This window comes from Sceloporus occidentalis, unplaced genomic scaffold, assembly GCF_023333645.1.
Source record: "Sceloporus occidentalis isolate IW3139 unplaced genomic scaffold, rSceOcc1.0.p SCAF_2, whole genome shotgun sequence".
NCBI classification, from domain to species: Eukaryota; Metazoa; Chordata; class Lepidosauria; order Squamata; family Phrynosomatidae; genus Sceloporus; species Sceloporus occidentalis.
Window position 1 is genome coordinate 239,731,177 of NW_028316982.1, and position 137,329 is coordinate 239,868,505.

Genomic DNA, 137,329 nt, shown 5'->3' on the forward strand with positions numbered 1-137,329 from the left:
CAAGCTGAATGTGAAATAGAATACAAGTGGTCAGCTTGCAAGATGGATTGCACAGGCACCAGAGGTTTGTTATAATTTCTTTCTAAAACGTAGTATCTTTATACCCACCACACAGCCTCAGGGCAGCTGTGCTGAAAGAGGTGAAGAACAAAAGATGGGAATAAAAGAAAAACATTCCCAGTATTGTAAAATTACTGAACAGACAGGGCCTGCCTAAAATTACTAAGACATAATGTACAGAAACATAACAAAAAAAGAAATAACTTTCACAGTGGAAAATAGATAGACAATCTTCTTGTAAGGCTGCTTGTGAAAATATGTGTCTTCATAAAAAGCAAGTTTAAAAATGGAATCCAATTCCAGTCATGCATACATTCAAGCATTCATCGGCTGTTCATGAATAACCAATTCAGTTCTTATTCTGTGTTATACCCAAAATATCCAAACTGAAATAGCGATGCAGTGACAATGGCTTTGTAACCAGAAGTTCATAGACCTTTCTGAAGCCCAAAAATGTACAAGGAAAGCTATTCCAGCAAACTCATTTTCACATAATCACAGGTGCGAAGGATGTTTGAAAGCAACTATTTCAAAGGCAGCTTAATTGTTCATGTAGTCACAGCTGGTAAAACAAAGGGAAGTGGTGGAAGGCATAATTCTTTAGTGAAAGTGAAAATTCCACCTATCTATCAGCTACCTTATCACCAAAGGACAATTCTTTCATAAGCAAAGTAGACCCTAAATAGATAAGGGTCAATGAAATGTCAAAAATGATGGATTTGTATATTTATTAAAAAGGGCACCGTTGTGCAGCTTGTTAATGTTAGACCCTGGATTTGAAGGCTTTACAGCAGCGGTTCTCAACCTGTGGGTTGCAACCCCTTTGGGGGTCAAATGCTCCTTTCACAGAGGTCACCTAAGACCATTGGAAAACACACCGATACCCCACAATTTTATGGTTGAGGGTCACCACAACATGAGGAACTGTATTAAAAGGTCGCAGCACTAAGAAGGTAGAAAACCACTGTTTTACAGGCTTCTGTAGATATCAGCAGTATTATTTCAACTGTAGCTGCCTCTGCACTGCCGAAATAATGCAGCTTGACACCGCTTTCACTGCCATGGCTCAATGCTATCGAATCCTGGGATTTATAGTTTGTTGTGGCATCAAAGCAGAAAAGGTTACATAGCTCACAAAACTAAAAATCCCAGAATCCCATAGCATTGAGCAATGGCAGTTAAAGTAGTTTCAAACTGCATTATTTCTGCGGTGCAGATGAGGCTTGGAAAACCCAAATTTCTATTCTCTTTCCTCACTTTCCCAAGACCTTTCCATCATTTACAACTACTGCAACATTCCTGACATGTAAAACCAAACAACCCTGGTTTCAAATAAGATAAGAAAACATATTTTATGAGTATGTGCAATTACACATTTCAAACACACTTAAATCCTAGCATCATCATGGCTATGAAAATAAAATTTTCCTCTGATTTAAGCACCATTACTTGGGAACAATTTTTTTTTGTAAGGAAGGGCAGGGTATTTTTAAAAGAACAATATAACCTGTAAACATATATATCTAGCTACCTCTAAGGATGCTACAGCGATGAGCATGAGGTCTGGTGGGATCCAACATAACCATACTGCTCCAGATACAGTACTTGCACTGAAGTTTTTTGATCCCATTCCTTACCACTCAGTGGGTTTGTGTGATAGGACCCTGCGATGTAGGTCTTCAAACTTCAGCCCTCATGCCTAGCCCTAGATTTACAGATGCTGAGAGACCACTATCCACTCCATGAAAGAAGATAAGGAAGTACACATAGAAAGGGTATTTCACACTAGCAGGAATATTATATATCTTACAGTAAATCAATGTTTAAATCATTTAAAAGCAAATCAACTGTAAAGAAGAAAGTCCTCTCTTTCTTGGTTCTTTGATACTATTGAAATTTACTGGGCTTCAGAAGTATGAGTTTTTCATAAAACTGATAAATGGGGATTTACAACAGACTATTGCAGTCTTTTCCCAACTTCTGTCAGGCTTATGGGAAAAGAGAAAAGTTAAGAAGTAAAGGAACAAGAAAGTTCATCTCCATTTAATGTGTTGAGTTATAAAGCTGTCTCTTTAGGTTCAGCTGCCATCAACATGCTGTAAGTCTTAGAAGTACTAAAAACCCTGTAACAAATGTTATTTTCATTTTTTTACTTTCAATTTACAAAGCTGTACACCATGGAACTATACACAATATTATCAGTGACATGATCCAACTGATTGTACCTAATTTGGGTGTGATGATTCAGTAAATCCTAAGTGCGTTTATAACTATAGTTATTAGTCATGGACATACAATACATATACATAAGAGCCAGTGTGGTGCAGTTGTTAAGCACTAGACTACAATTCTGGAGACTAGGGTTCAAATCCCTGCTCAGCCATGGAAACCCACTGAGCGAGCTTGGACAAGTCACAGTCTCTCAGTCTTAGAGCGAAGCAAAGACAAAACCCCTCTGAACAAATATTGCTAAAAAAACTGTGGTTCACTTTCAAGTTACCATAAGTCGGAAATTACTTAAAGGCACACAACAACAATATATGTAGGCACACTCATTGGTATATGACCTAAATTCAGTGGCCAGTCTCATTTAAAGTAACCCAGCTGTTAGTCTCAAGACCAACTCTAGTTGACTTGGTAATTGGATTTAGGCCTATCTCTGCTCACCTCCTTCCAATCTTCCTCAATATTTCTTATCTGGAAATCCCTTAGTATGCCATTGCTATACAGTCGCCCCTCCTAACTTGCAGATCTGAGATCTGTGACCTCGAATATCCACGGAGGGGCAACCTGTGCTATTTCCAATGGTGCATGCACCCCATTCAAGCCTATGAGGCTTGAATATGTGTGAGCCTCCATTTTCATGTGGGATGTGGTCCAGAACAGATTCCCCGCAAAAACAGAGGGCCAACTGCAGTTCTCTTTACCAGTCACAATTATTATACCATTAGAAACAAATGATTAGTATGACAAGGGAAATAAGCTACAACATTCAACCCACAAATCAACATTGTTCTGTTGCACTGATAATATAGTCAGCCCGCCCCTTATGCAGGGGATCTGTTCAGGACACCCCACCCCCACGTAAGGGGAATTGAGTGCATGCTCAAATCCCATTAAGTATAATGGCAGTGTTCCCTCAGCGCGCAACCCATTGTTTCTACTATGGTTTGCCTTCCGCGTGAGCTCAAGTCTGTGGAAGACAAGCCCATGGGAGGGGTGGGCCAACTGTACATTGTTCTCCCAGGTAATAAATTAACCACTTCATAGTGTGAGAAAGAAAGACAGTTAGGCAGACAGACAGAATAAACACTAAGGCTATGTCATTTATATCAATTCCATATCACTTTAACTGTCATGGTATCTTGGGATTTGTACTTTGTTTAACTACTTAGATTTGTCTGTGTAAAGGCACTAGAATCCTGTGGTAGAGAATTCTAAGTACCTTTGCTGTTGTTATTAACTGCCCTCGAGTTGACTTTGACCCATGGTGAACCCATGAATGAGACACCTCCAAGCCCTCCTATCCTCAACCACTCTGCTCAGGTCTTGTAGGATCAGGACCATGGACTCCTTGATTGAGTTTGGCTTGCGGTCTTTCCTTTCTTTTCACTGCCCTCCGCCTTCCCCAGTATCATTGTCTTTTCTAATCAGTTGGGCCTTATCATGATGTGGCCAAAGAACAACAGTCTCAATGTTGTTAGGGGCTTAGGGGCTGTGCGGACCGCCTCTAAGGGGCAGCCTGCAGCCTCCTTCAGCTGTGCTGGATCGAGGCTGTGACAACTGCATGCTGCAGCCCCAATCTGGCCTTTCCAAGGTGCAAAAAGAAGCCGCAAAAAGCGGCTCCTTTTTGCACCCTGGAAAGGGCACAATAGCCGTGGCGCCATGTTAAGGCACTTCTTTGGCACCACATTGTGGGAATGCAGCGCCAGAGGAGCGCCATGACACCGTGCGCTGTGTGGAACGACACGCAGCATCACGTCGCTCTGGGAGTGGAGTTGGGCCATGCATCATTTGGACACCACGCCCTGATCCCACACCCAGGTTGGCCTTAATGGCTGGTCTGCACAGGGCCTTAGCTTCCAGAGAAGGTTCAGGCTTGATCTGCTCTAGGTCTGATTTGTTTGTCTCTTTGGCCATCCACAGTATCCTAAGCACTGTTTTCTAGCACCACATCTCAAATGAGTTGATTTTCTTACTATCAGCTATCTTCACTGTCCATCTCACTGTCCACCATGCATACATGATGGTGGGGACTGCAATGGCTTGGATGATTCTATTTAAGTGTTTTAAAATGATGTTTTTAATATCAGTGTTCTTAATGTTGATGCCAATGTTTCTTAAAATTAATAAGTACCTTACTAATCCAGAAATTTCAGGATTCTGTAGGCTGCAAGCCTGACAGTTGAAGTGGTATGAAACATACAACTGTATAATACAGTAACACCTTAAGTGTGAAAGCCCAGTCCTTATAAACTGATTGTGTCTAACCAGGGAGTCTTCTTTATTGGGAAGTATTCATCCCTGTGATCCTCTTCTAGTGGTCTGAAGTGGCACCTCTCAGGCACCTTTAACAACATATATGGGCAATGCAGGCTTTATTTAATTATTTTCCAGGTTGCAAAGGGTCAATCCTGTTTGCATATTTGCATATTCAGGATTAAATGTGGTGGTCATACAGTAAAATAAAATAAAATCCAAAATCCACAAAGGAGTGATACCTTTATTGACCAGCCAAAAAGCACAAAACACATGATTCAAGCTTTCAAAGCTCCACTGGCTTCTTCATCTGTCAAAATATGTTTAAAAGTCATATACAAAAGAAAGAAAGAGTAACTATGTTGGAGTCAAGGCCTACATTTTATATAGATGTTATCTCTGCTGTAGTTCAGTTGGTTTGGAAGGATCTCAGTGCAGGCCAAGAACATACCTCTTCTGGCCATGTGGTGACTGAGACAAAGGGCAATAAAATTTAAACTCGATTAGCAGTGGTGAAGTAATTTCTCCTGGGCTCCAGGACGTGTCCATCCCTTGTGAAGCCACAGGCCCCTTTCTTGGGCTGAGAATATTGAATTTCTCAAGAAGTCTCTACTGCTGCATCTAGAAAAGCTTTTAGAGTTGTACAGGTAAAAATCAGCATGATAGTCCAAACAAAACAAGTTTTACCCTTGTTGGAGGTAGAAACTTAAAGAGTAAAGCCCCAGTCCTTAGTTCTCTCTTGTTTTGGAGTCCTCTGTTCCAGCTAAATCCAGTATCCCCAAATTCAAGGTTCATATTCAGGGGCAGCCATGCTGGCCATACAGCAAAATAAAATCCAAAATCTACAAAAGAGTGATACCTTTATTGGCCAGCCAAAATGTACATATGATGCAAATGTAGACTCATGACTCCAACATTGTCACTCTTTCTTCCTCCTTTTTACCAGTGTCTATCTGGCAATGGTAATGTATGGGGGTCCTCTTTAGGGATGTGTTGAACAGAAATGGTGTTGCCCAGGTGGAGGTATATGCATTTTCTGCACTCCCTCATGGCAAAGGGATCAGCCAGGGCAACTGCCCAGTTGGGTCCTTCTCTAGTCATCCCAGAGGTCCAACTGCAGGCCAGATTGATAGGGTTGGTCTGGGTTGGTCAATGCCTGGATCCAGTCCCATGCATATGCCAACTCTAGGTACAGAGGTAATCAATAAAGGGTTATTGCAAGTGCAGCAGAAGTCACCCTTGGCCACGCAAGCTTGCATTGTGTGTTTTGTGCATTTTGACTGGCCAATAAAGGTATCATTCTTTTGTAGATTTTGTATTTTGTTTTATTTTGTGTTTATCACAATACGTCTACCAGGAGTATAGGTATGTAACTGAGAATCTTGTCTACAAAGAGCTTATTCCACCAGAATATACAGTCACATATGGAAGACTGAGGGTCTTTCCAGATGTTTTAGTCTGCACAGATGTTATTTAGATTTCAAAACATTGCTCCTTATGGAATTCATTCTGTTGCAGAGATATTGTTATGCCCCAAGCTGAAACATTACATAAGGGCAGGATATTAGTTACATCACTGGTGCTGGATCAGAGGCTAATGCTAATAAACAGCTAAAAATAAAGTCTTTTTAAAATCATTGTCTGGAAAAGTTCATGCTCCCTGTTTTTTTATTTTGTTTTGCTTCCCTCCCAAGCTGTGCACTGCATAGCTATATGGTCTTGAGCAGTCACTTTTTAGTGCTTGTTTGTATGCCCAAATAACTGGTAATATCAGGTTCCTTACTGGTGAACTATTAGAAATGTTGCCAGGCCAGGGGGTGGGGGGGAGTTAACCAGATTATTTACTGTATTATAAACTCCTGTTCATCTCTAAAATCACTATCATTGTTAACAGTATTACTCCAGAATGTGGGATATGACATCAAGGATCCTTTTACAGCACCAATACTCTCCCAAGTAGAACAAAAGTGCATGAATTTATGGGCCTAGTTTCCTTTTCTCTACTTGGAGGTACCAGAATCCCCTGTGGATTTATATCAGTGTTCCCGTGACAGGTTGGTGATTAATAGATCCAGAAGAAGGAAATTCCTTTAAAAGGTTTGATCCAGTTTTCCAAGACTAAATCCAACAGTGAAATCAAATGCATATTCCAGAACGTTACTGGAATCATGTCATGAGACTATAAATTAGGAACACACACTGAATAATCCAGTCTTTATATCATGAACAGCCAGTATCTCATATTAGTCAGAGTACTAGACTGTGGAGATTTTTTATTCCAGGTGAAATACATAGGGTGAATTTGGGATTATCACTTGCTCTTATCTTCATCTACTTCTCATGACTTGTGAAAATAAAGTGGGGATGAGAAGATCCATTAATGAGTTCCGTGCAGGGAAGGTGGGCTGTAAGTAATAATAGTGAATCATCACAGTGAACTTGAGTGACTGATTGTCATTAGGAGCCAAAAGGAGCCAGGGTAACTTTTATAAAGATGTAAGGTACCATGGAGTCCAAGTGAAAAAAAAATAAAGGTAGGCAAATGAACAAACATTTTTGTTAAAAAAAAAAAATCCAAATGGGACTAACCTCTTTCCCACAAATGGCAGTGGACTGAGCATGCTTAATAGCCATGGCAAGTGTTAATTTGAAAAATGGAAAACCAGTAGGTGGGAAAAGAGTAGGTCGTTTTGGCTACTGCTAACCCTAACAAGGAGTATTCCCGTTGGAATGAGGATCCACTTGGTTGCAGGTCCCATTTACACTGGCATTAATTAAGAAGCTTGTGTCTATCCTTGTGACTTGACCAAGGCACTTACAAATCTTCTAACACTGTGGATGTTTTCAGTGAAAAGACCAAACTTGATAAAGAGAAAATGCTATGCACCTGGGCATAGCAATCCTAAGTGGAGCCTGGCTGGGCAGAAAGAAAGGGGCAAGGATTCACTGGACATGGGAGTGTTCTGTTGTTGTGCACCCCCAAGTCATTTCTGACTTACAGTGACCCTAAAGTGAACCTATCATGGGGTTTTCTGGGCCTGAGAGGGTATGACTTGCCCAAGGTTACCCAGTGGATTTCCATGGCCAAGCAGAGAATCAAACCCCAATCTTCAGAGTCCTAATTCTATGTTCAGACCACTACAGCATGCTGGCGCCCATGGAGACTATAGTCCCCCAAAATAACATTTCCAACATCTGATCAGGACTACTATAGCTAACAGTTCAGATCAGGTCCCATCAGATGGAAGGACAATGGATTCAGCACACTGAAAGCCAGCTTCTCTGTTCAGCGCATTTAGTGTAATTCCCACTCATCTTCTAATCTCTATCGCTCCCTCTTTTCTCCCCTCGCTTCTCCATATCTTCAATCTCTCTCTCTCTACAGGCTCCTTGCCTTCGGACTTCAAACATGCTCTCATTTCCCCAATTCTGAAAAAACCTTCCCTTGACCCCTCCTCTTTGTCTAGCTATCATCCGATTTCTCTTCTTCCCTTTCTTTCTAAAGTTTTGGAACGGGTTGTTTATTCTCGCTGTCTTGAGTTTCTTGAAGCCAACTCCATCCTCGATCCCTTTCAGTCTGGTTTCCGCCCAAGGCATTCTACACAGACAGCTCTCACTAAGATCTCAAATGACCTTTTACAGGCCAAGGCTAACGGCCTTTACTCTGTTCTTATCCTTCTCGATTTGTCTGCAGCCTTTGACACCATTGATCACTGTCTCCTAATTGACATACTCTCTGACCTTGGATTCTCAGACTCTGTTCTTGACTGGTTTAGATCTTATTTGTCAGACAGATTTTTTGCAGTGCTGGCAGATGGTCAAACTTCATCTCCTGTTCCCTTATCTGTTGGAGTTCCCCAGGGTTCTGTTCTGGGTCCCCTTCTGTTTTCTCTCTACACACTGTCCTTAGGTAAACTCATCCGCTCTTTTGGTTTTTCCTACCATCTGTATGCCGATGACACCCAGTTGTATCTTTCCACCCCTGACCTTTCTCCAAGGCTTGAACAGCAAGTTTCGTCTTGCCTCACAGCTGTCTCACAGTAGATGCGCCATCGGCGTTTGAAGCTCAACAGGTCCAAGACGGAGCTTCTTGTCTTTCCTCCTAAGCTCACCCTTCAACACTCCTTTTCTGTCTCTGTGGACAACATTTCTATTCAACCAGTCCAGCAAGCCCGCAGCCTTGGTTTTATCTTTTACTCTTCTCTGTCGTGTATCCCTCAGATCCAGACCACAGCCAAGGCTTGTAGATTCTTTCTGTACAATATTGCCAAAATCCGACCATATCTCTCCGCCTCTACTGCCAAGATCCTGGTCCATGCCCTAGTGATCTCACGACTTGATTACTGTAACATCCTTCTGGCAGGGCTTCCTCTTTTTCACCTCCGTCCTTTAATTTCTGTCCAGCATTCAGCTGCACGCATTATCACATCCGCCCACCGCTGTGACCATATCTCTCTTGTGTTGGAATCCTTTCACTGGCTCCCCCTCCCTTTCCGCATTCAGTATAAGCTCCTGCTGTCGACATTTAAAGCCCTCCATGGACTGGCCCCTCCTTACTTATCAGACCTTCTTTCTCCTCACCTTCCCACCAGGACCCTCCGTTCTGGTAGTCAAGGTCTGCTGTCCCAGCCCAGGATTTCCTCTGTCCCATATCGGATTCGCCCCTTTTCACTCGCTGCCCCTCACTCCTGGAACCTTCTTCCCCCGCGAACAAGAGTCATCACTTCTTTAACCAGCTTCAAAACGGAGTTGAAGACCATCCTGTTCAGGGCAGCGTTCCCAGGCATTGCATAATTGTCACTTGCTATTTGATGTTCTATTGTTGCCTGTTTTATTGAATCATTTCCTATGTTGCTATGTATTTTATATGTATTATCCTACTAGAGAGGCCCCTTCCCCACCACCACTCCCTTTGTGTCGTGTCTTTTTAGATTGTAAGCCTGAGATTGTATGTACAGCGCTGTGTAAATTTACAGCGCTTTATAAATAAAGCTTAATAATAATAATAATAATAATAATAATAATAATAATAATATATGGTTTTCTTCCAGTTACTGCTGGCAACAGAATGAGAGCCACAGTTTCCTGCCCACCTGAGTGCAGCAGGAGTCTCTGCCATGACTGGAAGGGTCTCTCTAAGAAGCATCATAGAAACATAGAGTCGGAAGGGAAGAGACCACAAGGACCATCCTGTCTAACCCTCTGCCATGCAGGAAGACACAATCAAAGCACTCCTAGCAGATGGCCATCCAGCCTCTGCTTGAAAACTTCCAAAGAAGGAGATTCCACCACTTTCCAAGTGCCTTCCTAAAATCCTCCAGCTGTCAACAGGCTACAGGGTGCTAGAAATTACTCAATTGTGTGAGGCATTCTTTGTTCAAGTTCAAGGACAATTCAAAGACAAATTGCATTTAAAGGGTGTGTGTGCAGGAGGGAAGCTGACACCTCCCTCAGATATCCGCAATCCTTTCCACAAACCTAATCTCAAGCTCTGTTGAAGATCATATTTAGCTGCACTTTTTAAAAATGCATCAGTTTAATTTCTGAAGCTGATGCATAAAAATGAGAAAGACGGACCTTTGGCTGAGAAAGAAGCTTCATGCTTGGTGCATTAAAATTCATCCCAGCATTGTCCTCAACCCAACACACACACACCCCTGCACTCCCTCACCTGTGCAGCTAAGCTCCAGTGATGCACCAAACAGCTCCTATACCATGTTTCATTGGAGATATGTTAATTCCCTCCCCCAACTATCCAGTTTACTTTTTATACAAGAAGACCAAGGTTCATCAAACAACAACATTATTATGTTGAAATTGGTTGCTAGATCCCAGTTCTTTAATGTGCAGCACTTCAGTTCTGAATTCATTTAGCAAGGTGTATAAGAACCGAAATGTTATATGGGCCAAGCTAAGTATGAGAATACCACCTCCTTCTGCTTCTTTCTACCTTTCCCCCAAAACCAGGCCAAAATGACAATGTTTAATGGGACATTCCAATTGTTTATCATGAAGGGATATGTTCTCAAACTTAGGGTGCAAAAAAGAACACAAAACAGCATATAAAAGACTAGTACAGAAATGGACTACATCCATGAGTTTTAATAGCACTTTGCAGACTGCAATTTAAAATCTAAAATAAAAAAGAAGAACAACAAAACTGTCCAGCCATTTCTTAGCAACTTTGACTAAAATATACATAATCTTTTCTGACAGCTGAAGGAAAGTACTTGTGATGTCTCCAACTATATGTATGAAGCAGCTCCTTCGATGCTAGACATGGCACTTTTTTGTTAGAAAAGTTCAACAAACTTTTTTTTTTGCCCTAGAAACCTTGGGAGAAAGGCTGCTGTTACTCCCATTTTGCAGGCTGGGGAGTTCAGAGCAGATTTTCCCAACCCAGTGCTCTTCAGATGTTTACAGGTCACAATGTACTTGGTCATAGCCAATAGTCAGGGATGATGGGAGCTGCGGTAAGTACTTCTAAAAGACCCCGACACTTTGGAGAAGGCTGAATTAGAATTACCATATTGCTCCTCTGCATTATAAACAATTGTGTGATTGTATCACTTTCTCATAGAACCATAGAGTTGGAAGAGACCACAAGGGCCATCCAGTCCAACCCCCTGTCCTTCAGGAACTCACAATCAAAGCACCCCCAAGAGATGGGCATCCAGTCTCTGTCTAAAGAACTCCAAAGGGAGGGGGGACTACAAAGGTAAATTGGAAAGAGAAACAGCAGAATTGGAGTTCATCCATAAACTACAGTCCCCCAGCCATAGATAGAAAAAGGATAGTGGCTTCCTGGCTCACTACACACATTTCAACACTATCTGACCCCATCCTCATGGGGGCGTCCTACACTTATCTATTTTCCCCACCTACAGGTAAGTTTCCAAAGCCAAACTGGTCTTGCCACTTCATTTCCATACACAAAGGTTAGTTGCCACTGTCTTTGTTCACTAACAACTATAGTTAAAACTGGACTTGTTACTTCATTTGCATACTGCAAAGGATTTTAAATCTGAATTGACATTCTCACATACCAATGGCATATATATGTCTATCCCTGGTTTCTATTCCACTAAATGCATCTGAGGAAGTAGACTATAGTCTATGAAAAGTCATGCTGTCAACTTATTTCTTTCAGTCTCAAAGATATTACAAGATCTCTCTACATACTCAAACAGGTAAACGTGACACTATCTGGGCCTGATAATATACTGGAGTTCCCAGATTTAAATTCCCAATTCACATGTGAATACATCTGAAAGTACATGTTTGCCAATTCACAAGAGAAAACATTTGAAGCCACTGGTTACAGTTCCTGCAATCACCAGCGGTTTTTCCTCTGCGTGATTAAAGGAACAATTTAAATTGGCTCCAACTGAAGTAATTTCTTTGGGGACTTGTGTTTTGTTGCCCTGTGATCTCTCTCTCCTTTTGTTCTCCTCTAATGCGGGTATTTTGATTCATTAGCAAAGTCCTGCCTTCCCTCATTCCTCCAAGCCACATTGTCTTTTTGTATAATGCATTGTAAAAGCGTGGTGCTTTTCCAATTACAGATTTTTAAATTTTTTTTTAACTTAATTTAGTTTTTTTAGACTATCAGACTCAGGAGATTATCACACCGCCTTTTCCTGTCCTTTCCTCTCGCGCTAGGCACGGGATGTAAACTTTAATGTGCAGATTTTATCGCACACCTATGTGCCCAGGTAGGAGGCACCCTGCACCCAGTCCAGGTATCCTACCTGATCTGGACTTCTCCCTTACTTTTTAAAAGAATGGAATTGTTGCATTCTTTTCAAGGTGCAGAATCAGGTATGGGATGCCTCCTGCCTGGGCACAACAGTGTGCAATAAAATCTGTGTATTCAGTCCCACTAACATCACAGATAACATCTGGTGCGGATTCAGAAGACAGCCTTCTTGGTAGCTGCTCCCAAGCTATGAGGGAGACTTGACTGGGATCCCCTTTGTTCTTGTTTCACCAGCAGGTAAAGGTCTTCTTTTTTAAACAGGCCTTCACCTTTTAACTGATTGGGGTAGTGCCATGGGTGTGCTGGTTCTTATATATAAATCTATCTATCTGTCTGTCTATCTATATACGTGTATAAGTCTAGAAATTTTAGTCCAAAAATTGACCAAAAACAACTGAGTCAACTTATCCATGGGTCAATTTAAGTACTTTGGATTGTATATTTTTAAATCTTTGTAAGCCGCCCCGGTTGATTTATGTAGAGGGGCGGGATATAAATAATAATAATAATAATAATAATAATTACTGTACTTTAACTCTTATTAAGAAAGGAACCATCCCCTGGAGATAGGCAAGAGCGTAATCTCTCCTGGAAGCACTGAACCCCTTCTATTTTCTCATCCGTCCAGTCTTTAGGGCACTCAAGAACACCCTGCGTTGATACCCATGATCTCATACTGAACTGAAGTTATAAAACCTTTGCTGTTATCAATAAAGGGGTCCCTCTTGCTAACAACAAGGTCTGGTATGTGGTGCTTCTCTTGACGAAGCCCCCCCCCCCCTGTTTGATCAAAGATAAACTTTGTTTGTAACTTGACCCCTTCCTGGGCTGGTTCAGAGTCCACTCACAATACAGTGTTCCTAAGGGGAACCCATTGGGACTCTAGAACCTGCCAAACAATGTCCATGATCTACTCTCATGGACATTTTTGCCTCAAATCCTGTAAGGAAGGTTAAGCTGAGAAGTTGTGCATGTCTCAAGACAAACGTATGAACTTTATGGGGAAGCTGGGAGCATCTACGTAGATACAGTTGGACAGCAGTTTAATTGCCATGAGTTTATCCTACAAAATCCCGAAATTTACAGTTTGATGAGACACCGGACCCCTCTGACGGACCAGGCTGAATACATCACTAAACCACAAATCCTAGGATTCCACAAGAGGGAGGCATGGCAGTTAAAGTGGTGTCAAACTGCTTTCTATCTGCTGTGTGGAAGAGCTTGAACATAACTAGACATCTCATTTTACAGAGACGACACTGATCTATGAAACTAGTTTTATCTTTGTGATGCAAGAAATCAGATGGAAAATAAGCATCGATGAAAATATAGGGTGATCAGATGTCAACTACTGCAAAGGAGGAAAATGTAGAACATTAAAGAAAATGGAGGGCATTACCAAATAAAAGCTACAAACACTCAGATATAAATCCATGCTTCTTAGTCATGCTCAAAATGGAGGACATTTTGGAATTTCTCTCGGACAGAAGACTGAAATGTAGGACATGACCTGGAAAAGGAGGATGTCTGGTCATCCTGTCCAAATGGCGTAAAGGTAATAAACTATGGAAAGTCTGCACTTAACATTTAAAAATGAATTGTAAACAAATATTTGATAAACGCTTGTACACACTTTTCCTCAGGTTAGTTTCTAGACAGAATCTGTCCAACTTGTGATACTTTTTAGATCTCCCTCTCCTCTCCTCCCTGGTAAAAGTGACTATGAAGCTTAGAAAGCATTTTTAGTGTCTGTCTATAAATGAAATGGAAGCTGACAAGCATATTCATTAGCCAGTCGTACATTTATGCCAACTCTTCCTAACTGCCACCCATTTCTAGACACTTTTATCTTTTCCTTTTAATACAAAGACATATAGCAAATGACATTTCTGCAATAAAACACTGAGAATCTTACTGTTATTAGCCTAGAGAACTATGGGGGAAATCCTATTTTATTCGATTTTCACAACAGAAAAAGGGTGAAGCAAAGAATTAAAATGACTTGAGGGTTGGAGCAGCTCTTTCTTTTGAAAAGGTTAGACCACTTGAGGCTTTTTTTATTTATTTTAAAAGAAGACAAGTGGGCAAGCATGATAGAGATATATAGAGTGGGGGGGGGAGATATTTTTTCTGACTCATAATATTAAAGCAAGAGATTATTTGACTGAAGATGAATAGGGGGAGGATTGAGGACAGACAGGAAAAAGTGCATAGTTTTGGGGTGCGTATGTTTGTATCCCATTTCAGGAGAAATGCAAATTATAAATCCAATAACAATAAATGAATAAATACAATCTACACCATAGAAATAACCCAGTTTGTTAAATGCTGTAGCTCCATCCTATGAGATCTTGGGATTTTTAGTTTTACAAGGTCTTTAGCCTTTGCTGCCAAAGAGTCCTGGTGCCTTACAAAACTACAAATCCCAGGATTCTATAGGATGGAGCCACAGCAGTTAAACTGATGTCAAACTGCATTATTTCTACACTGTAGACACAGCCTAAGTTATGGAACTCACTAGCAAAATATATGATGATAGATGTCAGCTCAGACTGCGTTAATCAGCATTACATACATTTACAGAAGATATGACTATCAGTGGCTATTTCTGTATTTCCAGGATTAGTGGCAACATGTTTCAAAATCTTATTTGATGGAGAACTACAGGAATAGAAATCAATTGATAATGGGCTTCTTTGGTCAAGATTTTTTCTCCTTCTTCCCCGTACTTCCAAACCGATTTTTGTCGCAACTTGTCTGATAAAGAGCTCTAGAGATCTCAATAGTTTGATTATGTTTGTGATCACATACTTGGCTTAATAAAGTGTGCCCTATACTGACTTTGGAATATCTATTCTTCTGTAAAAATAAAGATCACAGAGGATTTGCATAACGTCAACCTAGATAACAAGGAAATTGAAATAGTTATATATTTATTGAACATTGATAATAAAAATACAGTATATAAATTCCAAAAAGCAAACCTTGATTTTGCCATTTTATACAAGGAACACCATGTTACTGTGCCGTTGTATTTAATGGGACTTCAATATACACAGATTTTGGTATCCACAGGGGACAACAAACTTCACCGGAGACCAAGGGCCCACTGTATTGTGTTGTTGTTGTTCCTTCAGCTCTTCCCTGACTTGTGGTAACTCAGTCTAAGGCAAACTTATCTGTTTTCTTGGCAAGTTTCTACAGTGTGGATTTGCCATTGCCATCCTTCTGAGGCTGAGAGAGTGTGACTTCAACAAGGTCAATCAGTGGGGTTCAATGGCCAAGGAGGGATTCGAACCAGGGCCCTGGAGTCTTAGTCCAAGGCTCAAACCACAGGCATTTGGACGGGTTACTCTGGAGATCAGGGTTCGATTCCCAGCTTGGCTGTGAAACCCACTGTTGTGACCTTGGGCAAAGTCACAGTCTCTCAGCCTCTGGGAGAGGCCATCATGGCAAGCCTCCTCTGAACAAGTCTTGCCAAGAAACCCCCATGTCAGATTCGCCTTAAGGTTGCCATAAAACAAAAATGACTTGAAATCACACACAAATCCTGTCAGGGCCAGCTGCTTCCACAGCCGCCGGATTAAACCTCTTCCGGCAGGTTTATTCGGATGATTTTTAAATTGTGAATTTTAAATGATGATTGTTTCAATAGGTATGCTCCCAATTTCTCCTTTTTAATTGGTGCGTGTTTTAAGTGATGTTGTTTGTTGCTGTTGTTGTTCCTAGACCAGGGCGACCAGTTGTCCTCCTTTTCCAGGACCTGCCCTACATTTCAACCTTCTGTCTAGCTCAGGAGGAAATTAAAAATGGCCTCCATTTTGAGCATGACCGAAAAGCATGAATTTACACGTATACAAGGATTTTTAGCTTTTATTTGTTAATGCCCTACATTATTCTTGAATGTCCGCCATTTTGAGCATGACTGTAGAGCATGAATTTACATTTACATGAATGTTTTTAGCTTTTATTTGGCAATGGTCTACATTTCCCCCCCCTTGAGTGTCCTCCTTTGAGGTTAGGACATCACCCTGTCTCTATGGCAACTCTGAGGCGAACCTATCACAGGGGTCCAAAACACACTGCAGAAATAATCCAGTTTGATACCACTTTAACTGTTCTTGCTAAGGAGTCTTGGGAATTGTAGTTTATTGTGGCACCAGAGCTCTCTCTCTCTCTCTCTCTGACAGAGAAGGGCTAAATGCCTCCCAAAACTGCAGTTCTCACAATTCCCTAGCACTGAGCCAGCGCAATTAATGCGGTCTCGAACTGGATTATTATTTCCGCAGTGTGTTTTGGAGCAGGGTTTCCTAGGCAAGAGGTGGTTTGTGAGAGAGAGTGCCTTCCTTGCCCTACGTGAAAGAGCTGGCGTGCTCCTTTGGGTATGTGACTGTGGAGAGACAGCTGGACCCAAATGCAAGTGAGCCGCGGCTGGATTAACCATTAGACTACAACTCCCGGCATGCAGAGCGCGGCGCTGACCTCCGCGTTGCATCCTGGGAATTGTAGTCCTGCTTGCCACTGTTATGCAAAATACTGCGCGGCGGTGATAAATGGAGGGGCGGGGACAGAGAGTTGGGGGCGTGTCCACGCGGCAGCCGCTGTAGCGGAAGTGGTGCTCTCGCGCGCGCCGCTCAGGGAGGCAGGTGAGCTCCTGTATCTCTCTCGCTCCTTTCTCCCCTCCCCCTCCCCCTCCCCCCTGTTCATTAGTCAGGAGAGGAGGAGGCGCCTCTTCTCTGGGAGACCCTTCAGGGACCCCTATCCTCTCAGGCCCAGGGGTCCTCTTCCCCCGTCCTGACTTAGGCTGCATCCACACATTGATGCGGATTAATTCTGCAGTGTGGATGCAGCCTTGATTAGCAGATTCACACCTCTTGAAGGCACTTTCCAGAGACTTCACACACACATATATACCAGTTTTTATATATCTGGAGAAAGTATTTGTCTGTTGCTGCTCAAACTGAACTACTACTAATAGTAGTACTATATATCTGGAGGAGGCGTACTACGCATAAACTATGTAGTACTATAAGCTAGTAGTGGTAGTACTATATATTGGGAGAAAATATTTGGCTGCTGCTGCTACTATTACAATTCTATATATCTGGAGAGAGTATTTGACTGCTACTGCTTTTATATACCTGGAGAAAGTATTTGGCTACTACTACTACTATTTTATATATCTGGAGAGTGTACTTAACTACTACTACTATTTTATATATCTGAGAAAAAGTATTTACTACTACTTCTACTTTTATATATTTGGAGAAAGTATTTGGCTACTATTACTGCTTATTATTATCTGGCTGTTAATCAATTAATTTATTATGGCAAATAGCCAGCATAATTATCTGGCTATTAATCATGGAAGAGAGCCAGTGTGGTGTCCTCCTTTGAGTCTTGGACTCTGACTCTAGAGACCAGGGTTCGAATCTCGGCTCGGCTACAAAAACCCACTAGGTGGCCTTGGGCAAGTCACACTCTCTCAGCCTCAGAGGAGGGACATGGCAAACCCTCTCTGAAGGCACCGGCCAAGTAAACCCTGTGATAGGGTTGCCTTAGTGTCTCCATTAAGTGAGAAATGACTTAAGGCAAGCAACACACACACACACACACAAAGAAATTTGATGACACCTCTATAGTATTTTCCTTTATTCCTCATACTAACACCTCCTCAAATACTTAAACAGGGCTATCATGTCACCTTAACTTCCTCTTCTCCAGGTTGAAGATACCCAACTGCCTACGTTGCTCCTCATAGGTTTCTAGACCTTTCACCATTTTAGTTCTTGCATAGGAGACTGCCAGCGACTGCCATGTGCTGTAGTTTATGTTTCAGAGACAGAACCTTGAGTATTCCTTGGCAGAGAAAACCTCATGATATTACCACTACGGTGGTAGGTTGACAGGTGTCTTGAAGGCATATTGTTGTTCCTAACTTTCATGGCCAGAATCCATAGTTTTTTGTGGGGTTTTCGGACTATGTGGCCATGTTCTGGAAGAATTTATTCCTGACGTTTTGCCTGCCTCTGTGGCTGGCATCTTCAGAGAACGGTAGCATGAGGGTGTGGGGGGGTATATATACTGTGTGACCCTTGGTTGAGAGGAAGTGATTTACATGTTAATCTCTGTGTTGGTCTGTTGGTAAATGGCGAGGCCTCAGGGCAGGAGGATATGCCAGGAGGATTTGTGTCTATTTAATTAGTGATCCATTGTCTGCTGGGAAAACACCTGAGCCTGGGCGATAGTCATTTGCATGTCCTGAGCCTTGATTTTTGTGTTTTTCAGGACTAGTAGCCAACCCTCAGGGTTTCCTCTTCCCTGTTGAAGCTGCCCAGGTGTTTGTGGATTTCAATGGCTTCCCTGTGCATTCTGACCTGATAGTTGCTGGCATGGTCCAGAATTTCACTGGACCTGCAGACTCAGGCCTGTGACCTCCCTGATTGAGTCTAGCCATCTGATGTGGTCTCCCTCTTTTTTTCCTGCTACCTTCTACCTTTCCTCGCATTGTTGACTTTTCTAGTGAGTCATGCCTTCTCTTGATGGGGCCAAAGTTCAACAGCGTTAGTTTCATCATCTTGGCTTCCAGGGAGAGCTCATGTTTGATTCGCTCTAGGACCCATTTATTGGCCTGCTTAGCAGTCCACAGTATCCACAGAACTCTTCTCCAGCATCATATCTCAAATGAGTTGATTTTTTTTCCCTTATCTGCTTTCTTCAGTGTTCACTTCTCACATCTGTACATGCTGATAGGGAATACAATAGTTTGGATTATTCTAACTTTAGTGTTCAGCTGTATGTCTTTACACTTTGGGATCTTAGCTAGTTCTTTCATAGCTGACCTTCCCATGCCCAGTCTTCTGATTTCTTGATCTCTGTTTTGATCAATATTTGATCTGAGGTATAGGAAAACTTTAACTACTGTCGTGCCTCCATTTTCACGGGGGATACATTCCGGACACACACACACACATCCGGGAAAAGAAATCTGCCAATATTCAAGCATTATTGGCTTGAATAACAGTGGGCACCCACCCCATTTTAAGTCCCTCCATTTGCCCCTCGCGAGTAAGCAAGGGATGCGGAATCAAAGTCTGCACAAATGGCAGGATGACTGTGTTTCCATTTCCTCATTATCTAGGTCTGTGATCATTACGTTGGGACCTTATTATCTGCTGGGGTTTAGTTCCAGGATCCCCCGTGTATAAGAAAATCTGTGGATGCTCAAGTCCCATTAAATATAATGGCAAAGCAAAATGGTGTCCCTTAAATTAAATGGAAAAATCAATGTTTGCTATTTAGAATTTATACATTTTTGAATATTTTCAAGCCGTGGATGCTTGAATCCATGGATAAAAAATCTGTGGATAAGGAGGGCCAACTGGATTAGTGTTTCCTTTATATTCAGCAGTAAGCCTGCCTTTGCACTTTCTTTTTTAATTTTCCTTGTTAATTTTTTTCAAATCTATGATTTTTTTTCTTTTGGCTATGTCCCCAATAATCCATGAGAAATTAATGCTTTGGTCTTACAGTTGCTACAGTCTTCCATGTCTCCTTTTTTGCAGATTGGGATGTATATTGGTTATTTCCAGCCCGTTGGCTGCTATTTTATTTTTCCTATTTGTTGACATATTTTAGTTATCACTAGAGTTGATTCTGTCTATCAACCTTTTTTCTTCTTCTTAGTCCTATAGAACTGTTTATACTCATGTATAAGTCTAGAAATTTAGGTCAAAAAATTGACCCAAAAAACCTGAGTCGACATCCATGGGTCAATGTAAGTACTGTATTTTGATGCATAGTGTGTGTGTGTGTGTGTGTGTGTGTATATATATAGTGAAAAGCAAGAGTTTAATCTGCCCTGGAAGCACTGACCCCCTTCTACTCTCTCAGCCATCCAGCCTTTAATATGTGCACAAAAAGTTATGTCTGCTGGAATTTTGTAAGTTCTTTGGCACTGTATTCCTTTACTTCTTCCTTTACAACCTTCATTGCATGTGCCTATGTTTTACCCCTGACTTATACACAGGTCATATCAAAATCCAGAATTTTGGCCCCAAAACGTGCCCTCGACTTATATATGAGGTCAACTTATAGTTGAGTATATGTATGTAGTAGAAGGCATATACACATTGGAATAAATTGGAATTGGGGGAAGGTTGAAAAACCTTGTGTTTTTCACATAGTATAAACATGAACTGGAAAAGTCCCAAACTAGAATAAAATGTTTTTCTTCCTTAAGATAAAGGATGTGCTGACTCTAGTCCCATTTATTGTGGAAAGCCTTGGTTTCCCCACTGTGGTATGTTTTACGTCTGGCCTATGGATAGTATTTTATAGGAGGAATCATAGAGTTGGAAGAGACCACACGGGCCATCCAGTCCAACCCCCTGCCATGCAGGAAATCCAAATCAAAGCATCCCCGACAGATGGCCATGGAGATGGAAATGAGAAGCCAGTGGAGGGATGAATGTATACCAACTAAGAATCTTTCTTGTACTTAATCATGTGCTCTCAAAACTCTTGCCACTGAAATGTTTTTGTGGGCACAAAGCATCTTTTAAAATCATAAGGGAGCAATGCCACACTCCTTAACACTGAATAAGAACTGATCATGCTCAGCAGCCATGTTATGTTGATGGTCTGTTGGGGAAAAAAGAAATATAAAGCTGAAGGTGGAGGGATGGAGTACTTTGTAAGAGAGTATTGTCAGCTAGAACCTTGAACACTACACTGCATAACACCACACTACACGATTTTCTTGTGGGACCCATTTGTGTGATTCTACTCTGAACAAATCTTGCCAAGAAAACTCCAGGGTAGGTTTGCCTTAGGGTTGCCGTAAGTAAAAAATGATTTGAAGGTAAACAACAACAACAAACAAACCAGTGTTAATTTGTTTTATTTAGGATAACAACTTCAGTAGTAGAAAGTAACATTACAGTCTAAAAAGGCCCTATAATTTCATCTGGAGTGTGAAGGTTTTTATTTGTTCCAGACTTTACCATGACCATCTTTAAAATATCAAAAGAGTAGCAGGAAGAAACTGACAATGTAATGAACTATATTACAGCAGTTTCTCAAATCTTTAAAATATCAGCATTTTGAAATTGTTTTTCCTTCTCTGATGGAATGGATTGTTTTAGCCTATGGTTACAACTGAATGAGAGAGCCAGTCCTCTAATAGTTTGGCAGGACTCTGGTAGGCAAGTGTTCAAATATGGAAACCCACTGGGTCATCTTAGGCAAAGTCACACCCTCTTTGCCTCAAAGGCAATGGCAACACACATACACACACACATCTTGTCAAGAAAACTGTATGATAGGTTTGTTTTAGGGTCACCATAAGTCTAAAACAATTTGAAGACACACAACCGCAAAAAACAAAAACTCAGCTTAGCCACCTTTTTGCCCCCATGTTTGTCAATAAGTATCATTAAAAGTGTGTGTGCATATGTACCTTTAAGTCACCTGCCTTATGGCGACCCCATGAATCTCATAGGGTTTTCTTAGACAAGGAGTACTCAGAGGTGGTTTTTGCCAGTTCTTTCCCCTGAAATATAGTCTATAAATTAAGAGTATAAACAGGGATTCACAGTTCTCACATCCAGCATATACAGAACTTCTTATACTTTCAACTCGTGTCTGCACTGCATAATCCAATACCTGTATTAGGTAGTGCTGGTTGGCAGTGGCTCTCTCAGGCCTTGGGAAGAGGTATTTTAACTGGAGATGCTGTCCAACCACTTTAATACCGAAGAGGTTGACACCAGTATCAGTTCTAAAGTAATTTTCCTAGCTATCTTAGACAGTTTTATGTAGAAGAGTAAAATTTTATGAAGCTGTGTATTAGCACATTTTTATTGCTTTTCTTGTATTTATTGCAGATTGAATAATGGAAGATTGGCTGAAGATGCATAGAAGATGGTTAAAATATGAAATGCTTGTTTAAAATAGCACGTGAATTACATAATACTGCACTGAGAATGTAGGGTACTTTCCAAAAATGCTAGCACCCTTACTCTGCTGTCCAACAGGAACATTTACTGCTTTTTAAACTACTGTACCCATGAAGTGAAAGCACTAGTGTGTCCGGAAGAATTAAATATTTAGGACAGCTGACCTATGGCGTTTTGGAGGAAAGCCACCCTTTCTCGAGTTGAAAATCCTTGTTTCCTGCTTTTCCTGATAATCTTTCAAGCAATATTTATCTTGATACTATACAGAGGCAGCTCTTCAGTTGTGCTTCAGGATCATTTAGATATGCCTAGCCCAGTGGACTATTCAAAAACACAAGATGTGTATACAAATCTTAGTTTGTATACTCCTGCTCCCGATAAAGCAACTATGCGATACTGCACATCAGACACAGTGATGAATGGTATGTATAAAATGCAAAATAAAGATACTATTTTTTTTTTCAGTCCTAGGGCTTTAAGTTGATCTAGATCCATGCAACAGCCTAATCGTTTAACACATGAAAACTGTATATGAAGGTTATGGACACCACCCAACAAGCTGATTCTGTCATCAAACTTAGAGGAAGGCAGTTCTCCCTCTCCAGCTGCATCTGCACTGCAGAATTAATCCAGTTTGACACCGCTTTCAATACTGTGGAATTCTGAGATTTGTAGTTCTGTGAGATATTTAGCTGCCACTGTCAGAGTGGTCTGGTGCCCCAACAAATCCCACAATTAAAGTGGTGTCAAACTGCATTAATTTTGAAGTGTGGCAGCAGCCTTTCTGCAATCCCCCATGTCCTAAAATCCTGCTTTGGAGGGCTGGGAAATCCCATGAAGCAAAAAAGCAGGGAGAGAAAGAAAGTCCAGCTGCCACTCTGAGGGTATCATTGGATTTATATCTATATAAGTATATAGATATTGGGTAGTTGTTATGCTGGGACAGGCCCCAGTTGTGATTGACATACAAAAGCAAGCTCAATGTTAATTACAGCTATTCACATAGGTAAAATTGATGAAAACAGAACTTTTTGTCTGTTTTTTAAAAGAGAATTTTTAAAAAATCCATCTGTTTGGCTTTTCTAATGGTGTGATTGCAGACTATACAGTTGCCCCTCCAAGTCTGCAGACTTGAAATGTGCAGACTTGAAAATCCACAGAAGGACAACTGCTATTAGCCTTAATGGGGCATGTGCCTGCATTGCGGGCCCCACATACGTGTACCCCATTCAAGCCTATGGGGCTTGAATATGCGTGAGATTTCGAACTCGTGAGGTGGGCCGGATTATCCAGTGTCTGTGTAATAAAAAAATCTGTTTCTCTTTCTATGCTTTGAGTCAATAGGTAACATCATACATTCTTGTGACCACCTCTGTTACTATTATCTTTGTCTTCTTACATGTGTCATATACAATTGTTATGTTGGGATCTGAGTTACTGCAGGAGACGTGAAGTTGAAATTGGCTAATGTTTGAATGGACCAAACAGTTATTGCCTTTGGCTACTTGCTAAGCTTTGTTCAAGATGAAGAATTAATGAGTAATATTGTAGATAGAAATTATTTTGTAGAATCAAACAAAGTAGAAAGACGGTGGAAAATCTGAAATACCATAAAGACAGTCAAAATATCCGTTTGATAAGGGCATCTGAGGATAGGTCAGTCATTATTCTTTTGTAGTGAATCTATACAATAATGTGTTTATGTCAATTAATGTAAATGTTTTGTTGGCTTCTAAGATATTTTTGAGATCTTTCTATATTATAGCAATATTTTGTTAGTAAGAATACTTTATTTTAAAAAGACCTAATTGTTAGTCTTGCGAAGGCTTAAATACAGCTGAATAAAAATAAGACTGAAGGAAGAACATGAAATATCTGCATGATGTCTATGATTCTGATTCTAGCTTAGTGATTGCTAAAGTTTTAGTGTACTGTCTAAAATCTTTTGAGAATATCTGATACAGTTGGTAACAGTAAATAAACAACATGAATATTATTTTGCTCTTAGAGTGGCCTGGTGAGCAAAGATCAACTGTAAATTATAATCTGATTTGGTAAATGTACAGCACATGGTTTTTAGAAATAAGGGCCAGAGATTCATACTCACATTAGGCTGACAAGAGATCTTGTCATTCCAACTTATTGCCTTTGCCATTGATGTTTAGGAAACACTGTGTTAAATTTTTCTGATATATTTGTTTTGATCATAATAAAAATGTGCAACCCATGTTTTGGGAGAGGTTGCATTTCTTTATGTTGTACTGGTGGCAACAACTGCCTTTTTCAGGGAGAGGGTTTTTGTGTAGCAGTTTTTTTTCAGGATATAGTCCTCAATATCCTGAAATGGGTATCAGAATACAGATTGTGCTTCAGTTTACATGTAATAGAAATTAGCATGCAGTAGTGTTTCTTTAAATACAATGGGTCCTTTGTATATGTGGGGGATCCATTCCAGACACCACCACCTTGCATATGGCAAAAAACATGGGACCTCAAGTCTCATTGATTCCTATGGGCGCATGCGCCATTTTAACTCCCCGGGCTTGCCGTGCATGGAAGCTTAAATCCACATATGGCAAGCCTGCCTATAATGTGGGCGCGCTGTACATGTCTAGTGTTTAAGTTGCTGTCTATACTTTTATAAAGTGTGACATTTTCCATAACTACCTCTGAGGAGCTACCTAATTTTTTATTTCTTTTGTTCTGTTGTCTGCTTTTCCTATTGCTTTGCAAGCTTGCTTACATTAACCTTAGACCTGCTTCAGGGTAAAATACCACTGATTAATCCAAGTGCATTTTACTGTGACTCTTGAAAGAATGGGCTGTCTGCTGAGGTAAAGTTATGTGATGATCAATAAGCTGTACTTTTCAGGAGGATATCTAAAATCGGAAAAGGTGATCTGATAGTGCCTATTGCCTTTAGGCTTGTTGTGCTGGCTGAAAACTGGAGAATGAATAGCAGCCTGTTTTTAAATCCAAAATTAGGCTTCAGAGTTTTCTTTTTATCCAATTTGCTGTATCTATCAGAATTTATGGAGATGATCAGCTGATTGATCCACTGCAGTTGCTGCTGCTGTTGTTCCAAAGACATTAGTATTGACCAAAATTCCAGGATGACCAAGGTTCCAAGACAAAGCAGCTTGGCAAATAACTATGCAAGCCATTTTCTGGAGCTGCTATGCAGAGGAGCCTGTTGTCATGGATATAGCTAAAAGGTTGCACCACTGGCTGGTATTAGTGCTGCTACCACAGGGTAAGTCAGCATAATTGAGTCAACTAGCTTGAAGCAGTGAGAACAGATCTCTTTCCGTTGCCTTTTCACAAAGGTAATTAGTGCAGAAATGAAGATTGCTTTTAAAACTGTGGGAATAAAAGAATGCTTCTTGAATTCAGTAAATAAATTACTAAATTACTAATAAATTTTTGTTTGACATCTGTCTATACATAGTATACTGGGGACAGGTATAACCTGCTGTGCTGCTCTTTTTTGCAGTATGTTTTTGCTTTTGCTTTAAAATAGATGCTCTTTATAGCATATTACAAAAAAATGGGGGTGGGGGAAAGAAAAATCCCAAACACCAAAGGTCTACTCTGTGTTAAAATGTAATGTTAAACCATGCTTTAGTGTTGTGGAAATAAATTTAACCTTTCCCTGGGTTCATACAATTCCGTACTCCTACAATACAGCCACAAAGAAGTTTTGACTTCCATTTTAGATCAACTACAATTTGTTGCATTGCCCCAACCCAGACAGACTATTGCTTGATCTTACGTTACTTGGTATTCCCAGGAGATATTTTAGGCAGCTTCCTATCCAAGCATTAAACTATCCGCTGCTTTTTAAAAAGATCACTGGATTGATTAGTCAATTTTCTTAGTTAATACTCAGTTTTACATTTATCTGAGATATAACTTCAAAATGCCATTTTAGCCCACCCACCCTATGAGAATCTTTGGCTTCCTGAGCAAAACTGATGACTTCCAGAATGTGCATACCCAGTATTAATCCATCTTCTTATTCATGTTCATATGAAGCTGCTTCATGACATATCATCAACAGATGTGTAAAAAAATCCAGATAGGAAAAAAATCATAGCAGTTAGGGTGCAGCTATATCCCATCAAGCAGGTGAATTCAGAGTGGAGATCACCACACGCACACTGCTAACTCAAAACGTCTCCACATTGATAGATCCTTCGTATACTTTAATCTCCACCACAAGTAAATACTGTAGGAAAATCCCACCAACTCACTACATCGAAGTGCATCACTAGTTGCGTGGAAGGGCTGAAATGAAACATGGGCATTGATAAGGTCAACATCTGCAAACAGCATATTCACAGTGTACTCTTGTGCACATTTAGACCATCATCATTAATCATCGAGTTCATTCATATTTTTGGGAAGAATGTTTCTCTGAGTTTAATGGAATTAGCTCCAGGTTATGCAAATACATAGGGCCTATAAATACTGTGTGGATGGATATTTGATGGACTTGATTCTGCATGAATGCAGGCAGATCAATGTCTTGATTGAGATGAAAGGAAGAAGTAATTTTGGTAAAAAGAAAATGTCGTGTCTGAGGACAGCCTTCTCTCCATGAAAACATAAGTAGGGTTGGTTAATTTGTAGAGCACAAAGCTCCCCAGCTCTCCTGGCAGAGGTTATGGCTACTAGGCAACCTTTCAGGTGAGTAAGTGAAGACTGCAAGAAGCCATCAGTTTGAAGGGTTTCCAAAACAGTTGGGATAATATTGATTCCATACTCTGTGTTCAGTTGGTCCTGAATTTGGTGGATATAAGTTCCAATAAACCTTCAGGAACATCTTCACCAGGGGATCCTGGACTCATCTGGCACTCTTCTTCCAGCATCACCTTTCTCTTTTGGCAACAGGCTGGCACATTATTACCATCTCTGATTGGCAATTACTACAGACACTTGGGTCCTCAATATTGTACAGAGGGAAGGCATATACCAATGGACCTCACCAGTGAAACAGGAAGGCATCACCTTGTAACTTCCCTTTATGAGTTCTGGAGCAGAACTCTTGACATTGTTTTTGTTGAGGAGTCCCCCAAGTTTGGAAGACCATGCAAAGGGTATCAGGATAGCTCATCCATTCATGGCATGAATCCAAAGGATATGCTTGGGGCATCCACATGCCCAGGAGACTGGATGAACAACATCTTCAGGCCAATTAGCAGGTGAAAGGATGAATGTGAAAATGAGGTCCCAGGTGAAGTTGCTGCATGAAGAGATGCTTTAGGTGAAAGTTGGTCCTGATGATGAGAGGTGATGATAAGGAACCTCATAATGGTGATCAAAATGAGGATTGTACACCAAGTGGTATCCACTTTCATCATAATAAATCTCCTGAGAAGGAGAACGATCATATGGCTACTATGTTCTCTATAACACTTTTTTCCTTTTGGTTAATCATTTTTTTCTTGAGCTTTCTCTGACATTTCTACATAGCTCATTCTTTCAGAGTTTGAGATCCTTTACAAATTTAGCAGAACTATTTTGGTATTGGAAACATCAAATAGGACATAATTGAAATTTTAAGTCCACGTTAATTGTGACACAGAAATAAAGCAGTGTTTCTTTTTCTAGTGCTGAATGTGATATTTCTATATATGTAAATTGTAATGTGTTGGGTTACACTGTTCACTCAGTTGTAAGTTTTATATGCAAGTCTGTTTATTGGCTGAATTGCTGATCAATTCACTTGACTACTTTTGACTTTCAGCAATAAGTTTTATAAATCCATCATAATCTACTAAGAACTTTTGTATCCCGCTTGATGGCCTACTGAGTTATACTTCACTGTTCCTTTGCTTTTCTAAAATTAAAAAGGCTTTCGATAACATTGTGGCTTTACTGAATCTTAACAAGACATCTTCATTATTAAATTCTTCAGATTTTAGATGATTTACAAAATCATAGACTTGGCTTTGGGAAACCCAGCAGACTATTTGCCAGTTCCAGCTGCTGTTTAATTTTCAGCATGAGAAAGTTTGCTGTTGAATGTAGATAAAGTTCCCTATGTGATAGTAATCTAGGGCACCTTACAGACGGGCCTAAGCGGTGCCGTTGTTGCGCCAGGAATACATGCGAGGGGCGGCGCTTCCAGACACGCCTTGCCCCTCGCGCTTATTCCGTACGGCAAGATGGCGGTGCCCTATACAGATGGGTGTGGCCATCTTGATGTAACGGACACGCAGCATCCGGACGTCTAAACCCGGAAGAGCCGTCGCGAGTGCGCGCTTTGGCACTTGCGGCAGCTCTTCTGGGTTGCCGGAAGGAGTGCGATTTCTGCACTCCTTTTTTGCAGCGCGGAGGAGTCGCGCAGTTTGGCTGCTGCAGCTCCTCCACGCTGCAACCGGCAGCGGCCCAAAACGGGCCTAAGATTCAAGAATATGTCATAACAAGGAGCTTTTCATTATCCTCTTTGCTCTTTTGTGCATGAGACTTTATATATAGGGATGTATTATTTAGGATTTCTTTTCAGACTCAAAAAAGCTGCATGATACAGACTGGAAAATACAGCATTGATCATAGAGTTCAGGATCCTCTAAGTCTTTACATTTTTAAAATCCAGCACAGAAGTGAGGATTTTTTTTCTTTTGTTATATTACTTTAATTTTGTAGTTGTAATGTAACCTTTGTGAGCTTCCCTGGGAATCTTTTTTGCCACAAACAAGCATAGAAATTTGTTACAATACCATTTACAGCAACATAACATTTAAAGTTTGAGGTTACTTCCTGACAAAAATCTTTTCAGTCCAAAAGCAGTCTGGTGAGACTTCCTGTGCTGCTGAAACTAACAATTTATCAAATCCTAGCAAATTTGTACAATTCGTATAGAGCAGGGAATTCCACTGTTTCAGTACATAATTTTTACTAAAAAAATAATATGTATGTATTAAAAATAATTGCATTAATTATAAAGTAGGAGGTAGTATCCTTCCAAGTAATTCTACCTGTCGTAGTAATCCTGAAAAGAATATTAAGACTAGCACTCCAAGGTGGTGACAAAGTATTGCAGTCTAATTCAATTGCTGGTTTCGTAGGGTAGAATCATTAAATGAATGATATATTTGCATAAGTGCTGATTTACCATTCAGCAATTGATACTGTGGATCTACTGCAGTTGAGAGAGCCAGTGTGGTGTTATGGTCTAAGTGACTGATTAGGACTCTGGAGACCTAATCCCTGCTGAAATGCCAATCAGCCTTGGAAACCCACTGGGTGAACTTGGAAAGCTTACACTCTCTCAGCCTCTCTCAGTCTTGCCAAGAAAATCTTATGATAAGATCATCTTAGATTGGAATCTACTTGAAAACACATAATAACTACAAACTGTAGTTGAAACTAGTAGTTGGAATTAGAACCGTGTAAAGATGAGTCTCTGGAGATCAAGGTTCGATTAACTCGGCCATGGAAACCGACTGGGAAACCTTGGGTGGGTCAAACACCTTCAGCCCCAGAGAACCCCGATAGGGCACCTTAGGTTTGCCATAAGCCAGAAATAACTTAAAGGCACTTTTGGTTTTTCCTACCATCTGTATGCCGATGACACCCAGTTGTATCTTTCCACCCCCAACCTTTCTCCAAGACTTGAACAGCAAGTTTCATCATATCTCACAGCTGTCTCGCATGGATGCGCCATTGGCATTTGAAGCTCAACATGTCCAAGATGGAGCTTCTTGTCTTTCCTTCTAAGCACACCCTTCAACACTCCTTTTCTGTCTCTGTGGACAACATTTCTATTCAACCAGTCCACCAAGCCCGCAGTCTTGATTTTATCTTTGATTCTTCTCTGTCGTGTATCCCTCAGATCCAGACCACAACCAAGGCTTGTAGATTCTTTTTGTACAATATTGCTAAAATCCAACCATATCTCTCTGCCTCTACTGCCAAGATCCTGGTCCATGCCCTAGTGATCTCACGACTTGATTACTGTAACGTCCTCCTGACTGGGCTTCCTCTTTCTCACCTCCGTCCTTTAATTTCTGTCCAGCATTCAGCTGCACGCATTATCACATCTGCCCACCACTCTGACCATATCTCTCCTTTGTTGGCATCCTTTTACTGGCTCCCCCTCCCTTTCCGTATTCAGTACAAGCTCCTGCTGTCGACGTTTAAAGCCCTCCATGGGCTGGCCCCTCCTTACTTATCAGACCTTCTTTCTCCTCACCCTCCCATCAGGGCCCTCCGTTCTGGTAGTCAAGGTCTGCTTTCACAGCCCAGGATTTCCTCTGCCCCATCTCGGATTCGCCCCTTTTCACTTGCTGCCCCTCACTCCTGGAACCTTCTTCCCCTGCAAGCAAGAGCTATCACTTCTTTAACCAGCTTCAAAACGGAGCTGAAAACCATCCTGTTCAGAGAAGCGTTCCCAGGCATTGCATAATTGTCGCTTGCTATTTGATGTTCTTTTGTTGCCTGTTTTATCAAACCATTTCCTGTATTGCTATGTATTAGCCTACTAGCCCCACCACCTTTCCCTTCTCCTTTTATGTCATGTCTTTTTAGATTGTAAGCCTGAGGGCAGGGAACTGTCTAATTAAAAAGATTGTATGTACAGTGCTGTGTACATTTACAGCGCTTTATAAATAAATGTTAATAATAATAACAACAACAACACAAAAGAGAAGATAGCACAATTTTTATGCAACACATGTGGCTGGCATTATTATTATTATTATTATTATTATTATTATTATTATTGTCATATTGTCATAATTCTCATTAATATAGCACCATCAGTGTGCATAGTGCTTTACAGCTGTTCATTTGACTGTTCCCTACCCTTAGGCTTAATCCAAAAAGACAGGACAAAGACAGAAAGTGCAGCTGAAATATTGAGGGAGGGCCTTTCATCATTTGCTGGCTCTCTTTCTCGCTCTCTCTCTCTCTCGGCCACAGCAGGCATTTCTTGGGAATGAGACCTGCACTCCTCTGCTCCTAGTGCCAAACAATCCAGGTTTGCAACTGCAAATCAGCTTGCAGGTTCATACATAATTGATTGTTGTGCTGCAAACCAGTACCACAGAAGTAGTAGTTTGGAACTTCTACTGAAGCAGAAAATGAGAAAAAGGATAAGGAACTCAAGATGAGGCTCATTCTTCTGATGCCAAACTATGATTTATGGCATATGAACCAACCCATTCTTGACAAATACTGCTTCATTTGGACTTACACTTGAAGCCTATGGAAGTTGTAGAAATTTTGTAATTTAAAACTCAGACTTGAATTTATTCAGGTATTAATTCAAATTCTAATTTAGAGAGTGTGGAAACGGACAATAGAGACTGCCTTGATTTCAAATGGTAATACTGTATTGACTCTGAACACATTTATTCAACTTCTCGGAATGGGACAAATTATGTATTAGATTGTGATATCAGTGCAATACAATACAGGTTTTCTATAGATATGCCTAAAATTGGAACAAATTCCAGAATATTTTGAAAATGCAAACCCATAGAACTGAATTGTTTTTTAAAAAATTAAAATTATATTGCAGGCATGATCACTGAATGACATTCTTACTGACATTAGTCATCATCATCCTTTAATTTCATACTTGTTAAATAGTTTGAATTCCTCTCTTCTTTGCCGGTATTCTGAATACAGTAGGGCCTGCTTATCCATGGGCTTGCCATCTGCAGATTTAAGCATCTGTGGACAGCAAGCCCCTGTTATCTTCAGTGGTGGTGCCTGCATGCAGTTGCACGCATGTAGCAGCACCATTAGGGAGAATGGGACTCGAGGTCCAGTATTGGCCAATTACTAATCCACCTAACAGTTTCATTGTCTAGCCCACGTTTTACTAGCTTCTTTGCAACAATATCATGGGGAACTTTGTGAAAAGTCTTACTGAAATCAAGGTATAACCAACTTTATTTCTTTTTCCTCATTGCATTTTGCTGTTACTGGAATTTTCAGCATTTCTAGACTGTTCCGATTATCTGTTATATAAAACTATTGAAAGTGATCACCATACTATTTAACCCAGTGTTAGTCTTTGCATTGGGTACTTTGTCTTGTGTGTAAAAAAGGGTGCCTCTTCCTTTGTGCAGTGGCAATCCTTCGACTTGCTTGAGTTGCATGAATCATTGCTTTTCTCCATGGGTATGCAGTGCCTCTCTTAGACTGTCCCTTTGGCTTTAAACCAGCACATACTGTATCTGCAGTGTAGTTGAAATGCCCTTGCTGTGATGGTGCAATGTCATGTTCAGCTACGTGCTGGCCTAGCGATTGGTGTACCCCTAGTATAAGCATGATCAGTCCAGCAGAATTGTAAGTAGCTGGTCAATGTACAGCTTTGTACCAGCCTTGCGTATCAAGGCTTCTATTGATTGTGAAAATGGAACACTTCTAATTTAAAAATGTTAATTGAAGCTTTATGACTTGAGTGGCCCTGGGAAGCTGCATTGTATACTTAATAGTGTTTGCTATGTAGAAGCAAATTGAGGATTGATTTGAAAGTTAAATTTTTTTCCTCCTTGAAGAAATAAGAAACATGGTGGAACTGAAAGTTCACAAAAATTTTGTAAGAAGGGAAGTTGATTACCTTCTTCATTCTACCTGCTCCATGTAAATTTTATATCCTGACATAATTGCCTTGTTCAGATGTAAGGTTTATAGAAACAAGCCTTAGATGATGTCCCCTTCCTTCCTCCAGTGTGGTTGTGATATGTTCAGAAACATATGTTTCCATTTAAGATTAATTGTAGCTTGAAAGTATATTTAAAAAAAGACTAACTGTAGCTTGAACCTAGTCAAACTATAGTTTATTTTAATAATCATTATCATTTATTTATATAGTGCCATCACTGTACATGGTATTTTACAAGATGCACAAGGAAAGGGGATAGCAGTGAGGTAGGAGATTAAATCTGGCAGAAACAACCTCTTCTTCTCTCCCTCTGAGGCCAGAGCAATGGCAGTTGGGATGGAGGGAGGGCCTTTCCTCTGGTTTATTAAGTTGGTTTACTAACTAGAAACCACAGTTTACAAAGAGAGCCTGGAATCCTGTTGGTTAGTCTTAATTAGTGTAGACACACTGAATCAATGGTTGAATAGAGAGTCAACATGTAGATAAATCTCATGGTTTCAATGTAATTACTTTAGTTGCAGATAAGCAACAGTATTCAGGTCATAGACAGCTTAATAATAGTTAAGGAAAGGCTTCCAAAGGTGGAGAGTAAGCTGCATATGAGCCCAGGGCTTTACACTGTCTTATACTTTTATTGATAAAATATGGTTTATGTTTACCACATGCATTTTTTCAGAAGTACTCTCCCCCAGAAGAAATATTTGTGTCTGACTATGCTCCAAAGTGCCACCATCCAGGTTTGGGGAAGGATTTGTCCCAATTAATGTAAACACTGATTCTGAAACTTGTATTTCATAGCCATCTTCTCTATCATTCACACACCAACCTATCTTCTCCTACAGTTGGACCATTAACAATCACCTTTGACAAACTACCCAGTGAAAGAACAATAATTGACAAAAATCCATATGTCCAGTCAGGTGGCTGCTATAGCCCTCCTCATTGCCTGACCAATTACAAAACTGCTATCATCGTACCACACAGGAATCAGGAGAAGCAGTTGCGCCACTTTCTCTATTATCTTCATCCCTTCCTCCAGCGTCAGCAGCTTTACTACTGTATCTACTTGATCCATCAGGTAAGCCCAACCAAAGGCATGTTTGATCCTAAGCTCACATGAGTGTGTGTGTGTAAATAAACGATACTAACATCTACTAAGTGATGAATCTGGGGATATGCATATGTAATTTAGTCTGCTACCAGAGATTATCTACAAAGTTCATTTTAAAAGCAAAAGTTACTTGATATGGAATCTTCTCTAGAGAGAAGAAAGATGAATTTTCAAGGATGAAACAGCTTTCCAGATTCTGTGTGAGTTTACCTTTTAATCATCTATGCTGTTTTTTGTGCCAGACTGGGGAAATGCTGTAAGTTCAGCCTTGTCCAGACTACTACTATGGATCTTTCTGGGGAAGAAGCTCTCCATTCATGTGGTCTCTTGATGTATTGTTTTTTTTAAGTAATTATTGGTAACCAAGGGAATGTGCTAAAGGGAATGCCTATTAGGGAGGGGGTATTTTTGTGTCACACACATCTTTGTGTGTGAATGTGTAAATAGAATTCAGGCTTGTATCAACTATTGTTATGGGGAGAGCTAAAGTGCCTCAGATTTGTTATTTCTATGTATTCCTCCCTTAAAAGCTGTGGCCTCTTTAAAGTAAAAAGAATTCTGAAAATGTCAGGAAACTTGATCCAGAATTATGATGTCCCTTTCCTTGAGTTGCATTATATGTGTATCTTTTTTTTCAGGTCATTAGTCCATTAGATATTCTGCACTCTTAGTTCAGTCCCCCCCTCCCTTTTCTTTCCTTATCCTTGAACCTCTTCCCAGAGTTCATCCTGCATGTCTGAGGTGTTATCCGACCCAACCGATAATGCTGGATCTTCCATCACAGATGTTGGGCTGCACAGTGTCTGGTTTCCTCAACAAGGATCATTCTATAGTAAAGCATGATTGATTCAACCAATCACATCACTATCTTCTGTATCAAAGGAGTGATAAAGTCTACATCTTATGAGGAGACATTGCCTTCTTATCACTTTATTCATTTATTCAATGGTTGAATTGCTCGTTCTCCTGCCAGGCTGGAAGTGGTCCATTTAACCGAGCAAAGCTCCTTAATGTCGGAGTCCGTGAGGCCCTAAAGGATGATGACTGGGACTGCCTGCTTCTGCACAATGTGGATCTCATTCCAGAGAATGATTATAATTTCTATGTCTGTGAGGAATATTACCCCAAACTCATGTCCTCTGCCATTGATGTGTTCTATTACAGGTAATTTCATTTTTATTATATTGAGAATCTTCAGTAAAATGAGGGCAGATATTCTTATGTGAACCAGTGCTCCTAGAGAATAAAAAATGAGCTAAGGGGAAGATAAAGGGGCTTTCTTTCACCATGTCTTTTTAAACTGAATAGCTGATGTAAACTGTAAAAAACTGATGTTAGATTTTATATGCCCTTCCATTTTTAACTGGTTTGTGGAATTCTTATTATCTTTTTCTGATTTCAAATGTTTTATCATTTAAGGAAAGCTTAAATATCAGAATGTGTGAAAGATGATAAAGTTAAAGTGAACAACAAATAGTTATGCTAAAATTAAAGCTAATTTCATATTTAAAAATGTAATAGTGCTGGTGTGAAGAATGTGATGTTCTTGAAACTATTGGTCAGAATGATGGAAGGTGAGAAACCTTTTAGGGAACAAGTGGGTCTACTGGCTATGCATTTCCATGTTGTCATCATAAGTATACACATAACAGAACATAAGTAACTTATTAGAAAAGTTACTACATGTGCATCTTCTATTTGGCACTTTCGGCTTGTATGTATATTTTCTTATACAGATGTTCTTATAAGAACATATATTAAGTTCAGTGGTATTTACCTGTGTGTAGATATGTTTATAGGCTTATACTGCTCATTGGATGAGTGTTTTGATTAACAACCAGTTTGCTTCTGGTTGGATTTATCTTCTTAGAGAGCCATATTCAGCTTTAGTATTTTCCAAAGTAGACCCACATAAATCAATGGGAATTTAATTTAGTTGTGGCTGACAGGAGCCATTCATTTAAGTAGGACATACATTATATTTGGTCTAAAAAGCTTTATTGCTGTACTTTAAACAAAACAGTTTAAAAAACTACTTAGCTTCTACTTTTGCAAGAATTACTTCTTTGTTGTACAGAAAAACTAGCTCCCTTATAGAGGCAATTAAAAATAGGTACAAGTTCCAGGTCAAAGGAAAGCAAAGGCACAAACCCCCTTGATAGGTTTGCCTTAGGGTTGCCATAAGTTAGACATGACTTGAAGTCACACAATAAAAATGAATTCCAAACTACTTCTGTTTGTCATAACAGTATTTTAGCAGTTGAACTCAACTCTGCTTTCATCTTTTAGGATTATGTCCAAAATTCTTCTTAATGTCTTTGATCATTTCCTTCCCAAGCTTTGCACCTCCAGATGTTTGGGACTTCAGCTCCCAGAATTCCTGACTGTCAATCAAGCTGGCTGGACCTTGAAGTCCAAAACACCTGGAGGACAACAGTTTGGGAATCACTGTCCTAAACAGTATTAGTTTGAGGAATATGGTTTTAAAAACTTTTGAAACACTCTTAGCACTATTTCATTTCTGTGAAAGTATTGTGAACAACTTACCCTGATAATCTTTGCCCAAGGTATTTGCCTTCATGCCTGGGTAACATTCTGAAATGCTGTACTAATAAAGCTATCAATTTGGATAAGGCAGTTGTTTTGTTCCCTGAAATTATGCATACTTAATCAAGAGTTACTTCTGTTTATCCAAATAGGGCTTACTTCCATCTTAATTATATGTAGGATCATAGTCTTAACACTGGGGTGCCACAACATTCAAACAACTGAACTTAGTGCATAATGATGCCATTAATTTTTTTATTCCATAAGTAATACACTCATGTTTGGTACTTTGGCATGGGGCAATGCTTTCTATTCTAGTATAACTGTGAGTGCTCTCTGCATTAATATGAAAGCCATTGCTTGTTGATGCTGCATGTGGAACTAAAGAAAAAGATGACAGTCTATTATAGAGCCATCTGCAAGGCAAATCTATGAGGTGTTTTGCTTTAATCCATGCCATGCAAGGTTGCTTGCAAACTCCCCTGAATTTATTTTTCTCTTTAGCTTGCCCTATTGGTCCTTTTTCGGTGGTGTAACTGCTTTGACCCCAGAACACTACATGAAGATAAATGGGTTTCCAAACACTTACTGGGACCGTGATGGTGAAAATGATGACATTGCTGAAAGGTACAATTGGGGAACAGAGCCATTAAAAAGGGATGGAATAAACTCAAAACATAAACACTGTGCCTGAAAAAAAATAAACAAGAGCTAACAATCTATTGCTGAAGAAAACACTTGTTCAGCAGTTATTGACTAAAATACTTGATTTCATAATGCTGTAAACTGGATCGAAATATATCCTTGTGCATGCAGACTCTTTCTCTCTCATTCACCAGTGTCATACACCTTGTATTTTAAAACCTATATAAGAAATGTCCAGTTGTTAAGTCTGCTTGCACATCCTTTTGCAGAAGCATAGAAACCTATAGCACTTCACAAAACTGTTATGCAGTGAACATAGCAGCTTCATATTTTTCTCTTTATTCTGAACGTTACAACAAATCATCAAAGTTTAAATGGAATATGTTGTTCAAATAATGGACTTCTCTTAAAACAGTGTGTTCTCAGAACACATTGAACAGACTTTACACTCTTTTAAAGCAAAAATAATCCAAAGACTAACTTTAGAACATCAGCCTTGTGTCTCATCTTGGGAGAAAGGCAGGGAATAAATAAATAAATAAAATGTTACAAAATGCTTTTAGGTGTCTTGTTTCGGTAGATTGAATATGATGACACATTGCTAGTAGTAGTCAAAATACTTATCTTTGAAAGGACAAATATTTACATGAACTCTAATGAGCCTCAAGATTGATTATTTATAAATGAAGTCTTTACCAGGCAGATTTGTAGTAACATTTGAGTTATGCGCACCTATACGAATGCCAAAAATCACACATGGCTTCTTTTTGAAAATGTACACAACCCCCAATTTACCAGTCTCTTTTACCAGGTTCTCTTTTGTAATACCACTTTCCAAAGAAATGTATTAAAGTCTAGGACAGTGATGGTGAACCATTTACAGACCGAGTGCCCAAACTGCAACCCAGACCCCAATTATTTATTGCAAAGTGCCACGTCCCTCTGGCTTTCTAGTAAGAAACTCTGGCACACTCTATGCTAGGGCAACAGCATGTGTGCCCACAGAGAGGGCCCTGAGTGTCACCTCTAGCACGCGTACCAGAGGTTCACCACCACTGGTCTAGGAGATGGTAAAAGCTTCAGTGCGGCAAGCTGCTGTCTTCACTGTCTCCACTCACTGCTGCTTTTTCTAGTTGGTCTAGATTTGTCCTCCCTTCTCACAGAATCAACTCTCCTGTGAGGAAGAGCAACAGGACTATTTGCTTTGGTGGCATACTTGTGTCATTTGTATGCTCTCATGCCTTACCTGCTATAGTGGAAATGATGAAGTGTCAGCAGGTTCTACCAAATTCTCAGAGATCTTCATTCTGTAACAGCAATAAGAGCAGGCTGCATTGTAGCCACTTCCAAGAAGCCAAATTTATAGTTATACTCAACTGTAAATTGACCTCATGTATAAGTCAAGGGTAGGTTTTGGGGCCAAAATTATGGATTTTGATATGACCGATGGAGAAGTCAAGGGTACAATCTAGGGCCATGTAACAAAGGATCTAAAGGATGAAGCAAAGGAAAACAGTGCCAAAGAATTTACAATATTCCAGCAGGCGTAACTGTTTGTGCTTACAATAAAGGGTGGATGGATGAGAGAATAGAGGTGGGTCAGTGCTTCCAGGACAGATTATACTCTTTCCCTTTCACCAGGGGATGGTTCCTTTTTTAAAATAAGAGTTAAAGTACAGTACTAACATTAACCTATGGATAAGTCGACTCTGGTTTTTGAGGTCAGTTTTTGACTAAAATTTCTAGACTTATACATGAGTATATACAGTAGTTTGTCAGTGACTGGATGGCAAAAGGGTAGAGACAAATTTAGGGTTGTTGTAGTTTTTTTTTAAAAAAAATGTTCTGAGAGCCTTTCTGCCTGATGAGTGAAGTTAAAATGCTTTAAATAAAATATGGGAAGGAGTTGACAATGGAGGGCATATGCTGACCACATACCCATAACAGCTACTTTTAGCACCTTGCTAAAATCTTGTCCAAAGAGGGATTCTGAAAGCATTCAATCCTTTCCTGTGTGCTGTGCTAGCAGAATGGGGAGATTGAGCAAAGCCTTCTGTAGAGCATAGACCAGGGCTAACACTGACTTCACTCTGGGTTTTCTACACAGAAATCAGTTTTGAATTGAAAGGACAACTTGTTCAACTATGTTGTGTTGTGCAGTACAACCCAACTGTGGAAGAAGGGGGGAAATAGCTGGGCTCACCTAATACAATTCCACCTACCCAGTATGAACAAATTAGCCGAACTGAACTCTACAGGATCCTGCTGTGCTGAAAATGTTTTCCCTTAAAAAGCTGTAGTGTATACAATTCAGTATATACAATTTCCTTTGCAGCTTTTAAAGGTAAAATTCAACAATTGATTCAAGTGATTTCTTATTGAAAAACACTCCCCTGAAATGTATTGTTCTTATGCTCTGAAATAACATTTTCCATTATGTCTCCATTTCAAAAGGATCCAAATTGTACGAATGAAAATATATCGGACTCCACTTGTTATTGGACGATATAAAATGGTGGATGGTAAACAACCTTCTAGTCCTTTACAGGACATTATAAGGTGACTACAGGTTTTTTCTTTTTCCACAGCCAGTTCCTGTGCATTCCGCTTCCCTGTTCAAAGGGTCAGTAAGACAGGGGACATTTGTATAGAACTGATACAACATAAAAGTACTTATCTTTAGATGATACAAGAAGCCTTTGCAGTTCCAGCACAGTGTGTATCTATATAATTGACAGTAGAAGGAAGCAAAATGTATTACATGCCTTGTTGGGAAACATTTCCCCAACAGAGGAGGCTATGATGTTCAGAAAACATGATTTGTGGTTGAGCTGAAAGTATTGCAAACAAAACACTTGTGATACCTGGGAACTACATAACTTGGCCGAGAAACCTGTCTTAATCTTGCCTATGCAAACTACTTCTGGCAATTTAAAAAGGATGAGGGAGGCACTCCATACATGCTAAAAATACATTAAGTCTCGAGTTTTAAAATTACTTCACAACAGTAAGAATTGTATGAAATTAGAACCATGGGCCAGTTACACACCGGCAGTTTAGTGCGTGACGAGCACGCACTAGGGTTACAAAAGGGCGGTGCTTCCGCACCGCCCTAACCCTAGTGTGTGCCTGTCACGCACTAAACGGTGGCGGCCCTTCCATATGGCTGCCGCCGTGCGGATGTCACAGCTGCGCCGCCTCTAGACGGGGCAGCGCGGATGTGACGTCCTCAATCTGCGGCAGGGCGCCTAGGGCACCCTTTCCGCAGACCAGGAAGGAGCTCCGTTTCGGAGCTCCTTCCTGGTCCGCGGCGCCGCTTTGCTTCGCTGGGCGCAGCCTTCAGACGGCTGCGCCCAGCGAAGCAAGGGAGAAAGGGGCCAAGCGGCCCCTTTCTCCCCCTCCCCGCCGCCGCGGGGTGTCCTTGGGGCTTGAAGTCCCAAGGACACCCCTTTTCAGGCTGCGGGGAAGCGGCGTTTTGCGGCTTCCCCGCAGCCCGAAAAGCGGCGGATCGGGGCCTCAGCGGCTGCCGGTGTAGCCACTGAAGCCCTGATACTCCGGGGGAAGGGGCGGGTCCAGACTGCCCCAAATGGGCGGTCTATAACCTGCCATGGTTAGAGCCACAATACACATAACACTAATCACAAAAAGCAGTCATAATAGTAACTTCTTAATAGGACTTTTCAGGCATTTGAAGTGGGACCCTGAAGTGAGATTTCTTTGCCATCCTCTCCCTTTGCTGTTGTGTCAGTTCAGATTTAAGTTCCCTCCCATCCCAACATTACACCTGCAGTTTGCATTGGGAAAGAAACTCTCTTTTTCTCCAATAGAAATTCCTTTCGCAATGGTGGACTCTGTCCAGACAGGGGACACAGAATATGGGAAGTGGCCACCATTTCATTGGCCAGTCTCTATCCACACTGGGTGGATAGGGGCCTGTTTAAAAGTTAGTTATTAATGTTGTAGGCATATTGTTTTACCTGTTGATTTTGACACCATTTGAATACTTAATGTTCTGTTGGTGAATATCCTGTATTGGGAGAAAGGCAGGATATAAATTAAATATCTTCAGCCTGTCACTTCCTTGAAAAAGCCTCCTTGTGTTTTGTGCACTTGTTAGTGCATAGAAACAAGCTTTCCCAAGGAAGGCTCCCACAAGTTGCCAATGTTTTCCCTAGATCATCCAAATGCTCGTGTCTTCATGCTTTGTAGTATACAGTAGATTGAGTATTCTTTACCCAGAATTCCAAAATATGAAGTTCTCCAAAATTGCCCACATGGGTGACACCTATATTTTCTGATGGTTCAGTGTACACAAACTTGGTTTCATGCACAAAATTATTAAAAATCTGTATAAAATTACCTTCCAGCTATTTTATAATATGAAACATAAATAAATTCCATGTTTAAACCTGGGTCCCATCTCCCATATATCTCATTATGTAATGCAAATATTCTAAAATCGGGGGGCGGGGGTTTGGATCAGAAAACTTCTGGTCCCAACCATTTCGGATAAGGGAGGTTCAAACCACTTAAGAAAGCTTCTTCCTTTATCAAGCTATTACACATTAAAAGGCATAAAGGAATCTAGTCACACCTTTGGGACACACTGCATAAGTGGAATTCCACTTCTTCATATACACTGTTAGATTTAAGTCCATGAAAGCATTTGTTAGCAATTTCCTTTTCCTAGTTGTCCTTTAATGCTAAACAGTCTAGAACAGTTGTCTTTTTGAATATTATTGGACATTGTTGGTTATTGCATTTTTATTCTCTGTTATCCTTGGCTCACATAAAGTCTGCATTCTTGGTTTCTTTTTCCTTTAGGCCTGTGTTACACACTAGTAAAACATGGAAAGATGATGGAATGAATTCTCTTGACTTCAAACTTTTGGTAAAGAAGAAGCATCCTCTTTATACAAACATTACTGTGGATATTGGAGCTGCACCCATGTTTCCTCAGGACAAAAAAGAAGGGAATAAAACAAGTTTTGGCAATTTCTGAGCCTTTTGTAGTGTTGCAGTTGTCTTGAGAACAAAATATATGGGATGAGGAGATGGAGGCCTGGAACAGATAAGTAGCTTGGAGTGGCCTGTGGCCACTGCAGCCATGAGCGAGCCCTGATCAACGTGGGACCACAGCAACCAGCCGATCTAGGGGCATGCGTTATCTGCATGCCACAGTCCTGAAGCTGCCAGAAGCCGCTTTTTCTTGCCCATCTGTTTCAGGCCATAGATGTCCATCTACCTGAGGATGTGGGGTTTTTTTCCGTAAACTACAAGCCATAAAATTCTCAGGAATGAAAACCACACATTTGACTTAGGATATAGGAAGCAACTCAATGAACCAGGCAGCAAGATGACATTTCTACTGTCAGAGAAGTGATGGGCTAATACACAGTGTTTTCAACATATCAAAACCCACAGTATCCTAAACACCTTTGTTCTGGCAGCATACCCCTGAAAAGGTACCCCAAACTCTGCTAACACTAGACATGGCCTAGTGATTTCCTTTTGCTTTGAGGTCACTGAAGGGAAAATACTATCTTCCCACACTGCCTGTAGCAGAACTTGGGAAGCAACAGGAGGGCCTCTGTAGAATCCTTCTATGGATTACTCTGTACATGTTATAAAGTGCAGTATTTACTGAACCCCACACTCTGTTCTTATTTTGAACAAATCTTAAGTCTTCTCCAACTTTGATGCCTGAAGATATTTTGCCCACAACTGCTGTTAGCCCGTTGAATGGGGACAAATGACCAGGGCTGATGTGAGCTGTAATCTAGAGCATTAGGAGAGATCCAGGTGGGGGAAGACTATTTTTGGTTATATTGAGTAGGAATTGTGCATCCCTTCAGATGTTTGGTTGCAACTCCCAGTAGTCTCACTGTCCAGGATTGGTAGAAGTTGTGGTCCAGCATGTGAAAGGCCACGTAATTCCTACCCTAGAGTTAAACTTGTTGGTACTTGTCATTACTATCCCCTCAAACAACTGACTATAAAATAAATAGGGAATATTTCACCTATTTTAAGCATCTCATTATAGCATGTTCTCCATTGGAAATCAAATTTTCCTGCAGCAACGTTAAGGCATTATGACTACAGTTAAATGTTAACTATATTTCAAAGTATTACTTTTGTAAAAGTTTATTTTTCAATGAATTTAAATAAATTTATTGTCTTATATAAGAAATCAGACATATTGGTTATTATGTTTTGACAGGAAATGGGTTTATCAACAGGTTTTACTGACTGAACTTCTGAGACTTCCCTATGTCCCAGCTTTTGATACACAAATACAGCAAACCAGCTATGATGAGGTAGTCCTGAATCTTCATATCTGCCTCACTAGAAAGCTGCTGTGGCAATCTATTTACTCCTGAACACCTGTTACAGTAACAAAGGTCTTCCTAATGTTTCGGTAAAATCCCTTTTCTTGTAACTTGAATCCATTAGTTCATGTTCTAGCCCTTGAAACAGCAGAAAACAAGCTCACTTCATCATTAACATAACATTCCTTCAAATTTTTAATTGGCTATCATGCCATTAGTAGATTTCCACCCCAATGACCAGTTCATTTCTGTTACGATCAAATCCAAAATAGATGGTCCATTTGTTGTCTCCTGCAACTTAACTATCTGGAAGGCTAGTGAGGAATTTATTGAACTTTACATTTTTGAGTTTGACTTTCAACAAGTATCAGGGTGATTGAAGCCTCCAATTCCTACATTGTATCTTCTTTGTTAAATGTTTGGTCATTGCTTTAAGAAGGAATCACAAAAAGCTTCAGTCCTCCCCTCATGATATCACAGTTGCTTCCATTACTATTAATTCCCCCCCCCCATGCCCTCAACATGTTTTTCATGCTCCAAATCGTGGATTTCCTCACAGGCGTGCTAGTCCTTTATATATACTATGCTACTGCTCTTTTCTTGCTTGGTCTATTTTATTAGAATAGGTCGTACTTCTCCATTACTGCATATCAGTTGTTGAGACTCATCCCACCACACTTCAGTGATGCCTGTTAATTTGCCTTCCTGTGTTAAGAGTTCACATTCGTCTTATTTCCCACGCTCTAAGTTTTAGTATAGAGGCATCTAGGACCATGTGTCGTTGTCTCCAGCTGGGTCCTTGTTTTTTCTGACCAGTTTTGGGCTCTTGTATTATTGGCCCATTTGCCCCCATATCATTAAGACTATTGTCCCCAGTAGTGTCCCCCTATTCTTTGGAATCATGTAACTCAGTTTAAAACCCTCTATATCAGGTTTGTGAGACTCCTAGCAAATACATTCTTACCAACTACCTTAAGGTACAACCAATCTCTTACAAGATATCCCTTTTTGGGGGAAAAGGCCAATGCTTAAAATAGCACCATCTGTGCAAGCAATTGTTCACTCCTAGTATTCTGCTCTTCTCCCTGGGCCATGTCCTTCAGTAGGAAGGAGCAATTAAATAACCTGTGCCCCAAGAGTCTTTAGTTTCATACTCAGAGCTCTAGTCCATTTCAGCAAGTTGAAGGATACAATTTGCAGCACCATTTGTTTTCACATCAATCAGAAGGAAGGGGTGATAGATGATGGGCTTGATGAGTCTCATCAGCCTCCCTCTTACATTATGGATCTTTGCTAGGAGTGCAGTCTAGCAACATCTGGAGCATCACTTTGCCCACCTCTGCTTTTTCCTTTCATTGGGCCAGTAATAAGTAATCATCAGTAATTTCTTCTGGAGACATCAACCCTAGATTAAGCACCTGCCCACTATTAATGCAGTGTACATGATAATTTGTGCTTCATGCTGCATTAGATGGTATAAAAGACACATGTGAATCCGACTTGTGTTTTCTGGGGAAAAGGTGGTGTAGACACAATCCTTATCCATCGAGTAGTTCGCAAAAAGATAGCTTGATATTTTTCTCACTTTTCTCACAATTTTATTTTCAACTTCCATTCAAATCTCAATAGAAGTAACTGACCCAAATGTTTTTTTCCTTTAATATTCCAATTACCTGTTTTATTTTCTATTAAAAAAAACAACAATTAGTGGACAAAGGTAAACTGACTTTGTCGTAAGAGAAACACTACTATTGACAGAAGTCCTTCTGTTGATGAAGTTGTGATGCTTCACTCTTCCCAATAAAACCTGCTATACTTTTACGTATAAAACCCAAGGTTAATTAAATGTAACTATTAAGTACCCAGATATCTTTTGCTGCTCAGGTTACTTGCTGTGTTTTCAGAGAATTCTGTGTAAGAACAATATGCCAATATTCCAGGAGTTTCAAATGGCTATCTTCTATTAATTCTGCATTCCTCTGCCATCTTTCTTAGACAAATACAATGGAAATCATACTTTGCTACTGTCATTATTACGAACTGGTTGCAGAATTAAATGGGCTTCTGAGATATTCTTAAACTGACACAGTAATTAGAAAGCTTAACTAAGACAACAGACTCCTTTTTGGTGAGACCTGTAATGTTTTATTCGAGTTTTCTGCTTTCCCTCATTCTCACTGGGTTGTCTGTTTTTAGAGGGCAGAACTGTATACCTTCCCCTCAGATATTGCTTATGATGATCACTTGCTTTATTGGTTGAGTAAGAACCTGACATCTTCAATACTGTAATCCCATTTTTAAAAATGTATTAAAATTGAATTAATTCCTCTGAATGAAAAAAAGCCCTTGTCTTGTCTTTGCACTTTTGAAAAGGCGTGGCAGTATTGTTTTTTTAAATCCCTCTTTCCACTTCAAAAAGGTGGAGATCCAGCACCAACTATCAAAACAGATAGCTTTCAGAAGGGAGAATTGGATTCGCCCCCAAAAGAAAGGATTGGGCTTTTTCCCAAAGGAAAAGCCTGACTTACAGAGATGTCTCCCAAGTCAAATGAACAGAACTCTCCTGAGGATATATCTACCAGGAGATTTTTTTAAAAAAATGATATTACAGGGCCCTTGGTATCCACTGGGGGTTAGTTCCAGGGCCCACTGTGGATACCAAAATTTGTGGACACTCAAGTCCCATTATATTCAGTGATGTCGTAAAATGGTGTCCCTTATAAAACATAGCAAAATCAAAGTTTGCTTTTTGGATTGGGGCGGGGGGGGATGGGGATATTTTCAAGCTATGGATGGTTGAATCCATGGATATGGAGGACAGACTCTATTCCCCCATAATGTAAATGATGCTACGGAGCCATCAACAGCAAGATGTCCATTTTCTCCAGCCATGACACTGGAACCCTCCCCACCAGCCATTCTGACAAAACTCATTAGGCTGAAAAGAGGCGATTATGAAATTTTCATTGGCCTGCCCAAATCCACTGTGATGTTGGCATACAAAGGGTTGTATTTCACAGACAACAGGTTGTAAGAGCAGGAGTTTAAGCCATCAGTTTTCCATACTCGAGATACCTGACGCAAGAGAGTCATCCTGAATAAATAAAAAGAAAACAAAAAGGAGGTTACAGACTACAGAATCAGAAAGCATCTGTTTTAGACCTATGAACATATATAAGTATATAAGATATTAAAAGCAGAGAAATCTTATTTTCCATTACTGAATTAAACTGCACTTTTAGGGGCAAGATGAATCAAAACAATGACTGAGGCCCAAAATGCATGAGCCAAATAAGGCAGTTTCTGGCTGCTTTGGGGTGTGTGGCTAAAACAACACACACTTCCAAAGCAGCGGTGACAGCTGTGAAACAGGAGCGGATATAATCCGACACCTGGCACCATCTGGGACAGCAACGGCAGCCAACTTCAGGAAGAGGCTGTGTGTTCACTGCAATGCCAGCCCAATCATAGCTCAGCAGCCTCTGGTTGCTCTTTACCAGCCATGTGCTTCGGCCCTGAGTCTTCTGTGTTGTTTCTTGCTCACAGTTTTGCACTGGCACATTCGGGGCAATGGCAACATGCTGCTTAGACCAAAGCTTTGCTTAACCTGGAAAATTGCAACACCCACCATCCACAGCCAGCATTGCACCAAACTGTGGAAGGGTAATTTAGACTGGGACTGTTGTTTAGCCTATTTCCCATCAGCTGGCTTACGCTTCTGAGAAGAACCATTTGCTCACCTCTGTCCATTTGCCTCATTCCCTCGGTCTCTTGTATGAAAGATCATTGTGTACCTGGCTACACTGGAGGAAGGCCTGATAATCTTCATCTTCTGCATTTCAACCCTGAAGACAAGATAACAATTAGAGAACAATAATGTGCAAACTTATGGAGAAAGCTTGGGGGTGGGGGATTACGTATCACTGTAATCCAACAATACCTGCAGCACATTTATGAAAACAAGAGAACTGGATGTCAATTTTCCTCTTTCTGTTTAGGTTACCTGATATAGAGATTACACTCACACACTCCAAATCGTGCTCCATGAAGTAAGAAACACCATCACACAGTGCCACTACATTCTGGTAACAATGTGTCATTACTTATCCATAAGACTGTACTGAAAGGGTGCATGGATTTTTAATATATTTATATTTATTTATTAAAATGTTTATATTTTGCTCTACAGCTGACAATTTCATACTTTAACTGCAAGTACAAGCAAATTTGCTTTAAAAGAGATGGAGGGCTACTGTCAAGATGCTATCCTCTGAGATAGGACAATCTGCAGAACCTCAAAAATGAAGAGCCTTTTCATTACACTACAATCTGTTGACTTCATCTTCTAGCCAAAACCATAAGAGTTCTTATATTAACTGGGTACTACCCTTATTTGCAAATGAGCTGGATTTAATGAACAAAATAGGAAGAGAAGCCAGAAATCTAGACAGACCAAAAACTGAATTGCCAAGCCATAAAGCTGAAACACAACAGGCATTTCAAAAATTGTCAATCAGTTGGAAAATATATACAGATTTCTTATAATAACTTGGAAGATAGAAAACAGTAATGGATTCAGCCATTTATAAAGATTCCCCAACAACCTAAGAATGGTGCATTTTAGCTTCATCCTTGCAACATGCCAATTAGTTAAAGCACAGACACATGGTAAATGGGGCCAAAATATCAAGTCCCAAGTAGTACAGATCTACAGAAGTGCTCGCTGAATGATAAATCAATACTAATGCAAATCCCACCGATTCAACAGATCTACTCTATTTTGGACTAGCAACTGAATTTAAGCTTGGCTTGGTGTATTTAGGAAATTGCCTTATAGTAAGTGTGACCATGGATCCATCTTGCTCTACAGAGTCAACAAGGAATGGCATTCAAACCTTTAGTGGGGATTCTTCTTCCTAGCTGTACCTGGAAATGGCAGAGATTGAAACTTGCACCTTCTGTATGCAACTTATGTGTTTTGCCTCTGAGTTTCAGTCCCTCCCTGATGTTATCAAGTTGTCGCTAGAAAAAGATTGCTTCTTGATCCTATAATGCCCCTTGCTAGTTTTCAGTTTTTTTAAAAAAAAAATAATGCTTTATCTTCCCTTTATATTACTTTAGTTCATTTCCTTCAAGGAGGAAAAAGCTTTCTTCTCCAGGTGTTTGGGTGAGATCTAAACTTATGACTTTGGGCTACTGCATTCTGGGAGTCACTGCTGGGCAGAGTCTAAACCCTAAATTCTACAGAAGGCTGGCAGAGGGAGTCTAGTTAATTTAATTTTAATTTTATATATGTTGATGTTTTCAGGTCAGCTTTTCCTCTAGTCTCCAAAACTTCTTTGACTATACACACACACACACATACACACATATAGTCAAAGAGGTTTTGGAGACTAGAGGAAAAGCTGATCTGAAAACATCACTGGAGGGGGGCTCTTTAAATTTTTCACTTTTCTTTTCCCTTTTTCCTTAAGGGGCTTGTGGGAACTTTTCCTCAGAGAAAGTGAGTCAGAGACTTGCCTCTGGAAGCAGCTAGCAGCCGGGAGCTCACTACATAACTATAGGCCCAGTGACCTGAACTCAGTGACAGAGCTTGGGGACAAAGGCCAGGTTTAGCAGGGGAAGCCCACAGTCTTGTTTCAGTGTCTCTTTAAGACTTCTCAGTATGGACACTGAAGGCCCTGCTGCAGTCACCTGCAACACCTGTGCAATGTTTGTCTTCTTGCCTACAGATGTGGGGAACTTCACCTGCACTAAGTGCAAGTTGGTAGCCCCCTTAGAAGAGAAAGTACAGCAGCAGGAGGCCCAGGTAGCTACACTTCAGCATCATAGGGAGCAAGAGGTTTTCCTGACCAAAACAGATCAGACGGTCTTGGACGGTAAACACACAAAGGAAGTTGCTGGGGAGGAGGAGGTCACTTCACACAAAACAGAAGTAGATCATAGAACCATAGAGTGTGAAGAGACCACAAGGGCCATCCAGTCCAACCACCTGCCATGCAGGAAATCCAAATCAAAGTATCCCCAACAGATGGCCATCCAGCCTCTGCTTAAAAACCTCCAAGGAAGGAGACTCCACTACACTCTGAGGGAGTTTGTTCCACTGTCGAACAGCCCTTACTGTCAGGAAGTTCCTCCTAATGTTGAGGTGGAATCGCTTTTCCTGTAGCTTGCATCCATTGCTCCGGGTCCTGTTCTCTGGAGCAGCAGAAAACAAGCTTGCTTCCTCCTCAATATGACATCCCTTCAAATACTTAAACAGGGCTATCATATCACCTCTTAATCTTCTTTTCTCCAGGCTAAACATCCCCAGCTCCCTAAGTCGTTCCTCATAGGGCATGATTTCCAGACCCTTCATCATTTTTGTCACCCTCCTTTGGACACGCTCCAGTTTCTCAACATCCTTTTTAAATTGTGGTACCCAGAACTGGACATAATATTCCAGGTGGGGCCTGACCAAAGCAGAATACAGTGGCACTATTACTTCTCTTGATCTAGACACTATACTTTTATTGATGCAGCCAAAAATTGCATTGGCCTTTTTAGTTGCCGCATCGCACTGTTGACTCATGTTCAACTTGTGGTCTACTTGGACTCCTAGATTCCCATGTAGTCTCATTCAGCCAGGTGTCCCCCATCCTATGTCTGTGCATTTTATTTTTCTGCCCTAAGTGCAGTACCTTACATTTCTCCATGTTGAATTTCATTTTGTTAGCTTTGGCACAGCTTTCAAGTCTATTCAGGTCATTTTGAATTTTGATCCTGTCCTCTGAGGTATTAGCTATAGTTGGAGGAAGGTCACACACAGAAGTAGGGAAACCAGGGAACATTCTGTGAGCTTGCAGCTGCAGAATAGATTTCAGTCTCTCTCTACTATCAAGGATGATGAGGAACAGCAGCAGGGACAAACTTCAGGAACAGAGCAGGGGTCCCTGGAGTAGCACCAAAGGCAACAGCCACTGCTAAGCCTCGGAGGAGGCGTGTGGTTGTGGTGGGGGACTCCTTGCTGAGAGGTACTGAACCAGTGGTTTATGGGCCTGACAAGATGTCTTGGGAGGTGTGCTGTGTCCCTGGGGCAAAGATCCGTGATGTGACAGAGAGGCTGACAAGACTTGTCAAGCCTACTGACCATTATCCCTTTCTTTTGATTCATGTGGGAACCAATGATACTGCAAGGCACAGCCTTCAGAATATCATAAGGGATTATGAGGCTTTGGGTAGGAAGTTGAAAGAGATGGATGCACAGGTTGTCATCTTTTCTCTTCTACCAGTTGAAGGGCATGGTCCAGGAAGGGAGAAGAAAATAGCGGATGTAAATAACTGGCTCCGTAGATGGTGCCACCAAGAACAGTTTGGATTCTTGGACCATGGGCTGCGGTTCCATGAGGAGGGACGTCTGGCAAGGGATGGGCTGCATCTCATGCCAGTTGGCAAAAATGTTTTTGCCCATAGCCTCAAAAATTTGATCAGGAGGGCTTTAAACTGAGTTATGCAGGGGAGGAAGATAGTATTCTGGAAGGCAAAAGGGCTGGAGAAAACTGTAAAACTGAGACAGAGGGGGGGAAAGGCAAAAAGTGCAAGTACCCAAAAGAGGGAGGCACAAGAACTTGCACAGGCAGCAAGTAAAGGGAACACATGGTCTTACATGTCTCTACATTAATGCACAGAGCATGGGAAATAAGCAAGATAAACTTGAACTGCTAGCACAACAAAACAAATATGATATAATAGGCCTCACTGAAACCTGGTGGGATGAGTCTCACGATTGGAATGTAGAAACAGAGGGATATAACCTTTTCAAGAGAAACAGGACAAGCAGGAAAGGAGGAGGAATAGCCTTATATGTCAGGGACATTTACACTAGTGAAGAGATTCAGGACATCAATCCTGGAAGCCAGGTGGAGAGCATCTGGATAAAAATTAAAGGGGAGAGAAACAACAAGGATGTCATTGTAGGTGTCTACTACAAACCCCCAAGTCAGACTGAGAAATTGGATGATGCCATTCTAGAACAGATGACCACACACTCAGAAAGGAGAGGTGTAGTAGTGATGGGTGACTTCCAACTATCCTGATATTTCCTGGAAGTCAAACTCAGCCAAATCCTCAAGGTCTAGCAAATTCCTCACTTGCCTGGAAGACAATTTCATTGTCCAAATCATGGAAGAGACAACAAGGGGATCAGCTATTTTGGATCTGATCCTAACCAACAGGAATGACCTAGTTAATGTAGTGCAAGTGGTGGGATCCTTAGGTGGAAGTGACCATGTTCTCCTGGAGTTTGTTATACAGTGGGAAGGAGAAGCCAGGCATAGTCAGACATGCATTCTCAACTTTAGGAAAGCTGATTTCAGTAAACTTAGAGAAATACTGGGGGTAATCCCATGGTCAGGAATACTAAAAGAGAAGGGAGTTCAAGACAGATGGGAGTTTCTTAAAAGGGAGATACTGAAGGCACAATTTCAAACAGTTCCAATGAGGAAGAAAAATGGGAGATGTCTCAAGAAACCAGGATGGATGACTAAGGAACTTTCAAGTGAGCTAAGTTTTAAACTGAACATGTATAGGAAATGGAAAAATGGGGAAATCACCAAAGAGGAATTCAAACAAATACCAAGCACATGTAGGGGTAAAGTCAGAAAGGCTAAGGCGCAGAATAAATTCAGACTTTCTAGAGAGGTTAAGAACAACAAAAAGGGCCTTTTTGGATATGTCCGCAGCAAAAGGAAGAAGAAGAAAACAGTAGGGCCACTGCGTGGAGAAGATGGCAAAATGCTAACAGAAGACAGAGAAAAGGCAGAATTACTCAACATCTTCTTTGCCTCAGTCTTCTCAGAAAAGGCAAAGGGTGCTCAACCTGAGGATGATGGAGCAGAGGACAGAATAGGGGAATTTCAGTACATAATAAGTAAGGAGCCAGTAGAGGAATATATGGTTAATATCCAGGACCAGATGAACTACATCCAAGGGTATTAAAAAAACTGGCAAATATAATATCGGAGCCATTGAAAACTCCTGGAGAACAGGATAAGTCCAAGCAGACTGAGGGGGTAGCAAACATTGTCCCCATCTTCAAAAAGAGAAAAAGAGAGGATCCCAACAATTATCATCCAGTTAGTCTGACATCAGTACCAGGAAAGATTCTGGAGCAGATAATTAAACAGAGAGCCTGTGAACATCTAGAAAGCAATGCCATAATCACAAAAAGTCAACATGGGTTTCAGAGAAAGAAGTCATGCCAGATAAACCTGATCTCTTTTTTTGATAAAATTACCAGCTTGTTAGATGAAGGGAATGCTGTGGATATAGTATATCTTGATTTCAGTAAGGCCTTTGACAAAGTTCCCCATGATATTCTTGCAAACAAGCTTGTAGAATGTGTTACATGGACTTGTAATTGGTTGACTGGCCGAACCCAAAGGGTGCTCAACAATGGCTCCTTTTCATACTGGAGAGTAGTGACCAGTGGAGTCCCACAGGGCTCTGTCCTGGGCCCAGTGCTATTCAACATCTTTATCAATGACTTGGAGGACAAAATTGGGGGCTTACTTATCAAATCTGCAGATGACACCAAATTAGGAGGAGTAGCTAATACCCCAGAGGACAGGATCAAGATTCAAAATGACCTGAACAGACTAGAAAACTGGGCCAAAGCTAACAAAATGAAATTCAACACGGAGAAATGTAAGGTACTGTATTTAGGGCGGAAAAATGAAATGCACAGATATAGGATGGGGGACACCTGGCTGAATGAAACTACGTGTGATAGGGGTCTAGGAGTCCAAGTAGACCACAAGCTGAACGTGAGTAAACAGTGTGATGCGGCAGCTAACATGGCCAATCAAGAGAAGTATAGTGTCTAGATCAAGGGAAGTAATAGTGCCACTCTATTCTGCTCTGGTCAGGCCCCACCTGGAATATTGTGTCCAGTTCTGGGCACCACAACTCAAAAAGGATATTGAGAAACTGGAGCATGTCTAAAGGAGGGTGACAAAAATGGTGAAGGGTCTGGAAATTATGCCCTATGAGGAAAGACTTAGGGGGCTGGGTATGTTTACCCTGGAGAAGAGAAAGTTAAGAGGTGATATGATAGTGCTGTTTAAATATTTGAAGGGATGTCATATTGAGGAGGAAGCAAGCTTGTTTTCTGATGCTCCAGAGACTAGGACCCGGTACAATGGATGCAACCTGCAGGAAAAGAGATTCCACCTCAACATTAGGAGGAACATCCTGACAGTAAGGGCTGTTCGACAGTGGAACAAACTCCCTTGGAGTGTAGTGGAGTCTCCTTCCTTAGAGGTCTTCAGAGGTTGGATGGCCATCTGTCGGGGATGCTTTAATTTAGATTTCCTGCATGGCAGGGGGTTGGACTGGATGGTCCTTGCGGTCTCTTCCAACTCTATGATTCTATGATTCTACTTTCCTTTATATTACTTTATTCTATTTATATTCTTAAAAACAACAGCTCTGTTGACTTTCAAGGAGAATGGCAAACAGAAAGGACAAACTCCTCAAGACTGTGACAAACAGATCTGGTAAGCAAAAGCCAATGGAGGCAACTCTGACATAAAAGACAGGATGCTGACAGAAAAACAGCCATCGGTATAGAAATTTGGTTATATTAATCTTTCAGGAATGCTAATGTTTTTAACTACAGCTCACCAGGATGTGCTTCAGCTTCTTTTTCTTCTTGGACAGGACTATGAGAAATCTCTTCAACTACAAAGCTCCACCAACTTCATTCCCACAATTAATAAATTGTTTTCTTAAACAGCAGCTGGTATGTGGCAGAACTAAAACACTATATACACTTCTTTCAAGTTCTGTACTTTTCCACTCCTCGCTGCAAAGTAATTTGAAAGTCCTAAGTCAGGAGTTAATATCTTGAAATAATTTCCAAGGATCTATAGTACATTTTAAGTCAAGTAGACAGCACAGAGTAGAGTCTTTTTAAAAATAAAGACTTTGGCGCGTTACAAACAGCCATAAGGGACGTCCTCAGGACGTCTTAGGTTTAAAAAGGGGCGTCACTTCTTGACGCCCCCAAGCCTAATACGTCCTGAGGACGTACAAGATGGCGGCGCCCCATCTACATGGGGGCCGCCATGATGGCGTCACGAACACGCCGCCTTCAAACGAGGCGGCGCGGATGTGACGCCATCGTGCCGCGCAAGGGCACTTAATGCGCCTTTTCGTCCGCACAGGAAGGAGGTCTGAAACGGAGCTCCTTCCTGCTCTTGTGTCACTGGGCACAGCCTTTATATGGCTGCGCCAAGTGACGCAAGGGAGAAAGGGGCCAAGCGGCCCCTTTCTCCTCCTCCCTGCTGCCACGGGGTGTCCTTGGGGCTTCAAGCCCCAAGGACACCCCTTTCCAGGCTGCGGGGAAGGGGCCTTTTGCTGCTTCCCCGCGGCCTGGAAAGCGGCGGATCGGGGCCTCAGCAGCTGCTGCTCTGGCCGCTGAGGCCCCAATCCAGTGAGGAAAGGGGCGGGTGCAGGCCACTGCTTTTCGGCTGTCTGTAACCCGCCTTTCTTTATTTACAGAGAAGTAAGGGTCTATCTGTGCATGCATGCATGACAGAAAGAAATTTATAACATGTTGATTTCCTACTTTTTCTTAACTATTTGCTTGAAACACTATGCAATGGCCTCTAGAAATGGCCAAGATGCCAAGAACTACTGCCTGCAATGGCATCCTTCCAATCATATGTCATATATTTCAGTCTAGTGCCTGTACTTCCAGGTTTTATAACAGCAAGACTGTCAAAGTTTCACATCCCAGTGTAGACTATTTGCAGGACACAAACATCATCTTGGATCTATAACAAAACTCCTGCATTTTTTAAAGCAATCTATGAGTTACCTATACCCAAAGAACTCCCCTCGTTCAGACTATCCATTTTGGCTCAGAAATGCATTTACCTGATCCGGAGGTCATCGTCCTCTCCTCCCCAGCCCCAGTAGTTGTTAGAAAATCCATTCACCTTTGAGAATTGCTCCCTTGTTAGAGCAGTTACACCCCCAAAGTAACCTTGGTAATTCAACCTAAACATGGCACAAGAAGAGATAAGGAAGATTTTTTAATGCTATAAATTCTAACAGAAGTTTTACTACTAACATAAGCAATTCCCAGCTTTCTAATATGAAGGGGACACTGTGCAGCTTCCTGCTTCCAGGAGGCTTGCTGTTTTCACATGAGGTAATGATTGGAACAGCAAAAAGTGCATTATCTTAGGAAGCTCTCCCATCAACTAGCTATTCTTTATCTAATTACTGGCAAACAAGCCCATCTTCTACCACCAAGGTCTCATGTCTGTCAAAATAATGACTAGTACCGCGAGACCCCCTTCAATGATGCTTACCACAAAACCCTGATGTTTAAATTTATTTATTCATCCATTCATTTTTAGTTGTTAAACCTTTTTTTAACCTCTGACTGCATCCAATCGCATATATCCAACAAGCTTAAAAACAATTTTTAAAATATTTAAACTAGAATGGACTTTTCTTAGGGAGAAAGTCTAGCTCCCTTTCATTCTCTTTCCTTTATCATGGTGGGAAATACTACTGCATATTGATAGTTTTAGCTACCAGTATACTCATGAGAAAGACCCCTCTGTCCAAAAGCAACTCAGTGGGCTAAGACACAATGCTAGCTGAACTGAGAGTTACACATTCAGCCATGCAACAAGGAACTTTCAAGTCCTCGCTCTGAAATATGTTTTCTGTAGTCCCTGACATCTATCCTGGGAAGCCCTTTAGAGGCATTCAGTTTCACCCAGCAGCAAGTACAATACAGCAGGAAAGGAGCATGCAATTGGAAGCTCTATATTCAGTTCTAAATATCCCCCCACCAGCCAACCTAGTTGCCAATCTTTGCCTCAAAACATCAGTTGTTTTAGAAATTATACCAACTTGCTACAAAAAGAAGAGTGTGTTAAGTTTTTCAAAGAAGTGTTTCTCTCTGTTCCTAAACAGACAAAAAAATTAAACCGTGCTAGACCATCCAGTGCATCTGTGACACAATGGAACTAAAAATACAAGCTTGATTAAGGTGATCAATAAGGCTAGTTGTGGACCTCCAGATGATGTCAGATTACAATTCTCATCAGCCCTTGCAAGTACATCTAATGGCAAGGGTTGGTGGGAGTTGCACTTCCACATCTGGAGTCCCATGTTGCATACTTCTGCTTTTAAAATTTAGAATATAGGTTTAAAGAATCAGCATGGGACAGCAGATAGTAACAGGTCTTTAGAAGGCGGGAAGGCTTGTGTAGTTTTTCCATGCTTCTTTTGAAATGGAAGAAGGTGCCAACAACACAACAACACAAGCATTTTCAGTCCTATGGGTTGTACTTCAACCCTACCATCTATAGGGTCTATGGCAGGAAAAGCTGATGAACTGTCAACTAAGCTGACACTATCATATTTATTTGGACAAAAAAGTGGAATAAGGCCTGCAGGTTCACTGCTTTGACCTACCACCATACACTTTAACCCCACAGAACAGATTAAGGTGGTGTGTGCATGTTCTCCTGCAGAATAAAAGCAATTGCCCACTCTTTCCAAAATTCAAGCAGAAGTGTTTGCCTGCACTGTGCAACCACCTCTATTCACTTTCTCACTACCATCTATTGTTCAGTGTCAGTTTTACCACAGGAAATAAGGTGGAACCACAAGTTCATCCCGGAGACTGACCTGAACCCAAAACACATTGCAGAAATAATCCAGTTTGAGATTGCTTTAACTGCCCTGCCTCAGTGCTAGGGAATTCTGGGGACTGTAGTTTTGTGAGACCTTTAGCCTTCTCTGTCAGAGAGCTCTGGCACCACAATAAACTACAATTCCCAAGATTCCTTAGCACTGAGCCAGATCAGTTAAAGTGGTATCAAACTGGATTATTTCTGCAGTGTGTTTTTGATCTCAGATTCAGACTTAGTCATACTTGGAGTGGACCTGCTGAAATCAATGTTAATCACAACTATCTTAAACTTCACTAATTCCCATGGCTGGATATAACCCTATATATTGTTATGTTGTTTTAACTAATTTTTAAAGTTTGCCATGAGATCACTGTGCCCAGAAAGTCAACATATATATGTCTTAAATAAATAAAATAAAACTAGAAGTTTATTCTACGCCACTGGCTTCTAGTCACATGTAAATTTGCATGTTCTGAGGAACAGCAATGAGAATAGAGCCGAATAACAGAGAGATTTATCAGCCTCAAAGATTTCCAACTCAAATGGCAGATGTAAGAAAAAAAGTATAGCATCCTTCACTAGTATGTAAACGGCCTGCAAACTAGCTCTACTTTGTAAGATGCTAAGATGTCCTCCCCAACTTCTTCCCTCCTGTAGCCTCTCCTACCTGTAGCCTGTGCTATTTCTGCCCACCACCAAATGTTTTGGCTGACTGCCACACTTGTAAATGTTGAAGTCATTTTCTGGCACCAAGTCAACATCATGGAAGATGAAACAATCCCAGTTCTCTTCCTTCAGTGCTTCCAGGTATCCCACATTCAACAGTTTTGCCCTGTTAAACTTCACATTGCCAGCCTGCAGACAAGAAAGAAAGACTCTCTGAATGAGGTGTACTTTGCCAGTCCACAGAAATGGTATAAAAAAAAAACCCAATAAAAACATGAGGGCTAGCAAGACAGAATAGAACATACATGCTGCAAGTCAATGAGACTGAATCTGCACTGCAGAAATAATCCAAGTTGACACCACTTTAGTTGCCCTGGCTCAATGCTCTGGAATTCTGGTATTTGTAGTTTTGTGAGACATTTAGCCCTCTGTCAGAGGGTTCTGGTGCCACAACAAACTGCAGTTCCCAGAATTCCAAAGTACTGAGCTACAACAGTAAAAGTGGTGTCAACCTGGATTATTTCTGTTGCACAAATGCAGCCTAAATAGTTCTCTGTAGTTATTCTGAGCCCAGTTCAGCTCTCACTGTAGACAAGGAGTGATACCCACAAAATTGTAACATATAACACACAACTCTTTATTTCCCAACATCCTCTCCATCAGCTGTCTTTCCACTTGGCTTTCTTAAAGAGAAACACACAACTGCATACGCCATCAGCTCATCTGGACGAAAGCACCATTTGGTCTCTCTTGCCTCTACCAGCAGTCATTTCTTATCTATGCATTATATTAACAGTATGAAATTGCTGCTGGTGTTTATTTTTCTTTCTATGCTCCATTCTTTTTTCCTTTTGCAACTAGAGTCCTATTCACACATTCACTTACTCAGTTGGGTTCAGCATGCGAAACTAGGCACCAACTAGCCTTGCCCTCTCTATCATCATTTCTTCATAGGAAAGCGATGTGTATTAAGAAGAAAAGTTGAGTTTGTAAGTAAATGCCAATTTCAGCAGTATTAAACCAGGAAAAGATGCCATAAAAGCAGTGGTACTGCAACAAGGCATCATGTTCTCTGAAAGAAGGCATTTACCTGGGTGGGCAGGCTGATACACCACATGGCATGCAGCCTGGTTACAGTATGCTGCCAATACAGCTTGAGTTATATTTTTATAATTAATGAAATTCGGCAGGAGACATTTTTCACTTCTGTGGATGTACTACATTTTTTTGTCCCCTGAAACACACTGAAATTCCCATGGGGTCAGCCAATATCCCAGAAGTCACTTGAACAAGTATGTTTATCTATCAGAATAAGAGTTAAATTGTGTGAAAATCAAATTTTCAACTTAAAAAGGTGCCTCTCTGGTGGAGGCATAGACTTTTCTCTGGAGAACACACAAACAAAAGAATTCAGAACCCTTCCGGAATAGCAATCAGAAAGCAAAGAGGAAATGAATAAAACTTATTTTGTAAAAAGTACAGATGAATAAATATTAATGTCGTACTGTACTAGCCATTGCTTTTGTTTTAAATTACTTAGGCTGCACATGTACTGTAAACTAGAAGACAAGTTAATAACAGCAAATTGTCACTTTAGAAGCACACTGAGGATTTTATTAGGCAAGTTTGTGAAACTAAATGTATGTCACCTGAAGAACATAAAGTTGCTGACTGCACATACTGGAAGCAACTCTCTCTAGAGTTTTAAACTAGGCCTTTTCCTAGAGCCACCTTGGAGTTGTTAAGGACTAAAACTGGTTATGTTTTGCATGCAGTGCAAATACACTGCCAACGAGCAACTCCCTTCACTTATTATTTAAATCAGTGGCGAAGAGATCAAGTTTTACTTATTCATTTGTACAAGTTAGTTACTTAGTTATACTTGAGAACCAGTGTAGTGAAGTGTTTGGGGCAATGGACTATCACTCTGGAGACCAGGATCTGAATCCCTCCTTGGACAAGGAAACTCACTGGATGACCTTGGACTTTGATACTACCACCTCCATCTACAGTTATCATTTTTCCCTCCAGGAACTCCTTTCACAGCATCTCCTTGCAATCCTGTCATTTGTTTCAGAATTTCCAGCCTACATACAGTTTTTAAAGGATGAGGACTGAATATAAACCAAATTTATAAAAGATTGGTTATTTGTAAATGCAGAATGGCTGTGTTTCCTTTAGATGGAACAGGTGAAGTCACTAGATGGGTGCCATTTTTGCAGCTCCAGCTAACTTACTCATAGTGTTCAGAGTCATTCATATAACATCAAGCATAAAGGATATTCAAATGTCCACTTTTATCAATGGAGTAATCTTGATAGAATGCACGGCAAGAGATGTACTGCCTGTACTGCCTCAAATAATAGTTTTTTAATAGGCCACAAAATGAATGTACAGTAGAGGGGAAACTCAGGCTTCTCAGGCCTGTTGGTGTTGTGTGCCTTCCATTCTATAGTGACCCTGAGCTGACCCTATCATTGGGTTTTCTTGGCAAGATTTGTCGTTCACAGGAGACTTTGCCTTTGCCTTCCTCTGAGGCTGAATGGGACTTGCCCAAGGTCACCCAGTGTGTTTCCATGGCTGAGTGGCGATTCAAATCGTGGTCTCTTCAACATAAGGTGTTACATTTAGGCAGGAAAAAATGAAATGCACAGATATAGGGTGGGTGACACCTGGCTTGAAAACAGTATATGTGAAAAAGATCTAAGAGTCTTAGTATATCATAAGCTGAACATGAGCCCACAATGTGATTCAGCAACTAAGAGCCAATGTGATTCTAGACTGCATCAATAAGATTATAGTGTCTTAAATCAGTGGTCCCCAAATTGTGCTCTTTAAGTGATTTTGGACTTCAGCTCCCAGAATCCCAGACTGTTGGCCAACATGGCTGAGGCTTCTGGGAACTGAAGTTCAAAATCTCTTAAAGGGCACACCATTGGTCTAGATCAAGGGAAGTAATAGTGCCACTCTATAAGGAAATCATGCCTTACGAGGAGAGGCTTAGTGAACTGGGTATGTTCAGCCTGGAGAAGGGACGATTAAGAGGTGATATGATATCCCTGAATAAGTATTTGTCATATTGATGCTATATAAGCTTGCTTTCTGCTGCTCCAAAGAATAGGACCCGGAGCAATGGATTCAAATTAGCAGAAAAGAGATTCCACCTCAAGATTAGGAAGAACTTCCTGACAGTAAGAGCTGTTCAACAGTAGAACACACTCCCTTGGAGAATTGTGCAGTCTCCTTCTTTGGAGGTTTTTAAGTAGAGGCTGGGTGGCCATCTATTGGGAGTGCTTTGATTCTGTGTTTGTGCATAGCAGGGGATTGGATTGGATGGCCCTTGAGGTCTCTATTATTCTATTCTGCTTTGGTCAGACCTCACCTGGAATACTGTGTCCAATTCTGGGTACAATTCAAGAGGGATATTGACAAGCTGTAACATGTCCAAAGGCAACCAAAATGATAAACCACGCTGTGTAAGGAGTGACTTAGGAAAATGGGTATGAGAAGTGACATGATGGTCATATAGTTTTTTGTGGGTTTTTCAAGGTACGTGGCCATGTTCTAGAAGAGTTTATTTCTGACATTTTGCCAACATCTGTGGCTGGCATCTTCAGAAAATTCTTCTTGTTTCTTCCGGGGCACGGGAGAAGCCTTTCCGGCATGGCTTCCAGCATATGCTGGAAGCCGCCTATAGCGCGCTTGCGTATGACGTGGGCGCACTGTATTAGGATGCTGAAAGACAGTGATAAAAAACTTAAATAGTAAATGCAAGAAGTCAAGGAATAGATGCCATTTTGCTGAAGGAACATTCATGCCAAGGAACTTGACAAAATTCACCACCTCTAGAGAGGTGAATGCAAGATGTGAAATTCACCAAGCATAGCCTTTGAAAGAGAAGTGAGATGCAAAAAGCTTGAGCTAAACCCCAGGATGCAAACAGGCAATTATATGAGTAAGATACATTTTTCAAGCCTGGCAGCTTTGAGAGTAACAATGCTCTACCGACAGTGCATAAAGTTAATTTGCCACCCGCTCTGTTTAATTCATTTGATCCGCTTTAAGCTCTTGAAGCAGAAGGCATAAGAAACCCATCAGCACTGTTGCACACAGGGACTCCAAACTGCTGGTAACACACTGAGATGGATTTGTATTAGAGCTGGGAAAAGTGATCTGAGAGCTGCCTGAGGCAGCATACTGATCACAGCTGAACAAACAGACACAACAGGAAGACACACAAGAGAGTCAGAGGCTCCCATCCCTCATTGCAGGGCAAGCTTTGTTCCATGTAGACTTACCTGGTGGATGACATAGATGCCATAGTCCAGCTGCTGCCGCTGGAGAAAAGGATGAAGGTGCTCTAGCAGGTACAACAAATGCCTCTCACGATTGCGGTGTGGGATCAGTATAGCAACTCGTTGATGAGCTAAGCAGCTTTTAGGGCGAAAGCGACCCTTTACAACCTGAGGATTCTCTTTCTGCACCTCTTCTAGGCTAATAGATGCTTTGAAGACAAGCTTGCTGGGGCCCCCTATGGGAAAAGGCAGGTGTTATTATCATAAACCTAGTCACTCATAACTTTATGAGAAATGTACATGTCTGGGTACTCAGCGAAGTACAAAACACTTGGGGAGGTTGTTTATTTCATGCTTCATTACTTAAACTTAGCACTATACACTAACATTCCTCATAAGCAGCTAGATTTGCTAACAGGCCAATCGTACAGTGGATGGATGGATGGATGGATGGATGGATGGATGGATGGATGGATGGAATTGACAGACAGGAAAATTAGAGTCTCCATATCATCAGCTAGTAACATGATCTGCCACCTCCACAATCAGATCTGGCTTACAGGCTCCTCATGGGTTTCCCATTCTGTAATATGAGTTGAACAGGGCTTAGATGTCATACCAAAACTTTTAACTGCTTACAGCAAGCCCAAAGGGGAACATTGCAAAACAGCCAAGCAAGGGGCATTTGATATCTGAAACTATTTATCAAGGCCATATTCATACATTAGTGGTAAAGTCCAGGAGCTGTTTTTCAATGGTCGGATCCCACTCTGGCAATAACGGAGCAATAAATGGGGTGAGATGGCTAGACTATGGGGGAAATATGTGTTAAAATTTGGCTAATAGTCTAGCCTGCTCAAATAAGATCAAAAGATCCAGTCACAGCACTGCAATGAAAAAGTCAGGTTTTTAAATTATCCTAAATTCACATAGAGTAAGAGCAAGGAAGCATGAAGACTGGTTTTAAAAAAAACAGATGAAATCGTGTTTGTATGCAAATGACAAATTAAACTTAAGAAGTATGGGGAAAGACCTGTGTTAAGCTCCTTGGCTTGTACCTTTCAAGGGCAGGGCAAGGCAGGGACTGCATGAACTGCCAAAATGCCCCCCCCCCCAAAAAAATCACAACAAAACCCCTGGTGTGGAGGGGAAATTACATTAAATACTGCAGGGGAGTCCTGCTAACCTATTTAAAAGGTGAACTGCCACTGCTGGAAGCTTCCAGGAAAAGCAATTCACATACATACCCAGGCCCTCACTTTGCCCACCTCAGTCCTACTACCACAAGGACTTCCTCAAGGGATAAGGGAAGCATGAATTGACTTACGCAGATAGGGAGACAGGGAGGGACAAGGAGACATTGTGATGGGTAGTTTCACAGTAGGCACAGCATTTCTGTCTGAGTTTCCCTTTTGGTCCTCTGCAGCAGTGGTTGTTTTCCTGATGTATCCTGCCAAGCTTTTCATCTTTGGACTTTCATGGAAAGCATCCACTAGGTAAGTGGAGGTGACCCAACCCACCAGCAGGATACACATGCTGATGAGCATCAAGAGCTTGAGCTTGTATGAGACATGAAGGCTGGCATAGCTCAATCCCATGGCCCTGCTCTAGTTTATGAACGTCTTCCTTGATACTGCCCTTGATGTATCCCTGTCACAGCACACTTCAAGGAAAGCAGGAAAGTCAAAATAAAAAGAAGAGGTCTGTAGTGCTGCATTCTGGCAAGCGTCCTTGGGATTTTGAATGCATGTCTTTCTAATTCAGCAAGAAGTGGAAGGTGGACATTACAAGAGTTGACCTGTTTAGAATGAGACAAAATTAAGACATTCAGCTTTCCTCACCACTAATATTGAAATTCATCACCCCACATACTTCAACAAAAGCAGGATCTGTACAAATCTACTGTATCATAGATGTCAGTGATAGAAGAACAAGTGTCTCTTCCACAGTTTATAACAGAACAAACTCCAAAAGTTTCAGGTTTCAGGAAGGACCATAGCATCTGCTGTACTGTATATGCAAAAGTCCTTGAGTTCAATCCCTGATATTGCCAACTGAAAAAGAATCAAGTGAATAATATCTGACAAATATATATATCAAGTATACTTGCTTCTGAAAGATGCTTTTCTTACTTTCCATACATACAACATAACACTGTTATTACACATATGATCTTCTTGTGAGAATCAAGTCCACAGAGAACATGGTCTACCAGACTGTAGGAAACTGCTATGAAGTGTGTTTTCCTGGTTAGTCAATGGACACCTTAAATACTGGCCTCCTTTTCCTCTTGGGCTGCTGTCACACTGCAGAATTAATGCAGTTTGACATGGCTTTAACTGTTGTGGCTCCATCCTATGCAATCCTGGGATTTGTACTTCAGTGCAGTACCAGAACACTCTGACAGAGAAGACTAAATAATATGCACAAAACTACAAATCCCAGAATTCCATAGCATTAGCCGATGGCAACTGAAGTGGTATCAAACTGCATTAATTCTGCAGTGTAGATCCAGCATTATTGAGCATGTTTTAAGGTTAAATATAGTCTGTAGAAAGAGTGGAGATAAAGGAACTTCAGGTATATTGAATGTAATTACTGTATGTAAATTTTATAAATTCAGAGATGCCCATCTTTTGGGGCATTGGATGTATCCTCACTTTCCTGATGTGCAAAATACTGTTGCATTCTAAGGTATAGTCCTAAAATGAGGGAGGAGTATCATAACAGAGCATCACCACTTTTTTATCTTCTTTTCCATTACTGTCTAGGCATCTGAGTAACATATACTGGTACTGCAGAACGCAATGGCAGAAACAGAAATACAATACAGAAGAGGGAGGAATGGGCTCACTGAAAATAAACACGCAGAGATAGACCAGCAAGTTTCATTTTCACAGCTAATAAAAGGCTACCCACAAAGGAAACCAGACATTCACCGTGTACTCTGAATACAAAATTCAAAGACAGTAGGTAATTAAGATATGCAGATTTTAGGAATCCAATATAGAATCCAATATGTGGTATAGGGAAGAAAGGGTAAAAAATTGATTCTTAATAAGTTAAATATCAAATAAATCGAAACAAAGAGGTCAAAAGTAAAAAAAAATTGCCTAACAGATGTGCAACAGAGTCTGAACAAATGAGATGAGCACAATTACTGTAATTCATTGTCTAGATAGATGTTCAGTGAATTAGCCATTTGCAACAAAATGTCTCATCATGTCCCTTACTCCCCTCACACCAATTCCACTCACTTAGTTATTTTATTTCTCTGGGGTAAACCACAAATTGCCATTTCAGCCAAATGTTGGTCTGCCTGAGCTCTCCAACAGAAGATTGAAAACTGTGGTTTGAAATCTGCAAGTGTGGATGGTCTCAAGCCTGTAAGCAAGCAATATGCAAGGAGGGAAGAACAAAAGCAAGGCTCATTTCATTAATGCTGAACCATAGCATGGCATAACCATGTGAGCCAACTCAGAATCTGCTGCTTGTTTCTGTGTACTTATTAAAATACACAAAGAAAGGGCAGGCAGTTAAAGGATGCTCATCTTCATCCATGGTGTTATCAGAGAATTGTATGATGTCCAAAGGTGAAGATTAAAGGAGCATAAATTCAGTAAGATCAGAACAGTAGGTCATGAATACCACCCGCTTTCCATCTGTAACTTAAGATATCCTTTACAGCACTTACAAGGAAATGAATATCACATAACAGCAAGATAAATTATTATGGTAATAAAGTTGTATAGTCCTATCAAATCAGCAGTATAATAACAAGACCTCAGAGCATAGTGCAGCTACAATTTAAGTAAAGGATATTGGAAGGTGTTTTTCCCTTTGGTTGCCAGCTATGGACTACAATTTTGACAGTAGCAGTCATTCATTTACTCTCAATTATATACAGTGGTGGCATTTTTATGTACTGAGAACCAGCTACAAGTAGAAAACTGCAAGAGTCTTTATTGGCTTGGCTAGGCTAGGCTATAGGTCATTTAATAGAAATGGTCTGTGTTTCACTCCACTGATAACTAATGACCCATGAAGAGATGGCATAGTTTGGCATTTAGAAATCAGTAAAAGAAAATATCCTGCACAGTGGAAGCGAGAAAGCCAAGCAGTAGATTATCTAATCAACAACTCCCTGTTTAGTCAATTGTAGTAATACTTAGTTTTTCCTGGAACCATACACTGATAATCCAGCTATATGGGACTTATCCAAGAATCTAAACCAGAACTTCCAGAGGTGGATATAGATGAAGTGTTAGGGCTGATACCTTGCAAAAAGAAAAGTGGTGTAAATAGCGACTGACATGCAGAAAAGGGAACATTAGAAGTTTTTTGTGGGATTTTTGGGCTATGTGGCCATGTTCTGGAAGAGTGTATTCCTGACGTTTTCCCAGCATCTGTGGCTAGCATCTTCAGAGAATTCTCTGAAGATGCCAGCCACAGATGCTGGCAAAACATCAGGAATACATTCTTCCAGAACATGGCTACATAGCTCAAAAACCCCACAAAAAACTATGGATTCTGGCTGTGAAAGCCTTCAACTTCACATTGAGCTTTAGAAAGTCAGAAAAATGTGGCATAGAGCACAATTTGCATTTGCCCTCCATAAGTGGTAACATAATGTGTATAAGTGCAAGCGAAAGAAAAAGAAAATCTCAGAAAAATACAAAGCAGGATTTCTGGGGCATGTCAGCTGAAGTCAGACATCTGATCATCTGAACCTAAAATAGTTTAAGAGTAGAGTTCTCTGTTTTAAAATCAACTTCTTTCCTAATTTTTAGGCATACATAGCACAACTTCAGCTGCCATCTTTATGCTCAATGCTGAAAAAAAATTCTGCTCTCTTGAAATTCAGCCAAGCATCCATTCACCCTGCACCAAAGGAGAGGCACACCAGTCAAGAGTGCAACTTGCTGCTCTTTTCTTAACTCTTTAAGCCAAGAGAAAGTGAGCTCATTAGACTTACTTGATCCTGCCCCTGGTTTCCTTCCTGTAGTGAAGCTGTTTTGTTGTTACTGCAGCAAAGACAATTGCCGTGCCAGGTAGCAGGGGCACTTTTCTGTAGTGAAATCCCACACCATAAAGAGCTCTCTGTTGCTTCTCAGAGATTCAGGAGGAGGAGTCTGCTCAAAACTGCATGAACCACTAAAAGAAAAGTTAACAGTTTCAGCTTTTTCTTATTACAGGCCACTCCCACCCTGCTTTCTATGCAGTCAGTTCCCTCCATCCCTCGCCTTTCTTTCAATTCAGAGAAGTTACCTTGCAAGGATTTCTACTCAGAGCTGGGGGACTTGGGGAGCCCTACTTCAAAAAAAAGTTATATTTGCAAGTTTTGGGAAGTATCTCAAGCATATTTCTGCTCTTCAGGGATTTTATTCTTGCGAAAACTGTCCTGAGGGTATTCCACCTGCCATCCAGATATTTTCCTTCCCAATCTTGACATCATAAACCCTTCTCACACACAAACGACAAATAACAAAGGGGTCTCAGATTTAACATCCTTACAAGCAGAAGGTTACCTAGAGTTCCTCCAAATCTCTCACAATTGATTTTAGTGGAAATGTTTCAGAATTTATGGTGACTATAAGGAAGTTGAATGTCAGGATCTGAAGGATCAGATCTTTTCCTTCTTCTGAGGTTACTTAAAACCACAAGAGAAGCCCAGTTAGAATGTAAATGACAGATCAGGAGAGCAAACAAACCCAATAGGATACCAGGGAGTCTTATAAAAGGTAAGATGGCTTTATTTCAAAGAAAAATGAGAACTGGAGTCCAAAACATCTTAGGTGACCAAAGTTTGGGAACCACTGGTCTAGATCATATTCAATCAAAATCACAAAAGTAATCATAAGCCGTGACAGATCTGTCTAAAGACATTTCCCCATTCTACTCATGATCAGATGTCCTTTGGATCTTGGTTGTCCTGGCACAGACTGTGAGTGTGGACCACATGGTACAACCTCAACCAAATGTCCATAGGTGCAGCAGACACCCCACCCCCCCAAGTCTCCCTTTGTTCTTGTCTCATGGGGGTCATTCAGACATCTGGTTTTTTTAGCACAATGATTCAAATACACCAGCTCATGCATTCTGGGTTTGTTATTTACACTACTTCATTAGAATCACATCTCTTCACATCTCTCAATGTTCAGTTGCTGAGACATGCTTGCCAGCCCTATGCCTCCCTCCCATAAAGGTGCTGGCAACCCTTGGGAGAAACTGTCCCCAGCTGGCTGTCTTGGGGCGGTGGTGGCGGCAGCAATATCTCCTGCTGCTCCCTAGAGCCGCCAGCTGCCAAAAGATGGTGGGGAAATGGGGGGGGGGGGAGAATGAGAAAGGGAGAATCCTCCTCTCCCCTAACTGGAAGGGAAAGATGCAGCTCAGCATGCCGGGTTCATTCCTGGGTCTATTCGCATTATTATTCACACTGCCGATGATGCGAATCTTTTGAAAAAACTCGAGGGAAACACTGGTACTGATTATCCCCGGGTTAAGTGGGGGGTTTTGGTAGCCCTCCCCACCAAAGTGAATAGGGTGCATTCGAGATGCACATGAACAATGGAAATTCAACCCGGATTCATCCTGGATTATTTTCATCCTTTGAATAGCCTCATGGTCACCTGAGACTTTTCTATTGTCTGCTGAGAATGATCTCGAAGATTCACACTTCTGTCCATTGGCCATTGGTCAATTGTCTTTTGTTACTTCTGTGACACTGACACCAATACATGTATTTATACACCATCATTAAACCCTTTGTCTATCTGCAATGAAGACTATATTCCTCATCTGTGTTAATCAGATAATGGGAGGACCCATTATCACACAGACACACAAGTTTAACCTCTGTTCTGAAAAAATTAGTGTAAGCCAGTATTATAGAAATGCAAACCATGCATGTAGAAGTGAAAGCCAATCAGTTTGGTTACTGAAAAGGAAAATCTTTCATTAATAATCTAGGAACCTTTCTGAGTATCAACCCTTCCAAAAGGATTTTGCCATAATTGCTTATGAAAGACTTCTGGATAAGTGTAGATATCACAGGAAAAGATTGGTCTGGTGAAATAACAATATGAAGATAGGAGGTACCCCTTCCCTTTTTGGTAAAGTAGAGAAGTAAAAGGTTGTGTCCCTCAAGGATAAATGACTTGGAGTCCCAGATTAATAATGAGACCGACCAGGTTTGCAAATGACACCAAACTATTCAGAATGGTAAAGCCCTAAAGGAATCATTATGCTCCAAAATGATATCTTAAAATTGTTACATGGATTTGTAATTGGTTGACCGGCTGAACCCAAAGGGTGCTCAACAATGGCTCTTTTTCAGCCTGGAGATAAGTGACCAGTGGGGTCTCACAGGGCTCTGTCCTGGGCCCAGTGTTATTCAACATCTTTATCAATGACCTGGATGACAGAATTGGGAGCATACTTATCAAATTTGCAGATGACACCAAATTAGAAGGAATAGCTAATACTCCAGAGGACAGGATCAACATTCAAAATGATCTGAATAGACTAGAAAGCTGGGCCAAAGCTAACAAAATGAAATTCAACATGGAGAAATGTAAGGTACTACACTTAGGGCAGAAAAATGAAATGCACAGATATAGGATGGGGGACACCTGGCTGAATGAAACTACATGTGAAAGGGATCTGGGAGTCCAAGTAGACCACAAGTTGAACATGAGTCAACAGTGCGATGCGGCAGCTAAAAAGGCCAATGCAATCTTTGGCTGCATCAATAAAAGTATAGTGTTTAGATCAAGAGAAGTAATAGTGCCACTGTATTCTTCTCTGGTCAGGCCCCACCTGGAATATTGTGTCCAGTTCTGGGCACCACAATTCAAAAAGGATATTGAGAAACTGGAGTGTGTCTAAAGGAGGGTGACTAAAATGGTGAAGGGTCTGGAAACCTTGCCCTATGAGGAATGACTCAGGGAGCTGGGGATGTTTAGCCTGGAGAAGAGAAGGTTAAGAGGTGATATGATAGCCCTGTTTAAATATTTGAAAGGATGTCATATTGAGGAGGAAGCAACCTTGTTTTCTGCTGTTCCAGAGAACAGGACCCGGAACAATGGATGCAAGCTACAGGAAAAGAGATTCCACCTCAACATTAGGAAGAACTTCCTGACAGTAAGGGCTGTGCGACAGTGGAACACACTCCCTCGGAGTGTAGTGGAGTCTCCTTCCTTGGAGGTCTTTAAGCAGAGGCTAGATGGCCATCTATTGGAGATGCTTTGATTGGATTTCCTGCATGGCAGGGGGTTGGACTGGATGGCCCGTGCGGTCTCTTCCAACTCTATGATTCTATGAATGAATGCCCAGCAAAACGGCAAACAAGGAAGAGGTGCAGAAAATAGCAATTGAACAGATGTGGCAAAGGATTCACCTAGAAAGCCCTTACAATCTCTTTCAACTCTGTGTTTCTATGACCATGGAATTGTACTACCAAACCCACAAGCAAACGCTAAATCATCTTGGATTTCCAAGTTCAGAAAATGGTATTCAGTGTATTATAGCAGAAGTTTAAAGTTATGTTAAGTGTAGAGAAAGTTAAGTATAGGGAATCCACACACACACCAGAAGACAAGTTATACCCTAAAATTGACTGCCAGTAGGTAGAAGTAAAACCTTGGAAAGCAACCGAAAATTGAATTACAGAATGTATTGCCACTAGATGTGGTGATGCAAAACGCTTTTAAGGCAGACAAGACCCACTGCGTGACCCTGGCCAAGCCACACTCTCTCAGCCTCAGAGGATGGCAATGGAAAACCCCTTCTGAACAAAACTTATCAAGAAAATCCCATGATAGGTTTGCCTTAGGGATGCCATAAGTCGGAAATGACTTGAAAGGACCCAACAACAACAAAGACCTACCAGCCTTGATACTAGCCAAGACAGCTAAAAGGCAACTCTTATGTTCAGAAGCAGTGTATACTGTATTTGAATATTAATTTGAAGGGGGAGAATGTTAGGCATGTAGCTTCTTGTTTACATGTGGGGCTTCTGGGCTTCCTTGTATCTATCCACCAAGCATGACCAGCTGGACGATCTTATCCATGGGGTCTCTTCTTACATTTTATGACAACACAGAACTCTATCAAAGGAAAGACTAACTTACGCGTATTATATTTCCACTGATGCGAATGCTTTAATTTGCATGGTTAATATCTTCACTGCTGCCACTTTCATTGGTTGGTGTGATGTGTTTCTGTGTTTTTTTTCCCTTTAATTTGTTTCCCCCCCAAGTGTTCAGCATAAATATTCAACATCTGTGAGTGGAAGGGTATGTGTGTGGTGGTGTGTGGTGTGTGCATGTACTGCACAAAAACATCAGAACAAAATAGAGTAATAATGTACAGTAGTGTCGTATCTATGCTATGTCTTCCTTTTAAAAAAAAAACCAATAAATGGCTTCTTTCTTCCATCTGTATGGTGGAAAAATGTAGAATTCCCTCCCATAAGAGGTTCAGTTGCTCTCCTCTCTGCTCTCTTTCTGCTGGCAGCAAAATATCTTTTTATTTAGATAAGACTTTTGTTCTTAAATCATGTGAATTTTTTCACTTTGACATGCTTATCTTTTAAATTATGTTTTACATTGTTTTAATTATGTGCTTCTTTAATAGAATTGTCTGTTTACCTGTTTTTAAAATTTTAGAAAATAAGGTTTTCATTGAACTTCATTTTAAATTGTTTGCAAGCTGCTTTTGGTCCCATGCTGGGAGAAAGGTAGGACAGAAATTAAATAAATTGCTAGTTCACTTTAATTTTACATGGCACAAAAATCATGCTGGCTACACCTGACTGGTCACACTGCCTTTCCTTCTGCAGGATGTTGGCAGGGACAGGCAACAGACGTCTACTGAATTGGAAGTGTGACTTCAACGCAAGGCAGTAAGAAGCAATAGATCAGTAAGTGACAGTTCACAGTCACAGTTCACATTAAAACTAGAGGAAATAAGTAGACTTGAGGAAGTGCTGCACACGGCTGTTCAGTTAATATTAAACTGGTTTAACCAATGTCACACACAATTATATGTAACTGTCTGAAAGGTACGTGTAATGCAGCTTCTCTGGATCAAATTTAATCATGGATTAAATATGCTAAAAGTTGACCTCAATTCAGTTAAAGACAAAGGTTGAGATATTAGGGGATATAGAAGGGTTCCTCCACTCCAAAGCTTGAATATCAAAAGTATCTCAAGCATTCAAGTATATCTGAAAGAATAACAGTGAGCAGGGTGGAGAGCATTCCAAAGGCAGACATTCAGAAAGGGGAAAAAGTACTGGGGGGGGGGGGGGGCTGGCCCTACAGGACACACCTCCTCAACCAACTAGCTGGTGTATTACAAATAGTCTGGCCAGGTATGGAATGATGTACAAACGAATGAAAAGGGCCAAAAGTTCAACTAGTGTATAGCTTTTTCCCAGTCATCTTTGTACATGTATAAGAATTAACAAATCTTTAACCTATTTGAATTTTACCAGTTCACATATAGGAGTTGTCTTTCACTTCCGTATTTGATTATATGTGGTGTCCTTGCCACAATGCAACTATACAGTATTATAAACATCCACCCCATGTGTTTCAATGGTTTATTCTTTAATTATAAATTAAGACTGTCACCCACAACATCACAGGTTCATCTTCATATGTATACACCATTATTTGTCAGTAATCCTCACAAACTACCATGACACTACGCAAAAGAATAAATGGATACAAATTAGGCAACATAAATGGCAATAGTCAAAATTTGATTGGAAATGCTTGTGTCTCAAGATACTATTATCTGACACCCCAAGTTCACATTCCCAAGTGAAAGAATTTCACATGAGTTCTAGATGAAATAGCTGAACAAGTTTTTATTATCAGAGTCAGCTGTACTACTACTAATAATAATAAATTTTATTTATATACCGCCCTGTGGCGAACCAATCCAGGCGGTTTACAACATTAAAATAACATACAGCATAAAAACAATATATTTCCCTCCCCCCTTAAAAAGTTATTAAACAACATATCTAATTTAAAACCACAACAACTAGTTAAAATAACAATAACTGTACAGTGTGATTCAAAAAGAATACTGCACAACTGAATAAGAACAACTTTACTTTTGCACCATCCTTTTTGAACCACCTGGTATATGCTATGGCTTGAATGGGGAAAATCTTAAAAACCACACTATATGTGTTAAACAGCTTGTCAATGCAAGGATGTCTGCGTTATCAGTGTTAATGACCAATGTTTGCACTTTTTGCATCTCACATCTGTCTGACCCCATGGACTGTGCACACACATACAGAGTCAGACAGATTTATAACAATTTGCCAACTGTGGCATAACTTCATGCATCTGATGATGTGTGCTATAGTCCCTGACTGCTTAGATTAAATTTGTTTATTAGATGCCAAAAGACATTTTGTTGCTTTTGTTGAATCTAGCTCATGCAGAAAAATATTCCACCACCTTTCATAATCTCTAGCATTGCCAATAGAGTATTTTTCTTCCTAATTGAAACTATCAAAAGTGTTTCTCCTTTTCAGTGTTCAGGCAATTATTTCAGCTGCCTACTTTGACAAGTGCACTTTTTATGATCTGAAGTCTAGTCTCTCAAGACATAACAGTTCTCAATAACCCCATGTGTGCATTGGATACCCACATTCCCATCAAATGTTACTCATACAAAACCAGAATATTTTTACATAAAGTAATTTAAAGATAGTTCCCCGTATAGTTTCCAGTAAGAGTGTGCATATGTGCATACACAGTGAGCTTACTTTAGTGAAAATTAGATGTACTAGCACCAATAAAACCAATGAGGTAAACCAGTCATATTTAAATTGTTCCATTTACTTCACAAAATTGCTGGTGTTTGAAGCCACTATTTGCATGAAGTAATGATTTTTAAATTCAGCGTACTTATTTCATGCTGGTATTCTCATCATGAAAGCTGGATGCAAAGGACTGAATTCATTTTGGAAATCTTAAACTATTGTTCAGCCACCACTGCCTTGCTGAAGATTTGTTAAGAACTGCTAGCATTCTTCCACACACCACAGAACATCTAAGTCCCACCACCACCACCTTTGCCAATGACGCAGTTGATCATTAAGAGTTTGGTTTAATTGAAAGAGGCAATGCAATCACCATATGTAGGATTGCCTGTTTTCAGAGAAATATCCATGGTCACTTGTTTTGGTGTAATAAAAGTGACAGCAGCTCAAATGGCATATTTTGGTGTAAACAATAACTTAAAGGATGAAGGTTTCTGTTTAATATGTTGTCATAAAAGTTCCTCTTTCACAGTGAAATGTAAAGAAAGAGGGGGAAAGTGGAACGTTGGACTTACCTGAAAGACGTCCCTTTACAGCAGAGAAGGTACGAGCATCCTGACTTCGGGTGGCTCCGCCCACTTGGCTCCTGGTAGGCAGGTAGGAAACAAAGAACAAAGGAAGTGACCGGGGCCCTGGCCCCCTCGCCCTTGCGGGCGGAGCTACCCAGGAACCCCAGTCAATTTTAAGCCGAGAAGCATAATATTAATGTGGTATTGAAGAACTCAAATCCGCCCACCCGCGCCAGTAGGCCAGTAGGGTGGGGAGGATGCTCGTACCTTCTCTGCTGTAAAGGGACGTCTTTCAGGTAAGTCCAACATTCCATTTAGCAGCAGAGAAGGGGCCGAGCATCCTGACTTCGGGATTTATAAAAGCAGACCAGTTACTAGGGAGGGCTGGCTGGCGCGGAGGGCGGATCCGAAACCACCTGTTGTAAAACCCTCCGGCCAAAGGCCGCCTCTGCCGATTGGAAGAGGTCAAGTTTATAGTGTCTGGTGAATGTCGACGGGGACTTCCAAGTGGCCGCCCTGCAGATTTCAGCCAACGGAGCATTGGTGGATAAGGCCGCAGATGTAGCTGCACTTCTCGTCGAGTGAGCAGTGATGTCAGCCGGAGGTTGAAGCTTAAGTGACTTGTAGCACTGGACGATACACTGTTTGATCCACCTTGCTAAGGTAGAGCCTGACACCTTTTTGCCCTTGGAGTTAGGTCGAAAGGATACGAATAGTGCCTCCGATCTCCTGAACGTGGCCGTTCTCTTGAGGTAAACTTTTATGGCTCTGCGAACATCGAGAGTATGCCAGCACTTTTCTAGGTCTTCAGTGGGTCGGGGGCAGAAGGACGGGAGGACAATGTCCTGGGAGGTGTGGAACACGGAGTTAACCTTAGGGACAAAGGTTGGGTCAGGCCTCAGGAGAACAGAGTCCGGCCTGATGATGCACAATCCTTTGCGGACGGATAGGGCACCGATTTCGGAGATGCGCCTCGCTGATGTGAGCGCCGTCAGTATCAGTGTCTTGAAGGTCAGGAACTTGAGGGGTACTTCCCTCAGTGGCTCGAAAGGCGGGATGGTCAAGGCCTTGAGGACTTTATGCAGGTCCCAGGACGGGAACCGATGCTTTGTTGGGGGCGCCTTGTTGGCGACCCCTTTGAGCAGCCTGCGGATATGGGGGTGTTGGGAAATCCTGGCTGCGACCTTATGGGGCAGTATGGAGGTGATGGCTGCCACTTGTCTCTTGATGGTGTTGGGCCGCAGGCCCTGGAGGAAGCCATCCTGTAAGAACTGGAGCACTGTCGGAACAGAGATCTTGATGAAGTCCTTGTTTTTGACCTTGCACCACCTTTTGAATGCCCTAAAGGTGTATTCGTAGATCCTATTTGTAGATTGGTGTCTCGAAGCGAGAATGGAGTCAACCACTTCTGGAGAGTAGCCATATCCGCTCAGCATGTGGCGTTCAATTTCCAGGCGTGAAGCCGTAGCCAGGCTGGGTCCGGGTGATGGACCTGCCCTTGTGCGAGGAGGTCCGGCCTGAGCGGGAGGGCGAATCCTTGAGTTGCCATGGCAAGAATCTCTGAGAACCAGGGTCGCCGCGGCCACGCCGGGGCCATGAGAATAACCTGTGCGTTGGTCCTGTGTATCCTGGCTAGGAGCTTCGTGAGCAACGGAGTCGGTGGGAAAGCATAGAGGAGGCCTGGTGGCCAGGGGCAGTTGAGGGCGTCCATTCCTTCGGCCCCTTCCGTTTGGAACCTTGAGAGAAACCTGGGAGTTTTGGCATTGGCGGGGGAGGCGAACAGGTCCAGTACGGGTTGGCCGAGTCTGTCTGTGATGATCTGGAAGGTCTGAGGGTGGAGGCTCCACTCCCCTTGGTCGATATCTATTCTGCTCAGCCAGTCGGCTTTTGAGTTTAGGGATCCTTGAAGGTGTTCGGCCTCCAGGGTTATGAGATTGGCCTCTGCCCATGTTAGAAGGGATCGAGCCTCGCTCATCAGGGACCTGGATCTGGTTCCCCCTTGACGATTGACATGTGCCTTGGCTGTGGTGTTGTCCGTCCTGACCAGGACTGACCTCTGGTGAATCGCCTGACTGAAGACGAGGAGAGAAAGGCGGATTGCCCGGAGCTCCAACCAATTGATGCTGTGTGTTTGTTCCTCTGGGCTCCATTTGCCCTGGGCCAGCTGTGTTCCGCATATCGCTCCCCAGCCCCGGAGGCTGGCATCCGTGGTGACCTGAACACTCGGGGGCCTCCAGATTTGGCGACCTCGGTGGACTGCCTTGGACATCCACCAACGAAACGACTGTCTTACTTCGCTGGAGAGCTGTATTTTCTTGTGTCTCCTGAGGATAATGGCCCGCTGGTGAGGGAGAAGGAGCCATTGCAGGGGCCTGGCGTGGAACCTCGCCCAGGGAAGGCACTGGATGGCTGCGATCATGAGGCCCTGGAGGTGGGCCAAGAGCTGGAGGCTGGGACGTGTGGTCTGCAGGACCTTCGAGATGGCGTTCTGTATGGACTGGATGCGGTCCGGAGGTAGGCGTACCGTCCCCGCCTGGGTGTCTATTATGGCTCCCAGATGGTGGATCTGTTGACCTGGAGTCAGCGAGCTCTTCTCGAGATTCAGGAGGAAGCCGTGATCCTGGAGGGACCTGAGGATGTGATTGATGTCGAGAACCCCCTGGAGTCTGGAGGATGACCGGATTAGCAGGTCGTCGAGGTAGGGATAGACGTGCAATCGCTGGGTTCTCCATCGGGCGACAAGTGCCACCATGATCTTGGTGAACACTCTGGGGGAAGAGGCTAGCCCAAAGGGAAGGGCTCTGTATTGGTAGTGGCGCTTGCCATATCTGAATCTGAGGAATCTTCTTGAGGAAGGGTGAATCAAAATATGAAGATAAGCATCTTGTAGGTCCAGCGAGGAGAGGTAGTCTTCTGGCTGGAGACTGTCTAGGATGGACTTGAGTGTCTCCATTCTGAATCTTTTCTTTAGGACGAACCGGTTGACCCCTCTGAGGTTCAATATGGCTCTCCAGGATCCGTTTTTCTTGGGAACAAGGAAGAAGGTGGAATAGCAGCCTTGTCCCCTCTCTTGTCTCGGGACGGGCTCGATGGCCTTGATATGTAGTAGGCGCTCGATGGCCTCCAGTAGGAGGCGGTGTTTGTTGGGGTCGGCTGATCTGGGAGATGGTATAAACTTGTCGGGGGGCGTACGATGGAATATTATCTTGTAGCCCTGACGGATGGTATCTAGGACCCATTTGTCTGAGGTGGATGTCTCCCAAATGTGGCCGAACCCCTGCAGCCTGCCTCCTACTGGGGGAACGCCGTCATTGTGAACTATTTTTGCGGGGTTGTTTGGGCCCCGCTCCTTCTTTGGAGGGGAAGGGAGGTTTAGCCTGTTTGCTAAATCTTGAATCTCCCCAATGAGATCTGTTGGGCCTGGACTCCCTGACTCGAAAGGAATTGGAGGAAGAGGGGTAGGAGGATTGGTTGGGGCGAAAGGAAGAGCGGTTCCTATATTGTCTCTTATCGTCCCTTTTCTTGGAAGTGGGAAGAGCCTTTCTCTTGTCCTTTCCCTCTACTAGCACTGGCTCTAGGGATTCTCCAAACAGCTTGGAACCAAGGAATGGGGAAAAAGCCAGGTTCTGCTTGGATTTGGAATCCACGTTCCAGTTCTTAAGCCAGAACTGCCTGCGGACTGCCACAGCTGCTGCCTGGGCTCGAGCACACTGTTGGATGGTGTCAAGGGTGCCATCGGCAGCGAAGGCTGTCGCTTTGGCAATTTTGTTAATGGTTTGCTTAACCTTGGTGTCTGGGCTGGGCAGGAGGTCCAGAAGCTGGCGGGAACACTGGAGACTGGCCCGCATCACCATGGATACAGTGGACGCGGCCCTGATGGCGATGGATAGGGCCTCATGGGCCTTTTTAAGTGCCCCCTCGGCCCTACGGTCCTCTGGGTTTCTGAGGGTGTCCTCCCCATCCCTAGAGAAGACGGCTGATGATACGAGCGCCAACACAGGGGCGTCCACGGCTGGAATCTTGAGCTTGTCCATGACGGCTGGCTGCAGTACGTAGTACTTGCGGGTGATGCCGTGACTGGATCTGGCGGAGGCTGGCTTCGCCCACTCGTCCCTAATAATCTGCATGATGTTAAGCGGGCAGGGGATCTGCTGGACTGGAGAGACCGACACTGGGAACAAATCCTCGCTCATCTTGGGGAGGTCTGAATCGGGGGAGGGGGTGGTCTGTCCTGTGGGTGGGGTAATGCCCAGGGTCTTAGTTGTCTTTCTAATGAGTGGCACATAGTCCTCCGGTTTAAACAGGCGCGAGGACAGTTGTGCGTCTGTTTTGGGCTCTCCTTCATCTTGTGACAGTTCGCCCTCCTCTGCCTCTGAGGCTGAAGGGCTGTGAGAGTCCTCCGAGATTTCGTCGTCAGAGGGAAGCGTGGTGCGAGGGCGCTTGCGGCTAGAGGTCCTATCGTGGCGGGGGCGCTTGGTTGGCGGGAGGTAGGAGCGCTCTGAGTCAGAGGAAGAGCATGAAGCCCCTTCCTCTTCCTCTTCTGAACAGTGGGCCCCTGTCTGGCTTAGGGGGGTGTGACTGGGGGAGGACTCCCTGGTGCCTAACCCTCGTGCCGGGGAGCTCCGTTTTCTGGACGCTTTGCGTCCTTGTCGCTCACTGGGCTGGCCCGTGAGCTGAGGCTCGCTGGCGGCGGAGGGGGCCTCCCCGACCCCCCCGGTGACACCACCCTCCCGCGCTGCTGAATCCGGCCCCGCCGCCGCTGGCCTCTGACTGGCCAAGATGGCGGCGCCCCTGGGCGGCCGCATGGCCAAGATGGCGGCGCCCATGAGCGGCCACGTGGTGCCGCCAGGGCACTTCCGGGTCCTCCGGAAGTGGGCGGGGCGCGGGCCGGCGAGCATGGCGGCCGCCATGAGCCCCCGGAGAGAAGTCCGCGTTGGCCTGGGGGAAGCCCGGCGCCATCCCCCACCCCCCTGGGAGGGAGTCGCTGGGGAGAAAGGCCTGTGGGAGCATGGCCCCTGGCCACATCAGGAGTGGTCCCCCCCCTGGGAAGGCAGCAGTCCCCCAAGCTGGTGTGCTGGCCTCGCGGGAGCGCGAGCCTGCGCCTTCGTTCCCTTCCTGGAGTGCCCTGGTGGTGGAGGGAGCTTCCTGCTCCAGGAAGGCCCTGAACCACCTCAAAATCTGTGGCGGCGGGGGAGAGTTACTCACGTCCTCGCCGGTGTTGGAAGGTGAGGGCTCTCCCTCTTCTGACCACACCTGGGCCGCTTGGGAGTCCCTTGACCCGACAGCGGAAGGGAGGGCTTCCTCCGGTCGCTGTGGTCGCGCTTCCACTTCCAGGGGCGCTGATGGAGATGCCGCTCGGCGAGCAGCCGGCAAAGCCGGGGCTGGCCCGGGCAGAGTGGAAGCGAGCTCCCCTGTGGCTCTGGCATCCCTGTCGGTAGCCATGTCTCCCGCGGTGGGGGGGGGGGAAGAGAAGGGGGGAAGAAACAAGGTCGGGAGGTAGAGCAGGAGATGGGCTGTTTTTTTGTGTGTGTTTTTTTTTGAGAGGAGATTGAGGGAGGAAAGAGAGAGAGATGAGGAAGAGAGAGAAAGGAGCCAGGCGGGTCCGGGGAGCGATGAGCTGAAAACTCTGGAGCTGGATGAGAAACGTCCTACCAGGTGCGAGGCAGGAAGAAGACTGGGGTTCCTGGGTAGCTCCGCCCGCAAGGGCGAGGGGGCCAGGGCCCCGGTCACTTCCTTTGTTCTTTGTTTCCTACCTGCCTACCAGGAGCCAAGTGGGCGGAGCCACCCGAAGTCAGGATGCTCGGCCCCTTCTCTGCTGCTAAATAGTCATGTAGCAACTTTAAGACAAACCAATTTATTTCAGTACAATGTTTTATGACTTATAGTCTGTATCTTCAGATGCACAGAAAGAAGCCCAGATAGACAAGCATTTATACACCGTGATTTGTGTATGTATGGTGAATGCTAACATGGTGGTTGATATAGTGAATGAAGCATAGATCTTACTGCCTGTTGAATTTATGGAGACCTCACAAATTTCACAGGTTTTCTTAGGCAAGGAACATTCAGAGGTGGTCTTGCCAGTTCCTTCTTCTGAAATATAGTCACCGCGCCGCCACATGCACGAGCCCCATTCATTCAAATGGGGCTTGAGCATAGGTGGAATTCCCTTTACACAGGGCCGTCCAGAACTATTCTTAAAACCACCAGTAAGACCTGTACTTTCACCACATCATTCTCTGACCACATTCTGTATTTCTGCTACTTTTCATACACACATTTCTAAGTGTACATACTTGTTTGTCTGCCTAGGCTGCACCCCATGCATCTGCAGAAGTGGGATGCAGGCAACAAAAACTTGTGCTGAAACAACCTCCTGAGGAATTCTGGGGTTTGTAGTTTAGTGAGGCCTAATTCTCAGCCTGGGAACTGTGGTCTCCCAGAGTCCTAGTTCAATGCTCAACCCATTACACCATAATAATAATGAATATTTCATCAAGTGTTGGCGTTATAAAAATGTTGCCAATATTTTGCTCCACACATAAAAGAATTATTTACAGCACAATACAATTACTGGAAAGAAAGATACCTATACGTTCTCACCATCTTGATAATAAGGGTCTTTTGCTATTCCCATGCAGAAAACTATTCCCTGGATCCCATTAAGAGATGTTACATTTCCCAGGAGAATCACTGTGATTATGGCAGTGGCAGAGACCCGGGGATAGCAGAGACCATCTGAGGGCAGGGAACCGTCTAATTAAAAATAATAATAATTGTAAGCCGTTCTGAGAGCCTTTAGGGCTGAAGGGCAGGGCATAAATACCATAAATAAATAAATAAGCCAGGTTTCTAAGCCAAGTATCAACCCTGATTTATGACCCTGGATTTCAAAGGAATAATTTGGCAAAACAGATTCATTTCAAGTCCTGTTAGTTTTTGTGGAACTACAGCTTACCACTGATGCCTAAATTGTATAATATGTTGTACAAAGCAAATAAATATTCCTGCATTAAATACTTCAGAGCTTTATTGTAAGAAGATATTTCCAACTATTCCAGACCTAAGACACCTTTACTCCCTAACCTGCAAAGTGGCAAGATTTTTTAAAAGTTTCGACATTTAAACAGAGGCTGGATGGCCATCTCTTGGGAATGCTTTGATTGAGAGTTGCTGCATGGCAGGGGGTTGGAGTGGATAGCCCTTCTGGTCTCTTCCAACTCTATGATTTATACACAACTGTTATGTATTCTCTGTCTCTCTTTATCACACTACCTCTCTTTTTCATTCTGATGGAAAATGCAGTGTGCACTCTGCATGCACCATGTTTTCTAGAAGAAATACCAAGAGTTTGCAGCAGAAACAGTCGCTGTTTCCAAGGGCAACACAGTCCTGTGAAGTTGCCCACACACCTGCTTTAGCTGGAATTGCTGTTGAAAGAAGTCAAGCAGAAGTTAACAGACTACACACATCACAGCTGTTATGCCTTCCTAAAATTTATTTGGCTACAATCCAGAATATGGATGTATCACAATGTTGATATAATGTAACCAGAAGTACAACAAGCCGCCTAACATCCACATACAAAATTAGAAAATCTTCTGCTCTACATCCCAAACTGTTTTTCCTATTCCAACTAAGTATAAATAAAACAAGGCCAGAATGTTTAATTCGTACAACTTTCAATCATTTTAAGGTTCCCTTTTTATCTTACAAAAATGTGTTTGTTGTTTTCAAATATAACTTTTACAAAGAAAATTACTCCTATTTCTTCCTTCATGGTAGACCAGTGCCATGAAATTCCAAACAACAGCGTTTCTTGTGTTTTCATCTCAGTTTTTAGAGTTTTGTATCTCTAACTGGTGGTGTTATATGGGGCTACTTCAACCAGTATTATCTGAACCAACAAAGAAAGTAGCATAATTACAGTACAGTGAAAAGTGTGAACCATGCAGTAAACCCTGAATGTTTAACAAAGCCCACTCCTTTTAACTGGGTACGGTGCACCCACTCCATACGCAGGCGCACCATATGTGGCTTCCTATTTACGCAGAAGTCACGATGCCATTAAGTGAATGGCATATGCGGCTGCCACACACGCAAACCACCACAAACACAAGCGCTTGAGCTTATGAGGGATTTGCCTTACACGGGGGGTCCGGAACGGATCCCCTGCGTAAGGCAAGGCTCCACTGTATTTTATAAGCACTTTCATTGTCACTCTATGACAGAAGCAGACAAATTCTAGTTTTTGAATACTGTATACAGTACTCTTAGCTGCTGGTGCTGTTGTCCCTGTTTAGTTCAACAGTTTGGACTGTGCAGTGTTACACTGTTACTGTGCAGTATGTATTTACATATCTGGGCCAAAATTAACAAAATGAAGTTCAACAGAGAGGAATGTAAGGTACTGCACTTAGGGCAAAAAAATGAAATGCATAGATATAGGAGAAACCTGGATTAACAAGACTACAAGAGAAAGGGATCAAGGAGTCCACAAGTTGAACATGACTCAACAGTGTAATGTGGCTGCTAAAAAGACCAATGAGGTTCTAGGCTGCATCAATAGAAGTATAGTGTCTAAATCAAGGGAAGTAATTGTGCCACTCTATTCTGCTTTGGTCAGGCCTGACCTGGAATACTGTGTCCACTTCTGGTCACCATGATTCAAAAAGGATGTTGACAAGCTGGAGTGTCTTCACAGAAGGGTGACCAAAATAGTGGAGGTTCTGGAAACCATGCCTTATCAGGAGAGACTTAGGGAGCTGGGTATGTTTAGCCTGGAGAGGAGAAGGTTAAGTGGTGACATGATAGCCATGTTTAAGTATTTGAAGGGGTCTGATATAGATGATGGAGCAAGCTTGTTTTCTGCTGCTCCAGAGAAAAGGACCTGGAACAATGGACACAAGCTACAGGAAAAGAGATTCCATCTCAATATTAGGAGGAACTTCCTGACAGCTAGAGCTGTTCGACAGTGGAACGCACTCCCTTGGAGTGTGGTGGAGTCTCCTTTGGAAATCTTTAAACAGAGGCTGGATAGCCATCTGTCAGGACTGTTTTGATTGTGATTTCCTGCATGGTAGGGGGTTGGACTGGATAGCCCTTGGGGTCTCTTCCAACTCTATTATTCTATCTCCAGTATGTTGTCTTTGCACTTCAAAACATTTCCTGCATTAGGACTACAATATTTACATCCCAGCACTGTGCCTATAAACTCAAAGCAACACTCCACTAATTTCACTAAAACTGATTTCAGAAAAAAGTGTATAAAATTACTTCCACACAACACAGTGCCATGCATGTATTTTCAAGTAAGCCCCTCTGTGTTTTGTAAAATTTATTCCCATGTACACAGAGAATGGGGTCCAGAGAGTACGATACAAAAAACTCCACAATCCCAAACACTTCTGGTCCCAAGCATTTTGGATAATCCTTTTTGGTTGCATCACACTACCTCTCTTTTTCATTCTGATGGAAAATGCAGTGTGCACTCCTCATGCACCATGTTTTCTAAAAGAAACACTGAGAACTGTTTGGTACTGTGGCATTTTTTTTCAGATTTTGGAATATTTGCCTACAGTGGGCCCTTAGTATCCACTGGGTTTGCTTCCAGGACTCCCCATGGATATGGATGCTCAAATCCCATGAAATACAATGGCATTGCAAAATGGCAAAATCAAAGTTTGCTGTTTGGAATCTAAATTTTTTTTTAAATATTCCAGCTGTACATGCTCGAGTCTGTGGATAATAAAATCTGTGGATATGGAGGACTGACTGTACAGTACTTCCTCCGTTCTCGCGGCCTTCGGACGTGCATTCCTCACTTATGTGCGAGGGATGAACTGAGGAAGAAGGAATGGGGTGTGTGCCCACGGCATGCCCCCACATGCCCGCACTATATGCAAAACTCCATTTTCGTGCGGGGGGTCCATAATGGATCCCCCACAAAAAAGGAGATGGCATGGAAATGGGACCCAAGTCTAAACAAGAACTTAACTGAGGTTGTGTCTACACCTTATACACATACCCTGAAGGTAATTTTATAGAGAACATTTTTAATAGTTTTTTGCACAAAACAAAACCATAAGAAAGCAAAGGTGCCACTTTCTCAGCCACTGAAGTGGACAATTTTGGAATTCTGGATTCCCACGTTTTGGAATTCTGGATAAGGGAGAGTCAGTCTGTATTCTACTCAGAAGTAGCCCCACTGAGTTCAATGAGGGCAAACTGAGGTCAGTGGATATAGGGGTGCAGCCTTAATTTCCTCAGCAGCCCAGTCCTACCCACAGTCAATCAGATGGGAGCCCATTTCCCTCTCAGTGTTTGACAGAGCTAGAGAGCCAGTGTAACGTAGTGGTTTGAGTGTTGAACTAAGACTCTGGAGAGTAGGATTCAAATCCCTGCTCAGGCATTAAAATCCCACTGGGATTTTGCCCCTTGGGCAAGTCACAGCCCCTCAGGCTCAAAACGTATCTAGGGGTGGCCATGTAGTAAAATAAAATATCATCCCAAATCCAGAAAACAGTGATACCTTTATTGGACCAAGCAAAATGCACAAAATACATGACACAAATTTCAGAGCTCCACTTTGAAGCTCAGAGGATGGCAACGGCACACACCCCTCTGAAGAAACTGGCTAAGAAAACCCTATGACGACATCTTCTTAGGGTCACCATAAGCCAAAAGCGACTTGCAGGCACATGACAACAAAGTGCTAGAAAGAACTAAAGCAGTGCTTGAGGTTGTCCTTTTCGTTCTCAGTATAAGGGCCAGCGTAGCTCAATGGTTTGAGTGCTGGACTAGGACCAGGGTGCCCCACATTTCAACCTTCTGTCCCGGAGGACTTTCAAAATGTCCTCCACTTTGAGCATGACCAAGAATTTATATTTATTTTAATGTTTTTAGCTTTTCTTTTGTAACGTCCTGATTTTTTCTTGAGCGTCCTACATTTTGCAGTACCTTGTCCTCCTTTGCCTTTAGGTCATCTAGTCACCCTGGCTAGGACTCTGGAAACCAGGGTTCGAATCCCGGCCTGACCATGTGAATCCACTGAATGACTCCGGGCAAGTCACACTCTCTCAGCCTCAGAGATGGGAAGAAATTTGTGAAGAAAATTCCATAATGCAGTTGCCGTAAATCAGAAATGACTTGAAGACACACAACAGGAACATATGAGAATGAAATGAGCATCAGTATACGAGATACTCATTCTCAGTGTGTGTGTGTGTGGGGGGGGGCATTAGGTTGCAACCCTGTGCACCTTTCACCTGCTGATGATGAGGTCCACCCTGAGGATCTTCTGAGTAAACCTCCAACGGGAGCAGCAGCAGCAGCCCATCACCACCCCCCTGAGAGAAACATGCCCCAAAGAGCTGTAGGGTCGCCCCCCAAAGCAGCCCAAGGCACCCTCAGGTCACCCCAAGGCACCTTCAGATCATCCCAAAGTGCCTTCAGGTCACCCCAAAGCAACCCAGCTCGCCCCCAGGTCACTCCAAGGCACCCAGAGGTCACCCCCAAAGCAACCCAAGGCACCCCTCAGGTCACCAAAGCAACCCCAATCACCTTAGGTCACCCCAAAGTGCCCCCATGTGGCCTCAAAGCGCCCCAAACACCCTCAGGGAGCCCCCAAAGCGTCCCCACTTCGCCCCCAAAAGCAAGGCAAAGCGCCCCAAAGGCTGTTGCCCCGAAAGCCCGCTCAGCATCCTAGGTGGCCCTCCTCCTCCTCAGGCGCCGAGTGCCCGCTCCTTACCTCTGCCCCAGCAGCGCCTCCTCTCCTCTCCTCTCCTCTCCTCTCCCGTCACCACTCCCCTCCCCTGCTGCCCCCGTTTGCCAACCCAAATGCCCCGCCGACCATGGAGACGAGGCAGGAGCGCCGCCTCCCGCGGCCATAGAGGGGCCTCCGCCGGCTAGAGCGTCTCCGCCGACGGTTGCCTAGCAACCGGCATGGCTTACTACTACTACTACTACTAGGCCCCTTCCCCAGGTCCGCCATTTGACGTGCTGCTCAGTAGTGCCTAGCTTTGGTTCTGTTCCCCGAAACACTGCGTTCAGCCCGCTGTGCTTTGCAGTTTGCTGTTCAGCCGGATGATGGGCTTTACAGTCCTTGGAGCTGTGTCTTAGGTCCAAAACACACTGCAGAAATAATCTAGTTTCAGACCTCTTTTAACTGCCTTGGCTCAGATGCTAGGGAATCCTGGGAATTGTAGTTTATTGTGGAACTCGAGCTCTCTCTAACGGGGAAGGCTAAAGGCTTCACAAAACTACAATTCCCAGAATTCCCTAGCATTGAGCCAGGGCAGTTAAACTGGCTTATTTCTGCAGTGTGTTTTGGACCTTTCTTTCCAGGGAGAGTTGGGGCCTGATCTGCTCTAGGATCCACCCACTGGTCTTCTGAGCAGTCCATGGCATCCTTAGCACACTCTCTAGCACTACATGATCTCAAACGAGTTTATTTCCTTCTCTGTCAGCATTCACAACCATGACTAGAAATGGGAAATAGGATGGCATGGGCAATCCTAACACTGATATTTAATGACAGTTTGACAGCACTTTAACTGTCATGGCTCTATCCTGCAGAATCCTGGGATTTGTAGTTTTGTGAGACATCAGTATTCATTACAGAGAACACTAAAGACCTTGTAAAGCTACGAATCCCAGGATTCCATAGGATGGAGTTGCAACACTTAAAGTGGTGTCAAAACTGTGTGAGTTTTACAGTGTAGATGCATCTCTAAAGACTAGTAGAAGTTCATTCAGCAGGACACCAGTTGGAGGAGGGTTGAGAAAATGAAGCAGCCGCTCCATCATTTTCCTGCCTGCTGCACGTAGGGTTGCCATAAGTCAGGACCTCCAAACCGGGACAAATGTAGGACAAGATTTTCAAATGTAGGACGATTTTCTTTTTTTTCTTTTTTTTTTTTTTTACAATGGAGGACACGCAAAAACAATTGATGGTTTTAAAAAAAATGTTAATATAAATGCATGTTTCTTAGGCATGATCAAAATAGAGGACATTTGGGCATTATTCCTACACAATGACAGAAATGTACTTCCCTTTCTGGCCAACCCCCCTCCCCCCATTCCAAACAGCACATTTGGGCATTTCACATGGCTTTACTTAACATTGCCTCTTGCATATTTCAGAGGCTTATTGCATAACCAAACCCCTTGGGTTTAACACTTAGCATGGTTTCACATGGCTATGCATATTCAACATGTCAAGGTGGTTTCACAATAAGTGGATTTGCTGGTTCAGGTTTCTTCCACCAACTGTACTTCTCAGAAGTGTCTACTTGGTCAAGGGAAAGCACCAAAAACACACCAAAAACACACCTTGGAAGGTGACACTGTCTCGCCTTCAGAAACAGTGCGCGCATGCCTCAGAAGCTGATTGATATCAATATCACCATCCTCATCATCATCACTATCACTGTCCAAGCAAGCCAGGCTTGTTAGCATTCAAAGCACCCAAATGCATTTTGGATAGTCACACCATCTCGGCTTCAGAAAGAGTGAGCGCATGCCTCAGAAGCTGATTGATATCAATATCACCATCAATATCAATATCACCACCAGAAGGCTGGGTTGTATATATTTAAAAATAAAAATAATATAAAATAAAATAAAAACCCAAGGCTGGGTTGTATATATTTAAAAATAAAAATAATATAAAATAAAATAAAAAACCAAGGCTGAGTTGTATATTTTTAATAATATAAATATGGATTGAGACTATTAGTCGCTCTGGTTGCCTTTTTGGCTGAAGGGTGGTGTATAAATACCATAAATAAATAAAAATAATTAATAAATAATTTAAAAAACCAAGACAGACCTGAACTGGCCACTCACCTCCCCGCCTCCTCCTCCTCCTTGTCATCAATGGTTGAATTTTGCACCAGGAAATGGCGCTTTTCCCTCCCCCTGGCCCAGAGGCCTATCCTCCTCCTCCTCCAAAGCTCCTGACACTGGCCAATGGCAGACTGCAGCTGGAAACAGGCCAGCCTCTGCTCTTCTGCCATTGGCCAGAAGGCTTAGGGGACGAGTGCTGCCCTTTAAGCCCTGTGCGCGGGCACGCAAGAGGGGTGAGCGTGCACTGCTGCTGGCCGCGGCCCAGGCAAGTGTCGCAGGCGGTGCAGCAGCTGCGCTGGGGGAGGTGGAGGAGGAGCGGAGGAGGAGGGCAGTGCGGCCATGGAGGAGGAGGAGGAGGTAGGTAGGTAGCCGGCCAGCCGCGTTAGCGCGCCTGGCCCGGAGGCTGGGACCAAAGCCGGGATTTGAGGCAAACCGGGCCGGGGCGGGCCCGGTTCCCCCAAAAGCGGGATTGTCCTGGGGGCCGCCGAGTTATGGCATCCCTAGCTGCACAGCAATTTTAAGCCAGTGAAGATAAAAGCTTTGTTTGTTCACCATCTTTTTGTTTTTGGTGCACCCAACTGCACTGTTGCTAATAAACCTCCTTGCTTTCAAAATTGCTGGAGTCTTTCTTCTCACCCAGGAAGAAAATTCTCAGGACATCACTAATGCAAATTTAAAGCTACCATCATCTACTAAATAAAAAAGTGGGGCGGGGCATACAGGGCAGTGGTTTCTGTGTTGGATTATGACTCTGGAGATCAGGGTTGGATTCCCAACTCAGCCATGAAACCCACTGGGTGCCCTTGGGCAAGTCACACTCTCTCAGCCTCAGGGGAAAGCAATGGCAAACCTCCTCTGAACAAATCTTGCCAAGAAAACTCCAAGTCAGAAAAGATTTGAAAGCACATACCACACCACACATATAGGGTTGGGATCTCTGGTGGGGATTTTGTGCCCTTGTTTGCCCCCGGAGAGGCTATAGCTTTATTTTGCATGGAGATGGCAGTGACTATACACATCACCTGTTGGATGGCTTCCTTCCCTGCAGCTGTTAATAGTTCAGACAATTAACTAAGGCTCCCAGTCTGCTAACCTGGAAATAGCTCTCATTGAGTGGAATATAGCTTAATAAGCACATAATCGGGTCTATTAATTGCTCCTTGCAACACAAAATCTACTGAGAAGGAGTGCCATACAAGAGTGAGATGGTGTGTGTGTTTTTTTTCTCCTATTGGTTTACAGAGCAGCCTTGTAATAAAGAAAGAATATTATACCCTTCCATAAAATAAAATAAAATGGGGGGAACTGAATACCTTAAAGGCACCAGATCCTGACCTTGGAAGCTAAACAGGATCAACTCTGGTTAGTACCTGGATTGTAGTTGGCCAATAAATACCAGTTGGTGCAGGGCCGGCTCTAGGTATTTTGCCACCCTAAGCGAGAAATATTTTGGTACCCCTGTCGCCCCTCATAATTATTTTCACTCCTTGATTTCCGCTGCTTCGTTTGTTAAAGCTAAACATGACATAAAACTTAGGTTCCAATCTGTCATCACAGTACTGAGAATGAGTCAAAAAGCCAATTGGGTTTTTAACAGTTTAAATACTTTTTTTATTGCTGTGACATTTGGAATGGAGACTAATGCACACATATTCCTTTGCTAGCTGGAAGCATTATTCATTCTAATGATGTGGAAAAATCTGAATCCCATCTCCATGAATTTGTGGGGTGCTGGACCCCTAAAAACTAAAAATCTTCACGCAAGGGGCAGAAAAGGGTGTCAGAAGAAAGGGAAGAAAACCAGTAGGGTCACCAGGTGAGAGGACCAGGGCTGCTGCCACACTGCAGAATTAATGCAATTTGATACCACTTTAGCTGCCCTTGGCTCCCATGGTGACCAGCTGTCCTAACAGCAAAGGAGGACAAGGCACTGCAAAATGTAGGGCTTTCAAGTAACATGGAGGACATGACCAAGTAAAAGCTGAAACTCCTCGTATACATATAAATTCATGCTTCCTAGTGATGCTCAAAAGGGAGGACATTTTTGGAATTCCTCCTGGACAGAAGACTGAAATGTAAGATATACCCTAGAAAAAGGGGACATCTGGTCATCCTGCGGGTTCCATGCTATGGGATTTGTAGTTTGTTGTGGCTCCACTGCTCTCTGACTGAGAAGGTGAAATCCAAAAATCCAATTCCCAGGATTCCATAGCATGGAGCCAGGGCAGTTAAAGTGGTGGCAAATTGCATTATTTGTGCAGGGTAGATGCAGCCCATGAAACAAGGATGGGAATAATAAATAATAATGATAAAATATTTATTTATATCCCGCCTCTTCCATTTGGGGATCGAGGTGGGAATGGCTCAGGGGCGAGAAAGAAAAGACACATAGTAGGTACACCATTTACAGCACTTTAGAAATAAACTATAATAATAATAATAATAATAATAATAATAATAATCGCACCAAGAGTGGGCAAACCACACTCTCTCAGGCTCAGAGGAAGGCCATGGCAAAGCTTCTCTGAACTCATATTGCCAAGAAAACCCCATGATAGGTTCGCCTCAGGGCAGGGCAGACCTCCTCCTCTTCCAGGACATGGCCTCCATTCTAACCTTCTGTCCAGGAGGTAGTCTAAACCATCCTCCATTATGAGCATGACTAAGGAGCATGCATTTACATTTCTAGGAGTGTTTGGAGCTTTTCTTTAGTCCTGTCCTCCCTTTTTCTTGAATGTCTTCCATTTTGTGGTGCCTTCCTTTGCGGTGAAGACATTTGGGAAGAAGACCAAGCTTTTAAAGCGTATTGTTGAAGCCAGTGTGGACAAGTTGTTTGAGCACTGGACTATGACTCTGGGTTCAAATCCCAGCTTGGCCATGGAAACCCACTGGGTGGGGGCATCACACTCTCTCAGCTTCAGAGGAAGGCCATGGCAAGCCTCCTCTGAACAAACCTTGCCAAGGAAACCACATGAGAGGGTGGCCAGGAGGCAGAAAGGACTTGAAGGCACACAACAACAAACAACAACAACAAGTGATAGGAAGGGAGGCAAAGGTGGGTGGATAGGGAAGAATAGGGTCAAAGTCTGGGAAGGAAGAAGGAGTTATTGGGGGGAGAGGGAGAAATGGGGCCATGGAAACCCACTGGGTGACTTTGGGGGAGTCACACTCTCTCAGCTTCAGAGGAAGGCCATGGGAAGCCTTTCCTGAACAAGTCTCTCTTGGCAAGAAAGAAAGGGAGAGAGAAAGGGAGGGAGGAGAAGGGAGACAGGGAAGGGGGAAGGAAAGAAGATAAAGGGAAGAAAGGGGGGGTAGGAAAGAAGGAAGGAAGGAGGGACCCCACAACAAACTCCAACTCCCAGAATTCCATAGCCTTGAGTCAGAAAGAGTTAAAGAGGTGCCAAACCAGGTTAATTCTCCAGTGTAGATGCAGCCCAGGAGTTGCAGAGCACAGCAAACTTCTTCCCCCCTTCCCTTTTACAAGCAGAGCCTAATAAAATGCCAGGGTTGGGGCCTGCCAGCAGCACCACAGGACAAGCATCTCACTCCCCCTGCTGCTCCTCCTGACTCACAGGCTCTAGGCTGCTGGCTGCTCCGAGGGCCTCATCCTCCGAACTCCGGCCTCTCTCTCTCTCTGGCCTCCTGGGCTGGCTCCCTTGACGCCCCGCTGGCGCCCCCGCTGGCGCCCCCTGCAGGTTGCGCCCATAGACAGTGGCCTACCTGGCCTATATGGAGTTGGTGTGGACTACGCTTTTGGAGACCTGACAAAAGAACTGGCAAAACCACCCCTTGAGTATTCCTTGTCTAAGAAAATCCCAGTGAAATTCATGGGGTTGCCACAGGTTAAGAGGAAACTTGAAGGCACATACATTCTCACATACACACAGGCGTAGTAAAAGGACTTTATATGCTCTGTAGAAAAGGAGAATGGTCATGTATCCACCAACTGGAGAACAGGGCTTCAGCCCAGCTGTGTTTTCTATCTCTAAACCCATATAAAGAAAAGTGATGAATGCAGCCTCTCACTCTGTCCTCCTAATAGTCACAACAACATTTTGTTACTGCACATACACACACCCCAACTGTCCTAATTTGGCAGGGGCAATCCTGATTAATCCTCTGTTCTCCTACTTTTTCAGCTGCTTTTAAAATGTCCCAGTTTCTCTCTCCTCTTCCTGATTTCCCCCCTTTGACCAGTACTTCAATTGGAGCAAAATGACTGAGTTCAAAGTGCAAAAGCAGTTTGCACTACTTAACTAAGGAGGAAGAAGAGAGAATCTTGCCCTTCTTAGTAAGCTCAGGAAAAGGAAATTGCTGCAGCCCCTCCTGACTTGTCTCTTTTTCATCATTAATAATTTTGCCATTTTTACTACAGTCTGATGCAGGATGACCAGACATCCTCCTTTTTTAAGACAAGTGCTAGATTTCAACATTCTGTCCAGGAGGAATTCCAAACTGTCCTCCATTTTGAGCATGTCTAAGAAGCATGAATTTATATTTGTATGAGTGTTTTTAGTTTTCATTTTGCAATACCTTACATTTTGCAGTGCCTTGTCTTCCTTTGCGGTTATGACATCTGGTTACCCTGCTCTGATGTGGCTTGAGTTTCATCTGTGAAATGTTGGAGAGCATGATATCTTGTACCGACCACAAAGAGCGCAATCCACTAGGGAATATTGTTTCACAGTCTCCACATAGGAACTTGAACATTAAACCAGTCTTCAAGTTGCATATTGAAGTACATTATCAGATGGATCCTTTTTTAAAGCAACACGCAGCAATTCGCTAGCATTTTGTAGTTATTCCTCATATCCCATCCCAGTAACATCAAAAATCCACCAAACAGCGATACCTTTATTGGATACATATTGTGCATTTTGGTTGGTCCAGTAAAGATATCACTGTTTGGTGGATTTTTGATGTTATTGGATTTGTTATATGGCTACCACTGGATATATCCCATCCCAGTCTTCTCCAAGAGAATTATCTCATGCCTAGCTTTAGGCAAGAGCATACGATCAAGTTAAACTGTATTCACAGAATGGTTTAAAGCATTTTCTCTTAATTCGTTAAGAGATAAGTTGCTTTCAGTACTACCAATGGCTTTTGTAGATCAAAGGGTGTTATGGCAAATAATTGGCAAGGAGGAAGCGTTTCCCATTAAGGTGTGCCCGCTCTCATAAATGCGAGGCAGTTCATGGGGCCAAGTTGTAGGTAGAAAGGCTTGGCCCAGATAGTTGGAGTCCCCACACAGACTCATATGGGAGACGCTGTCTCCCAGGCCCCGGCCAGGCCTTGGACAAGGTTTAAAAATGTAGGACCTTTTTTTTTTTAATTTCCTGGCCAGGAAATTTAAAAAAAGAAAAAGAAAAAAGTCCTACATTTTTAAACCTTGTCCTACATTTTTCCCAGTTTGGAGGTCCTCAGGGATGGCAACCCTAGGTATGCCACTAATGTGGACCAAATGTGCCTGAATCTAGTTCAGGATAGAATAAGCCCAGTGAATTAATGGCATTTACTTACATGGAAATAAATAATAGACTCACTGGGCTTACTCTCTTGGGACTACTCAATAGGATTCAGGCCAATATGTCCCAGAACATAGCCCAGAAAAGAACAACTATGAAGACTTACCTTCAGAGCCAGTGTACTATAGCAGTTTGAGTGTTGGAATTGGGCTTGGGTGACCAGGGTTTGACTTCCACCCATCACTGAAAATCCATTAGGTGACATCTGGCAAGTCACACTCTCTCAGCCTCATAGCAAAGTTCCTCTGAACAAATCTTGACAAGAAAGCTTTAGGGTTGCCATAAGATAGAAAGGACATGAAGGCACATAAAATAACAATAAGACTTACCTTGTATGGAGAGCCAGCTGTCACCATCATCTCCTAGTTCTTAAATATGGTAGATGGATTCCTACCATCTACAAAATGATGCACAGGACCAGCAAACAACTGTATGGTGGCTGGTTTATCTTTAACGTTGTCATCATTCATTCTATCCCACCTCTTTAAAATGTTTTTCAACTCACAGGATTTAAATCCAGCCAGCTATATGGAAATCCTATGGCCTTATTTACGTATGATGTCAAAGTGGTGTCTCTTCTTAATGTATATGATGTATTTGATATATCAGATTGTATTGATATATTTTCTCAAGAATGCTGCTTAGTGACAGCACGGCCTTGAATGATGACCTATAAATGTTTTCAGTGACTGCATAAATAAGAGAGAGAGGAATGATTGACTTTCTTATCATGCAGAACCAAAATCTACATTTCATATTATATAAAGGCAAACTCAGTGACATATTTTCATATGCTTAGTGTTTGCTCTAAATTATAAGGCTAGCATAGCAGACAGCTCAGTAATAAAATACATATCCAACACATGCCATCTCTCATTTTAGGATTTCCAGTATGACAGGTGGTAAGGGTCTCAACTTTAATTCTGGAACTCCACTGCCAATTATATCAAATATACATAGTCCAGGGTTAGATAAATTAAAAGCCCGATTACCAATCAGGCAGGTCCTAAAAGACCCAGATTTGAATTTCTTTTTATAGGAAGCATTGCTCCATCTTTTAAGAATAAATTTCACTCTAAATTGTCTAATTGCTCATCAAAATATATTTTGTGAAAATATATAACTTGACCAAGCATGTGACATAAATATTTACAAAGCTTTCAGACTTTTCATGAGATCTTTGGAAGGTATTTGTTACCATTTGCACTTATTAATTCTAAAAGCACTTAATTCTCTGTATGTATGTATGTATGTATGTATGTATAATTTTACAATTAGGAGACAATATCAAAATCGAAGTAGTCCTTCATCCCTAGCAAACATAAACTTTTATAATGATTGTCCTATTTGCTCATTCCCACCATAGTCCAATCCTATGACGTATGCATTTCCCTACAGCATATTTTGTTGGTTCCTTTATGCTATTTATGTTGTATTGGAATTTATTAATGCAAGACATCTGATTATTTATTTCATTTATAGGCTGATTTTCTCTCATATAGGAGGTAGTGTAACACCCTGGACTATTTTTTAAAATAACTGCACAATGTCATTTAAATCTCATATCTGAACCTTTTATAAAATAACTAAGATGGTGCTTGGAAGAACTAAGACACTTCTTTAAAATGATGGAAAACTGTCTCTCTCACACACAATATTAAGTATTAAACACTAGGTGGTGCTCGATACAATAATTTCCCATGTAACTACTCTTCCCAAAAGAAGACAAGATACTTGCTGGTTTAAGTAAAGCATTTATGTCAGACATGTATTATTAGACAGCTGCTAACTGGTGATGAATACACTACTAAACACCATGAAGATGTATGCTACATATCTTCATATTATAAAGCACCATAAACCTACTAAAAACAAATTAGTTTCCAGGAATACTACTCCAAAACAGTATTTCAGAATAAAGAGACATGAAATGACAGCTGTGGAGGGCAGAAGTAGCAGAACCACTGTTCACAATTTTTATTTAAAATATTGCTATTGATAGTAATGGAGTTTAATTGCCTTATAGCTTTATAGCTATAGTTTTACAGCTTTTATTGACTTACAGGAAAGCAGATTGAGCCAGAGTCAGACTGAGATAAAGACAGAGCTGAACTGGGAGGTCTCTGTTTTAGAGGACCTATTGAAGCTTTTTGTGCTTGTACAGACAAGTAAGCTCAACCTATATACCTGTATTTGGAAACAGGTGCAATTCTTTCAAACTTGCACACACAAAAAAGTAAATACTAAGTTCTTGTTCTATGCCTTCAAGCCATTTCTGACTTATAGCACCTATCACTGGGCTTTCTTGGCAAGATTTGTTCAGAGAGGGTTTGCCTTTGCTGTCCTCTGAAGCTGAGAGAATGTGACTTGCCCAAGGACACTCAGTGGGTTTTCATGGTTGAGCGGGATTTTATACCCTGGTCTCCCAGAGTCTTAGTCCAGTACTTAAACCATTACACTACACTGGCTCTTTGTAAATGTTGCATTCCTGACATTTCTGATTGCTCAGAAAATTGGGGTGAACTCGTTAACATGAGTTTGGAAAAGTGTCACACAAAATAACCCTTCAGTTGATATCTGATCTACCAGTAATAAGAAATGTTTGGGGTATGCTGAGTAGGATGATAATGATTACAACTGAACGTCTGAAGGTCAGCCTTCAACCTCCCAGATGATGATGATGATGATGATGATGATAGTTGGAATGCATCTTCAGTCTGCCTTAATTGGCACAGCTAAGGGTGAAGGCTAATGGAGGTTGTATTACAACATTTGAAGGGTCACTCTTTGCCCACTCCTGCCATAGAGATTAATGAGCATAGCAGGTGCTGTTGAGTAGTGTTGGTCCACCAGCAGGCAAACACTGATGGCAGCAGGAATTCCTTCTCAACACCATTAGCGTCTTTTGTGCTTACCAAATTTACTCTACATTGTTGGTATTTGTGAGGTAAATGGTCAGGTTGCAAAGAGAGCAAAGGGAACTTCCACTGCATGACAGAAGTCCACCTATATGATGTTAGATGTAACTCAGCGCTCTCTAGCATTCCTATTGTTTCCTCATATCTATGCTGACATTTTGCTTTTCTAATGTTGCAAATTTCTCCTGGTGTTTATAATTTTGATAAGATGTAACTAACCAAAACTGAGAAAAACACAACCAAATGAATATGTGATCCATGCTATTAATGTAACATCCATTTCGTAATTTTCCTGACATTTGTTATACCACTGTTGTGCCAGACAATGGTTGACATTACCCAGATGTGGAATTCATATTATTACAAACACATTTCAGAATTCTTTCATTTCTTTTCTTCGTGATCAAATGTTCTTTTATTATTATTATTATTAACCTTTATTTATAAAGCGCTGTAAATTTACACAGCGCTGTACATACAATCTTTTAGGTAGACGGTTCCCTGCCCTCAGGCTTACAATCTAAGAAGACACGACACAAAAGGAGAAGGGAATGGTGGTGGGGAATGGGATCAGGTCCAGCAGATCTTCTCCACCTCCGAGGCCTGGACCAAGGCAGATGGACTGGAGGAAGTGCTTGGCTTCTTAATTAATGGTTAAAAGGAGGCTTCCTGGGTCAGAGAGGGGCTCGCCTCTGGGAATGCTTCTCTAAACAATATAGTCTTTAACTCAGTTTTGAAACTGGGTAGAGAAGTGATGAGGTGTGCATGTGGGGGAAGAAGGTTCCAGGAGTAAGGGGCAGCAAGCGAGAAAGGACGAATTCGGGAGGGGGCAGTGGTAGTCCTAGACTGTGACAGGAGACCTTGACTACAAGAGCGGAGGGTGCGAGTAGGAATGTAAGGAGAAAGAAGGTCAGATAAGTAAGGAGGGGCCAATCCATGGAGGGCTTTGAAAGTCAATAATAAAAGCTTGTACCGGATGCGGAAGGAGAAGGGGAGCCAATGAAGGGAGGATAAAAGAGGTAAAATATGGTCAAAGCGGTGAGTGGATGTGACAATACGGGCAGCTGAATACTGGACAGAGATTAAAGGATGGAGGTGTGAAAGAGGAAGCCCTGTCAGAAGGAGGTTACAATAATCTAGTCGCGAAACCACTAGGGCATGGACTAGAGTCTTGGCAGTAGAGGCTGAGAGGAATGGGGATCTTTCACATTGCACAGTTATGACACTATGATTCCACTTTAGCTGCCATGACTACATTCTATAGATTTGTGGGTTTTGTTTGGTGAGGTAGTTTGGCTGAAAATTCTAAATATCACCACCTACATGACAAATCCCAGGATTCAACATGATGGACACATCGCAGTTAATGTGGAATTGTAGAGTTATAGTTGTACAATGTGAACTGTTTACTCTATAACATGCAATAACATGATAAAATATGAGAGCCAGCATGATGTATTAGTTTAGGCATTGGACTATGACTCTGGAGGTCAAGTCTAATTCCCCACTCTGCCATGAAAAGCCAGTGGGTGGCCTTGGGTGAGTAACACTCTCTCAACACCAGAAAACCCTGTGGTAGGTTTGCCTTAAGATCCCCATAAGTCAGAAACGACTTGAAGGCACACAATAACAATTATAAAATATATACACAAAACAGAGAGGATTGCTAAGAGTGCAACTTTTCATCAAGCAGGTTTCTCCTTGTTTGTTCTTACTAATTTTCTGTATAAGATTTCTTTCTCACAATATGTCATATACAAATGACTGAAAGCTTGGCAACACAATCCTATACAATTCTACATAGGAACAAGCCCCATTAAAGTCACAAGAGCTCACTAGAACTAGGCAACTATTCCTAGGCTTGAAGGCTCAGAATACTAAACATGTACAGTTCATTCTACACATATTAGTTTAAAACGATGCCTATTATTATTATTATTATTATTATTATTATTATTTATATAGCGCTGTAGATTTACACAGTGCTGTACATAGAAACAATAAAATACATAAAAGTACACCTGCCCATGGCGTACATTCTAAGAAATAATGGCATAATACATATAAATAATACATAACAATACAGAAAAGGGTTCAATAAAATAAGGCAGGCAACATATTGAAAATGTCAAATACTATACATGCTGAAGCTTAATCCAGACAAGACTGGGATGTTCCTCAACAACCAAAAGGCAGATCAGTGAACAGGGATACAGCCTGTGCTGGACAGGGTTACACTTACCCTGAAATCTCAGATTTTGTTGCTTAAACGTACTCTTGGATTGAGCCCTTGACTTTGAGGACCAAGTATCAGTGGTGGCAAGGAGAGAGTTTGTATACTTAAAACTAATGTGTCAGTTGTGCGTGCTCATTCCTGAAGATGCCAGATCTGGCAATGGCAACACATATACTGATTACATCACACGTGGATTACTTTCACACACTGCTTTAGGAAACTGATCAGAAACTAAAGCAGGCCCCAAATCCTACAGTCAGACTGGGACTGGTTACAGAAATATATAACTATATCCTCCAGCATTTCACAGATGAAAACCAGGACACGAGAGGCTAGGTAACTTCAGTACAGTCTGTCCTCGCCTTACGCGGGGGATCCGTTCTGGATCCCTCCGCGTAAGGCGAATTCCGCCTATGCTCGAGCCCCATTGGAAACAATGGGGCTTGTGTGTGGTGGCGTGGCGGCGCGGGCGCGCGCGCCCACTCAATTGAATGGAACGCGCCGCCCCTTCCGCCCCACGCGCGCGCCGCAGCTTGAGCGCGTACGCTCAAGTCCGCGTATGGCGCGCCCGCGTATGGCGCAGGCGCACTGTATGTAGTCAAGATGTCAAAAGTTAGTAATGAAGAAGAACAGACAAGTTAGGTGAGGCTGCAGCAGTTTGCTTTTGCTTGAGTCTACTGGGAAGGGGAAGGCTGTCTCTCTGCTCTCTTCTCCCCACTCCCACTGAATTAATTGAGTGTAAATTATTTTTGTAAACTGAAACTGAAACAAGCAGAGAACAAAGTGGTAAAGTGGGAGTAGGAGAGAGAAACAGGGACATTTTAAAAGCAACTGAAAAAATGGGATGGCAAGAAGATTAATTGGAACTGTCCCCAAAAAACTAGGACACTTAGACAGTATATATAACCTCCCTGTTCATACAATTTCACTGGCTACTGGTTCATTTCTGGGCACAGTTCAAAGTATTTGTTGTGACCCATAAAGTTTTATATTACTTAAATCCAGACTCTATGAAGGATTGTGTTTCCCAGTTATGAGGTGCCAAAGTTTTAAGATCCTCAGGGGAGGGTTTTCTCTCAGTCCTGCCACCATCATAGAAACAGTTGGTGAAGACATACAGGACAGACTCTCCCAAGCTATGAAATTCTAATGTTGCTGTCCTCTTTCTGCCAACAAGCAAAGATGTTCTTATTCATCCTGGGCATTGACTGTTAACTGCCCATTTAAAGGACTTTTAATTGGAGGGTGTTGTACAAAGGCAAGGAGGAAGATGTTTTAACTGCCTTTTTGACTGTTTAAATTATGGTTTTTAATATGGTTGTTTGCTTTTTACCTTTTATAATAATAATAATAATAATAATAATAATAATAATAATAATAAATTTTTATTTATATACCGCCCTGTGGCGAACCAATCCAGGCGGTTTACAACATTAAAATAACATACAGCATAAAAACAATATATTTCCCTCCCCCCTTAAAAAGTTATTAAACTGTATATCTCAATTAAAACCACAATAACTAGTTAGAACAACAATAAATTAAACAAAATAATACCAACCGATAAACCACTGCAACTTCAGTTCTACAGAAAAGAAAAGGGGGCTTTGGAGACATTACATTTTAACCAACTAGTTAAAACTGTTGTTTTAACTAGCTGGTTTTAACTTATATTGTGAGTGTTCTTGGGTCCCATATTGTGAGAAAGGCAGGATATACATAAAATAAAATATAAATAAATAAATATCTGATCAGAAGTCATTTCAACATATATCAGTGGATAAAAGAGTGTAGGATTGCAGCCTTCGGCAACAGTCCATCTGCATCAGATTAGTAACCTTGACTCAAGAACCATTTTGAGAACCATGAAAGTTGAACAAGCTTGGATTTGTTTGATTCTTTCTTGTGCTGAATATCTTGTTTAGTTAAGCAATTTATTTCTGTCTTTGTGTTGCTGTTGTGTGTCTTCAAGTTGTTTTTGACCTATGGCAACCCTAAGGTATAATGGTTTTATTTATTTTTTTGCAAGGTTTGTTCAGAGCAATAGCAGCTACATTTCTATACCACTTCATACTGAACTGAGCAGTCTAAGCTGTTTACAATGTGTAAGCTAATTGCTCCCAATGAGCTGGATACTCATTTTAGCGACCTTGGAAGGATGCCAGGCTGAGTCAACCCTAGAGCCCCTGGCTGGAATTGAACTCACAATCTTGTGGCTGTGAGTGGCTGCAGTACTGGCATTTAACCAGTGCACCACCAGGGCTCCCTTCCGAGGGGGTTTGCCTTTGCCTTCCTCTGAGGCTGAGAGAGTGTAACTTGCCCAAGGTCACCCAGTGGGTTTCCATATCTGAGTAGGGATTTGAACTCTGGCCTCCCAGAGTTCTAGTCAAATCATTACACTACACTGATTTCTTATGTCCCCTCTCCTTTTGTTTTAGCTTCCCCTTTCTCCCTGGTATTTTAATCCTCTAACGCATTCAATGTTGCATTTGGAGATTTATACTGTGCAAAATTTTCATAATGTTGATTTGTACCAAAAATAGCATTTTCTGCAAAGGAAACAGCTGTTTCGGTTCCACAAAAGCTGTTTCTAATTTTTGTGCCATAAAAACTCTTTCCTGCATAGAAAATGTTGTTTTCCACGCAAAACGACATGTGAATTTTGCACAGAATACGCCCTGAATTATGACTAGGCTTCAAAAACTGGATGTGGGTGTGGGTGAGTGTGTGTTTAAATACTTTCGCACAGCTGAGAGTAATTGCTAAAAGTTATCTCTTGCTTCCTTCAGGAAGAAAAGTAGTGAAGAATTACTTCCCTATGAATGAGAATACTAGCTACAGATGCAAGCAATGGCTGGTAATTTTCTTCTTCAAACAGAGGGTGTAGTAACCTTCATTGTAAGTGAACAAGATGGAAACATGGCTTGAATGCAGAAAGCAATGAGTGTGCAGCTGCTAATTCTGGGGCACTGGGGTGGTTCAGAGAAAGACTATAGTCCATGAGTTTGCAAATCATTTTGTTCTTTGTCTGCAGTATGGTATCATAACCAAGAGAGAGATTTGATTTTTCCTTCCACTCCTACTTTTTTTTTAACAATCAATATGAAGATAAGAAAAATACTGGGAGTATTATAGGACTGCAATTTTAAGCAATAATCAGTTTGCATCAAGTTAGTAAACTTGGCTCAAGAGTACTTAAAACTAGTACTGTGATTTTGAACAGAGAGAAGAATTGTGAAATCCTTCTATATTAATTAAGCTGAATGGGTGGTCTCATGCCAGATCTACCTTGCAGGGCTGTTTTGTTGACAAATGGGCTAACCATAGCTACACCAGCTTGAAGGAATTTTATAATGCACCTTGGGAAAATGTCCATCCTTCAAAAAATGTCATTAACGAGAGAGCGCCTTCACAGTGGTGGCACTAATACTTCCCATAAAGGAGAGGTCAGGAATCTATGGCCCTCCAGATGTTATATCATTATCTCTGATCTCTGGCCACAGGTTCTCCATCCCTGTTTTGTTTTGTTTTGAAAGGTGATATCCAATTTTACATTTTCCTCTTAAAGTCACTTAAATATCACATTTTTAAAAGGTAATTCTCCAGCTGAAATTGAGGAACAGAAGGATCATTAGATTGTTTGGACAGCAAATCCTATCAGATAGTATGGCCAATGGCCAAGAATTCTGAAGGTTGTAGCCCAACAACATCTGGATGGTGAATGTGTCATGCTTCTTCATTGGCCAACCTGATTTCTCCGCTGTCCTAGTTAGTATTGCTCAAGCATGGGGACATCAGCGCCAAACAGTCCAGTGGTCTCTGATGGCAATCTCAAATTTCCTGTTTAAGAGTTAATTACACTAAATGCCTTTTAAAGCACAGAGGCAAGATGGAAAATGAGTATATCATCAGGGAAGACAGATAGGAATCCATAACCTTTGGATGTTATTCTTGGCAATGCTAATGACTCTGTGTGATCTTAAGCATTTCACTGGCATCTCTGTGGCTCAGTTTACCCTTCTACTGGATACTTAAAATATTTTACATCCCTAGATGTTAAGGTGATGAATTAGGAGAATAAAATCTAGCCAGGATCGTGGAAAGGGTCTTTAAATGAAGACATGGCAATGTAAGTACCATGTGCAGATTATATATATATATATATATATATATATATATATATATACACACACACGCACGCACGCACACCGTACACACACACACACACACACACACACACAGAGTCAAGATGTATGGATATATATACTCTCTCTCTCTCTCTCTCTCTCAATATATACTTATGTGGCTTAGTTTTATATATCACCATTATGGCTGAGAATGGGAGGTTGTTACCATTATTTTTAGTAGTTCCTTTTCATAATCTTCTTGCCTACTTATCTGTACTGGCCCGCACATCTAAAAATGTATGTATGAAAGATCTGATATTTTTTCATTATGCAGTGTTAACTGCTGAACTTGAATACTGCAATAACTTTTTCATATATCTAAAAATCCCATGAAAAGTGGACCTCTAGAATAAGAGATGAACATTACAAGAGGGAAGCATTCAGATATCAAATGTATGGGCCTGTTTTGTCTACAGGTTGCGTTCAAGTGTTTTCAAAGTCAGAATGTTAATTTTGTTTCAGTAACTGATTTTTGTTAAGAAACTAAAGGCTGGGTCCTTGTAAAATTGTTTTTTTCCTAGGAGCAGTAGCAGACAAAAGACCTGTCCCAGAGCCTCAGGTGCAATGGGCTGCTTGAGGATACAATGTAAAGGTTAAAAGGGATTTCCTCTTAATTTGATCATAATGGACAATTAAAGGAATAATTACAACTGTAAGCATTTGTCTTGCTTGAGCTTCTCAAACAAGGCATTTTAATGAAGATAAATTCATCAGAAAAAAATATGCCTGAATACAAAATAAAATGTAATAGAGCTGTGTTTTTAGTTTTTACTTTATAATGTCCTACATTTTTCTTGAATGTTCTACATTTTGCAGTGCCTTGTTTTCCTTTGCAGTTATGACACATGGTCACCCTGGTAACAGATCATAAGCACCACTATGAACTGTGTTCAGAAACAGACCAGAAGCCAGCAGGAACTGCTGTTGCAAGGGACTAGTATGTTCCATGTAACCTATAAGTATACATATCAGAAGGGCTGCTTACAGAGCCCTGTTAAATATACAGTGGGGCCTTGGTATCCCCTGGGATTTGGTTCCAGCTCCAGCCCCCTGTTGGATACTAAAATCCAGGATGCTCCAGTCCCACTGAATACAATGGTGTAATAAAATGGTGTCCCTTACATAAAATGGTAAAATCAGGTTTTGCTTTTTGGAATCTTAAAATCCAGACAACATCAGGGATAGCCATGTTGGCCATATAACAAATCCAATCAAACATCCATCCAACATTGATACCTTTGTGGGCCAACCAAAATCAATATCATCATTTCTGCTCTGTCACTTTAAACCGTGTTTTAATCTTAATTGATGGTTTCAAGAAAACAGAGAGAAACAAATCAGTAAATTGGTTCACCCATTAAGAAAGTTCCTGTGGGGAGATTTTCATTATATGATACCTTGCCTCAGGCAGGGACGTAGCTAGGATTTTAGGAAGGGGGGGGGGGTCCAGGCTAAGTGCCACCATTATAATGGGGCTTGGGTGTGGCGGCGCAGCAGCACACACCATTCATTTTTTCTAATGGAAGGGGGGAGGTCTGGACCTCAAGAACCCCCTCCCTTGACTAGATCCCTGCCTCAGGACAAGAATTTGGACTTGTTTGTCAACATTTTTATAAAAAATGATTTACATAGTAATGGGGAATCAGCACTTTCATGCCCTTCATAGTAAACACATAATTTTGCTGCTTCAGAATCAACATATATGATAAAAATCTGCCTTTTACACAGTAGCTTTTCTCAACATGGAAAACCTAGTCCAGTAATTACAGCCCATCTTTGAATGCAGCACTGAAGAGTGGAGTGTAATTTCTACTCTATAAATCAATTGGGTGTATAATTATTTGACCTTCTGTATCTATGTGACCTTTGCTGTATAAATGTAAACTCAATATCAAGCTCCCTTGGAGTACACTGTGGTAGAGAAATTCCATTAAATCAGACACAGTTTTACATTTGAAAATAAAAATCAGTGCACTTTGTACTTCCTGTTCTTGTTCAAGGCATTGGATGTAGAGATTATTTTCATAGCTCTGGAGTGTCTTGAAGGTCTTCTTACAGAGGTCACTGTCTGCCAGAAGGAAAGTGATCTTAGAACGTTGTATATATTTCAGCAGAGCCAGTGTGGTGTAGTGGCTGTTGTAATGTCACAAAAGTTGGACCACATGGTATCACTGTGACAAGGCAGGCAAAACTTGGGTGGGAACCTAGAACGGCTTTTGAGATAGCTAATTGCAGAAATAGAAGCAAGGGCTGCATTCACACTACAGAAATAATCCACTCTGACACCACTTTAACTGCCATGGTTCCATCCTGTGGAATCCTGGGAAACGTAGTTTGTTGTGACACCAGAGCTCTCTAACAGAGAAGGCTAAATGTCTCATAAGACTATACTTCCCAGCATTCCACTGAGCCACTGCAATTAAAGTGGTGTCAAACTGGATTATTTCTGCTGTGGGGATGCAGAAATAATCCTTGCTTTGTGCAAAGGACACAAGGGTAAGCACATTGCCTTCTCCATAGTCTTCTCCCCTTGCTCTTAGCTTTTTGTTGCAATCATATGTGGTAAGTACAATACACATATAAACATCTTTTTACTGAGCTTGTGAACCCTATTGTCAGATGGGAATAGGTGAAGATGGATGGTCATGCTTCAAAGCTCATACTGTGCTTCTCCAGGTTTTTTTTTTTTTTTTTTGGGGGGGGGAGATTTCAGAGGAAGGGGAGAAAATTTGGTTTCACACACAAAAAACAAACTTTCTCCTCCTCCTCTGACTTTTCTCTTCCCCCCCCCCCCATGAAAAACCGAAGAAGCATAGTACCTGACCTGTTGGCATCTGGCAGCCCATCTCCTTCCCATGATTGCGTGTCAATGTTTTAGGCCTTTCTCTACAGCAAGTAGGGTTGCCAGATCTCAGTTCCTGGCCCTGAGTTGCCAGTTTTCATGGGTCATTGCTACATGGGAGGCAGGGGTATAACTTCTGTTTTGGAAGGATCACCTTCAGGCAAGAAGAAAGGGTTCCATGCAAACTTCCAGTTTAGTTAGTACAGCAACTGCACTACTGATTTATTGATTTATTGCTTGTTATCATTATTTATTTATATAGCACCATCCATGTACATGGTGCTTTATAAACAGAATACAAATGTATAACTATTTCTATAATATAAAATACTAAAATACAATGCAAAAAAAAAGCCATACATACAAACACAAAGTCTTTGCTGCAACTTGCAAACACTCTCCATAGGATTTATGTATTTACTCAGCTTTCTTCTTCCTTTGATTTTTTGTGGCACAAATGCTCACCCTCCACTCTGCTCTACATCCATCATCTGGCTAGAAGCAAGTAGGCTAGATAAATCATAGAATCATAGAGTTGGAAGAGACCACAAGGGCCATCCAGTCCAACCCCCTGCCATGCAGGAACTCACAATCAAAGCATCCCTGACAGATGGCCATCCAGCCTCTGTTTAAAGGCCTCCAAAGGAGACTCCACCATTGGTCCCTTCATCTCTCTCAGCATTACCCAAATTCGTGCCACCCAGGTGTGCTGGACTGTAGCTCCCATCATCCCCCATGTTAAATGTTCCTCATCACTTCTCTTTAAGTAAGTGAATAATAATAGTCCCCTTATTTCACCTTGATCTGGGAACTGGCCCTTTAGCTAACATCTCTATCTTCATTTTCAAATATAAAGATATGTCGTGTGTGTGTGTGTGTGTGTGTGTGTGTTTTTTGGAAAGACAAATTATGAGCGACTGGGGTTCATATTTAATGTATAACACTAAATTACATTACCAGGCCTTTCTCTAGACCTTAAGCTTTGATCCAGAAACCTCAAAGCCTGAGATGATTCTGAACAGGCAACCCTACCAGCAAACTACATACCTATCTGCCTGCCTTTTCCCCCCTCCCTACTTCTAAAACTGCCCCTTGGCTTCAGGACCTGTCTCTAGACATGCAAACACATCCCACTAGTAGATGCCTTTGAAAAACATATCAGGCACATACTGATTTTATATTATAATACTTAGCAGCCTCTTTTGTGGTATACTCAAATATGCCAAAGCAGATCAAAAGGAAAAAAGGTAACTGAACCATTTAGCTTCCCTAAATGCATACACATCTTTCATTTCTTTAAAAGAGAAACCAATGGAAGCTTTTTATTCCATTAACATGTCTACAGCTTTCACTCAGGCAGACCACTAACACTCTTCTTAAAAGCCACTGAAATGGTTGTGGAACAGTGGTGGTAAAGCAACATTCTGCTGACCCAGTTGAAGTCTCTGCAATAAATATTTATACATGCACGCACACACAGAGGATGTGAAAACCTGTTGCAGGATTAGATAATTTAGCAGTGCTTTTAAGATGCCTTCCTTCTTTTTTGTACATATTTTATATATCTGTTGTTTAACGTTATCCTTTCCCTGACATAACATAGTTGCTAAAATGTGTTCTTGTGACCATAGGGTTGCAAGGTCAGGACTATACCAGACCTTGAGATTTCAGGGCCAATTTCAGGGAATTACCCCTGATCACAAGGTGATGTCAACCAACATCTGGATAACTCCATGATTCCCTCTTCTGATGTGCAGCATTAACACATGCATACATGGTGATAGTAAGAGATGGTACCTCATTCTTTCCCCTTCCTGCTCACTTCCTTCTTTCTTTCTGCAGCTAAACTTAGCTGATGCAGTGTTCTTTAAAACTTGGAAGTTTGTGGGTCATCTTTAACTTAAAAGTTGGCCAATAAAGGATGGCAATTCATTCTGCATGGCTATTTCCATAAAATAATATTGGCCAGCAATTAGCAAGAATGGCCCCAGGGACTGGGATTACTGGTACTGTTAACCTCTTAATTGATCTAAACAATGAAAAATTCCAATGTAGTTACAGGGCATTCATCTCTGTAAACTTTGCTGGATACTATTCTTTGATTTAAATGCTTTGATTTATGTCAGCAGCCACTTTCGTGGATTCCATTCTACTTCTTCAGATTAAGTTGTCCTGCGTATTCAGAGGATAAGTCTTTGAATGGTAACATTAAATAAAATTATTAATATATTTTTACAACAAAGAGTGGGGAGGGAAACATTTGGATGTTCTGGCTCAGGCAGCAAAATATCTTGGTAGACAAGCTATAGCTGAAATGTCAACAGCTGAATGTTCTTCAGTCCAAATACCTACACAGGTATGGAAGATTAGAAAGATTGTAAAAATCAAAGGACATCTTATGCTACACACTTATGCAAAGAGACCTTGTGTAGCCCCTTTGAACCTGAGAGAAAGACATTTATAGCAGAAGGCTTTGTGGACTGGGGCTGCATCTGCAGCGCAGACTTAATTCAATCTGACACCAGTTTAACTGCTATGGCTGTGGAATTCTGGGATTTGTAGTTTTGTGAGCTATTTAGCCTTCTCTGGCGGGATAAAGACCGCCCCTTTAGGGCAGCCTGCACCCGCCCCTTTCCCCGATGAATTGGGGCTTCAGCTGCCACAGCGACAGCCCCAGAGGCCCCAATCCGCCGCTTTTCCTGGCCTCAGGGAACCGGTAAAAAGCCGCTTCCCGGCGGCCTGGAAAAAGGACGCCCCAACAGCGATGGGGAAAGGGAGAAAGGGGCAACTCATTTAAAGGTCGTGCCAGCGATACGCATGGCCGAAGGAGCTGCAAAACGGAGTTCCTTCTGTTGCTGCTGAAAAGGCGCCACAAGCACCCTCCAGTGGCACCAGGACATCACGTCTGCGCCATGCCGTTTGGCTGCAGCACGGTCATGATGTCGTAATGGCGGCGCCCATGTAGAAAGGGCGCCGCCATTACAACGTACTAGGGTTGCGGGACATTTGGAAAGGACGCCCCGATGCAACCCTAGTACTTATCCACATACCCCTGAACTACAGCATTAGAGCAATGTAACAGATAATTCCAAGTACTGTACCAAACTACAAATCCCAGGATTCTAGAGGGTGACTTCAACAAAGGTATCAAATTCCTATAGATGCAGTGTGGATATATGCCTGAGTATACTAAAATAATAAAAACAAACAACAGCAAGAGGCCAATTAATTCTGTACACATGGAAAATATATGTACTGTACTGAGTCCTAATCATTTCTTCCCTATTCAAAAGAAAACATGCAATTGTATTTTGCAGTGTTTGTGGTTGTTTTATAGACAATTCACATAAATATTTCCCCACTGGTTTATCATTCCTCTGCTCCTTTTAAATTTGTTTCGCATATGTCATCTTCTGCAGACTCTTGCTAACCAAGCTGTTTATTTAATGTTTATTTGTTCCAAATATTTAAGAATAAAATACCATTTTTAGATATTTCTCTAACTGTATTTTCAGAGACAACCCTAACCTTGCTTGTCTGTTTGATATCAAAATGTGTCTATTTTGACTTGTATATTTTAACAGCAATAGGAAACCAAGTATTTCTCTCTTCCCTCAAAAATAGAGTTCCATTGAGCTAAAAGATTGTGGTTGAAAGGTGAAAAGTCCATCAGCATTATCTACATTTCCAGTGCTATAAACCTGTCTCTGCAATAACCAAGTTTGTCTTCATTCTACATTCCGATAAGATGTTATTACAGTAGTTATTTTAATCAAATCTTCAGCTATTACATTAGTACATACTAACATAGGGTTTATCTTGGCTGGAAAAAAAAGAATGGTTTTCAGTAGATTATGGTGCCTTTAAGTCTTGTGACGAAAATAGAAACTCACTTGATCTTTCTTTTTAGCTTCAATACTGAATTAAACTACGCTCTCTGGGATGCTGGATTCTTCTATCCTTTAAGCAGGAATCAGCAACCTTTAGAACTCCAAGTGTTTTGGACCACAGTTTCCACAGTCCATTACCACTGGCCATCCTAACTTGTTGTTGTGTCCCTTCAAGTAGTTTCTAACTTACATTTACCCTATCACAGGGTTTTCTTTACAAGATTTGTTCAGAGGAGATTTGTCATTGCCTTCTTTGCGGCTGAGAGTATGGCTTCCCAAGGTCACCCAATGGGTTTTCAAGGCCGAGAGAGGATTCAAACCCAGGTCTCCAGAGTAGTCGTTCAATATTCAAATCTCTACACCATGTTGGCTCTCTGTGCTAACTTGGGATGACAGAAATTGTAGGAACAAACATTTTAAATGTTCTCCAACCTTGCCTTGAAACTCAACCCAGAATAGACAGAACTAATGGTAATGGAAAACTCAGTGGCCTGTTCACTTCTCAAATAGTGGGGCGGGCCCCCCAGGGGGGGCGTGAGGCTCCGTAAAGGGGGGCGCAAGGCTCAGGATACAGTGTTATGTAGAGGTGTACTTATAACAATTTTATAGACAAATGATACTATTTACAGTCGCGCCGGGGGCGCAAAATGTTTTCTTCTTCCTAGGGGGGGGCATGACAGAAAATAATTGAGAAGCACTGAGTTAAAGATATATGTATTCTATGTGAGATTGCACTTTGCCCAATTAGTAAATTCATAGCCAGGTTTTCAGATTAAAACCATTCCACTAAGTGTTCTTTGTTCAACTATGCTAGGTTTAATAGCTGGAGCCAATGCTGGAACACAGAGATTTACCCGGAAGCTGTAATTCACCCCTTGCTGACCTGTGTTAACAACACTTTTTAATCTCTCATATCTTGTTCCTCCTAAAAGTGGGGACAGCTAAGGATTTGGACTCCTCTCTCCTCCAGTAAGATGGAATCATAAAGCAACAGCAAACCATGGATTGTGATTCTTGTTTGTTTATAAGAAACAAACTAAAATCCCTAGGCTGGATGCCACAATAAATAAACCTTCACAGTTGGAATATTTGTGATGGCAGAAAGGTCTGCCATTTCTGATGGCATAAGAATCCAAGCAGGATCATGGTGATGATCATGGAAGAGATGTACATGGTTTGCTGTAGCCCCTTATGCAAAATGCATTTTCCAGACCCAGTTTAAAGCTTTAATATACACCAGTATTCAATTACATTCCTTCTGGCCCTTTTGGTTGGCTTTATAACTAAAGTGTAGTGGTTTATATAATGGCTGGCATAAAACTAAAATGGATTTTGTTGGGGGGAAATCAATATGCTTGTAGCAGACACTGCCAAAAATTAGATTGCTTTCTCTCAGATCAGGGATCATTGCATAAACTTGATGCCACTCCAACCTAGCTTGACTGCTCAGTGTACACTAGATACTATGGGTAGGTTCAAATCCAAGATTTCCTATAAAACTTTCATAATCACTTTAAGCCAATCACAGCTCACAATCTAACCTACCTTATAAAACAAAAATGGTGTATGGAGGGGTTTAACATCTTTAGCCCCAGGAAATACATGGAATCAAATTATATTTTAAATAGAAATATTTGGGGGGGGGGAATGATTATCCTATAGGATTGATAATTCTAATAGCCTTTTCAGCTGCAGTCCTAAACTGAACTTGAAAATAAGACCAATTAAACTCAGGGGGCTTACTTCTGAGGAGATGTGCCTATTAAACAGAGTAAGCAGTCAATAAGCCTCTTCAAATGATGGACATCTACAAAAGAAAAACCCACAAAAAAAATCTACAAAAGGTAAATGAGATATGTCATCATTTTGTTCCTATAATACTGTGCAATCCAACCTTGTGGAGACGAATGCACAAGTACATTCAAGTTTGTGTGTGTATGTGTGTGTATTCTTACTAGGAAGCAGGTATAGGAATTCTCTTAGTCTTTCTTTGTATGTACCTTCAAGGATGAAAAGGGGATGGGTGTTCACTAAAGATATGCAGCACATGGGTGGCTATTTAACACTGGAAGGGTGCTGCTGAAATTGGTTCTTCTTGCACAGCTAGATGTGGGAAATAAAAAAAAATGGTGCTCCTTCCTCTGAGCAGTTAGGAGAAGAGGTTGTGATCCTTTCTGTCTTTTGAAATTTGGACTGAGGAGGCAGGCTTGTCCTATTTTTTGCCCTCCCTGCATAACTTTGCCCAGAGAGTGTAACCTATTGTCTTTTTTTAACAAGAGAGGAAGTCACCCCTATCTTTCTGTTGTTGTTGTTGTTGTTGTGTGCATTCAAGTCCTTTCTGACTTATGGCAACCCTAAGGTGACTCTATTATGGGGTTCTCTTGGCAACATTTGTTCAGAGGAGGGTTGCCATTGCAGTCCTCTGAGGCAGAAGGAGTGTGACTTGCCCAAGATGAACCCATAGATAGATTTCTATGGCTGAGTGGGGATTTGAACTCTGATGTCCCAAAATCCTGGCCCAATGGTCAAAGCATTATAACATGCCAGTTGTGTTCCTTTTTCACACACACACATATCTCCAAAACCCCTTGAACTGAGTAAAGTGAAAGGACTCCCTTTTCCCAATATGAGAATATAGCTATGTTAGTGGATAAGACAAGTTCCACATCTCACTAACTCCAGGAACCTATTACAATTTCTCTGCTCCCTTCCTCCAGCAACATGGTAAATCATTCTATACTCACTTCAACGGGGTAATTTTCTTTGCCAAAGGCCTGTTTTAGCACTTATTTTTAAACTAAGAATCAGTGCACTACCTCACCTCAAAATGTCTCTTGATCTTTCTTTCTCTTTCAAACTGGATGGTTTTCATCATCTACTTGATTGCTACATCTCACCTCTCCCTGATCTTTCCCTTTAAATGTTGCTGCTTATCTCTTCTCCCTGTACATCAGATGAAGTAAAATTAGATAAACAAGGGGGAAAACCTGAATCCATTGGAGAAAAGGGGATTAGGGGCTTATTATTATTATTATTATTATTATTATTATTATTATTATTATTATTATTATATAGTGCTGTAGATTTACACAGCATTGTACATGCAAACAATAAAATCGATAAAAATGAAACTTGCCAATGGAGTACATTCTACAAAATACATATAAAACTGGCAATTTGCCTTTTGAATAGGTTGCAGGGCTCATCTGCATTGTTTAACAATTTCAAAATGCTACTTTTAAATCACAACAGGAACACACATGATAAGGATCTTAGAGTGGCATCCTAGAAGAATGAAGGGACTAAGATGAGGCAGTGGAGTGCAGTAGTTTGGCTGTCATTCTACAAGGTTGAAATCCTCACTCAGCCATGGAAGCCCACTGGGTCACCTTGGGCAAGTCACATTCTCTCAGCCTTAGAGGAAGGCAGTGGCAAACCTCCTCCAAAGAAATCTTGCCAAGAAAATCCTAGGATAGTGTTCCATAAGTTAAGAATTGATGTGAAGGCACGAGAGCTGCTGTTCTGTAGCAATCTGAGTACTGAACCAGGACTCCAGAAGATCAGGGGTTAAATCTTTGCTCAGTCGTGGAAATGCAGTGAGTGACCTTAGACAAGTCACAATTTCTCACCCTTAGAGGAAGGCAATGTCAAACTTGTGTGTGTGTGTGCCTTCAAGTTGCTTATTAATGTATGGCAACTCTGTAAACTTCATAGTATTTCTTAGTCAAGGAATACTTAGAGGTGGTTTTGCCAGTTTCTTCCTCTGAAGCCTACAGCATCTGGGGTTTGTTGATGGTCTCCCATCCAAATACTAACCAGGGCAGACCCTTCTTAGTTTCCAAGATCTGGTGGAATCTGGTGTCTTTATGGTATTTCAGCAGACATATGTAATCCTTCCTGGTTGCTTACTATGATGTGGTTTCATTGTCTTGAAGCAACATGTTCTTGTTTGTATATGCCTACAAGTTGCCTATCAATTTGCAGTGACCCCATTAATTTCATAGGGTTTTCTTAGGTAAGGAATACTCAGAGGTGGTTTGGCCAATTCCTTCCTTTGAAGCACAGCCAACAGCATCTGGAATATGTTGGCAGTCTCCCAACCAAGTACTAACCAAGACTTACCCTGCTTAGCTTGTAAGATCAGATGGAATCTGGTGCTTTAGGACATTTTGGCCAGCAATTCCAAACCTACTCAGAATAAATCTTGCCAAGAAAACAGTATGCTAAGGCTGCCATAAGTAAGAATTGATCTGAAGGGACACAACACTTGTCTAAGATGGTTTTGCCTCTGGACATTCTATGTACTTTAAAAAAAAAAGGTTATCTACTGCATTGCCTAACAAAGGGGGTAATTTAAGCTGAAATTATTAAAGCATAACCTCCCTAACTCTTTCTGAAAATGTTGAGTTAATACTGTACTGTAGATATTGTCTATGAACCACCATGGACTGTTGTTCTTGTTGCTGAAAGTAGCATAAAATATATCAATATAGTTCAGGCCCTTTAACATTTAGCACACTGCACCCCTGACCCCTGCAAATAAACAGTCCTCATCAGTGAAAATATCTCACTGATCTCAGTCTCCCAAGGGCTTTAAGCAGTGATTATCTGTACATTGTTTTCTTTCACCTGCTGGTAGCCTTGCCTCCATTTAGAAAGAATTGCTGCCACTGGTGGGGTGAAGAGTTCATAGAGACCTTAGAAATAGGTATGCACAAACTGATGGTTCATCTTGATTGTTGCAAACATTAGTAGGCAGTGAAGCTGTTGGCCCTTTGAAACAGTGCCAAGAAGAAGAGAGTGAAACACATAAACATATATTCTGCTACAGAAGTGGTTTAAAAATATACCCAAGTATGCAGTCACTGGAGTAAATAAGAAAAGAAGTGGAAACAGAAAAACAAAACACTGGCATTAATCACAAGAGGTTAACCGTATACCAGGTGAGAGATTTTTGGCACCTCTGAGACTCTGGAATGCTGTTCTGCAGCTGCCATTTTGAGTGGCATTCCATCACTTTTGGTTGATAATGTTATTGATATTTGGTGTATAATTTTAATTAGAGATTCCAGGAACTAAATCTGGGTTTGAACCATTTACAAAACACCTGCCCTACTTATGATGTTCAATCTTCAGATAATTAAGGTTAATGCAAGAAATCTGCAATCCCATTATATGATGAACAGATATATTAAAAATGTACCAGAGGTTTCCCACCAATAAATAAATGACTATTTGTTCTATAAATATTATTTTTTTGAGTTTAAAAGAGGAAACAGATATTTGAAGCAGGTTGCTCACTAGAACCTCTTTATTGCAGAGAATGTAGCTGTTTCGTGTTGTCAGTTCTCTGCTTTCTTTTACTATATGTGCTAATTTCTGGGATTAGGAGTACTTAGTGGTTTTGTAGAAGGAATCAACATGTTGTACTTCTCTGACGTTATTGTTATTGGCTGTAATCCTGCTCAGTATTTATGAATTCATAAGGTAGATTTATGAACCAATAACATTTTGAGGTTCACATTTAGAGTCTTGCTTCAGGGTAATGAACAAAAGTGATCCCAAAGACCTACAATATATGCATGAGACCTCTGTCAATGGAGGGTTTTCTGAAGGGCTAGGGTCCAGGGTGACTAGCAAAGATGCTTCCATCTCTCTCCCAACAGTGAGGTTCTTTATGACAGCACTGTCACAAAGGGTCCCACAGGCCCTCTTGTGTTTCATATCTCTGATACTGAAGGTGACAGCCAGCCATCCTAAGAGCCATGGATGGCCCAAATTCTGGGAAAGTAAGGAATTCCCCTTTAAAGCTGTCCAACTTAATTTTTACAATGGAGGGACAAATTTTCTTTCATTGCACTTACGGAAAAAAATAACTAATTTCATATGTAAATGAAGTTTTCCTTCCTTAAGAAATAATAACGGCTTGATCATTTCTTGGAAGGGCGGGGTAGAAATAAAGTTTATTATTAAAATGAACAATGTTATAGTTTGTGGACAGTTTATCAATGCTGATAGCAAGACAGATGAGTTCAGCATATCAAGTTCTCAAGTAAATGTATACATTTTAAAGCTGTCCACTTTAGCAGCCAGTGTGACATCTTCCAGCAGTGATTTGTAGAGTCTGACTACATGGTTTGTGAATAAATATTTCCATTTCCCAGTCCTAAATCTTCCAACATTCAACTTCAGTGACTGATCCAGATTCTAGTAATATGAGAGAGGCAGAAGCATTTCTGCCTGTCTACTTTCTCCACACTGTACATACATTTATGCACTTCTTTAATGTCTCCCCTTACTCACTTTTATAAGCTAAACAATCCCAGACATTGTAACTTTTCCTCATAGTAGGACAGTTGCTAAAGTCCAGGAATGGGCAACTGCAAAAGGGAAGACCATCCCTCTGACAGTCTGCATCAACCTCTCTGGACTGACAAGAAGTGATGTCACATCACTACTGAGGTTTCATTTCCAGCCTATTTTTGCCATTTTTTTCTCCCAGAGCTGGGATCAGTGGGGCACTCTGGGGGCAAAACTAAACAAACAAACAAGCAAACAAACAAGCTTCATTTATATACCGCTTCATACCACCTAAGCAGTGCCTAAGTGGTTTACAACTATAAACTAATTTGCCTACTTGAGTAGCATTTTAAAGCAGTTTTCAGTTGTTTGGAGACAGCAAATCCTGCAAAAACAAAAAGATGGGTCTCAAGATTTTTGGGATGTCCTGGGGGTCCTAAGATGATATGTAGCCTATGTGCCACAGTCTCCCCACCCATAGTCCCTTGATCATTTTGGTCACCCTGTTCTACACTGGCCAAAAGAGTTCACTTGCTTTTCAGAATAAACTGTAGTATATAGGTTCTCTTAGGGTTCATAGAATCATAGAGTTGGAAGAAACTGCAAGGGCCATCCAGTCCAACCCCCTGCCATGCAGGAAATCACAATCAAAGCATCCCCGACAGATGTCCATCCAGCCTCTGTTTAAAGACCTCTAAGGAAGGAGACTCCACTACACTCCGAGGGAGTTTGTTCCACTGTCGAACAGCCCTTACTGTCAGGAAGTTCCTCCTAATGTTGAGGTGGAATCTCTTTTCCTGTAACTTACATCCATTGCTCTGGGTCCTAGTCTCTGGAGCAGCAAAAAACAAATTAGCTTTCTACTCAACATGACATCCCTTCAAATATTGAAACAGGGCTATCATATCACCTCTTAACCTTCTCTTCTCCAGGTTAAACATACCCAGCTCCCTAAGTCTTTCCTCCTAGGGCATAATTTCCAGACCCTTCACCATTTTAGTCACCATGCTCCAGTTTCTCAATGTCCTTTTTGAATTGTGGCGCCCAGAACTGGACACAATATTCCAGGTGGGGCATGACCAGAGCAGAACAGAGTGGCACTATTACTTCCCTTGATCTAGACCAGGGATAGGCAACCCTTTTGAGTCAGGGGCCGGGTTGCTGTCCCTCAGACAACTGGGGGGGCCGAAGCCAAAAAATAAATAATTAAATATTTTTTAAATTAATTAAATTAAATTAATTAAATAAATAAACCGGGACAAATGTAGGACAAAATTTTCAAATGGAGGGCACTTTTTACATAAAAAATGGAGGACACGGGAAAAAATTTGCTGATTTTTTAAAAAATGTTAAGATAAATGCATGTTTCTGAGGCTTCTATAGACAATTGCCCCACCATGCCCCTTGCGCAAGATGCCAAAGGCCCCGGCGGCAATCGGCGGCAGGACCGGGTTGGGGCCAGTCCCAAGGCCTCGCTGGGCCGCATCCGGCCTGCGGGCCGCAGGTTGCCTACCCCTGATCTAGACACTATACTTCTCTTGGCCATGTTAGCTGCCACATCACACTGTTGACTCACGTTCAGCTTGCGGTCTACTTGGACTCCCAGATCCCTTTCACACGTAGTCTCATTCAGCCAGGTGTCCCCCATCCTATATCTGTTCATTTCATTTTTCCACCCTAAGTGCAGTACCTTACATTTCTCCTTGTTGAAATTCATTTTGTTAGCTTTGGCCTAGTTTTCTAGTCTATTCAGGTCATTTTGAATTTTGATCCTGTCCTCTGGATCCTGTTCTTCACTTAGGTGACAAATTTATAATCATGGTATGTGCACTGTGGTCTTTGATCCTTCCCTGTGGAAGCCCCATAAGTGGCATAAAGGTCTCACCCCACTTTTCTAAAAGAGCACCCGTACATACACACAGACAATGTGCATGAAATATGGCTGAAACTGGCAAGAAGCTTGAAAATCACTACAAAGCACTTTTTATACAGTTTTTATGCTTTACTCCAGACATTACAAAATCTGCTTAAATTAGTTGGCTTTGGCTAAAAACAGAGCTGCCCAAGGCTAATTTGGATCAATATGAAATGGTTATTCAAATGACAACCCTGTCAGTGCTTATTACAACCTACATTCTTTCAAACAACATGAAGCTCATATAGAAATTTGTGCTGAGCAAAATGAAGTTTGCAACTTTCAACTTTTTACATTATCTCAGTAAATGGTCAGCAGCAGTCTACTAGTAAATCAACACACGCTGCTTTGAGTTTGCAGTATGGTTACTGATTGAACATTGCATGGAATTAGTTTTTGCCAACCCTTTGTCAAGCTGATATAAGACCAAATCTGACTATGTGAAAGTATTGTAGAGCTTTTTTTGTGATATCTGAAAGTGTACTTTGTAGGCTTGACAATTATTATTCTTTGATGTATAAGCTATTATAGTTAGCTCCAAAACCTCTGTTGCATTTGAATCTTATCTAGAAATTAGCAATTTGCTTTAGGTTTTGTTCAGCTTCTCAACCAGGATAGAAAAAAGCTAAACAATCTTGTTGGCAAATAAGATTAAGGAAGAGAAGCTTTCAAGAAACCAGCTGCTGGATTAAAAAAAAAAACAACAACAACCAATAATTAAGGTGACATTTAACAGATGTGTGTACAATGTATGCTTCCTTTAGGATATACAAGATATGTTTTGCAAGAGGTCAGCAGAAAGCCACAACATTAGAATTTACAAGCACACCAGCCCACAAATGACTTAAATCTACCACTGTTTTTTCTTGGAAGTTTGTTAGTGTTAACTGTTGTTGTGTGCCTTCGTCATTTTCTACTTTTGGCAACCCTAAGGCCTATTTCTTGGCAAGATTTATTCAGAGGTTTGCCATTGGCTTCCTCTGAGGCTGAGAGGATGTGGCTTGTCCAGTGTCACACAGTGTGTTTTCATGGCTGAGCAGGAATTTGAATGCTGGTCTCGAAGGTCCTAGTCCCAAACTCAAGCCACTACACCACACTGGCTCTCAGTGTTAAATGCTTACTGTCTTTATTAGTTCCCATGAACTAATGTAGCCTGCTCACAACCAATATTTTAATATTTTACCCAGGTACATTGAACACAACCTATCTTAAGCTATCCTATACTAGTTCAATTAAAAGTGATGGAGATGCCGAAAGGCATATTTGTAGTCTTTTACCATTTAGACTAATTGTGACAGTACTTGAGCAAACAAAATTTCTAGTGGATTGTGCCCATTGCTTCATTTTTCAAAGTTGGGGCAGAGAAGGAGACTCCTAAATCCAATGTGTTACATCTAATGTAAAATTTCAAAGTCTAGGAGGGAGTCTATACTTCTTGTGACTTTTGACAGACAGAAACAAGTGCACCAGAACTTGTTATAAACTTTGCCTTTAATAAACTGACATACATACCTCTGCAAAAAAATGCTGCTAGGGATTGCCAGTGAAATGTGCTAGAATTTGGATTAGTCTTTTAGGGCAAATTACAGTGCTTGCACACACAAAAGCAGAGACCATGAATTAAACAATAAACTCTGGGGAACAATCTGGTATTTGGCAGGTCCTAGACTGGGTGACCTAGTTAGAATCTATTGTATCTTGTTTCCCACAAAGATATGCCCAGAATACAGACTCATCTGAACAATTCTGCTAAAAAGAGAGGGGGGTTTAATAAGCTGTGCAGGCACCTATATTAATTTCTTCCTAACACAAATACTAGAAAAGGATCTAGATGTGTAGTCAACCATAATGCAAAATGATCTGAATTCAATCTGGACATACAAATGATACAAATGCAAGAGCCACTCCTTGGTTTTGAGCCATATGAAAAAAAATTCAGTATTAACCAAGCTGCACAATTCCACAGATGGCAGGAACCATTTTGCTGGTAAGAATAATAAATCTCAAGCCATACTGAAACCATAAACCACTGAGGAGTTCTAGGATGACACTCTGGTGACCAAAGTCATTCCATCACTGATCCAGCTTCAGCATTTCATTACGTTAATTCTTCCCAGATATTATTTCATTTATTGTCAGGAAGTTCTTCCTAGTGTCTCATTCTTGTCCATTTTGGCTTGCTCATCCCAAGGATTGCTACAGTTATTAGAAGAGTTATGTTTTTTGTCCATTTGTGATGAAGAAAGTCCACTCCTAATTTGCCCCAAAGAGGAAGAGGTTCCAAAGATATTTAAAGCATGTTAAGAGTGCTACATTAGTAGTGGATATATATCATAATCAAGTATCCACTTGTATTGTTTAGAGACAGCAGTTCAAACATACAGAGAAACTCAAAGATGTTTTGACATCATCTGTGAGGACATCTTAGTAAGATTTGCTTGAAAACTGTAACTTCCTCAGTTGCCCAGTAGGTTTCCATAGCCTGCGCTGTACCACTCTCATTTCCTAAAATGTGAAAGACGTTTATCAGAAATAATAATAATACCCCATCTGATAATGATGAATATAATTAATGAGAGAAATTGAAATGGTCTGTCTTGATCTCAAGGTGGCCATTTTTGAACAAAAGAACTTCAAAGACAAGATTCCAATGAGAAAAGTTCAGCAAAAGTTGAACTCAGCTAGAGTTCATCAAAAGGTTTAACTCTGTCTTCTGTGAGTCTCACTCCATCTGTTCATCAGCTCATCACTGCAAACAGGTCTGTGTGGCAATACTCTACTGTTTGTTAATGGCCCATGTTAAGGAAGTAATTGCTGTACTTTCCCATTTTAGTTGAAGGTACCCCTACATCCCCAGCCACACAGGCCTTAATCTCCTAAGCAAGGCAACACTACTTGTATCTGACAAAATGGGCTGCACACAGAGACAGTTTATTCAGAGTAACATTTGTTAGTCTTTAAGTTACAACAAGACTTGTTTTTGTTGCAACTAAGATGTCTGCCTATTCTGATATCACTTGAAGTGGATCACTTGAAGTAGATCACTTGAAGTCCCAACAGGTTAGTAAATTTTAGGGTTTTTTTTTCATTTTCTGAAAAATTTGTTTTTGTTGAAATGGATTCTTACAGTCATCTCTCTGGAAATCTTTATGCTTGTTACAGTTGGACAAAGACTGTATTACAAGTGGAAGGACTCAACAAAGAAAGTCACAGTCCCAAATTTACAAGGCCTGAATTAGGCTGTTCACAACAAGGGTCTCTTGGAAGTCTCACTTTCATAGGGCCATCATTAGTATAAACCAGCATGACAGTACATGATGACAACTAAGAGTAGCCACAAATACAATTTGAGAAGTACAATGGAAATCTGAGAACTTGCACAACTTCTGACATTTTGGTTGGCCCTGAAAAAGGAATTGCCCAGGTGTGACTCTGGCTCATCTTGGCAACCATGTTTAAAGTTTGAGATAGCTGTATTTTTTCTTCATGGATGGACACAGGTGCTTGTAAGATTTACTCTTGGAGTGCCAGACAACTTGCCTGACTTTGCTTGGTATGCATCTTTCCTTGAATTGAGTGATAAGCAAAGGACACAGTTTACTGCTCTGCCTCAGCTAGCATGATGTAGTGGTTTGAGCACTGAACTACAGCTCAGAAGATCAGGGTTTGATTCTCCTCTTGGCCATAGAAACCCACTTGGTAACTTTGCGTGATTCACACACACTCAGCCCCAACAAACCCCTGATGGTTTCACATTTGGGTTGTCATAAGTCTTAAATTACTTAAAGGCACACAGTAGCAACAACAAAATCAACCTATGCTTTTTCACAAACTGTGTGCTAAAGTCAGTATAGAATCATAGAGTTGGAAGAGAGCACAAGGGCCATCCAGTCAAACCCTGTGTCATGCAGGAAATCACTGTCGAATAGCTCTTACTGTCAGGAAGTTCCTCCTAATATTGAGCTGGAATTTCTTTTCCTGTAGCTTGAATCCATTGTTCCATGTTCTAGTCTCTAGAGCAGCAGAAAACAAGCTTGCTCCATCCTCAATGTGACAGCCCTTCAAATACTTCAATAGGGCTTTCATATCACCTCTTAACCGTCTCTTTTCCAGGCTAAACATACCCAGCTCCCTAAGTCTTTCCACATAAGGCATGGTTTCCAAACCCTTCACCATTTTGGTCACCCTCCTTTGGACACGCTCCAAAGCAATGCCTTTTCATGATGTGGCCAAAGTATGACAGCCTCAGCTTAGTCTCCCTAGTCATTCACATATTGTTTCTTTAGTGCAATAATGTGAACAATCTTACTCACACATTCTGGTTTTGTTGTTGCCATTATGGAACCTCATCTCTGCAAGTTCAGTTGCTCACAGGTGCCAGCAATTGAATAAAAATGGAGTCAATGATGCAGATGTGTTCAAACCATGTTCAAGGCATGCACGTTTTATCCTGGTTTATCCTGCATCTATTTGCATTGGTTATTCACACAGCCGGGAATCTGAATCTTTTAGAAAAACTCGGAAAAATACTTGAGATTGATTATCTCAGGTTTTTTGGGGAGTTTTTTTGGCAGCCCCCGCCAAAAAAAACTTGAATGGATGCATTAGAAATGCATGTAAACAACAAAGATTCTATCTGGATTATTTTCACTGCCTGAATAACTCCTGGGGCTTCATCCACACTGCAGAAATAACCCGATTTGACACCACTTTGACTGCTTTGGCTCAGTGCTGTGGAATTCTGGGAATGGTAGTCTGTTGTGGCACCAAAGCAAAGCTGTGTGCTAGCGTCAGTAAAATAAATCATTCATACCCATGTATGCAAATTATCAATACATCATTCATATCCGTGCAAAGCTCTGGTGGTACAACAAACTACCATTCCTAGAATTCCATAGCATTGAACCATGGTCAAAATGAAGTCAAATCTGGCTGTTTCTGCAATGTAGATGCAGCTTGTGCTGTCATGTCAGGGCTATACATTTTTTCACTATTGGCTAGTGTGTGTGTGTGTGTGTGTGTGTGTTTATGTATGTATTTTATTGCAAGGGATGGGGGCAGAGTAGAGAGAAAGCCTAGTGGGTCTTTCTCCCTCATGTTGTTGGTTGTTGTTAACTGCTTTTGAGTTGACCTCAACTCATGGCGACCCTGTGAATGAGACATCTCCAAGCCCCCTATCCTCTAACTCCTTGCTCAGGTCCTGCAGGGTCAGGCTCATGGGCGGGTTACAAACCGCCACTTGGGACATCCTCAGGACGTCCCAATTTAAAAAAGGGGCGTCTCTTCCAGATGCCCCTCTTCCTGTTACGGACTCTGTCCGTAACAAATGGCGACGGCCGTTCCACACGGCTGCCGCCATCTTGACGTAACGGACGCTGTGCGTCTGCACGTCGCGCGGGGCTAATGACGTCGTGAGTGCGCCATTGGCGCCTCACGGCATCATGAGCGCGATGCCAGAAGAAGCTCCATTTTGGAGCTTCTTTTTTGCTCCGTAAGGGAGCCGCGCAGTTTGGCTGCGGCGGCTCCCTTGCGGAGCAAACAGCAGCGCCGGGAGACCACCGCAAAGCGGCGGTTTGTAATGCCTCCCCGTCTCCCTGATTTTAGTTCATCCATCTCCCATGCAATCCTATACTCTTTCTACTCCCTTCCACCTTCCCCAGCATCACTATGTTTTCTAATAAGTCGTGCCTTTTCATTATGTAGCTGAAGTACGTCAACCTTAATTTAGTCATCTTGGCTTCCAGGGAGAGCTCTGGCTTGATCTGTTCAAAGACCCATTTGTGTGTCTTTTGGCTGTCCATGGTTTCCTCAGCACTCTTCTCCAGAATCCAATCTCAAATGAAATTATTTTCTTCCTATCTGCTTTCTTCTGTCCCGCTCTCACAGCTGTACATAATAATAGGGAATAGAATGTCTTGAACGATTCTAACTTTAGTGTTCAGCTGTATATCTTTACACTTCAAGATTTTTTCTAGTTCTTTCATAGCTACTCTTCCCATTCCTAATCTTCTTCTGATTTCTTGACTGTAGTGTCCATTCTAATCAATGTTTGATCCAAGGTATGGGAAATAGAAGTAGTAAAAGTGTTTTTACACCTGGGATCAAAAATTGATAGAATTGAGGACTGCAGTCAGGAAATCAGAAGAAGATTAAGAATCGGGAGGATGGCTATGAAAGAACTAGAAAAGATTCTAAAATGCAAAAATATAAAACTAAAAACAAAAGTTAGAATCGTACAATCCATTGTTTCCCCTATTACAATGTATGGATTTGAGAGCTGGACAGTTAAGAAAGAAGATAGGAAGAAAATAAATTTATTCAAGAGGTAATGCTTGGAGAAGAGTGCTGAGGATCCTGTGGGCATCCAAAAAAGACAAACAAATGGGTCCTTGAGCAGATTAAGCCAGAAATCTCCATGGAAGCCAAGATGACAAAACTGAGGCTGTCATATTTCAGACACATCATGAGAAGGCATGGCTCATTGGAAAAAACAAGAATGCTAGAATAATAATAATAATAATAATAATAGGATTTATTTATATGATGCCCAATCACTGGGAATCTGGGCAGCTTACAACAGAGGGGATAATAGACGGTTCCCTGCCCTCAGGCTTACAATTAAAAAGACACTACACAAAAGGAGAAGGGAATGGTGAGGGGGGAAATGGATCAGTTCCAGCATTCTTCTCTCCCTCTGAGGCCTGGACCAAGGCAGATGGACTGGAGGGAGGGCTCTTCTTCTTCAGGCTAGCCCTGGTGGAGCTGGGAAAAGGTGGAGCGAAAGCAAAAGAGAAGAAGGCTTCATGCTAGATGAATGGACTCTATTAATGAGGTCACAGGTATAAATTTGCAGGAACTAAGCAGAGCAGTGGAGGGCAGAGAGTCTTGGAGATGTCTTATCCAAAGGGTCACCATGGGTAGAATCATAGAGTTGGAAGAGACCTCAAGAATCATCCAGTCCAACCCCATTCTGCCATGCGAGAAGACACAATCAAACACATGACCATCTAGCCCCTGTTTAAAGACCTCCTATGAGTAGAGACTTAAGAAACTGGCTATATTTATCTGGGATTTTCCTGGTTTTCTGGGACAAATGGCAAGCTTACCTTCTTTTGTAGAATCATAGAATTGGAAGAGACCCCCCAAGGGATGTCCAGTCCAACCCCCTGCCATGCAGGAACTCACAATCAAAGTACCCCAACAGAAGGCCATCTAGCCTCTGTTTAAAGACCTCCAAAGAAGAAGACCACACTCTGAGGCAGCGTCTTCCACTGTCAAACAGCTCTTACTGTCAGGAATGTTGAGGTGGAATCTCTTTTCCTCTAGTTTGAACCTATTGCTCTGAGTCCTATTCTCTGGAGCAGCAGAAAACAAGCTTGCTCCATCCTCAGTATGACCTTCCTTCATTTAAACAGGGCAGTCATATCACCTCTCAACCTTCTCTTCTCCAGGGTAAATATAGCCAGCTCCTTAAGTCTCTCCTCATAGGAGGTTTTTAAACAGAGGCTAGATGACTATGTGTCAGGGGCACTTTGATTGTGTCTTCCTGCATGACAGAATGGGGTTGGATTGGATGACCCCTGAGGTCTTTTCCAACCCTCTGATTCTACCCTTGGTGGCCCTATGGATAAGACATCTTCAAGACGTCCTGATCTCCACTGTTCAAATACTGAAACCAAGGCTATAATTTGTTTTGTTGAATGAAGAGCCACATGAAGATAAACCCCAAATTCTAAACTTCAATAAGAGAAATAAGAGATTTGAAAAACAAATCGTCAGGAACAGAGGATATGCCAATTGAACTGCTGCAATCCACATCGGCAGAGTCAACTCTAGCGCTAACCAACATATGTCAACAGATATGGAAAACAAAACGATGGCCAACAGATTGGAAGCGATCAATATACATCCCCATCCACAAAAAGGGAGACACAATATAGCAAGGGCTATCATATCACCTCTCAACTGTCTCTTCTCCAGGTTAAGTCTTTCCTCATGGGAGCTGGGTTTTGTGGCAGAGAATGACGGCCACCATAAAAGAAGGAGAGAGACTCAAAGACAAATAACCACAACAAATGGGAAATATCCTTCATTAGTAGCAACCTAAGATATGTGGATGACACCTTAACATTAGCAGAAGACATTCAGGAGTTGGAGCAATTAATAAGGAAGGTCAAAGATGAAAGTGCAAAGTCAGGTCTGCTGAACATAAAGAAAACAAAAATAATGACCATAAGAGAAATACACAAATTCAACCTAGACAATGAGGAAATTGAAATAGTTAAAGAATTCCCATATCTAGGATCAAACATTGACCAGAATGGAGACTGCAGTCAAGAAATAAGAAGACTAGGGCCCTTATCACACAGAGGCTTATTCAAGAAATGGCTGCTCCATGTACGCTTTGAGGACAGGAGAGAAGTGGGACGCCTCAATGACGATTTAGAAGTGTGACCGGCTATCGTATGTTCACAATTCAGGAATGGTTCAGGAATGTTCTGCTGACATTTTAGTGACGGTAAGCGTCTCTGTGTGACAATCCCCTAGGAATGGGAAGGGCAGCTATGAAGGAACTGGAAAAGACACTGAGGAGCAAAGACATACAACTGAGCACTGAAGTCAGAATTGTTCAGGCCGTTGTATTCCCAGTTACCAGGTACGGAGGAGAGCTGGACAGTGAAGGAAGCAGACAGGAAACAAAGCAACTCATTCAAAATGTGGTGCTGGAGAAGAGTACTTAGGATCCCATGGGCAGCCAAGAAGACAAACAAATGGGTTCTTGTACAGATCAGACCAGGGCTCTCCTTGGGCCTCATTCCCACTTACAAATAAATTGGCTTGTGATCTGAATTGATGGATTGGTTCAACAGTGGAGTGTGGTTCCCACTACATTTGCCCGGGCTGCATTTTCCCCCTGTAAAATAACCCACTTGTGGTTCACATTCACAAATGAATCGATTCAAAACAGACCCATTCCAGCCGGGCAAAGGGCAAATTTAAATCGATTACGATCTGCACTTGGTTCACACTTGTGTGGAATTGATTTATCCAAAAAGAAGTGGAAAACATCAGTGTCAAAAAAGCTGCAGGTTAAATGGGTCTAGTGCATGGCTCCCCTCTGTGAATCGCTTCAGCAATTCAGTTTAAGTGGGAGCCATGGTCATTTAAACTGGTTCTAACAGATTTGTGATCTGGTTTAAAAGGTGGTGGGAATGGGGCCTGAGAGAAGCAAAGGTGATCAAGTCGAGACTATCGTTCTTTGGCCACATCATGAGAGGGCAGGGCTCACTAGACAATAAAAAACCCAATAATGCTAGGAAAGGTGGAGGGTAGAAGAAGGAGAGGAAGACCACAAACCCGAAGGATAGCCTCAAGCAGGGAGGCTCCTATGGGCAGCATCTGGGCAAGAATGCAGGGGAGGACAGGGATTCCTGAGGGGAACTGACTGGAGGGCAGCGAACAACAACAAGGGTTCCTCTCCACTTTGCTTGGGTGGCTTCTTTTTGGGGAAGGGGAGGAAGAGTAGCCATTCCCCGCTCCCTCTGGCCCTCAGGGCTGGCAAGGAAGGGGCCTGTCTTCCCCCCCTCCATCCCTCCCTCCCTGGCCATAAGAGCCAGCCAGCTCGCCCAGCAGCCAGCCAGCCAGAAGGGATTCCTGGCCAAGTTCCAGGTCGGCGCACTAATACAAGCGCCGAGGCTCCCGCCTGACTGACGCCGGCTGGAGCTGCTCACTCGCTCGCTCCCTCGCTCGCTCGGTGCTGCTGCTGCTGCTGCTGCTGCTTCTTCCTCTGGCCAGTGGAGCCTTGTCCAAAAGGGAAAAGGGGAGCAGCCCCTTTTCTCCAGCAGCAGCAGCAGCAGCAACCCCTGGGAAAAGGAGGCCAAAGCCACCCCCGCCCCCTGGCTGCCCACAGGTAAGAAGGAGAGCCCTGGCCCTCGCCCACTTCTCCTTCTTCTTCTTTCCCGCTTTGTTGCCTCTGGATGTTCCTCTATTTCTTTTCCTAGGCAGGCGCCCTTCTGCTCAGCCCCAGCCTTTTCCCCCTGGCCTTCGCCCTCGCTCTCTTTGCTCCGGAGCCAGCCTCCAGGGGAGCAAACGGGGTCCAAACTTTCCTTCTTCTTCTCCTCTTCCTTTTTGGTTCTGGTTGTTGTTCTTGGCACTGGGTTGGTTTTATTGATTTTATTTTTTGCTACCTGTATTTATGTGTGTGTGTGTGTCTCTATCTATCTATCTATCTATCTATCTATCTATCTATCTATCTATCTCGCCCAGTGTCCTGCTCCGCCTGCAGCAGCCTCAGCCTCAGCCTCATCCCCGCCTGGCTTTCCTTTTTTGAGGAGAAGGTGCCAAGGCTTTTGGGGAAAGGCGCCTTTTGGGGGTCTCTTGTGGGGGCCATTGGCATCGCCTTGGGTTTGCATGCGCGCAGAAACGAGACTTCACCCCCAGAATGAGCTCTTTCTGTTGTTGTTGTTGTTGTTGTTGTTGTTGTTGTTGTGTGCCTACAAGTCGTTTCTGACTTATGGCGACCCTAAGGAGACCCTGTCAGAGTTTTTTTCTTGTCAAGTTTCTTCAGAGGGGGATTTGAATTAACAGGATGTATTTTAACTCCGTGTTGTGTTTCATGTGATGTTGTGAGCCTCCTTGACCCTCTAGGAAAGGCGGCATATAAATATAACTTTATTGTTGTTGTTGTCATTGGTACTCACACTCACACACAGCCAGGCGAAGTGTTGGACAGTGACTCCAGAGACCAGGGTCCGATTCCCCATGAAGCTCACCTTGGGCAAGAAGTCACACTCTCTCAGCCTCAGGGGAAGGCAATGGCACACCGCCTCTTAAGCAAGCCTTGCCAAGAAAACTCCATGATAGCACCGCCTTAAGTCGGAAATGACTCAAAAGCACACGACAACAATATAATAATAATAATAATAATAATAGAAAGATATTATTTATATCCCACCTTTCTAAAAGGATCAAGGCAGGTTACAAGAAAATACACAAACAAATACACAACACATACACACATGTCCCCTTATCCCTTACCTTAACTAAATATGTATACTACACACACACACACACACACATATACTACACACAGATACAAACACACATATCTCCAGGCGAAACTACTGGAGGATTCTTGGCAAGTTTCTTCAGAGGGGGCTTGCCATTGTCGTCTCTGAGGCTGAGAGAGTGTGACTTGCCCAAGGTCACCCAGCGGGTTTCCATGGCCAACCTGGAATCCGAACCCTGGCCTTCAGAATTGCAGTCCAATACTCAAAACATATCACTACCACTGGCTGTCACTTCTATATGTACATACACACTGTATATATATGTGTGTGTGTGTCTATAATATATATATGTCTCTACCTCTCTTTCTATGTCTGCATATAAATATACACACACTACATATATACATATGTCTCTCTCTGTATCTCTGTCCATCTATGTGTACACACATACATATATACCCAGTACATATACACAGTTATATATGTACATAAACAGTATATATGTATATGTGTGCATGTGCCTCTATCTCCCTTTGTCTATATATAAATACACACACACATTACATATATACGTATGTCTCTCTCTGTATCTCTCTGTCTGTACATACACACACACATATATATATATACATACCACGTATACACAGTTATATATGTACATACACAGTATATATGTGTGTGTGTGTATATATATATGTCTCTGTATCTCTTTTTGTCTATATATAAATACACACACACTCCATATATACATATGTCTCTCTCTGTATCTTTGTCTGTCTTTACACACACATATACATATACATATATACACAGTACATACACACACAGTTTTATCATTGGTCTTTTATACTAGGCGGTGCTTTGTCTCCTGCTCTGTTGCTGTCCCTTGACAGTTACTTGTTGGTATTGGGTGCCTTCAAGCCATTTCTGACTTATGGCAACCCTAAGGCGGATATATGGGGGGGGGGTTGCCCTTGCCATCCTCAGAGGCTGAGAGAATGTGACTTGCCCAAGGTCACCCAAAGGGTTTCCATGACTGGTCCAAGATTCGAACCTTGGTCTCCACACTCCAACCCCTTCCTCGGAGTAAACTTCCATCAGATTGTTTACCTGGGTGGGGGGAAATCCTTCAGGTAACCAGAAACAAAAGGGGGGTTGAGAGTTTCTCCATTGCTTCCTCATCACTTGAACCATTGACAAAACCATCCCAGGAGAACTGAGGACCATTCTTAATTTCTCTCCACTTTTCCCTGCTGACTTTTCTTTTAAAAGTGAAGAATATTTATGCCAGTATCAGTGGGCATTTGCTAAGGGCAGTTCTCCTTGCCCAGTAATAATTGTGTTTGTGTTTCCCTTTCCCTTTCTCCCTTTGGTGTTCTTAGCTTACAAGGGCAGATCTTTGGAGAAGGAAGAGAAGGAGGGGTGGGGGAAGAGAGAAGAGATACAGGAGACAAACTGACGCCAGTATTGTGATCGGAAGGAGGGGCGCAAGGCGAAACGTTTTTATGGCTAATTAAACGCTGTCAGGCCCTACTCAACCTCTATTTTGATTTCTTCCCCTTCTCTTAGAGAGAGAGAAAGAGACACAGACAGGCAGATGGAAAGGATCAGTTTCAGATTGGAAAACCATTTCTTAGATTATGCTGATGAGCTTCTGCCCATTATCTATGAAACATCATCATAATAATGATAATATTTATTTCTTACCTGGCTCTCCCCATGGATCGAGACGGGGAACAACAGCTATTAACAGACACACCACATCGGTTAAAGTTCACATCCATTTCAAAGGACAAATAGGATATACGCATGTTAAAACCATCCACATTTTAAAATCATCCTGTGAAATTCTCAGGCAGGTGAAAAATATTCTGGATAAGCATGCTTGGACTTCCTCTTTTAAATTCAAACAGCGTATTCAGCTGTCGAAGATGAGTACAAGTCACATTGTTTAAGAAGAAAGCAATGTATGATCAATACACACCATCCAAGCAAATGAATTTTGTGTCACATCAACAGCTGAAAGGGGATTGTGGTGTAAGATGGTAACTTCCAAGGGAGGGGTAGAAGACTTCTGTTGTGGGGGAGTCCCTGCAACAGATGGAGAGAGTAGTCCTGGGGTGTACATCTGCACTGTAGAAATAATGCAGTTTGGCACCACTTTAACTGTCATGGCTCCATCCTACAGAATCCTTGGATTTGTAGTTTGGGGAGATATTTAGACTCCTTGCTCAGAGAGCTCTGGTGCCATACCAAGGTACATATCCCAGGATCCCATAGGTTGGGGCTAGGACAGTTAAAGCAATGTCAATGTGTATTAATCCTGGCAGCTGTCCCAGATGCATCTTTCTAAGGCCATCAGAGTTCAACAGGACTTACTCCCAGGTAAGAGCATATAGGATTATAAAGTGACAGGACCTGTCCCTCTGGAATATGATTCCAAAGAAAACAAAAATAATGACCACAGAGGATTAAAACAAAGTCAACCTAGATAATGAGGAAATCCAAATAGTTAAAGATTTCCCAAACATTGATCAGAATGGAGACTGCAGTCAGTAAGTCAGAAGAAGATGAGGAATTGCAAGGGCAGCTATGAAGGAACTAGACAAAATCCTAAAGTGCAAAAGATATACAGCTGAACACTAAATTTATAATCATCAAGCCACCGTGTTCCCCATCACCATGTAGAGATGTGAGAGCTGAACAGTGAAGAAAGTCGATAGGAAGAAAATTAATTCATTTGAGATGTGAAGTTAAAGAAGAGTGCAGAGGATACCATGTATGGCCAAAAAGAAAATTAGGATTTAGAACAAATCAAGCCTGAACTCTCCCTGGAAGCCAAGATGACTAAAATGAGGCTGTTGTGCTTTGGCCACATCATGAGAAGGCACAAGTCATTAGAAAAGACAGCCATGCTGAGGAAGGTATAAGGTAGGAGAAAGAGAGGAAGACCATGTGCCATATCGATAGACTAAATCAGGGAGACCATGGTCCTGAGCCTACAGGACCTGAGCAGAGAGGTAAAGGATTAAGGGAGCTTAGACACATCTTATTCACAGGGTTGCCATGAGTTGAAGTTGATTCAAAAGCAGCTAACAGCAGCAACAAAGTTTTGATACATTGTCACATCTCTGCTAAACAAGCTCTTCCCTCTCCAATATTTCTCAAAACTGATTTAATGGAGACTTTGGTGGAATATTGTTAGCTCTGAAATACATTTAGTAACACACACCTTTATGCAGTTCTTTTGAGGATCCCACTCCTGAAGTCACGCAACAGTTATCATTGGTCAGTTTAATTTAAAGGTTTCCGCTCAACCAACTTTTCCACCACATTCTCACCACCACGTTCTTTGTGCTATAATTCCCAAACATCACATTCCTTCACACAGACTGTTTTCCCTTTTTTCATCCTTCCCAGACAGGATAGCATCCTCCAGATAACCAGAACTATAAACATATCTCTCTTCTCACAGTGATAGCACCCCACCTGGCTGTCTCACAAATAATCCTCCTTTCCCAGGGTTTCAACCTGCCCTGGGGTGACTGCTATATTGGTTCAGCACACACAATAATCTTTTTAGCAAACTCTACAAAATAAACATTGATCTGCTAATGAACTTTATCATAACATGTATCATTTCCATATATCCTCATTCCCCCTAATACTACTGGGTTGACCCTTTTCCATATATACAGTCAGCTTTCTCCTTATGTAAAGAGACATTTTCATCTATCATTTAAGAGTCATTTAATCCACCAGTCCATTCTAACATCAATTCCCCATTGGCGGTTATAGCAATCCACCAAAGCAAATAATATCCTAATGCCAGTAAGTTTCCAAGCACACTATATAACAAGTGGGTTGGGCACTGGGCATCCTAACAGATAGATATTATGGTAACAGGTAAGACATAATAGGTATGACAACTGTTAACATGGGAACATCAACCAATAACATAACCCTCCTGTCTCAATAACAACCCTTCTTCAATATATATAGTCTGTGCACTCCCAGTTATATGACCAAAGTGCTCTATCTCTGGTCTGTGGCATGGACCATAACAGTTAAGGGACATGCCATGTATTAAATAAGTATAGATTCCAAAGAGAATCGTTTTGGAGCAAAACTTCAAACACTAGTTATCATCCTGAACTGTTATTTACATAAAAGGAAGCCTCTGTCAGATGGATTAAAACTGCAATTTGTTTAATTCTTGAAGAGCATAGTAGCTGGAGAGCAGGATAATTATAGGCAGTTATTTGTCTTTATTCATGTCACTGATATGAATGGAGGGGAAGACAATTTGCTTATTCTGGTACATCTCCCCAGAACCATTGATCTCTTAAATTTCCCTTAAAGTATTAACAGAACTTACACAAATAAAAGAAGTCACACTCACATAATCATAATCAAAGCCAAACATTTATACTGTAAGGGCAAATGGTATGGTAAGATTTGTGTTGGGGACAGCAATAAAAATGACTTGACAAGTAACATTTTTTTTCAATGAATGCATTTTCCCATAGCTCAGAGATACAGGAAATGATATACAGGTTCTTGTAATGTAGCCAAGTTTGTGGGTGTCCAAGAAGGGGCACTACAGATAAGAAAAAGATGTAATATTTTGTAACTGAAAAGGTTCAAATGCATGCTTTTAAAAGGCGCTTTTTAGGAGTAAGAGTTTATTGTCTTTTGCGATGTAATCTGAAGGCACTGCAGTAAAAAAAACTTTTTAAGGGCAATAAAATTCCAAGGCAATTATTATCATCATTCACATAAACACCACCCTTCTACTTTGCTCATAAAGATCTGATAATTTCCTCCGCCACTGCCAGTCTGTTCAGTTATTTGTTTGCTTAGTGTTTTTCTTTTAAAGGGAGGATAATTTGACTCAAATCAGTCAGTGTATCATTAAAAGACATATCAGTGAAAAAAATGTTATTTTGAAAAATGTACACAAAAGCAATTTCAGATATTACAGATAAGTGTTAGAGTCACACTTTGACTTTTGAGCAGTAAGGCTCTTCTCAGTCATTTCAACAGTGGCTTGTTCCTATAGTCTTTCTTCATTACCTTTTTTCAAAATAACTGGTGTATGATTTTTCAGAACTTTTTGTTGTTGTTAATTACCATCATTCAGCATGGATTTATGGTGACCCTATGAATGAGAGACCTCCAGATCACCTTGTTGTCAACAGCTCTGTTTAGGTCCTACAAACTCAGTGTTGTGGCTTCCTTGATTGAATTTATCCACCTGTGATGTGGTCTTCCTTTTCTTCCCTACTGCCTTCCACCTTACCAAGCATTATTTTTCCAATGGGTCATGTCTTCTCATGATATGACCAAAATATAGTAGTCTCAGTTTAGTCCTTTTGGCTTCTAGATGTAGTTCAGATTTTACTTGATCTTAGATCCATTTACTTGTCTATTTGATAGTCCATGGTGTCTGTAGAATCCTCCTCCAGCATCACATTACAAGTGAATAGATCTTCTTCCTGTCAACTTCCTTCACTGTCCAGGTTTCACAGTCATACATAGAAATCTGATATACTATGATATGGTTGGCTTTGGTATTTAATGATATATCTTTACAGTTGAGGACCTTGTCTAGTTCCTTCATAGCTGCCCTTCCAAATCCTAGTTGTCTTATTGCTTAATTACAGTCTCCATTCTGATTCCTGACTGAGCCAAGGTATAGAAAATACCTTGGTATTCCCCCCCCCCCCCGGATCTACTAAATAATTAACAGTGGAATCTGTTTGTAATCCCTTCTGTTCTGTGGTGTTCAAACAGATTGTACATTGCTAAAATTAGAAATGATCTTTTAACATTTTCGATGAAGTTAGAATGGGTGTGTATTGGTTTACCTGTGTTGGTCTTGATAACCTTTCCCTCCAGCAAACACATTTTTTCATCCTCGGAATGGAGAATTGTGATGGGGTTGTGATTCTTCATTTTTTATTTCAGGCCCCAACATATAGTTTATAACGTTTATATTTTCACTAAAAATTAGATTGAGAATACAATATTGGGAAAGATTGTGGAAACATACTATGAATTTGAATTGTATGTTAAATAAGTGAAGAATATCTAAGGTATGTTTAGAGTAGAAATCTATTTTGTATGGGATTGTACTATTGCTTCATCTTGTTGATGTTGGACAGATTGAGTTGGCTTCCTTGATTGAAGTCGAAGGCTTTCACGGACGGCATCTGTAGTTTTTTGCGGATTTTTTGGGCTATGAGGCAGTGTTGTAAAAGATTTTTTTCCTGAGGTTTTGCCAGCAGCTGTGGTTGGCATCTTCAGAGAATGCTGGCATGGAAAAGAGTGGTGTATATACAGTATACTGTTGGTTGAGAGGAAGTGATTTGCATGTTAATCTGCGATTGTTCTGTTGTTGAATGGCAAGGTCTCAGGGTTTCTTTTTAATTAATGATCCATTGTCTGTTGGGAACCCCCCCTCACCCTGGGTGGTTTTCATTTGCATGGGTTGGGTCTTGAAAAACACCAACATCCAATTCTCTCCAAAACTAAGGTGAGGGAGTTCACATTTGGATTTAGTTGGCTGTTTCCTGTCATCCAGTATAAATTAACAGCAAGTTTCTCTCTGAGTTGTCTGAGACATGATATTAAGTTAAGAGAGCAGAAGGTACAAACGGCTTGCACTTCCTGTTTTCTGTGGTTGCCTGACTCAGAATTGATATTGTGCATTACCTTGCAGGAAGAACTGGCATACTAGGAGTGATGCACAAGATGGTTTTGTGCAAAAATGTGTGTCCCCTCCCTTTTAGTCATGTCTCAAACATGTCTCAGATTTGCTATACTTACTGGGATGTAACTATGGCTTTCCTCTGAGGTAGAGAGAGTATGGTTTGCCCAAGGTCTCTTAGTGGAACCATTCAGTTGTTGGTGAAACTGGAGAGAGATAATGTGACATATGGGTTAACAGTAAAACATGGACTGGATGTAGCTGACATATCTTGTGCAAGCTCCTTGACTTACAACCAGGAAAACTGTGTGAAACTGAGACCCTGTCTGTATGGGCCAGGATACTCCAATGGCAGTCTGGAGTATCCTGGCCCCATAGTTGCTCCAATCTCCCCCCCCCCCCCCCATTACGTTGCTCTCTATTATCTCATGGAGGCTGTCCACACTGGAATCCCACTGAGCCACCTGGCACATCAGCTGCAACTGCAGTTCGCTTGCTTCTGAGGTCAGAACAACACATCCGGTGATGGTCACATGTTGGGTTCCTCATTCTGATCTCAGAACAAGTGTGACCCATGGCGCCAGATGACATGCTGGGTGTCTCATCCATGGTGGTGCAGGAACAGAGGGCTTTGGATCTTCTGGGAAGATTTAGAGTAACAGGTATATATTTTTAAAACTGGTGTAAGGCTGTTAAATCCCAGTTCTGGTGAAGAATGAGCCAGACATCATCTGGACTGTATGCAGTAGAATCAGGATTCGGGACGTATGTAATCTGAACAGGATGATTTTGGCCCATAAGGCCTGCGCTGTGCTTTGTGGACAGGAAAGCTTTTACATCGAGGCTTGCTTCTGGGTAGACATGCATCTGACAGATCTGTGCTTTGGTGGGAAAATGTGCAAATGGGCAAGAACTACATGCATCTCCAGCCATTTCAATTTGGCACTGCTCTGTGTCCATAATCTTACTTGTTCACATACTGCTACAGCATAGTGTAGTGTTTCTGAGTGAGGCCACTGAGTTTCCTTTTTCTTCACCAGTAAGATAATTCTCTCATGATCACCTGCTTTTCTACCTGTTTGGGACCATGTCCTTGATTCACTCCCCAAATATCAGCATTGACAAAATGTGATGACACTAATCACCCGTTTAACAGAAAAGGAGGACAATTATCACGCACAGCAAATAACCATGTAGATTACTTTCCTTTCCATATGCAGAAGTGACCATGTTTCTCCTCTTTTATCCTCCCTTCATTAGCTCCCCTTCCCCTTCCGCATCCGGTACAAGCTTTTGTTATTGACTTTCAAAGCCCTCCATGGATTGGCCCCTTCTTACTTATCTGACCTTCTTTCTCCTTACATTCCTACTCGCACCCTCCGCTCTTGTAGTCAAGGTCTCCTGTCACAG

General features: G+C 41.8%; 2 protein-coding genes across 7 annotated transcripts; one reads left to right on the forward strand and one right to left on the reverse strand.

The window, feature by feature from the left end:
• Positions 1 to 16,856: 16,856 nt before the first annotated feature.
• LOC149319864 (beta-1,4-galactosyltransferase 3-like) lies at positions 16,857 to 45,133 on the forward strand. Of its 2 annotated transcripts, none has more exons than XM_089512490.1 (7): positions 16,857 to 16,944; positions 22,186 to 22,679; positions 33,724 to 33,959; positions 34,966 to 35,156; positions 37,044 to 37,166; positions 39,639 to 39,743; positions 42,009 to 45,133. In XM_089512490.1, exons 2-7 carry the CDS (start codon positions 22,424 to 22,426, stop codon positions 42,184 to 42,186), a joined length of 1,089 nt encoding a protein of 362 aa, XP_089368616.1. In that variant the 5' UTR covers positions 16,857 to 16,944; positions 22,186 to 22,423; the 3' UTR covers positions 42,187 to 45,133. The 2 variants fall into 2 exon arrangements, with proteins under 2 accessions (XP_089368616.1, XP_089368617.1); XM_089512491.1 differs by lacking the exon at positions 16,857 to 16,944 and adding an exon at positions 19,642 to 19,708.
• A 155-nt stretch (positions 45,134 to 45,288) lies between these two features.
• Positions 45,289 to 91,985, reverse strand: B4GALT4 (beta-1,4-galactosyltransferase 4). Of its 5 annotated transcripts, none has more exons than XM_089512494.1 (8): positions 91,955 to 91,985; positions 67,150 to 67,328; positions 63,502 to 63,972; positions 62,178 to 62,410; positions 57,881 to 58,068; positions 55,433 to 55,555; positions 47,254 to 47,358; positions 45,289 to 46,607 (listed from the first exon to the last, which is right to left on the reverse strand). In XM_089512494.1, the coding sequence occupies exons 3-8, from the start codon at positions 63,770 to 63,772 to the stop codon at positions 46,466 to 46,468; spliced, it is 1,062 nt and encodes a 353-aa protein (XP_089368620.1). In that variant the 5' UTR covers positions 63,773 to 63,972; positions 67,150 to 67,328; positions 91,955 to 91,985; the 3' UTR covers positions 45,289 to 46,465. The 5 variants fall into 5 exon arrangements, with proteins under 5 accessions (XP_089368620.1, XP_089368619.1, XP_089368622.1 ...); XM_089512493.1 differs by lacking the exon at positions 91,955 to 91,985 and adding an exon at positions 91,789 to 91,852; XM_089512496.1 differs by lacking the exon at positions 91,955 to 91,985 and adding an exon at positions 88,383 to 88,526.
• Positions 91,986 to 137,329: the final 45,344 nt, after the last annotated feature.

What these genes read in the sequence shown, in the direction of transcription:
- LOC149319864 (XM_089512490.1), top strand. Translation starts at nt 22,424, where the DNA reads ATGGCGTTTTGGAGGAAAGCCACCCTTTCTCGAGTTGAAAATCCTTGT. An exon ending in GTATCTACTTGATCCATCAG is followed by an intron (nt 33,960 to 34,965) that starts GTAAGCCCAACC and finishes TTCTCCTGCCAG; the next exon opens with GCTGGAAGTGGTCCATTTAA. An exon ending in AATGATGACATTGCTGAAAG is followed by an intron (nt 37,167 to 39,638) that starts GTACAATTGGGG and finishes CCATTTCAAAAG; the next exon opens with GATCCAAATTGTACGAATGA.
- B4GALT4 (XM_089512494.1), bottom strand. Translation starts at nt 63,772, where the DNA reads ATGGGATTGAGCTATGCCAGCCTTCATGTCTCATACAAGCTCAAGCTC. An exon ending in CTCCCTGTCTCCCTATCTGC is followed by an intron (nt 62,411 to 63,501) that starts GTAAGTCAATTC and finishes CTTTTCCCATAG; the next exon opens with GGGGCCCCAGCAAGCTTGTC. An exon ending in GCATCTATGTCATCCACCAG is followed by an intron (nt 58,069 to 62,177) that starts GTAAGTCTACAT and finishes TCTTGTCTGCAG; the next exon opens with GCTGGCAATGTGAAGTTTAA.